This window comes from Hyaena hyaena, unplaced genomic scaffold (assembly GCF_003009895.1).
Source record: "Hyaena hyaena isolate Hyena2069 unplaced genomic scaffold, ASM300989v1 scaffold_179, whole genome shotgun sequence".
Taxonomy (NCBI): Eukaryota; Metazoa; Chordata; class Mammalia; order Carnivora; family Hyaenidae; genus Hyaena; species Hyaena hyaena.
This window is the reverse complement of record NW_024080812.1, coordinates 317,717-459,534: the sequence shown is the minus strand read 5'-3', so window position 1 is coordinate 459,534 and position 141,818 is coordinate 317,717. Positions and strand designations below refer to the sequence as shown.

At 46.8% G+C, this 141,818-nt stretch overlaps 4 protein-coding genes and 1 long non-coding RNA gene across 6 annotated transcripts in view; 3 read left to right on the top strand and 2 right to left on the bottom strand.

Annotated features, from left to right (window-relative positions):
• Nucleotides 1-14,875, bottom strand: part of ERH (ERH mRNA splicing and mitosis factor) — a 16,876-nt gene extending 2,001 nt beyond the window's left edge. Inside the window, exons 1-3 of one of the 2 annotated variants that reach the window (XM_039240712.1) lie at nucleotides 14,750-14,875; nucleotides 10,726-10,813; nucleotides 5,029-5,149 (exon numbers count right to left, since the gene is read on the bottom strand). In XM_039240712.1, coding sequence (XP_039096643.1) covers nucleotides 5,029-5,149; nucleotides 10,726-10,813; nucleotides 14,750-14,821 — 281 coding nt within the window. In that variant the 5' untranslated portion in view covers nucleotides 14,822-14,875. Of the gene's footprint in view, nucleotides 1-5,028; nucleotides 5,150-10,725; nucleotides 10,814-14,564; nucleotides 14,715-14,749 lie in introns of those variants that run through there. The other variant, XM_039240711.1, reaches the window with a different exon arrangement.
• Nucleotides 14,876-15,045: 170 nt separating this feature from the next.
• Nucleotides 15,046-53,316, top strand: SLC39A9 (solute carrier family 39 member 9). Its single transcript, XM_039240710.1, has 7 exons — nucleotides 15,046-15,787; nucleotides 31,752-31,860; nucleotides 41,957-42,151; nucleotides 48,852-48,920; nucleotides 50,078-50,163; nucleotides 50,632-50,766; nucleotides 52,501-53,316. Exons 1-7 carry the CDS (start codon nucleotides 15,692-15,694, stop codon nucleotides 52,729-52,731), a joined length of 921 nt encoding a protein of 306 aa, XP_039096641.1. The 5' UTR covers nucleotides 15,046-15,691; the 3' UTR covers nucleotides 52,732-53,316.
• A 14,429-nt stretch (nucleotides 53,317-67,745) lies between these two features.
• Nucleotides 67,746-98,663, top strand: PLEKHD1 (pleckstrin homology and coiled-coil domain containing D1). The gene is made up of 13 exons (XM_039240747.1): nucleotides 67,746-67,894; nucleotides 79,478-79,571; nucleotides 80,138-80,227; nucleotides 80,459-80,535; nucleotides 81,347-81,438; nucleotides 82,408-82,460; nucleotides 91,024-91,118; nucleotides 92,664-92,757; nucleotides 94,394-94,572; nucleotides 95,112-95,244; nucleotides 95,608-95,752; nucleotides 96,144-96,293; nucleotides 96,569-98,663. Exons 1-13 carry the CDS (start codon nucleotides 67,746-67,748, stop codon nucleotides 96,736-96,738), a joined length of 1,521 nt encoding a protein of 506 aa, XP_039096678.1. The 3' UTR covers nucleotides 96,739-98,663.
• A 22,627-nt stretch (nucleotides 98,664-121,290) lies between these two features.
• On the top strand, nucleotides 121,291-126,060 carry LOC120237445. The gene is made up of 3 exons (XR_005529956.1): nucleotides 121,291-121,424; nucleotides 124,398-124,466; nucleotides 125,506-126,060. It is a non-coding gene; the product is annotated as an uncharacterized LOC120237445 (long non-coding RNA).
• Nucleotides 126,061-127,825: 1,765 nt separating this feature from the next.
• CCDC177 (coiled-coil domain containing 177) lies at nucleotides 127,826-130,987 on the bottom strand. Its single transcript, XM_039240715.1, has 2 exons — nucleotides 130,931-130,987; nucleotides 127,826-130,001 (listed from the first exon to the last, which is right to left on the bottom strand). Exon 2 carries the CDS (start codon nucleotides 129,974-129,976, stop codon nucleotides 127,826-127,828), a length of 2,151 nt encoding a protein of 716 aa, XP_039096646.1. The 5' UTR covers nucleotides 129,977-130,001; nucleotides 130,931-130,987.
• Between the last annotated feature and the right edge of the window lie 10,831 nt (nucleotides 130,988-141,818).

The window sequence follows — 141,818 nt, the reverse complement described above, 5'->3', positions numbered from 1 at the left end:
GCCCCTTACCCACTTATGTTCTGTCTGTCTCTCTCTCTCAAAAATAAACATTAAAAAAACTTTTTTTAATGCATAAAACTCCTACTTTAGTAAAATGTTTAACAACAAAAAAGGACATTTTTATTAATGTCCTTTTGTTACCATGAGAAATATTCAAAAAAGCTAAACAATTTTCTTTGACCATTCTTTATTCATGCTTCCTAATTAAATAAGGGTTAATCTAGTCGAATTCAGGTATGGTACAATAGACTACAATTTATATCAACACCGGAAAAGAACTAAAAAAGGAACAGAATTCTTCAGAACTATATCTGGGTGGGACTTATTTAAACCATCTCTCCCGACAAGACCATTTTGGTTTGTGAATATTTAGGAATCCATCAACTTACATGCTATTTTTCAACTGAAGAAATGCCTTTTTTATGGCAAGCTCTGAGTGGACAGCTGTTTACTGGCATTTGAAATCAGACAATTAGATGTTAAATACAGGTTTATACAAGAACAGAAGCTGTTGGTCTGAGCAGTGAAATGAGCCAGTATCTTCACTGATACCAAGTTGCCTCCTTAATCAGGAGTAGTACCTCTTCATTACAACAACTAATGATAAAAAGCATCCCTTTGTCTTTAAGCAAACAAGGAAAGCCTGCATATTTAAAAGGCTATTATTTAACTTAAAAAGCTTATTTAAAAAATCCTAACAGTATCACAACTGTGAAGAAATCTGTATTCTGACTTCAAATATATGAAGTACAAAGCCTCCAGGCCTAAACTTTATTATTAATGCATGGTCGGTTTGTCCAGGGTTTAATTGTGTCACAAAGTATCAAACTTATTTCTCTTTTCCTCCTACACGGTTTAAAAAAGCAAAATCAAACAGAAGTCCTATGTCACTGCCATATAAATTTAATAGAAGCAATAAGTTCACAACAATTTACAAGAATGGACTCAATTCCTGGTCTGAGGAGGAACAGCCCACGTCACCACCCAAGTGAGGACAGGGGCAGAGTTGGGCTGCCATCAAAGTGCCATGGCAACAGGGGGCCTCCTTGGAAAAATACCTTATTTCTCCTGAATATTCAAATAACAAAGTCATATGGACAAAATGGTTTTAAAACCTAAAGTTGACTCTGAAAGCTTTCAGAAGGAACACCTGGGTGGCTCAGTCAGTTAAGTGGCCAACTTCCTTCCATTCAGGTCATGATCTCCTGGTTCATGGGTTCGAGGCCCATGTCGAGCTCTGTGCTGACAGCTCGGAGCCTGGAGCCTACTTCGGATTCTGTGGCCCCCTCTCTCTCTGTCCCTCCCCTGCTTGCACTCTGTCTCTCTCTGTCCTTCTCAAAGTAAATACACATTAAAAAATTTTTTGTGTCTCCTTCTCTCTCTTACCCTCCCCTGCTCATGCTGTCTCTCTCTCTCCCCTAGAAATAAATAAAAAATATATATATATTAAAAAAAAATTTTTTTTGAAAGTTTTCAGACACCAAAAAAGTTTCAATATTTGAGACTGAATCCTAAATAGCTACAGTTTATAGTTTTTCAGACAGACTATTAAAACCCACAGATTACCATTATTCTCTCTTCTATACTACCCCAGATGCTGTAGCTGGAGAGAATGATCTAGGGAACAAAGAAGTCTTAATAGTGCAAATATTAGAAACCATTTTAGCAGGACAGATATAATTTCTGGTTTACATTTCATGGCCCAAAGTTAGAAATGTTCTGTCGTTAATGACATACTTGTGGTTATGTCCCTAAGAATCACTATTCTACTTTGTGTAATTTTTACTCTGTCAAAAAACCCAACATAACACCTCTTTAAGTTAACAGTATAGTGTAACTCACTTGGGGAATTTGAAGCTCATATCATTTTACTCTTAGGAAATTTTAAAGAATTCACCTAGTCATTGCAATTAAAAGTAAAACCCTGCTCTGACATGGTCAATCAAGTTAAAAATGGACTTTCTGCTATACACTCGATACGACCGTGCTAAGCAAGCACTAGATCCTCTCAAGCAGGCCTGTGGGTAGATTTCTCTGAGTCTCACAAACAAGCAAACGGGGTTAGCAATATGAAGCTAATCTGCTCCTGGGGCGGGGGGAGGTGCGGGGGGGGGGGGGCACTAGCAGATGACAGCGCCAGGTTCAAGCTCAGTGGTGTCTAGCTCTGAAACTCCAGCTAGTTCTTACCCACAACCTCCTGAGCTTTGGCTTTAAGTGCCCCCAATTTGCTGCGAGTGTGTGCCTCACCCTAAAGCATTAGCATTAGGCGCCTGATGTCTCAATGAGTAATTGTTATAAAATAAGACAGAGATTAAGTTTTAAAATAAAATCAATAATTCATTTGAAGAACAAAGTGAGGGTACACATATGAACTCTATTAAAATCTTGTTAAGTTCCAACGGAAACATCTAGTGTTTAAGCTCAAGTGTGAAAATGTCCCAAAACAGACATACCTAGAACAAAAATATATTAGACCGTGTTTTCATCAGATAAAAACTTTACGGTTTCTCAAAACATAAGACAATAACAAGTTCAGCATGAGAGAAGTCACATGAGATTCTTTCACTTTTATTTAGACCATCCTATCAATTCCAAAGATAACTCTGTAAATGTAAACAGGAGAAAAGGAAGATTACCAATAATTTTTAAAAGCTATACCTTAAATCATATTATATGGGTGACATGCATTTGTACAACAAGTATTTACTCAATACCAACTATGTGACAAATACTATTCTAGGCACTGGGGCAACAGCAGTGAACAAAAACAAATCTCTCTGTTCTCAGATTAAAATCTAAAAAGTAGGGACACCTGGGTGGCTCAGTCGGTTAAGTGTCTAACTTTGGTTCAGGTCATGATCTCACGGTTCGCGGGTTCGAGCCCCGCGTTGGGCTCTGTGCTGACAGCTCAGAGCCTGGAGCCTGTTTCAGATTCTGTGTCTCCCTCTGTCTCCGCCTCTCCCCTGCTCACGCTGTCTATCTCTCGAAAAGAAACCAAACATTAAAAAAACTTTTTTAAATAAATAAATAAAATCTAAAAATAAACATATACGTTATCAGTGATTTCATCTAGCAGATGACTCTACCAACATCGGGGCCTCTCAGTTCCTTGACCTCCTCTCACCCACGGATTTCCTCTCCTACCCTCCCTTGGCCAGCTAGTTTTCCAGCACCTTCAATCTTCCAAACTCAAGCATCTCGTTCTTGCACTACTTCCCAATACCCCAACTTCAACAATTCTGTGACTCCATTAGGACCTATAATAGATCCTACTTCTATCTCCACCCTACCCCAAACCCCACTTATGTTTCAGTCATTCGGTCTCTTGTGGGATACTTCCTTACACACACTAAACTTACAGCAAAATCTTTTTTGTAAAATCTCAACCTCTAGGGACCCAATTGTAATCCACCCAGGCTAAGAGTGACTAGGAAAACCCAACTTCCTAAGAACTAATAATTTCATCTTAATTTCATCATCAGGTTCCTCAGAAATCACACATTTATTTCCCTAATCCCTTCACCCTCCTAGATTATTTTGCACCTCTTTCCACAAACCTCCAACATCTTCTCCCTCATCCTTAATTTCAAATGGTGTCCTTCCTATTTTCCTGAGGTAACTAAAACAATCAAAATAATTTCCCCAAGCTTTTCACATCTGCCTGCCCTCCCTCCTCTATTTAACGAAATGTCCAGTATCATATGCAAACCATCAATTTTTCCCTCTCTACTAGATCATCCCAACAGCCTGCAAACTTACCATTATTTCTCCCACCTTTAAAAAAAACAATTAAAAAATTTCTTCTTCCAGCTCTAACCCCATTTTTCTGCTTTCCTATCAAGTTAAATTCTTCAAAAAAGGTATTTGTGTTGGCGGCCTTTTATGCTTCTCTTATTACCTTAAACTCCCTGAAATCTATGAAGATTTCACTTCTGTCTCTCTTCCAAAACTGCTTTGGAAGTCATCAAAGACTCCTACTGCTAAGCCAGGGGCCAATTTGCAGTCCTCATTAATTTGACCTAGTAGTAATATAAAATACCTTTAAACTGGCTCCTAGGATACCACCACCATCCTGCCCTGCAATTTCATCTCCTGTGCTCTCCCCCTGACTCTCTCACCCACTTCCCTGCAGCTTCACAGGCGTCCTTTCAGCCTCTATTTACCGCTCAGTTCCCAGTGCCTAGAACACACATGGTATCTAGTCAGCGCTCAACCGTTTGTTACACGGCTATGTGTCGCTTTTTCTGTATATCCTACGAGAAGCAGATTCACTATAGACATTACAAACCAACACAGTAGAATACCCACAGCCCTGCTGGTCTCTTACATGAGCTTTCTATACTGACATACTTAGAATATATTTCTTCTTAGTAATACATTTCATTAAAGACCAGACCTGAATCACTGGTCTGATTTGAGGGAGCAAAATAAAACTCAAATGTTCCAAGGAAATTCAAACTTTCCACAGGAATCTTTGGTGAGACAGCAAGTCCTGGCCTGGCCCCAGTGATAATCCAGGAATCCCAGGAAATCCCTGTGAATAAGACCTATGTATTTCTCAAAAACGTATTTCCTTCTAGCACAGTATCTGGCATGTAATAAATAGTCAAGCACCTGATGACTAAAGATAGTATTATAAGGTACTCTCATTTTCCTTAGTCATGAAAACAGCATCATCTTAGTTTTAATCCAAAGCCCACTGCTTTAGGACAAAGACTTTTAGGGGGGAAAAACTAAAAGGAAGACTATTTGGTTTAAGAAACAAAGGATCAGGACTTTGAACTTCTTAGTTAGCATTCTCTCTGCATACTAACTGCCACCAATGAGCAAAATTATTAAGTTTCTACTGTGCTATTAGCTTTATGTTACCAACTTAACTTACAAGCCATTTGCAGATGAAATGTTACTATGCAGTCGTCAAAATGCAGAGGTCAGTTTCAGGCACAGTGAGCTCCCAATACCATAAATCAAACAAATGGATAAATAACAGGAAAACACAACGTAAGAGATATGGTGGCCGATACTTACACAAGGCAGCTGAGGTCTGCCAGGTCATCGATAAAATCAAACAACTGACTGATATCATATGTGATAGAGGGGCTGTTGGGATTCATTCTCTTCAGATGTTCTTCATACATTTTACAAACGCCTGGGAGAGGAGGAAAACCAAGATCTTACAATTGTATAAACTTTAGGTATGAGTAGCAAATATATACCTATACCATTATATTTTATTCTTATATAGTTGGGCTGGGAAAAGGACAGTAAGTTGGCCACTTTTAATTTTTGTCACTAGCAGATTTCTTTACATTTCATAAATTTCCCAGAATATTAAGTGTCTTGTGCTTAACAATAAAATGATTACTTCAAGCCACTAGATCTAAAAGAACTTTAAAGACTTGTCACAGGAAAGTTCAAACAAGTGATGACACTGTGGGTCTGCTTTCAAATTTTGATACAATGCAAGAACAAAAACAAAACTGGCACCAAGGAAGAGATTATTCTAAGAGTACTTTACTTAAGAACCTGGACTCTGGAGTCCTATTCGGGCTCCATGCTGTCTCCCCCCCACCGCCCCTTGCACATTCTTTCTTTCTCAAAATAAACGAAAGGGAGGGAGGGAGGGAGGAAAGAAAAAAGAAACTAGACTCTGGATTCAGAGACTTGAATTCTAGCTCTGTCCTTTGTTAATGACTCTATCCCCAGAACCCCACCTGTCAAATGGAGATGACATTTTCCATAGAGCTACTGTGAAAATTATGTGAAATAATACATACAAAGCCTTAACATATGTAATAAGCATATACTCAAATATAAGTAATAAAAAGACCAAAAAAAACCAAACAAATCACCGATAGTAGGTGCATATTGACATTAATTATCTAAAGAGCACTTTTAATTTTTCAGTGACACACTCCTCTCTTATTCGCACAAAATGGACACCTTTTCAGCCCATTCCCATGACCAAATACCTTTAAGACTACTATGATAAAAGAACAAGTAAATAAATTTATCTGGGAAAACATGTCCTATCCTGTACATTCAGGTCTTTCATGTACCTCTAGACTTCATAAATTTCCCAACAGAAAGTATAGATCTATGAAAAGCAATCTGAATTAGTACTGGCACATCACAGTGATCAAAGAGTATCACTCGTGAGTTATTGAATAGAAGGATCAAAGTGCAAAGGAAATAACCTGGGAAATAAATTAAATAAATTAAAAATTAAATTATATAAATAAAATATATATAAATAAAAACTATACAAATAAACAAGTAAGTTAAAAAGGCACCGACCCACTTCCACCATCATACTAACTAGTAAAAGACTGGATGCTTTCCCACTCAGATTAGGAAGACCACTAGAGTACCCACTCCTGTCATTTGTATTCAACATTGTATAGGAGACTCTAGCCAAAGTGATATGACAAGAAGAAGAAATAGCACAAATTCAGACTGGGGAAAACAGGCGCAACTATCTCTCTTCACAGATGACACAATCTTATACATAGAACATTCTGAGGAAACCACACACACATAGAAACATACACAAACGACAATTAGAACAATAAATGAGTGCAGCAAAATTGCAGGATAGAAGATTAATATATAAAATTCAACTATATTTCTATACCATAACAATAAATGATCTAAAAGTGAAATTAAGAAAACAGCTCCATGAACTTAAGAGAACAGCATCAAAAAGTAAAATTCTTAGGAATAAATATAACTAAAAAAGCAGAGGACATACACTGAAAACTACAAAATGTCACTGAAAATAAAGATTTAAATAAATGGAAGATCTTGTGTTCATGGATCAAGAGACTTAATATTAAGATGGTAATGCTCCTGGCAGCTCAGAGCCTGGAGCCTATTTCAGAGTCTGTGTCTCCCTCTCTCTCTGACCCTCCCCTGCTCACGCTGTCTCTCTCTCTCTCTCCTAGAAATAAATAAAAATATTAAAAAAAAAAAAAAAGATGGTAATGCTCCCCAAAATGATCTATAAGTTCAGTGCAATCCCTATCAAAATCAAACCTACTTTTGCTGAAACTGACCCTAACTTTTGATGTGGAAAAACAAGAGACCCAGGATAACCCAAATGATCTTGAAAAATAGCAAACGTGGAAGACTCACACTTACCAATTCCAAAACTTACTATGAAACTATAGTAACAAAGACAGTGGCATTGCTTATGTACAGGCATAAAGATCAATGGAATAGAACCCACAAATAAACTCTCACATTTATGATCAATTGCTTTTTGACTAGGACACAAAGACAACTTGATAAAGAAAGAATAGTCTTTTCAACAAATGGTGCTAGTACAGTGGATAGTCACGCGCCAAAGAATAAAGCTGGGCCCAGACCTCACAACACATACAAATATTCAAAATGGCCCAGAGACCTAAATATAAGAGCCCAAACTATAGAACACACTTGCAAGAAATTACAGGCACAAATCTTCATGACTTTGAATAAGGCAATGAGTTCTCAGATATGGCAACAAGACCAAGAAGAAAAAAATACATAAATTGGAGTTCATCAAAATTTAAACCTTTTGTGCTTCAAAGGGCACTATCAAGAAAGTGAAAAGACAAGCCACAGACTGGAAGAAAATCTTTGCAAAACATCTATCTGATAAAAGACTGTCATCCAAAATACACAAAGAACTCAATAAAACTCAACAATAAAATGCACGCACGTTTGCGCACATGCACACACACACACACACACACACACACACACTCAATTAAAACATGGCCAAGAGAGGGGTGGCTGGGTGGCTCAGTCAGTTAAGCGTCCGACTTCAGCTCAGGTCATGATCTCATGGTTCGTGGGTTTGAGCCCCCCACCAGGCTCTGTGCTGACAGCTAGCTCAGAGCCTGGAGCCTGTCTTCGGATTCTCTCTCTCTCTCTCTCTCTCTTAAAAAAAAAAAAAAAAAAAAAACATGGCCAAGAGACCTAAAGAGACACCTTACCAAGGAAGATATACAAATGGCAAATAGCATTATGAAAAGATACTCAACATCATGTCATTAGAAAACTACAAATTAAAACAAGACATATCACTATAGACCTACGAGAATGGCAAAAATCCACAACACTGACAACACCAAATGCTATGAAGGACGTGAACATCCGGAATTCTCATTCCCTGCTGGTGAGAATGTGAAACGGTAAAATCACATCTGAAGACCCTTCGTCAGCTTCTCACAAAACTAAACACAGTGTATGATCCAATAATCACATTCCTCAGTATTTACCCCAAGGGCTCGAAAACTAAGGTCCACACGGAAACCTGCACGAGCGTTTGCAGCAGCTTTATCGTAACTGCCAGTATCTGGAAGCAATCTGATGCCCTTCACTAGGTAAATGGATAACTAAACTGGTATATCCAAACAATGGATTATTCACCGATAAAAAGAAATGAGCTATCAGGCCATGAAAACACATGGAAGAACCTTAAAAGCACATTGTTTTTTGAAAGAGCCAATCTGAAAAAGCTGTATAGTGTGTAATTTCAACTATATGACGTTTTGGAAAAGGTGAAACTACCGAGACATTAAAAAGATCAGTGGTTGCCAGGGGGCTGGGGGAAGAGAAAGATGAAGCACTGGAGATTTTTAGGACAGTAAATGGTAGATAACATGTCATTATACATAAGCCAAAACCCCTAAAATGTCCAAAGCAAAGACTGAACATGGAAAATATGGAACATATGGAAACATATGGAAAATATGGCCTTTAGTCAATAATAATAACGTAGCAGTATTGGTTCCACAATTTTAACAAACGTATCACACTAATACAGGATGTAAGTGGCAGAGGAAACAGGGAGGGAAGAGGGAGTGTGCTAGAATTCTCTGTACTTTCAAATCCATCTTCCTGTAAACCTACAACTACTCTAAAAAAAAATTAAATCTATTAATTTAAAGAAATGGAAGAACCTTAAGTGCAACCTGCTAAGTGAAGCAAGCCAGTCTGAAATGGCTACGTATGGTAATGATTCCCACTCTCTGACATTCTGGAAAAGGCAAAACTACGGAGGGGCAGGAAGACCAATCACTGAAGAGTGCAAAGGGTGAAGTGGGGAGGGATGAATGGGTGGCGTGCAGGGAATTTAGGTAAGTGAAAACTATTCTGTATGATACTGTAACGATGGATACATGATGTAAAAGCCACAGAACTGTACAACATCAAGACTAAACCCAATATAAGCTTTAGTTAATAGCCGACTTTAGTTAGTAACAATAATGTATCAGTGTATCAATAATGGGTTCACCAGCCTTTATGAACATACACCACCAAAAGTGAGGCATCATTAATGGGGGAAACTGTGGAGGTGGGGAAAAGAGTACATAAGAACTCATATTTTCTGTTGAATTTTTCTGTAAACCTTAAAATGCTCCTAAAAATAAAGTATATTGGGGCGCCTGGGTGGCTCAGTCAGTTAAGCATCCAACTTCAGCTCAGGTCATGATCTTCCGGTTCATGAGTTCTAGCCTGGCATTGGGCTCTGTGCTGACAGCTCGGAGCCCGGAGCTTGCTTTGGATTCTGTGTCTCCCTCTCTCTCTGCCCCTCCTTTGTTTGCACTCGTCTCTCTCTCAAAATAAACATTAAAAGCTATATAGAAAATTAAATTAAAAATAAAACTAAAGTGTATTAAAAAAAACTTAGGCTTCACTAAAACCAGCAACGGTTGGCAGAGTACTGCAGAATCAAAAACCAAATACGGTAACAGAAGGTAAAGCAATAATGTGCTAAGGCAGCAGCTGCACAGTCTACTGTGGTCAGAGAGGAAGGGTCCTAAAGAGAGGGAAGAACAGCCTGCTCTTCTTTTAAAATTATGAGAATATGCAATCAGGAAGGCGTGGCGCCAACTAGCCAGAAGCTGTCTCTAATTATCACCAGTAGCTTTTCCTCCATATCTACTCACTGTTGGCTTTAAATGGACAGATTTTAAGACTAACCCAGTTAGCTCTGGATAATCAACAAATGTGGGGACATGCCCAGCAGCAAAAATAGTGAATATAAAATCCTTATAGGAAAAAGCAAAGATGGACATTTTGAGAAAGGGCGCAGCTGGTTTACTTCATGTAATGATTAAACATAAGGATGAATCCAATCTGTGATGATCCGCTCTATGGGTTCTCACCTAACGGTTTACGGAATAAAGAAACACTATTCCCTTCAGGGTGGTGTCACTTTATCAATGCACAATAAATTATACTTATTTGGTTCCATTTGCCTTTATGCTCTGAGCTAATTTTTATTTTCTCACACACTGATGGATTGTAACCAAACCTCAACAGCTTTTAATGTTTATCTGTTCAAGGGGCAGACTAATGGGTTCTGAAGGCATCCCTAGGGCCAACTCTAGAGTGCTGGAGTTCAACCAGAGTCCGTAAAGAATCCCTATAAGATATTTACATAACAACAAATAAAAGAACATCAACATAAAAATGGGAGGCTTCAGAAAGTCATTCTTTGTAATCATGAGCTGGATTTAAAAAAAGTAAAGTCATATTTGCAGTAGAAAGACAATACATATAATCAGTGTTTCGATCTTCAACAAACATAGTTCTTAATATCTTCCTTCCCCATTCAAATGAATTAACTCAAGAAATCCGGAGGAAAAACAAGCCCAGTTCCTAAATGAGACACAGCCTACTAGTAAATGTCAGGAAACAACAAGCAAACTCTTGATTAGTGTTTAAACTCACCTTCCATGCACTCATTCACAGATTCATAGTCAGCGTAAGTTCTGCCCTCTGGCCTCTTGGTAGGCTGGACCAGCAAAATGGTGTGAGACTACAGGGGAAAAGTGATTTCAACGTAAGTTTCTAACTCATACTTGAGAAACTCATGGTATGATATAAAACCCTCAGCCATGACACAAATGATCGATGGTTATTAAAACACTATTAATAAAATTTAAAAAACACTATTAATTAGGGTGCTCTTCCTACATTTCTGCCTTTACACAAGTGTGGCGCCAGAAGACGGACTGACAGCTTCTCTGTAAGGTCTCTTCGGTCTCCCAGTCCTTAGTGGCAGCTTCTTTGAACTGTTGTACTTACTGCCTGTTAAGCATTCAGCATAAGCTACCCTGTACTGTTTTCTCTTTTCTATCTTTCCTCCCAGCCAGGTCACAAACCCACTTAGGTTTTCAATCTCCACTGGTCACTTTCTATCTGTAGCCCTAGTAAGTCACTTAATAAAAAGTCAGATGTGGGCTGATAAAAGGAGAGGAGAGAAAAAAGAAAACATTGTTAGTGTTTGCAAGCACTGTACCAATCTACCTTCTTTTTCCAACCTTAGCACAACAGTGGAGTCACATCTTACCCAGGGCTTGGACTCCGCGGTGAAGGCAGAAGATAAACTAGCAGCATAAAATTAATATATACAGGTAATGTTACCCTAGAAAAACCATTGAACTGTTCATCCAGTAGGTGACTCACCTTAAGAGGCCATGCTACCTCAAAATCGTATATATTTAAACACAAAATAGATGATCGCACTGTGACAAATGTGAATATGCCTGAAGAACAGCAAATAGACTTAACATCTTCTACCTCATGCTCATTGGGGGGCATGTTTTTGTTAGTGGGCCTATTTCAGTCTCCCATTATGAGAGGTATATGATCAGGTAATGATCTCGCGGTTTGGGAGTTTGAGCCCCATCTACAGCTCGGACCCTGGAACCTGCTGTGGATTCTGTGTCTCCTCTTTCTGCGCCCCCGCCCCGCCCCCCGCATTCTGTCTCTTCTCTCTCAAAAATAAATAAACATTAAAAAAAAAAAAAAAAAAGACTGAAATAGTCAAGGCCTAGAGTTTCTGAATAGGCACCAAAAAAAAAAAAAGTACTCTGAATAGTACTTTACATAGCAAAGGAGGGGAGTGCCTGGGCGGCTCAGTCAGGCTCCTGATTTTGGCTCAGGTCAAAATCTCACAGTTGGTGAGATCAACCACCAAGTCGAGTGTGGCTCACAGCTGACAGTGCAGAGCCTGCTGGGGATTCTCTCTGCCCCTCCCCCTGCACTTGCAGACACACAACCTCTCTCAGAATAAGTAAACGTTTGAAAAAAAAAAAAAGAAAAGGTCACCTAAAATGACCTTAACAGTCAAGGCCTTCGTTAAATAGGGATTAAAAACCAGAGAAAGCATTTTATTAGATTATTTGTTACACAGAGGTTTTTGTAAGCCACCTACTCAAAAAACGTGGTTTCAATGGGTCATAAGTTGAGAAGAAAATAATTTTATAGAAACCACATGAGCATTCAGGCAATAGCACTTGCTCTGTGCGTTAGCCATACTAGTGGCTACTACATTAATTTTCTTATTCTAATGCAAATCAAGTGACTAATTTACTTAAGAGAATAAAAATATGGACATGGCCATTCAATATGTTCCTTTTTACATCTAGTCTTAAAATGAACCTCTGACAAAGCTCATTATTTTCAATACTTACTACCCAAAGATGAGAATTAAAAACTACTAAGAACAAAAAACTACATTTACAAAGCTGTAGTCAAAATGGGTATTATTAACTGGGGCGCCTGGGTGGCTTGGTCGGTTGAGCGTACAACTCCTGATTTTGGTTCTGGTCATGACCCCAGGGTTGTGGGATCGAGCCCCGTGTCTGGCTCTGCGCTGAGCATGGGGGCCTGCATAAGAGTCTCTCTCCCTCTGCCCCTCTTCCTCTGCTCATGCCCTCTTTAAAAAAAAAAAAAAAGGCAAAATGGGCATTATTTTTAATTGTTAACAGTTCAAGATCATAAAACTTCCCAAATCAATTTTGGTCACTTTCTTTTTACTGGAGCTATTTTTGAAGCCCTTTCATTTCATTAAAAAACAAAGATAAATCTATATGTATATTATAATCACATAAAAACAAAATTATATATATACACACATATATATAACTTCCCACAATAGAAAAATAAGATTATAAAACCTAAATCAGGAAAAGTTATGCAGAATTACCTTAATAAAATCCTTACTCGAATTATCAAGCACGAGTGAATCACTTAATCTGGCCTTATTAATTTTTTATATGTTTATTCATTTTTGAAAGAGAATGTGTGCAGGGGAGGGGCAGAGTGAAAGGGGGACAAAGGACCCAAAGCAGGCGCTGTGCTGACGGTAGTGAGCCCCATGTGGGTCTCCAACTAATGAACTGTGAGATCATGACCTGAGCCAAAGTTGGATGCTTAACTGACTGAGCCACCCAGGCGCCCCCTGGCCTTATTAACTTTCTGAAAGTCTCACACACATTAACTCTTAAGAGTCATTCTCCTGCTACAGAAATATTACAATACATACAATTTGCTCATCAGCTTCAAATCCTTCTCCCAAACTACCCCCCCAATCCAAACCTGAAGCTTGTATCTTTCGTAAAGCAGAAATATTTAAGATTACTGAACCAATAACTGTTTGCTTTATATACAAATTCTAATTTTTAATGCTACTTGGACTGATAAAGAATTATCACTGATATTTGCCCAACAAAGAATCGGTTGCTGATATTGACCACTGTTACTTTCTCAGACTTTAATCTAAGTATTTGAACACGATACGAAATAGTGACTTAAAAGGCACAGAAAGAAGAAAACTCAGAGTAGAAGATCTATCCAAGGTGACATTGCTAATATGACAAAACAAGAGCTGGAAACCCAGTCTTCTAATTCCTAGTTCTCTCTGGGAGACTATGTGGAGTCAAACACTAAAACACCTCAATGCAGAAAAGTACAACCTTAAAAGGCTGTTAAGAACACCTGCATAGCATCTTAACAGCAATTGCAGCGATCAGAAAACGAAAGCTGAAGTGTGAAAGTAACCAGGATGCCTCATAATCCCTATGAGCAACTCCTTTTTGGTGGAATAAAATAAAAAACACAACAAAATACCCACTTACTCCACCACCGCCCCGATTAGATTGTTTATAAGGCACCTGGACCCTCAGCTGAGCCTACTTTTCAGTCTTCAGTCCCAAGAAATTATAAATAAAAACAGGATTGAGGGCTTGGGACAAACGCCAAGTCGGGCATCTGGAGTCTTGGAAAAGAGAAAAGCACGTTATATGTGTGCTTAAAGACGGAGCACGAAAAAACAAAAGGGAATAGTTGAGAAGCACACTACAAAGCAAAGACGACGCCTCCCGGCCCACATGCTGGGGGCAGTACACCGCATCTGTCAGCTTTGGGATCAGGTTTGTCATACATCCCTCGGCCATTGTTCCCATACTGGGGCCAGAGAGTCCGGTGGGAAAGCGCAGCATCCCCACGCCTGCCTCTACCAGGCAGCACCTGGGAGAAAGTGCATTCTCAGCACCGCACGCCTGGCAGGCGCCTACAGGCGGGCGCGTAGACGCAGCGCGGCCCCGGGCTCCCGGGCCTAGCGCCAGGCCCTGCCTCTCCGCGGCGGGAAGGCGAAAGGTCGAGCCACAGGCAGGAAGGCCGTGGAGCTGCACGCTCGCCCTGGATGGGGCGGGGAGAAGATGTACGGGGCTGGGATCGCCCCAGAAGCCGGGGGATCAGGGAGCCGCTGAGGCCTTTCTCACCATCGCGCCAAACTCTCTCGCTGCAGCCGCTACCGACACCGCCGCCGCACACGAGCTTAGCCGCAACGCAGCCAACAGCCAATCCCCGCGAGAGAAGCCGCCGGAAGTCGTCAGGGACGCACCGCGAAAGAGCATTTTGGACCATAGAGACGCACACATTTCCGGCAGCTAGAACGGATACTGACTCTGTCTCCGCCATCTTGGAGAAGGGCGATGAGGCGCACCAAGAATCGCTGCAGAACTTGAAAGAGAAACATTTCTTTTCAAGATGCTGTCCTCCGACCTCTTGGTATTGGGCCGGCGCCTAGAATGATCACCGATATGGACTGTGACACGAGATGTCTTTCATCAGCCCTACTAAAAAATGGCGGTAACATAAAACTCCCGGGCCATAGGTCGGTTGTAACCCGGAAGTACTCTTCTAAAGGAGGGGGCGGTGAAGCAATCCGGAAGTGGATGTAATGAAGAGGTGCCACTTGGCGGCCATGGAAGCTGTAGTATTGATGGCTCTGGGTAAAGGCCCAGCGGAGTGGAGTAATATGGGTAGTATCGGGTATAGGGCAGGGACAGCTTTGTATCAGCTTCGCTGCTGAACCCCTAAGCCCATCGTTAGTGACCTTCAGGACTCTTTCCCCATTCTAGACTCGGAAGAGAGTTTGCCGGGACTGGTGGGCTGGGTCCCAGCCTGGCGAGAACTGCCCCCAGGAGGTGGGGGAGCCGGGAGAACGAACAAGTTTGCTTGGGTTTTCCTCCTTTTCCTGCTGCCGCCTGGGACGCTGTGGAGGGAGTGGGTCCGTTGTGCTACCATTCCGACGATTGAAGAAATCGCCCTTTGCATACCTTGAATTGTTAACCCTGGGGAATCCAGTGACTGGCATCCGAAAACACAGGGGTCGGGACCTGAGATTGCTGAAAGTTCTCTCTGGTGCTAATATCAGCAAAAAAGGGACGTTTTCAGGTGCGTTCCAGAGAAAGGGGTTTCCTGAACACATCTGCTGGTGGGGAGGACGAAGGAACTGGCAAGTCCACTTGTCTTGGAATTACCGCACGCGTTTAAGAACCTAAGCACCCTTTGAAGCCTCTAAAATTTGTAGTCTGGTGACGGTGGGTAAATAAAGGAGGACAGAATGGATGATTTCATCTCCATTAGTCTGCTCTCTCTGGCTATGTTGGTGGGATGTTACGTGGCTGGAATCGTTCCCTTGGCTGTTAATTTCTCTGAGGTAAGAAATTCTCAATTTTCTATCAGCTGTCAGGATGGCTGCTGGGAAGTACTGACAGTTGCAAAGGGGAGCGGTTTCCTCAATGAAGCTCAGAGCTAAAGGTCTTAGGAAGGACTATCTTTTTAAAAGGTGCATAACATTTTGTAATAGAAACGAACCTCAATTTAAGCACTAGTGCATTTTCCTGGGAAGCGGTACTATAACCTTTGGATTCCCAGGGGTTCCAAGGAATCAAGTTTCCAGATTGCTATCAAGAAATATAAATAGAGTATTATTGGTCTATATGCATTGAAATCAATATACTTTCCCTTTTTGAGAAAATGAAGGGTAGTTTTGGGGGGAAAGTTAATTTTGGGGGATTAGAATCCAAAGAAGTTGCCTGGGGTTTTTTTGAATCAGTTTTTTGTTAATAGAAAAATGAATTCATTCTAATGAATGAAGAGAAGAAAACTAGATTGTTCTTAAGTCACATTTCCTTTTAAAGAGAGCATCGGAGTAGATCTTCGAAGTTGTTTCAGATCTTTGCTTAGAAATGAAATTGTTGTTAATGTGTTGTGACATTTGGGTTAATTTGTACATTTGTCATTGTTTGAACAACCAGCAGGGAAGAAAGATGAAAGCATTGTTCAATGATAGTGCAGAAAAGTTCCTCATAAAGAGCTTACCACATGCACAGCATTCAGACATTTGGGGGGGAAAACCCATTATGTTTGGAGGGAACAGGATTTCATGAGTATCTTGAGATTCAGCAGTGAAATGGGCCGAGTTTCACCATCAGTCCTTAAAGAGCTTCATGAGAGAGCAAACTGATAGTCATAGCAAACCTCACCTAGCCCGCAGACTTACTTTGTTAGGTTAGCACAGTATTTAACTTTATTATTCCTATTGGGTTTTGTTTGTGTTCCCTCAAGGCAGTAGTTGGCTAGAGCTGAGCAGTAGGAGATTGTCATGGTCTTCTTGGCTGTGAAGCCCACTTCACTCATTTGGACCACCTGCTGTCCAGTACTTTGTAAGGCTGCTTGATTCTGACTTGAACCATATTATCTTGTAACTGCATTAGAATTGAACTGACCTTATCAGGGCCACCATTTGTGAGATTTAAGTTGGCTTAGATATTGAAAAATTTACTGAGGTAGCATTTATCAAAAACTATAATGTATTCAAATAAGAAATTAGTAATACTTTATTTCTATGAAATGCTGAGAACTTTGCCGGTTTCAGTATTTTCTTGAACTGTCTTGAGTGATTTTTGCCCTGTGTGATCTGCTATCTTCTTTTTCACTGAAAGGAAATGTGTACACGAGTGGGGTAATTAACCAAGCCATTAATAAAGATAATCAGTATGACGTCATTTATGGCTATCTGAATTGATGGTCAAGTGGTCTTTTCCAGCTGTAGGCCTTAGAATGCTATAAATCACCTTCATGATATTCTTTTATTATTACACCAGGTATGGTCCATTTGGAGCTATTAGAATAAAAATGAAAGTTATGTATAACTTAGACATGTTAGAATTCAACTGACGCTTTCTATCTTCTAGAAATTAAGTATTTTTCTAGACAGATTATATCGATATATATTGATGTATCCTGAAACTATTGAGATGATAATTTGTAAAAAATAAACTTCATTCATGGGGGCTGGGAAGCAGTTTCTATCTTAAGAAAACAGCTCCCCAAGCTTCTATACTGGCTAAACAATTTTACTTTAAAAATTTTTTTAAGTTTATTTATTTATGTATTTATTTATTTGTTTATTTATTTATTTTGAGAGAGACAGACAGCATGAGCACGGGAGGGGCAGAGAGAGAGGTAGAGAAAATCCCAAGCAGGTTCCATACTGCCAGTGCAGTCGGCTGTGGGGGCTCAAACCCACGAACTACAAGATCATGACCTGAGCCGAAATCAAGAGTCAGATACCTAACAAACTAAGCCACCCAGGAGCCCCTTAACGACTTTAATTTTTAAGGAAATCTGGTTTTTCTTAGAGACTCGTATTATTATGAATAAAAAAGATCAATAAATCTAATTTATTTTACAGTTCACTTTCATCTATCTATATGAAAAGATACGCTTTTTATTTGTGTTCTTAATCTAGCTCCTCCTTTGTTATTCAATACTTTGTTTTCTTTCAAAAAAATTTTTAATGTTTATTTTTGAGAGAGAGAGAGAGAGACAGAGTGTGAGCGGGGGAGGGGCAGAGAGAGAGGGAGACACAGAATCTGAAGCAGGTGCCTGGCTCTGAGCTGGCAGTCAGCACAGAGCCCAATGCGGGGCTTGAGCCCGCGAACCGGAGATCATGACCTGAGCTGAAGTCGGACGCTTAACCAACTGAGCCACCCAAGCACCCCTCAATACTTTCTTTCCCTTCAGAATTTCTCAGACAGGAATAAAAGTTCAAAAAACTCTTAATTATGGCAAGATTAGTATTTAGAAATGGGTTAAAATTAAGTACCTGGAAATTGCTGCAGCAGTGGTGCCTGCCTGCCATATCTGACCATCCAGGTTTCTGTGACAATGATCTGATCTCTCTGTCACTTTCTTCAGCATTCCTTGCCCCCAAACCAACTTTCTTGATGCTTTTGTAACTTCTTTCTTGCTTCCTTTATGCCTCAGTGATTTCTAAAACAAAGGAAAAGAAAATCTCTCATTCTTTTTTTTCCCCATGTTTATTTGTTTTTGAGAGAGAGAAAGAAAGACGGAGTATGAGCAGGGGAGGAGCAGAGAGAGAGGGAGACACAGAATCCGAAGCAGGCTCCAGGCTCTGAGCTGTCAGCACAGAGCCCAATGTGGGGCTTGAACCCACAAATCATGAGCTCGTGACCTGAGCTGAAGTCAGACGCTCAACCGACTGAGCCACCCAGGCATCCCAGAATCTCTGATTCTTGGAAGTACTTATGAGTAACTGATCATTAAGATGCCCTGTTCTTCAGCATATGGGAAGGAGAAAATCGAGGTTTGTAAAGAAGGCCAGAGCATGCCCTACACAAATGAAATCCCGTCTGGTAAAGGAGTTGGAACCACTAGGTTACTACTCTCTTACGATGTTAGATTCAGTTGGTAACGAGCAGTTTTCTTTGGCTCTAAAGGAAAATGCTATGTAAGTAGGTAGAGAGCCTACAATTTATTGTTACCTGGAATTAACCCAGCTTAGCAAGTACTCTGACTGATGGCTGAAGTTCAGGTATAAACCATGACCAAAGTGAGGTTTTAGATGGATTATCGGAGGATTGTTACTTTCCTGAGCATGTCTCCTCTGCCCCAGAGCTGGTAACAGAGAGCAAGCTGTTTATACCAGAGCTCTAGGGCAGGGCTTCCCCAACCATCTGGTAAATGACTAGTTTTTGTCATTTTGTTTTGTTTAATTTCCATTCCATTGCAGATCAATATATTTATAAAAATTAATTACTAAAAAAATGAAATGAAAAAAAGACATATGAAATACAAGCCCAAATGCAGTGTTATCATACTTAATAGGCATACAATTATTCATATAATTGTAATATTCATTTTATATACAGTGTTTTGAAGGCTTTGTCTCAGTTTCACACTTTTCTTGTTGCAGACAGGTGTGAATTATAATGCCACATTTTTCCTGTGTCAAAATCATGTAAATCCATAGGTGTGCAGATGAAAGTAGTGCTGCTCTCACTTCCAGAAGGAATTCAAGATGACTAGTAATGCACACATTTCCCAGAGGCTGTGTGGGACATGTAGTGAAGTTCAAAATGAGTGTCACTATTTGAATAAGCTATTTAACATCCAAATCTTTCCTTTTAAATGACCTTATAGGATTGTTGTGAGGATGTAATGAATTAATATAAGTGCAAGGCTGTATTCTAGACCATAATAAGAACTTTAGAAGATGTTGAGGATTATTCTCCTTACTGACTATAAAACCTTCTTTAAGGTTTTCATTTTTAGAACTTTATCCTAAATTATAATTTTTTCTAAAGTTTATCTACTTATTTTGAGAGCGAAAGAGAGAGGGGCAAAGAGAGGGAGAGAGAGAATCCCAAGAAGGCTCCACACTGTCAGTGTAGAGCCCAGCACAGGGTTCGAACTCGTGAATCGTGAGATCATGACCTGAGCTGAAACCAAGAGTCAGATGCTTAACCAACTGAGCCCCCCAGGTACCCCCTAAATAATAATTTTTAAGACTTCATTTGAAACAGATTCTTTTTTTTTTTTTTTTACTTTTGTTTATTTTTGAGAGACAGAGACAGAGCACAAGTGGGGGAGGAGCAGAGAGAGAAGGAGACATAGAATCCGAAGCAGGCTCCAGGCTCCAAGCCATCAGCACAGAGCCCGACGCAGGGCTCAAACTCATAAACTGTGAGATCATGGCCTGAGCCAAAGTTGGATGCTCAACTGATTGAGCCACCCAGGCGTCCCAAAACAGACTTCTAATAATGGGAATTCCTCCATCCCTTTCTCCAGTTATGGAAAGTCAGCATTTTTGTTTGGAATCTGAAAGGTCTTGTTTGGGGATTGGCATTCCTATTCACCATAAATGTTCCATTTGGAGAGACCAAGCCTTCTCTAATCTCCGTGCCTTATAGTATTTTTCTTAGTATTTACCTTTCTTTTCTTCATTCTCATTTTAGGCTTTGTTTTATTTTTCATGTGTTAAAAAGTTTTGTGTCTAATTATCATAACTCATTCATGTTAAGTGTCTTTGGGACTTTGAGTTACCAACAAATCAGACGTTTGTGCCTAAAGGACAAATGTGTTCAGTGTGCTCTTCTCTGACAATTGGTTCTTTTTGAAATAGATGTGATAAAGTTGCATTTTTAAGGGCTTTTGCATTGTCTGATATAGTAATGTTTTATTCTCTTAAGGTAATGCAATAAATAGATGTTATGCCTGTGTGGAATTTCATTTCTAAATTCAAACATTTTACACTTTGCTTTTCTCTCTACCCATTATCTTGGAAGCAATCAGTAACTTTGTCTTTCCTCAGATTATTGTCGTAGAAGGTTATTGTTTCCTAAGTGCCTTTGGTTGATAAAAGTGTTTGAATCAAATAAAAACTGATAAATAAAATCAGATAAAATCTGAATACTTACCTGAAAAACTTTCTTTTCCCTAGGATATCATGTGAATAAGTGTTATTGAAACTTATTTGTTTAATAATATTAATAATAGTTAATGCTTATTGAGTTCCTGTCAAGTGCCTGGCACCAATATGCATTATCTTATTTAATCTCCCAGAGGAGACAGATAGATACTGGTAAACCTCACCTTACATGCTCAGGCTTGAGTGTGTGGTAGACACTGATAGAGATAGGATTTGAAACAAAGTCAGTTTGATTGCCAGTCCAAAACGCTTGACCATTAGATAATATTTCCTTTTATGATGAACACTATAAAGAAGGAATGAAAGACCATGGATCTAGTTTGGTACCTTAGCTCCCCAAATTAGAATATCTTTAACATTACGGACATTCTACCTTCCACAGTGCTTTGTCAGTGCAGCAGAATTGAAACTCCAGAGGTAAACAACCTTCAAATAGCATTGAAACCTTTAAGAAAGAGTGGGCTATATCTTAGATGCCCTTTAAACTGACACCTGCCAACTTAGAATCTGAAACAGTTCCCATTTTGAACTCTCAAAATTAATTTCATACTGGATATCTTCATAATCAAGTCAGTTGTAAATTGTGATGTTTAAGAATTTGCATCCTTTTTGAGAGAGGAAGACCTAAAATGAATTCAGAATGCTTCTGTATGTGATAGTCTTAATCTTTCCTCTAACTGAAGAATTTAAATGTGCAACTTTGTTGAATGATAACAATGTTTAAGATCCTCTATAGTTCACTGTGGAATTCCAGGTAATAAGTAGTAATGCTAAGTGTAAGTACAGGTATTTCTTAGAACCTGATGGAATTGTAGAAGTCTTAATCCTCCTCAAATACTAATATTGAATGTCTAATTTTTTTTTTTTTGAAATGAAATAGACATAGGTATCAGTTGGTCTGGAAATTCTTCTGCCCTAGTTGTTTGGATTTTTAAGTGATGAGGCCTTGGGGTTAACTACTAGATAATTACATCTAAATATCTGTTGCAAGCCCTGTATGTCACCGGGGTCAGTTTTCTATTAACCAAAAAATATGCCCTAGTTTCTCCACCTTGTATATTCCTTTTATTGATTCTTCATGCGTTTGACAAAGGCAAATTGGGGAAACAGGTTGGGTGCCAAAGGCAAAAAAGAAAAAAAAAAAAGGAAACAATGTAATAGGTTTTGTAGTGCAGTAGTTGAGCATAATGTTTAAGAGGTTAGATTCTGGAGCTAAATTACATAGATTCAGATAGTGGCTCTGCCATTTGCCGGCTGTTGTGAGCCTGGGCAAGTTACCTTGAACTTTTTACGACTTTTTTGTAAAGTGAGGGTAATAGAAGTATCTACTTCATAGGATTGTTGTGAGGACTGAATGAATTAGTATATGTAAAGTGATTGTAGTAGACTATGCTTGAAGAGTACTTTAAAAATATTGGTTATTATAACAGAGATGAAGGAGAATATTGGTAGCACCTCTCTTGTATAGAACTTGTCCATCCGAATACTACATGGCAATGAGAAAGAATGAAACCTGGCCATGTGTAGCAACATGGATGGACCTTGAGGGTGTTATGCTGAGCGAAATAAGTCAGGCAGAGAAGGACAAATATCATATGTTTGCACATATAGGAGGATTAGGAGGAGCTTAACAGAGGACCATGGGGGAGAAGAACGGGAGAAATGGTGGGGGAAAGGGAGAGAGGCAAACCATGAGAGACTCTTGAATGCTGAGAACAAACTGAGGACTCATGGGTGGGGGGGAGTAAGGGGGAGATGGGCATGGAGCAGGGCACTCGTGGGGATGAGCACCGGGTGTTATATGGAAACCAACTTGACAATGAACTATTTGTAAAAAAAAAAAAAAAAAAAAAAAAAAAAAAAGAACTTGTCCATCCAGAAACCTCGTTAATCTAAAGGATCAGAAAAGTCTCTGATTAGCTAAATAGGTAGACTGAAGAGCAAACCTTTTACTTGCTCTTTTCTGTCCCTGACTGTCACTTCTGCATATCTTTTTTTGTAATTCCAGTAGGTTAGTATTCCAGTTATCAATTTTTTGCCTCTTTGCTCTGAATTCACTCTTCATTGACCACTCTGTAGGGATGGTCACTCTGTAGGGATGGCCCTTTAAATGTTTTTCCTTCACCAGCCGGCACAGTATCGCGCTTTGTCAACAGGGGATACTGGAGAGAAATTGTAAGAGGAATGGTTTTCCTTCTTGGTCCATGCTTGCTCAGCGGGCTCCTCGGCAACTACTCTGGCAGCAACTCTTAGTGCCCAAGCAGCAGCCTCCCCAGTGCCCAGCTCCACCCCACCCCTGTGCAGCCTCCTCACAGCACACAGTCTAGCCCCCAGGAGGGTTCCTCCAGAGCCCATCTTCCACACCGCAGGTAGGTTTTCAAGCCCCACCCGCCCACTGAGCACCCAGCACTCAGTAGTTCTCACAGGCAGCACTTCCCCTTGGCAATTTTATAGGCGAGTGTCTCCAGTAAGGCACTTCCCTATAAACAGCTTTCCCCAATAGTCAAGAGTGCAGATTTCCAGCAAGTTCCACCAGTGTGGCACCACAGAAACTTCTCTGCCTGTAATGTTGTGATTTGTAATCAGTACATATTTGGTCTTCCTGTTTCTGGCACAGAGCTTTCCCAAGCAATGAGGGCCATAAAGGCATCTCTTGTTCCTGTGAATGAGATGAATTTTAGAATGCCTATAGGTAACCTGCAGTTGGAGGCTGGTTGCCTGGGGAACCAACCGAGGAACTGGAAGGTTGGAGCCTTCATTCCCAACTGGGAAGAGAGAGGGGCCAGAGGTGAACTCAGTTGCCAACTGCCAATGATTTAATCAGTCTTGCCTAGGTAATGGAGCTTCCACAAACACCCAAAAAGACAGGGTTCACAGAGCTTCTGGGTTGATGATGGAGGTGCTGGAAGGGTGTTACGCCTGGAGAGGGCATGGAAGCCCGGTGCCCTTTCCCCAGACCTTGCCTGTGTATCTCTTCCATCTGGCTGTGTCTGAGTTCTATCTTTTGATAGAGCTTGGGGTCAGCTATACAGGGTCTTGCTAGTTCTGGGCAGCCCTTATTGCTCAAGGGGGTAGTTTCAGTTCCCTTCAGGGGAGTTTTGCGTTCAGGGTCTATTGCCTGAATTAAGAGAGCTTGATCAGTTAGAAAGTTTGATGTCAAAGTGGAGGTAATGAAGTCCTCTTCCATGAAAGTGAGGGGCCGTCTTGTAGGACTGAACCTTTAACCTGTGGAAGCTGATGATGTCTCCAGGCAGATAGTGTTAGAACTAAGTTGGGCTATGGGACACCCAGCTGTGTCCCAGCATTGCTTGATGTGGGGAACCCCTCACTCCCAACGCACACACACCTCCCCACACACACACCGCAAAATCCCAGAATCTTTACCTCTCCATTGAGCCCCAGCCATGCCCTTTCCAGCAGGGTTTGGGTCTCAGCCCACACGGGACCTCCTCTGACCACTCTTCCCTCAGTATTACAGTAGACACTCCTCCTTTTATCTGCGATTCTTACCATCTTTAGAGGTCTCGTTTATTAGCTAATTTCTCATTATTCCATCCCCTGTTTTATACTTTCTCTGTTCAAATTATGATTTTTCTTTCTCGAGTGGACGCTGACTAATACAACTAGGTAATGGGTCATAAAAATCAAATAACTACAAGACTGAACAGTGAATCAGGCCCGGAGTAAGATAAGGCAGTTAAAGTGCCATGATATGAGGCAGCTGACCTTCAACGTCAGTGCCTGGCAGCAGTAGGGAACTGTGACCATCGAAGAGCATGTGCCATTTGACGACCTCTGCCTTGGTGTCCCAAATCTTCCCCATCTTAAGAAGCTGGGAATCAGGGCTTTTCATGAAATTTTCTGAATTTTACATTTTGGCGACTAAATCAAGTATTGCTACATCACTGTGTGGACCAGACAGCCCGTGTTTGTGAGTTGCCAGTCTAGAACTTCGGGGCTGGACTGATTTCTACCCTCTTGGAAAACTAGAAATAGCAAACTAGAAGGTGCAGGGGAAGCAAGTAGAGGAAATACATTGTAATGTGACAAGAGGGTGAGACCGGGAAACACTTCAAAGTACTGCAGAACATGGGAGTGCAGTCCTTTAGAGCCACTTAATAAAGAAGACAGCTCCACATTCACGTTAAGGGCATTGTGCTTTCTGATCTGACCACAGCGCAATAACAGTAATAATAGCTACGGTGTTAATTTATGTGTTAAGTTGTGTGTTGATTTTAATAGTAACCTTGAAAGGGAAGAATTCTTGCCCTGTTTCTAGATGAGGAAATTAAGTTCATACTGATTTTACAAAGTTCAAAAAGAAAGGAACAAAAATTTTTCTTTGAAAAGCATGACTGTATAATGGAGGCCCTTTGTGAAAATTTAGGAAATAGGATCATCTGTGAAAGGAAAATAAAATCATCTGTTCTCACATTGTCCAATGAGAATCACTGGTAACATTTTTTATTTCTTTCCATTCCTTTTTCTTTGCATTTTTAACATGGTTAATTATGTGTTTTTTGTATAATTTTACATTCTCCCTTCTTTTACCTGGTAGTATAACATAAGCATTATCCTTTATTACTAAAATTGTGCTCTAGGCATTTTTCAATGTTATCATTACATTCAGTTATTTTCTGCATAGAAATTCTTTTTTTTTCAATGTTTATTTATTTTTGAGAGACAAAGCGCAAGTGGTAGAGGGGCAGAGAGAGGGAGACACAGAATCTGAAGCAGGCTTCAGGCTCCCAGCTCTCAGCACAGAGCCTGATGCAGGGCTTGAACCCATGAACTGTGAGATCGAAGTCGGATGCTTCACCGACTAAGCCAGGTGCCCCTGCATAGAAATTCTTATATATTTGTTCAATTTTTGCCATGATAATAGTATTGAGTAAACATTTTTGTGTCTATTGCTATGAATATAGTTCAGATTATTTCCTCAGAAGTAGAATGACAGGATCAAAGGGCATAAATGTTCTTAAAGGTTCTCAATCTGTATTACCAGGGTTTTATTTAATGCGTTTTTCCCAACAAATGCAAATGACGCTATATTCTCACAGACATTTTATACTATTATTGTTAAGTTTTAAAATTTGCTAATTTGATGGAGAAAATGTATCTTTATTTAAATTTTCTCAGGTCAATTTAACTTCTTACGTATTAATAATATATATGTATTGCCAGGTTCTGGTGTTTTCCCAGGTTCTTTCCCACCAGGTTTTTGTTTGTGTTTGTTTTTGTTTTTGTAGTCCTTTTGAACAGTCTTATGGGATTTCCATTTATGTTTTGTTCTTTTATGTTTGAAAAGACTCCTGCTCAAAAAGAAAAACAAATTAGTCTTATTTTCCAAGGTTGGAGGAAGTGACATTAATAAAGTATTGCTTGTTCTTACCTCCATGTCAGACGAACTAGGAAAGGGGAACCTGTATGCCACTGGGAAAATGGCAAATACTGGAGCATTGTTTGCTTGAACTTTTATCCAAGTATCCGGGTTTTGAGTTCTTTTTCTTGCCAAGGAGGGGCTTAGGGCCCTTCCTGATGCTGCTAATGATGTTGGAGATAAGCACCAACAATTACTCTGGGCTAAGTGTGCTGACGTCATGCAATCCTAGCAGTGCCACACCCCCTTCCAACAGACAGGACACTGAGCTTGCTCAGGGTCACGCTGCTGCTGCAACTTAGAGGCAGGAAACCTTGGGGCATCCAGTCTCAGTTGAAAGGACTTGAAGAACAAAGTTCATATTTGAGTTTTCTTCTTCACCTGTTACTGACAGGTAATATAGTAGCTAAAATTAGTGTAGTAAAGTTACAGGAAGTTCCTCCTTGAAGTGGGTTTGTTTGTAAGAATGTAGAGATGGCCTTTGTTGCTTGAACAAGGGTTACTCTGCACCCTGGGGTATTTCATCGCTGCAGTGCCTAGAGCTTTGCATGGAGTCTTGTAAGAAGAGATGCATCTTTAGTTTTTTAGGAAACTATAGTTTGCTTTCAGTACTAAAATGAGTGTGGTATAAGGGGGATTGAAATAAACTTTTAAATACTAAAAGATTTAAGTTATTGGCTTATATTTCATCAAACCAAATAATTTATTGACTGTTTCAATGAGCAGATAAAAGCAATAAAAGAAAACCCATTTAACTACGTTGGCGTCTGCCAAGAAAATTAAACTGACTTCAAAGCTTTACTCTGATAGTTAATGGCATTGAATACAAGCTGTTTTAATTAATACATCTGTTCTGTCCTTCGGCTCAGTCAGACTGCAGCTGTGAAACTAAAATGAAATAACGTAAAAGCAATGGCATTGCATGGTTCATGCCTCTCTTGAGCAAATATGTCATTTCTCTGACAGAAATTACTACTTTGGGCACTCTGTTTTCATCTTAAACCACACTTGGAATTTGTAGTCCTTCATTTAAATAAATCCTTATAGTGATTTACCAAAAGCAAAGGAGAGAACCTGTCAGCATTTTAACTTTGACATATGTACAGTTTTGAGATTGAATCTCAAGTTGGGAAGCTGTGTGAAAAAATACAGCTATAAATCAGATGGCATCTAGAATAATTTAGGTAGTTAAAAAATTTGTAAAAAATAAAACTGGAAACTATAACCCGTGGCAGTGATTGACTCCTGGTTCTTTTTTTCATCAGAAGTGTTACCTCTGTAGTATTCGTCACCCTGAGACTGTTAGCAGACATTTATCAAGCTCATAAAAGTTACGGAAGATAAATGATCTCTGTATTGCCTTGTCAAAGATTGAAATGGTGGCTAAACAAGGTTTTGAGCTCCTTGGGAAAAATAAATAAATGTCATTTAAGGTAGTTGCACTAATGAGACAAACGACAGCATTACCTCACATTTGCTATAATGGAATCCTATTACGGTTTTGTGTTTTATGTACTTGAATACCCCTTCAGCCAAAGCGTAAATTCCAAAGCAGCTAACCACCAAAAATTCTTGATATGGTTACACTTGTAAGGTATCTGTTAGGCCTGCCTATTTCCCAGACCTAAAGAAGCTCCACTACATTTGCGTATCTGTTGATACTAGAGCCAGTGAAATGGGGGGTACCGAGCCCCTAATGCTTTGCGTGGTGCTGGGCATTTAATTCATTCTTTCAGTAAATATTGAGGGAGAATCTGTTATATGCCAGATTCTGGCCTATAAACTGGTAAGTGTTGAGCAGTAAATTAAAACCAAAAAGCCCTTCCCTCATAGAACTTAGAATTTGGGGGGAAGGACAAACCTGGTGTTCTGTGGATGTTTAACTTCATGTGGTAAATGGATGTGCTTTATTTAATCTCCAAAGGAACTAAAACAGAATGTAGTCATTTTAGCTCACTTGGTCTTTCCTCCAAGGAAATACTATAAAACTAGATGATTTACTCATGTTTACCTTAATCTTTTCTTACAGTTCCTCAAATTCTTTGTTTCTAAACTTGCTTGTGGTCTTACAATACAGGTCTCATGTTTACACTGTAAGGCAGGGTTTTTCAGGTATTTGGGTTTCAGAGGCGAGTAATAATTTTTTTAAGTATTTATTTATTTATTTCAAGGGCAAGAGAAAGGGAGAATCCCAATCAAGCTCCGTACTGTCCATGCAGAGCCCAATGCAGGGTTTGATCTCATGAAACTGTGAGATCATGACCTGAGCCAAAATCAAGAGTTGGACACTTACCTAGTTGAGCCCCAGGCCAGTAATAATACTTTTGACTTTAGGGAACACTGACACAAGATTGCTTGTTTTTAATTTTGCCAAGTAGAGACGCTCAAAATAAAAGCAAAAGCTATTGTCACCAGATCATTTTTTCAAAGCAAGGACATTTTAAGACCAAAAAGTAGGTAGGGCATAATCTCAGAATAAAGAATAGTCTTCTGCATTGAAGAAATAAAACCTCAGGAAAAGCTTGCTACATTCTCCTTCTCTTACTTTGCCCTGGACCTTTAGAAACGGTCAGTAGAGAACAATTATGACTAATTATAATTTTGGTTTTCCTCTTGATGTTGCTGAGGGATTCTTCTGGCTCATACTGTTTAAAGAGGTTGTATAATTGCATGCTATCTTTTTTCAGAGGTATATTTTGTATAATAGGTTATATAGGTTTGTTTGGGTTTTTTTTATATTTATTTTGAGGGAGAGAGGTATAATCCATCAGGAATTAATTTTTATGTATGGCCACCCAAGTAATTCTTGAGGGTGATCAGCTCTTTCTCTTTTAAGTACTTCCCTTTCGTCTCTTCTCATCTTCCCTTAATTTGCAAAGCAGGGGCGTCTTTCTTTTCCATTTCCCAGAGTAGACCATAGGCAGAGTCAAAATGCTGACAGGACAGTTTTCTTCCCCAGCAATTTATTCGCTAGTTTGATTTGTGGAGTTGTGAAAGCAAGTCCCTAAAATGAAATGGTGTGCTCAGTCCAGTTCAGTTTACCATTATTTTTGTCTTTCCTTAGAAGTAAAACTTAATATTCATGAATTTTTTTAAAGCAAAGGTGACTTTTATGAATTCGTTAGAGAAAATGAGAAGACTAACTCACATACCATGTCCCCTTCTACACAGAATAGAGCTGTTTTTCTGACTGGTGTCCTCTGTGCTCTGACAGTTTGTCTCAGAGTGCTGTGATGAACAGTGCTTTGATGAGCTTAGTAACTTGTAAAAGACAAAAGCTCTTAGAATAGCTCAGTATTAAATATTAATATAGTAATACCAGTTGTTTGGTGTCATTTTTCCAAAATGCTTCAGTCACTTTCTCCTGTTGCCTCTTATATAAGACATGTACAAATATTCTTATTTTATGGAAAAAAGCCGAGGTCCTGAATTATTAACCCATTTGGACCTGGGGCCATTTCTGCCTCCCAGGTCAGTGCCCACTACTGCTGGATGCGTTCAGAAGGCTCTGTTTATAAGTAGCTAATAAGGGTCATCCTGCATGCCTGAAGGACCCCTGTGGCCTGTGTGCCAGGGAGCAGGGGAGTCCCCTCTTGCTACATGTCAATGTGAGTTGGTGCTAACGTTGCAACTGTAGTTTCCCCATTTTCACTAGATTCCTTCCTTCCTCCCAAACAAGGAGGGGGCCTTGATGCTTCAACCAGCCTTTCCACTAAGATCCCATTTTCCCGTAAAGACAGTACATGGATGTCTGTGTGTTCATATATTTATTCCCCGAGCCTCAGAGTCACGAGTTCAGTAGTAGAGCAGAGAGAATACAGCCACTGTTATTCTTGCTCACCTCGTAAAGGAAACTAAAACAAAAAAGTGAAGGTGTGTACGTGACACACCATTAATTATTGAAACATTTTCATAAGCAACATACATAATTGCCCCCTTTTAGTTTTTTAAATCATTTTTCATGCTGCTAAGACTCCAGGAAGCCATATAGGGCACACCACTGCTTCCAGAAATTTTGAAATGTAATCTTACATATCTTGTATGTTGGGAGGCAGTCTCTCAAAGAAAATTGGGTAGAAAGAAAAAAAATTGAGATTAGGTTGGATTAAAACCATAGATCATTTATGGCATTGATTGTGACGATGGTTTCACAGATATATACTTACCTCCATACCATCAAGTTGTATACATTAAATATCTGCAGCTTTTTGTATTTCAGTCATATCTCAGTAGAGCACTTTAAAAAAATCTGTAGAACAATTTAGTACTGAATTCATTAAGCATATTTTTTTCATTGTACTACGTGTTCATTGCAGCTCGATTATGAATATGTTTTACAAATTGTATGTTACATATTATGTTTATAAATCACAAAGTCAAAAATTTGTTAAGGTTTAATTTATACTTATTCTACTTATGTATACTTGTATTTCAAATGTGAGATTATCAATGCATATTGTTTGCTACCAGCTTTTTCCTCATAGCAGTGTATCATGACTTTCTATAACCTTGAATAGAATCATAGTGGGGTTGTTTGCTTTTTTTTTCTTTTTTAATTTAATTTTTGAGAGGCAGAGAGAGACAGAGTGTGAGTAGGGGAAGAGCAGAGACAGAGGGAGACACAGAATCCGAAGCAGGCTCCAGACTTCAAGCTGTCAGCACAGAGTCCGATGCAGGGCTTGAACTCACGAACCGTGAGATCATGACTTGAGCCGAAGTAGGACACTCAACCAACTGAGCCACCTGGGCACCCCAGAATCATAGTGTTTAATGGCTGAGTGTTATGGTACTGTGATGAAATATTATGGTTTATTTAGTCAGCCTCCTTTTTTGAACATTTAGGATATATTCAGGTTTACACTCTTAGTGCAGCAATCATCTTTGCATAATTCTTTCTTAGGATGAATTTCTAGAAGTGAAATTGCTGGATAAAAGAGTACATATTTTTGAGGCTTTAAATTGAAATTGCCAAATAGTGGTCCAGATAGGCTGTAGCACTTCACATTTCTCCCAATGTTAGGCAGTGTGCTCATTCCTTCCGTCATGGACAGGAGACAAGCTTTCCCACATTGTTGCCAATCTGGTAAGTTTGTAAATGGGATCTTCCTGTTTTAATTGGCAATAATTATTCATGAAGCTGACAGTGTTCACTGGCCATTGTTGGTTTTGGTCTCACAAATGAGCAGCTCACAGTCTTGTTTGCAGATACTTCAGAAACTTTTTCTCATTTATTCATCAATCTTTTCAACGGTTTCTTTTTTTAAAAAAAATTTTTTTTAACGTTTATTTTTGAGAGACAGACAAAGCATGAGCAGGGGAGGAGCAGAGAGGGAGAGAGACACAGAATCAAAGTAGGCTTCAAGCTCTGATCCATCAGCACAGAGCCCGACGCGGGGCTCAAACCCATGAACCATGAGATCATGACCGGAGCCGAAGTCGGACGCTCAACTGACTGAGCCTCCCAGGTGCCCCGCTTTTCAATGGTTTCTTATGTTTTCTTTCCAGGAGCGACTAAAGCTGGTGACTGTTCTGGGTGCTGGTCTTCTGTGTGGAACTGCGCTGGCGGTCATCGTGCCTGAAGGAGTACATGCACTTTATGAAGATATTCTTGAGGGTGAGAGAGAGAGAGAGAGAAGAGGGCCTTCTTTGAGAAATGTCGTTGATGTGGAGAGTTGAAAGGAGAAGCCTAGTGGTTTTTTTTTTTTTCCTGAACATCGTTCACATTTGCCATACAGTCCCACCCTAAGAATTTTTAACACTTCTCTTCTGGCATCTTTGACATTGAACACACCCTTAGCAGTTTGTGAATTGGATGTCCCAATTCACCAGTGCCACTTAAGATGGAGTCACAATAATGCATGGATTTCAGTCTTCTAAGTATGAGAGTCCTGCTGTCGGTTCTGTGGTGCCTTTTTGGGTGATGGTTTTCATTTTAGTTCAGTTTTCAAAGGCTTTGTAATGCTGCTTTGGGTATGTCCCATCCCCACAGAGTGCAGGGGTGAGTCTGGGACGTGTGCCATTTATGCACACTGTTAAGGGAGCCCTTCTCAGCTCTTTCCTCTCCAGATGCCTCTCACCCTCCCCTGCTCCCAGGGGCCCCTTTGCTTCGTCCTCTGGCCAGAAGGATGGACTTTCTCTGGGAGTTTTAACTGCCTCTGCTGTTGCTGCACACTTCTGTGTAACTTGGGGCTCCCGTAGGATAAAGGAGCAGGAGAAAGGGGAGAACAGAATAACCAGATTTCCCCCCATGCTCTTCAGACCGCTCTGGTCAGAAAGGTGTGGTTTTTCAGGCGGTTGTAACTACCTGGGTTGCTGCCGTGCCAGTCAGCAACTGGGACGGCCTTCAGGGCAGGGCTGGGGAAGAAGGATGGGGGGCGGGGGGGGGTCTCCCTCCATACCAACACCTCACAGCAGCCCCTTTCCTGGGCCCCTGGCCGGAAGGACAAGGTTTCTTTGGAAGTTTTTGCTGCCCTCTCTCCCCTTGCTATGGCTTACATGTGTTAGTCCTTGGGGAGCTGTCCTTGGTGTGTTCTGTCCAGTTTGTGTAGTAACGATCATGTGATTGAGGCTCTGATAGGCTCACTCCATCTTAGCCTGCTCCAGAAGGCCCCGTCATTCTCTTTAAGAAGTAAAATATTAACACTCCACTCTGTGAAAAAATTTTTGGAAGTAGCATAACCATCATATTAACTTTAAACGCTTCATCCTTGAATTTTCCACATCTGTGCGCACTCTGGTGAGCTTGGTCATGTCGCTTTATTTTCTGCCACTTTATCTTTTTCTTCCCCCACCCTTTTCCTCTTTCTCTTTATTGTAGATCAAACCAACCTTTCTCCCCACTTCAAGAAAGGAGTCTGTGTACATGTTTACCACAGCCTATAGTTTAGTTCTCTGTGAACCTTATAATTATGATAATTAACAGATATTTTTTCAGAGCTCAATGTACCATGTTAATCAAGTGCCAGGGCACTTTAATAAGCATTATTAAATACTAATTAATATAAAAAGGAATCTCTCCCATATTTTTCTATAATTATAGCTCTATAATCACTAGAATTAGATTAGTATTCATGTGAGAAAACGGTCTTTCTATAGAAACAAGTTTTAAGAAGATGGTTTGTTGAGGACTTCAGTGCCTGTTTACCGTGGGGCTAAATTTGAAGCCACTGTAATTTTTTGGAACATGAGAATTGGTACATTAAGGAAGGCAAGCTGTGGGATCAAAAACCTAAATATAAACCTGATACATTATTCATGACTGTTAGGATAGTCATTGGACTGTTACCAGAAAAGGCTCAATATAGATTGTTTTACTAATTTGTCCACGAATGCCATATATCAGATATTTTAGAGAAATACAGTTATCTTGTGGTTTTGTCATTTTGCTCTACATTTAAATAAAAGGAGAGGGTTAAATCTGTTATATTTAATTAAATCTTATTCTGTCTCTTTAAAACTCTTAAACTTTATCCTCAGGATTCTGAAACATGGATGATCATGGACTGTTATCTGTCTCTTCTACTTCTTAGTTTGTCTACTAAAATGTCTGTCTGATCTCTGCTTTCTCCCCACCCCCTCCTCTCCTCCCCCCACCACATTATTTTATTACTGTTGTTTCTCACAGCATGTCAACTATTTCTGATCACAGGTAACATAAGATGTTTAAAAATGAATCTCCCAAATTCCACTTACTGTATACCTGTGTTCCTGGACACTTACGGAGCACTTAGCAGGTGTTCTGTGAAGGTCTTCACATATACTGTCTAATTATCACAACAACCCTCTGAGGCAGATGCGATTTTGCAGATGAGGACATTAAGCCACAAGGACACTGAACAACTTGTCCAAGGTGGTCAGCCAGTAAGTGTCAGGAGCAGGATTTCAACAGAGGCAGTCTTACTCTGAACCCTACCCTTTTTTTTTTTTTTTTAGCATGCATTTCCCCACAGGGAGAATTTAATTGATGGCACTAGTTTACTTTCCTCTTAAAAGACCAGTTGCAACCAGATGAAGTGAATGTAACCTCAGGATTTGATTGTCGTTATAACAAAATGTGAAGCTTAGAACTTCTAAGTTTCTCCTCCCAGCTCAGAATGCTTGCCTCTCTTAACAGCCAGCGTTTTCTTAGATCTGCAGTCGGGCCCCACACATCCAAGCCTTGAACAAGCCTCTTTGTAGTTTTAGCCTTTTTCCAGAAAATCGGCTTGGTCTGCCCAACATAGCCACTCTGCTTCCTGTCATAATGCCACTTTCCCTGGGCATACAGAGAACCTCTACCTTTTTTGTACTGTGTCACTTTGTGGGGTGCCTGCAGCGCTTTGTGCAGAAAGTCCAGCGGGTTTGGGCAATGTTCACCATGTTTGCAACAGCGCTATCGGCATGGGGGCAAGTGAAGCGTACCCTCTTAGTGACGGTACTCTGCCACATGGGGTGCATCCCAAGGAACTTAAAATCACCATTGCAGTTATCTGCTGAAGAGTTCTTATAATACGATATTTTTCCTTTCAAAAACACAGTAATATTTTGATCAAAGATTCATTCATTAACATCCCTTTAACGTGTCAGCTTTATACATTTGATTGTGATCAAGTTTTTCCTTTTACATGAGCAACAGAACATGTCACCGTTAAGTAGAAGTTATTCTGCCCTATTACTGAAAGCACATGTCAGGTGTAATGAACTATTTGTCTTTGCCAGAAAAACTGTATAATAAAGAGCTATAAAGGTTGCAAGGTAGGAGTAGAAGTTGGGAAATTAAAAACAACAAAGGCCCAGATCAAAACTGGAGATCACTTCAAAAAAAATTTTAAAAAGCCAGATTACCTGAAAATTTGTTTCTTTTATAGAGGTATGTATTAATCTGAAGGAGGAGTTTCAACAAATCTCTTCAAAGGGTAAATTGATTCTGTTACCTTTCATTTAATGAGTGTCTGTGACAAAGGATGGCTACAGGCTACACGTCATACAGATGGAACTTACTGGAAAGATTCCTATATAAATCTCTAGGGACAGAATCAAGCCCATATTGATTTGCAGAGCACTTTCTTAGTGGCGTGAGAAATCTGTGTCTGATGTGCAATATCCAGTGATAACACCATTGGTTTGTGTACTTTGCATCTAGGAGTATGATGTGGAACAAGTCTCGGCTAATGAATTACCAACCAGTGTCCTGAGTAATCAGACATACTAACCTGAAGGCTCGTTCATGAATAGTATATATACATATATGTGTGTGTGTGTGTGTGTATATATATATATATATATATATATGTATATATACAACTTAATGTATTTTAATTAGATTAAAAGATTAAAATTAAATTAAGCTATTTTGAGATTCCAGTTTTTGCTAGGTTCAGTTTCATGTCCAGAGTAGAAGGGAGGATGAGTGCATTAATATTCAGTATCTGGATTCCATTACTGATTTGTGTATGTACCAGTAAGGTGATTATCACTCACATTAAAAAGGGTTTATTTTTGTTTTTTGGTTAATATTTGCAAATAAAACCACTAATACCTACCATTGTATATATTCCATTGCAAGTAAAACCAGTAATGTCTACAATTGTATATATCCCAAGAAGTATTTCATGTTTTTATATAACGTTAAATTCTGTGAATGATAAGCATTCAGATCTTTTATGAGATGCCTCAATCAATAGCACAATTATTTCAAGCAATATTTATTATATGTTGCTGATATTTTACTTATCTGCTAAATTTTTACGTCAAAGTAAGTATTAACACCTTCAAAATTATAACTTCATGAAATTAGGCGTTTATAGAAATGATTGCTTAAAAAATGTTGGAAATCTTTCTTTAATTTACCTCCCTGTGTTCAGCACGTTTAGATGAGTATCATCAGTGGCAGCAGGATTTTCCTTGAGTCATTTTGGTTTGGGGAAATATAAAATTTATTCAGTGCCAATCTTCATAATAAGATAGCTGAGCAATTTATTCAATACTATTTTATATCAAAAGCAGGTGATAACTATAAAGACAGTTGTATTGTGATTCATAAACTTGACTCTTTAGCAGTACCAAAAGAGAAGTTTCAAAATTATTTTAAGAAAGCATTGTTGGCACCTTACACCTGTGAAAATAGCTAGAAAGATAATCAAAAAGGTAATCAAAAGATATCAAAAAGATAATCAAAAGACAGTGTTGGTGAGGATATGCAGAAAAAGGACCCCTCCTGCACTGTTGGTGGGAATGTAAATTGGTGCAGCCACTGTGGAAAACAGTATGGAGGGTCCTTGAAAAATTATAAATAGGAATACTATATGATCTAGTAATTCTACTGTTTATTGACCTAAAGAAAACTAAATCAAAAAGATACATGCACCCCTATATTTGTTGCAGCATTATTTACAATAGCCAAGATATGGAAGCAACTCAAGTATCTATTATTAGATGAATGGATAAAGAAGATAATATGTGTGTGTGTGTGTGTGTGTGTGTGAGAGAGAGACAGAGATTGCATATTACTCAGCCATAAAAAAGAATGAGATCTTGCCATTTGCAACAATATGGATGGATCTGGAGGGTATCATATGAGGTAAAATATATCAGAGAGAAAGACAATACAGTATGATTTCACTTACATGTAAAATCTAAAACACAAACCAAAAACTTTTTTATTTTTTTTATTTTTTAGAGAGAGACTCTTAAGCACACTCCATGCTCAGTATAGAGCCTGATGTGGGCTTAATCCCATGACCCTGGGATCATGACCTGAGCTGAATTCAAGTTGGATGCTCAACCAACTAAGCCACCCAGGTGCCCCCCCAAAAAACACAAAAAAAAAGCAAAACAGACTCTCAAATGCAGAGAACGAACTAGTAGTTGCCAGAGAGGAGGCGACTGGGGTGATAGGTCAAATAGATTAAGGGGATTTAGAGGTACAGGTTTCCAGTCATAAAATAAGTCACAGAGATGAAAAGTATGGCATAGGGAATTTAGTCAATAACATTGTAATATTGACAGATGGTAACTATACTTACCATGGTGAGCACTAAGTTAATATAACATTGTATGTTAATTATATTCAATAATTTTTTTAAAAAGCGTTGTTGGAATAAGATAATGAAGAGTCTTTTTTTTTTAATGTTTTTTTATTTATTATTGAGACAGAAACAGAGCATGAGCGGGGGAGGGTCAGAGAGAGATGGAGACACAGAATCCGAAGCAGGCTCCAGGCTCTGAGCTGTCAGTGTTATGAAGAGTCTTATACTCACCTAAGTTTTAAAACTCTGATAAAGTTATGCCTAATAAAGTAAAATGATGTTGGCTATCCTTTGAAAATTGTAATTAGGCTTGACGTTTCAGGGCTATGGCCACCCCAAAAGTAATTGCCTTTAGGAGCGCCTGAGTAGCTCAGTCAGTTAAGCGTCCAACTTTGGCTCAGGTCACGATCTTACGGTTCATGGGTTTGAGCCCCGCATCAGACTCTGGGCTGACAGCTCAGAGCCTGGAGCCTGCTTCAGATTCTGTGTCTCCCTCCCTCTCTGCCCTTCCCCTGCTCATACTCTGTCTCAAAAAGAAATAAACATTAAAAAAAAAAGTAATTGCCTTTAAAAATTATTATGCAACTGTTCACAAATAATAGTACGACTAATACCCTTTAATAACTTATGCTCTTATCCAAACTCTTGGCATGACCTGTAACCTAATTTAGTATATTTGTTACCTATTACAGTTGAATTTATAAAGATACATGTGCATAATTATCAACACTAGAAGATTATATTTTTTTCCATTAAGAAATCTTTTTATCTAGGAGCGCCTAGGTGGCTCGGTTGAGTTGACCTCAACTTGGGCTCAGGTCATGATCTTGCTGTCCAGGTTTGACATACACAGAAGTATGTTATACACATATTGTCAGTATACAGCTCAATGATTTTCACAAACTTTGCAGTCATGTTACCATGAGGCCACATCTTAATTGTCCAACATTACTAATTCAAGAGTCTTAAGCTACTTCTCAAACTTAATTATTTTTCATCTCTGAACTTTCAGTCACTTCTTTGGCTTAAAACTCTTACTGCTAACAGTTTTGTTTGCATAAGGAACCGAGTGGTTCTAACACAGCCTACCCGCCTTTGTCTCCTAGGCCCGTTTGGCGTTCAGCTCTCTTTAGTTGACCATTGCAGTCCAGGCTTCTGATTTCTAGAAAATGCCCCTTATTCCAAAGTCATCCATTTCTCCCCCGAGTCTCTCTAGTTCCAGTAGTTCTTTCAAACTAAAAGTAGCAACTCAGTGGGTCTTCAAATAAATTTAGTGAGTTGGATTTGTAAACAGTGTTTAAAAAGAGCCTGGGGATGCCTGGACAGCTCAGTGGGTTAAACGTCTGATTTCTCCTCAGGTCATGATCTTACGGTTCCTGAGTTCAAACCCCACATCAGGCTCACTGCTTTCAGCACAGAGCCCACTTTGGATCCTCTGTCCCCATCTTTTTCTGCCCCTCCCCTGCTCGTTCTCTCTCTCTCTCAAAATAAATAAATAAATTTAAAAAATAAAATAAAAAGAGCCTGATGGAGGGACAAAGAAAGGGAAAGACAAAAAATGGAAGAGTGTGTTGTAACTAATATAAGCTTCACTATTTTGTGAAACTTTGTAGTTAGTTTTTCATATAAATAAAATTTATTTTTTACTATGGGTCATGGTCTGAAAAGTTTAAAAACCTTCATAAATCTCATTTTAGTAATTTAAAAATACTACTGAACATTAACATCAGAATAACAGTTGATAGTCATAGACCTTGTTTAAATCAATAAAATGGAAATGTATTGGCTGATGAGAACTTTTCTATGTCTTGGAAGAACACTCCATCTCATTTTAAGATGCCAGTGTGACCCAGAGATGTTACAGGAAAACAGTCACAGGCAGATAGCCCTCGTGAATGTACACGCAATAGTCTTTTACCAAATAGCAGTAAACTGAATGCAGCCATACAGAAAAAGGATAACACATCTTAACCACATGGAGTTTATCCCAAGAATGCAAAGCAGGGGTTAGAGTAATATCCAGAAACCAGTTTAAATGATTATATCAATGAAATAAAGTAGAAAACCCATCTGATCACCCTTAACAGAAAAGCATTTGACAAAATTAAACTCTCCTTCATGAAAAAAAAAAATCACAGCAAACTAGGAAGAGTTTCCTTACTGAGAAAGGGCATATTTGAAAACCCTATGGATAAGACACCTAAAGTTTAGAACAAAGCCAGGCCATCTCCTCCCAACCACTATTAAACATTGTATTTGGGATCCTAGCTGGATCCTAGTCCACAGTAAGGCCAGGGAAAGAAAGAAAAGGCATAAAGATTGGAAAGAAGCAAAACTCTTTGAAGATGACATGATCGTATATGTAAAAATGGTTGAAGTTTTAAAGCTTCACAATATCAAATGCTGACAATGGCACTGAACACCTAGAACTCCCGCACTGCTGTTGGGCATGGAAGATGGTACAACCACTGTGGAAAACACAGCTTTTTATAATTTAACCTACACACAACCCATCAATTCCAAGCCTATGTATGTACCCAAGGGAAAAGAAAACGAGTATCCACAGAAAGACTTGTACCTGAAGGCTTATAGCAGCTTCATTTATAGTAGACCAAAACTGGAAATAACCCAAGTCTCCATCAGTAGGGGAATAGGTAAACAAAAGCATGTGATACATGCAAAGCATAGATAAATCTCAAAACATCATGCTAAGCAAAAGAATCCTTATACAGAAGAGTACAATACTGTAGGATTCTATTTATATGAAATCCTAGAATAGGTAGAAGAAGAAAAAGAAAACCTCTGGGGACAAAAAACATATCAGTGCTTGACCTGGGACCAGGAGTGATATATTGACTTCAGAGGAGCATAAGAGAACTTTTCTGGGGTTTAAAAATATTCTATATCTTGTCCTTGGTGGTAGTTACTAGAGTTTTTGTATTTGTGAAAACTCATGTGTCTTATGGTATGTAAATTATACCTCAGTAAAGTTGGGTTTTTAAAGAAAGATTTAGACATTTAATTTAAAAACAAGTAGACAAAACCAGTGTTAGAAAAAAATCTCCAGCTTAAAAAATTCCTTTGGGATGATGAAAAGTTCTGGAGATGATAGTAAAGGTGGCAGACTATACCATCTGTGAATGTACTTAATGCTGCAGAACTCTACACTTAAAAATGGTTAAGGGGCGCCTGGGGTGCTCAGGAGGTTAAGCCCGACTGGATTTTGGCTCAGGTCATGGAACTCATGGTTCATGGGATCAAGACCTGGCGTTGGGCTCTGCACTGACAGTGAGGAGCCGGCTCGGAATTCCCTCCCTCCCTCCCTCTCTCTCTGCCCCTCTCTCACACTCACTCACTCTCAAAATAAATGAATAAACTTTAAAAAATGGTAAAAATGGTAAGTAAATTTTATATTACATGTATTTTATCACATTTAAAAATGTTAAAAAAAAAGAAAACAGCTATGAAAACAAAAATCTTAAGGAATTAGGATATGAAAACAAAAATCTTAAGGAATTAGGATATAAAAGTTTTGTTTTGTTTTTAAGCTTAAGATGGCATGTGCTTTGTGCCCCTCAAAAATATCTTGTAAAGAATTAAGGCAAGGTCGCATGGGTGGTGTCCGACTTTGACTCAGGTCATGATCTCATGGTTCGTGATTTCGAGCCCCACATCGGGCTCTGTACTGACAATGCCAAGCCTACTTGGGATTCTCTCCCTCTCTCCATCTCTCTGACTTTCCCCCACTCACACTCGCTCACTCTCTCTCGCTCTTTCTCAAATAAATTTAATGAAAAAAAATGAAGGCAGAGTCTAAAATGTTACAAGGGTTTAAAAATTACAATTTCTTTGATCAAAGGAAAAAATGCTTAATTTAAGTATAAATGAGGAATGTCTAAATTGTTAACATGAAACACAGCAAAGATCAGGATTCTAGCCTTGAAGCATTTATGCTTTGAGTGTCATATGTGAATATAAACTAGACAGTATTACCTGGCCAAGGAAGGGAAGGGTCAGAGAGAGGGAGACACAGAATCTGAAACAGGCTCCAGGCTCTGAGCTAGCTGTCAGCACAGAGCCCCATGCGGGGCTCGAACCCACCAACCATGAGATCATGACCTGAGCCGAAGTCAGATGCTTAACCAACTGAGCCACCCAGGCACTCCTATTTGGTATTTTATAAAATATTTTTATATTTATATTTTATAAATATATTTTTATAAAACTTATAAAAGCTTTATACTCAGTTTACTCTTTATTTGCAATTCCTACATCAACCTAGGTATAAAACCAGATGAATTATATTTATTTTATAAATATATTTTATATTTATATTTATATATTTATTTTATATTTATTTTCATTATCACGGCTCTTCATTCACCTGTTTTCATCAAAATAAAACGCATCGTAGTTTCTGATGATATTGGCAGGAATTTCTCAGCCAGGAAAGAGGATGCTATCATTTGGAAATAGGACTGCTGTCTTGCTTGGGAATTTGCTTCCACTTCCTAGGTTTTGAGAATAATGGGCAGTTAAAAGATCTACATGCCAAAAAGAGTTTATGATTGGCCACATTTTTATGGGAAGTAGATGTCTTTGTAGCATAGTGAGTAGAGCTGGAAATGCAGAGGAATGGAAGCTTCTCTGTGAACATGTTTCAAGGGGGACAACATTTTCTCTTTATGGTTCATTCTGTTCTAGGTAAGCACCACCAGGCGAGTGAGACCCAGAATGTTATTGCATCAGACAAAGCCGAAATACCAGTTGTCCATGAACATGAGCACAGCCATGACCATACACAGCTACACGCCTACATTGGCGTTTCCCTCGTTCTGGGCTTCGTTTTCATGTTGCTTGTGGACCAGATTGGCAGCTCCCATGTGCATTCTACTGATGGTAAGTGGCTCCAGAGCTTTCTGGTCAGTGCAAGAAATGTGCAGTTTAGAAAGTCACAGATGATTAAACAATTCTGTATGTATCAGTGAACTTAGTGCTAAAAACTCTGGTCTTTCTTGGGTTCTGGTGAACATTTTATTCATTTGGGGGCACTAGTGAGTTGTGACCTATGGTACAAGGGGGTGCTTGGTGGGTTATTCATCTTAAAGCTGCCTCAATGAGAATCTAGCACAGAAGTTCTAAATGTTTTTGTGCCATGGAGCCCTTAGGCATTCTGAAGCCTGTGGACCTCTTAAATGCTTTTAAATGTGTAAAGCATAATGCATAGAATTGCAGAGGAAGCCCAATTATATTGAAATACAGTTCCAAGACATTAAAAAACTTATGATACAGTAATGTATGTCTTCTTTATTGATGCATTAATTAACAAGAGATAATATATTTAAATCATATGCAAGGTGGAGTTAAATTTTATTTTTTACGACATTAGCATGACAGCTTTTGTTGCTTAGCTCAGCTAAAAATCTTAAATTGTGAGACGGGCTTTAACAAGGCAACAGAGTGTCATGTTGAGCATTCAGTTGTTTTGGTTGTTTGTTTTAATGGTTACTAGTATAGAGAATCCTGATTCACAAAGATATTTTCTTACAGATATACTTAAACACAATCTTAGCTTGCTTTCCAAACAAAGCTAAACTTCTCTCAACTACAGTTCTCTAAGACTTAAATTTAATTCCGGATATAGTAACTTTTTAAAGACATTTTTAAAATATTTTTAATCTATTTTTTTAAATATTTTTTAATCTATTTTTTAAAGTAAACTCTACCCCCAGCATGGAGCTCGAACTCACAACCCCAAGATCAAGAATCACATGTTCCACCAACAACCCAGCCAAGTAACTTTTTTGTCTTAAGATCAATGAATTCGTCTTTGGCTGGGTCAGCATCTTTGATATGGTTTGTATTAAATTTAATAAAAAAGGTTCTGATCCATAATAGAAATACATTTGGAAGAGCTGCATCAAACTCTTGGGGTTTGGTGATCTAGGGATTTATAGATATCTCTTTTCAGAGACACTGACAGAGAACTTTGCAGGTAGGAACTGCTGGAGGGCAGTCCCCAAGGGGGACCCATGACTTGGGGGCCCGCGACTTTTGCTGTCTAGTTGCCTGGATGCCCGTAGGCCAAGAGTTACTGAGAGTTTCCCTGCTCTGTCCCATGAGCATCTGCAGACAAGAAGGCTATATCATGCAGGGTGGTGGCATTATAAGCCCTTAATTTAAAGTAGTGATGAGAGAAAGCAAAAATATGAAGATATTTACAACTGTAAAAGAATATGAAATGATCTGATTACTATTGGCAATAAAGTAGAGGTAGTGCTAATATTTAGAGTGTATTGTCTATATTCACAATTAAAGGAAATAATAGATTTCAGTTAGAGGTTAGTAAAAATTAAAATGCAGGGTCTTTTCCAAGTTAAAGTCACAAGCAGCCCCTGCATTCTACCTGTGTTCTTCTGCATGGGCCCCCCAGGTTAAGAATCCTCGGCCTACAAAAAAATCAGTGGAAAAGCAGGCAAAAGACATGAATAGATAGTTCATAAAACATTATTAAAATGGTCCTTAAATATATGAAAAGATGTTCCATTTCACTTAATGCAAATCAAAACTCTGCCAACATGTTATTTCTTAACTGTCGGGCAAAAATTCTAAAGCTTGACTATACACTCTGTTATCAGAGCTACGGTGGAACACGCCCTCCTCTATTGCTGTGGGAATGCAAAACTGTACAGCCCCGCAGAGGAGAGCTTGGCAATATCTAACAAAACTGCATTTGTATTTACCCTTCAACCCCAAAATCCTATTTCTAGGAATTGATCCTGATAATATAGCTCCGAGATGAAAATACACATGCATGAGATTATTTAATGCAACCTGATTTACCACTGTAATACCACTTACATGTCCAGTCATGGAAATTGGTCGAATGAAGTATGATGAGTGCACATAATGGAGTTCTAGGTAGCTATGGAAAAAGAGTGAGGAATCAGATCTCTGTGAATTGATGGGGAGAGATTTCTAGGAGATCTTGTTAAGTGGGGGGAAAAAAGCTGAAATGTAAATTAGTTTCGTGCGCTACATTTTGTGTAAGAAAGAAGAGGGGATAAAACCAGATCAGTTAGACAACAGAGGTAGTTACCTGTAAGAAGTGGGGGCAGGCAGGGTAGAGGAGTTTCAGGGGGCATGACATTCCCTGGGCATGCCTGTTTAGTATAGTTTTGACTTTTGGACACATGTTGATATTCCTTGTATTCAAAAGATAAAATGAAATCAACAGGGATGGGGAAACCAACTGAACCAGATGAACGATAATTCAAATGAATAACAATCACAGTGAGTGAGTTTTAAAAAAACTAATTTAAGTGACTTATGAATGTCGTATTTGACTATATATTTTTAGTTTTGGATGGAATGGGGAGGAGAAGCATAAACAATTACCGAATTCCTTATCAGGCTTTGCTTTTTGTAATGGCTTAGGTGAAAACAATTCTGAAACTGTTTTAGGTGTATTATAGGATTGAGCAGATGAGAAAGTATGTTGGTGTTGGTGGAACCAGAGTTCTCCCTGTGGAAGAGGGGACATACAGATAGGAAATGGGAAGGCCAGAAAGAACCTCAATAGGGCTGGACTGGAATTGGAGCTATTGGACTCATGATTTCTAAAATGTATATGTGTATATGTGTGTATATGTGTACATATATACGTGTGTGTTTATGTGTACATGTATGTATGTCCTAGCTCTGTCTGCAGAGAGGGCCTAGAAGTAAAGACATCTCACTAGCAATGAGCATACCAGGGCTCTTCAGAGAAATGGCTGATTCCAGGACAGGGACAGGGTAAGTACAAAATGAGCTTGGAACATCTAGTGCTCAAAAAAAAAAAAAAAGTAGGAAGGAAGAAAATGGAAATTTGTCACAGAATATAGAGCCAGCTTGAAGGGGCTCCCACCGGCCAGATCTAGGACAATAGGAGCTCCAAAATAATTAAGAATAGTAACAAAGCATAAACTATTGAAAACATGAGGCTCAATGAGCACATCCACGTGAGAGAGAGAGAAGAGAGGAGACTTGCTTACAATAGATTGCTAAAGGCCAACTTGTAAATGCGGAAAGCGTGCTGGCATTAAAAAATCATTTTTGCAATCCTCATAGTAAAAAATGGCTCAGGCCAGAATCACCAACGAATGTTACATCTAGGGGATAAATTTTGATTTGCTTATTCATTGCAAGGGAAAAAGAAGTAACTAAATGAAGAAATCTGATAATACTTTGACCAGATGATCAAAATTAATGTCACTGCTATCTGTTTTCAGTGTGGGCAAATAAGTTCCTATCAGACCAGCCTCCTTACAGATAATTATAAACTCTGGGCATGTTTTTTTAAAAGCTACTACACACTGGAGAGTGACCCAAAGCAGGAAAATTCTAGAGGGGATTCAACCTGTGGAACAGGGTGAGTTCCTATTTTTACTGCTTTTAAGCAGTCAGTGCCCAGTGAGGTAGCTAAAACTGATAGAAAATTCCGTGTCTCCGGCCTAAGGAACCAGAGGACAGAGTTCAGGGTAACTACAGCCACTAGAAGGTACAGCCCCACATTTTAAGTATAAAGTCTACCCGAGTCTGGCAATGCTGTGAACCATTCTTTTGTGAGCAGACTCAGCTAAAGGTGAGAGAACTCAACCGGAATTTGAGTAGCTGCCCAAAAGACAGACTTTGCAGTTTGAGCCAAACCAAGTTACTTAAAGCACAACACAAAATCAACACTCTTTGAAGGAATATAATAGAATCCAGAGTATCTACAAGATAACACTCACAGTAACATCCAGGATATAATCCAAAATTCACTCTCCTAGTAAGCAGCAGATGTACATTCTGTGCATCTAGATTTGAAGTCCTGAGAGGCAGCACCTGAAGAGTATTCCATCTGAGAATGTATAATCTAAGAACACATCAGTCAAACCCAAAAAGGAAGGATCAGTCTGTTAAAAACAAGAAAGGCTGAGAAAGGGACCTGTATTCTTTAAAGATACCAGTATCACAAAAGTCAAAGGCCAAGAAAATGTTCCAATTAAAGGGGACTACAGAGAAACAACTAAGTGCATATTTGATCCCAGACTGGATCCTTCCTGGGAGGGAAGAATGCTCTGAAAGACTTTCCTGGAGAGTTAACAAAATTAGAACAGCAAGAGAGATTAGAAAAAAGTGTCAATATTAAATTTACTAAAGTTGATAACTGTGCTGTGATTATAGAAGAAAATATCCTTTCTCTTAAGGAAATATAGTTTGAAATATCTAGGGGTAAAGAGTTATAATGTATGCAACTTACTTTGAAATGGTACAGACAAGAAAGTGTGTGTGTGTGTGTGTGTGTGTGTGTGTGTGTGTGTGTGTGTGTGTGTGGTGGATAGAAAAAGAGCATGAACACAAATAAGGAAGCAATTGGGGCAAAATGTTAGACAGCAGGTCGTTCTGAGAAAGGAGTATGTGAATGTTTGTTGAACATTCTCAAAACTTTCTGAAGATTTGAAATTATTTCCCAACAAAAGTTCTTTTCAGAATTCATGGAATTGAATTTTGCCTTTTTAGTCCAAGGGTATTTTTTGTTTCGTTTGTTAATCTTGGATTTACTGTTGCTTTTCAGTATTTTTCCATGCACTTTTTTTTTAATAGTCTTACATGTATTGGGAAGTTGATTTAGATGTAAATGGTTCTATTTGTGCATTTTTACCAAGTAGCAAATGAGAAGCACCCTCTGGTTGGATGGAATCTGATTTCCATCTGCATCACATAGTTGCCCACAGTGGCCTCCATGACATCTTTGCAATTCTTGTCAGTTTCCATTTTAAATGCATTTAAAGGCCCCCTAGTGCCCGATGATACTATACAAAGAATTAAAAATAGCATGTGTTCCTTTAGCCCTCCTCCTATTTTATCTTTTTGAGGTCACTGTTTTTGCTGGCTTTCCTGTATCTGGTAATCTGGTTTTACCAATTATCTGCAGGGGTTTATCTATTATTAAATCTCAGTAAAAATTTGTTTATTACATTTATGTTGAAGTAGTCTTTTCCTATAGATTTATAAAAACTGTGTTTTAATTGTAAAGCCTCTAATTTCTATTTAAGATGCTATTTATAACTAGAAAAGTCCAAACAAGCTTGTAACACAGTATAATATGATATTCTTCACAGTTTGGGGTGTTATTGAAATATTTGTTGTCTCAGACCAACCAGGGGCTTTAGCTCCCCTTCCTTGCAGTATTTTAATAAGAAGATAATTTTGTTTTTAGTAAAAAGATAACATGTTATTTTACTTGTATGTGTTTTCACCCCATTGTAAACCATTCTTCCTATGTGCTGCGTTCCCCCAGAAGATTAAATCCCTTGGAATTTATCTGGCCAATGTCCTTCTGTCATTTCATCTGGCATTTTGATGTCCTCATCTTTAACTTTACATTGTTTGGACATTATTGACTTGCTGGTATATTTCCTGTGATAGCAGGAACATTCATACAGAGAAATACTTTTCTCCCCTCTCTAATAAGGACGTATTAATTAGCTACTGGCTTTCCATTCCTGTGCGACATCCTGTAAGACATGTGAAAAGGAAATGGAAAGAAGTGGAAAATTCACTTCTGTGTAGTTTACAGTCAGTCCGGGGACCTGAGACCTATTTGCGTGAAAACAGGTTTGCATACCTCAGGTGGTGACATAGAAGAAACTGAAGTAGTATGTCCACTTAGGCCTCTTGGTTTCTAGGCATGGGGAGCCTTTTGAGCTGGAATTGATCTTTAATTCTTTCTTAAGGGAAATGGCTCTAGAATTAGACTTTGAACAAAGGCTGGGTTTTGGATTGAGGAGCTGAGAAGTTACACACATGCCAAGAACTAAAGACGAGAGATTTGAGGAAGGGAGAATGAGAATATTTTGTTAGAAGGTGTTAAAGAAGCTGGTTCATCTGGACTGAATAGTGAGAACTAAGATGATAACAGTTGATAAAGAGTGCAAGAACCTACTGAATAGAGCATTTTGGACTGAATTTGATAAGCAGCAGATCCTTAGTTAGTTAACTGGCACGTCAGAAGGATGGTGATTCAGAGATGAATCTGACAAGGATGTGTGAGGTAAATCAGAGTGGGGAGAAATGAGAGCTAGGGGAGACCAGCTGGGATCCTGTTGCTAATTCAAGTTCAAGTTGATGAAAATTTAGGTTAGAATGATGGCGACGATTAAATGGAAAAGGGCAAACATGATAGACCTTGTGGTCTTAGGATAAAGCTGAAGTTGCAGGAGGCTAGGGGTGAGGAGCAGGTAGGCAGTGACGATTCAGTTGGTCTGGAAAAAAGCCATGAGAGGCCACCGAGCACTTTCCAGGGAGAGCTGGAGGGCCAGGGGTGCAAGGCAGCTGAGGCAGTTAGGGCTTCCATAGTGTCTGTTCAGGGAAGCCTGGGGCCAATGAGAGGTTCCGTCCTGCCCACCTCTTCCAGGACAGGGGAAAGTGCCTGAAGCCCGTCGGGAGGAAAGACAGTTGGGAGGAGAATAGAATCTAAGAGCTTTCAAAGAATTCTTCCACCTCCAGGTCAGTGTTCTAACAGTTTCTGTTTCACATTGCTTAATGACTGACTCGCTTCTTTTTACTTCAGATCCAGAAACAGCGAGGCCCAGCAATTCCAAAATCACCACCACGCTGGGGCTGGTCGTCCATGCTGCAGGTAGGGTGGGATTGCAGCGAGAGCCCTTTCTCTCCTGGCGCGCCACGGGAGGCTTAGCGTGACCATCCCAGGGACCACCTCCAGGAAACGCACTTGGGCTGGCCTTCGGGGAGAGAGTTGCACAATGAAGTTCTCCAACCCAAGTACAAGGCCTGGTGTACTCATTGTCAGGGGTTTGCAGGCTAAGAATGGTGTTTCTATTTTTTAATGGTTGAAAATATTTTGTAGCACCTGGAAATGACATGAAATTTAAGGTTTAGTGCCTATAAATAGTTTTTTGGGGAACACAACTATGCCCACTTGGTTACCTCTTCCCGTGGCTGTCTTTGCACAGTAATGGCAGAGTGCTGTGGCTGCAGGAGAGCAAATGGCTTGCAAAACCTGAAATATTTCCTCTCTGGCCCTTCAAGAAAAAGTTTGCTGACCTCTGCCCTCGAACCTCATCAAAGAGTTTTGACAGTTTTATACTGAATAGCCCTGTTGCTCAGTGTACACCTAACGTTCTGCTTGAGGCAGAGGTGGGCCGGACACTGCAGAAGGGTCAGCATTGCTAACTGGGCATGCCTTAGTATGATCCCCAAAGACCAGTCCAGTAGTGGGATGCTGGGAATGACAAAGGCATGTGAAAGGTGGCCCACTATTACCTCGCCTTTCCGGTAGGACATGCTTTTCTGACAAAAATTCATCCAGCCATCCAGTATTTACTTCTGATGCATAAATCATGTCTATAAAGTTGTAGTATTCTTATGTTGTGTTTTTACATCTACAAGATGTATATTTGCTTTCTTTGTAATCTTTGATATTTCTGCTATTACAGTTTGATTAATCAGTGGATTATACTTTATAATACTTTGTGTATACTTACACACTTTATAACTTTTCTAATAACAGCCAATACGTTGAATATTTGGGGCCGGGTGCTAAGCTGCCTACATATGTTACCTCATTTAACCCTCATGAAAACCCAAAGAATACATACTTCACTGAACCTGTTTTAGAGATGAGAAGGCTAAGGTTGAGAAAGGTTAAAGAACCTTCCCAGAGTCAAGTGCAGGTCTACCTGACTATAAAACCCATATAAGACTACAACACGAGTATAGCTGCTGCTGCTGCTGTTGTACTGATCGTGTTTTATGTTTTGTTTTTTCCAAATTTAGCTGACGGTGTTGCCTTAGGAGCGGCAGCCTCTACTTCCCAGACTAGTGTCCAGTTAATTGTGTTTGTGGCAATCATGCTGCATAAGGTAAGTGGAATCTCAGTGAAAGACCTGATGCTGAATACATTCATAATTAAAATTTCTCTTTGGTCGTTAACATTTTCCTGGAATGGGAAAGTATTTTTAGCAGTTTTCATAATCGCCATTCCTTTGAGAACAGCGGACTAGATTGAAGGCACTCTTTTTATGGTCCTCTACGTAAATTATTAAATTCTGTACAGGTTTCTATATTTTAAAGTAATTTTTGTTCATAAATATTTTTCTTTTTTTATAAGCTTTTCTTGACTGCTTCTCTCTTGCCACTGCCTAAGAACCACACACACGTGCACACATAGGCTATTTTCTTAGCTTTGAACGTTAATTCCTAAAAGGCAGAGCTCAGTCTTGGTACCATGCCTGGTCTTTTTGGTGAGAATTCAGTCAAATGACATGTACTTCATAATGTAGCAGCAATCCATAATTTCAGAGTAATTAGGAATAATCTTTCTTTTCCAGGCACCAGCTGCTTTTGGGCTGGTTTCCTTCTTAATGCATGCGGGCCTAGAACGGAATCGAATCAGAAAACACTTACTGGTGTTTGCCCTGGCCGCGCCTGTTATGGCCATGGTGACATACTTAGGACTAAGTAAGGTACGTCTTTTTCATTCCGAGTTTATCTAGACAAGTATCCAATTCTTTTGTTATTTACCAGAACTGATGGTCTTTTATATTGAGTTTTTCAGTTAAGTTACACCCTCACACTAAAATTGAAATTAGGGTGCCTGGGTGGCTCAGTCGGTTAAGCGTCCGACTTCAGCTCAGGTCATGATCTCACAGTTCGTGAGTTCAACCCCCACATTGGGCTCCTCACTGACCATGCGGAGCCTGCTTGGGACTCTCTCTCCCCCTCTCTTTGCCCCTCCCCCACTCGCTCTCTCTGTCTCAAAAATAAAATGATAAATAAATAAAAATTACGAGTAAAAACCAGTACAAGATAAGCATCTCAATTCCAAGGCTTTCTCTTCATAAATTTAGAGCATTTTCCTGTTCATTTAATTTGAAAATGTCTTCCCCTTCAGTTCCGAAAACATTTGCACATGTATATGATCTTTCAGATAACATAACTTAACTAGACCCACTAATTTTATTTGACAGATGCATGATAAGCCACAATGGTACATGTTTAATGTTTAAGCAGACACGTGAAGAGTGAGGGCCAAGCAGACAGCAGCTTTGAGGAGAACAGGGGATGAGCAGAGAGGTCTAGATTCTCATATCACCCACCACATACTGAATATCCAGTTCTTTATCATTGCGCTGAACGTAACGTCAGACCTAAAGTAAGGTGTCTGTCGCTTGTCAGTTCTGAGCCTGGGTATTCTTCACTGCTGTTCGAGTCGGAACTTTCCCTGTCCACTGGGGCAGCGGGTCTCAACGACCGGTTGTATTTCATGTCAGCTGGCGGGTCACAGGAGGAGAATGTCGCACCAGACTGACTCCGGGCTCATTTGCAGACCTGCTTTCCCCCGTGCTCCCTGAAGGTCACGAATTCTTCCAAGTGTCATTCAGTTCACAGCTGGTACCGCAGAACTTACAGTAGAAGGAACAAATGAGAAACGAGATGGTCAAAACATGGTTAAGTTGCCTTTAGTCAAGTCTGTTGATGTGGATTGCTAAAAGAGGAGGTGTCATAAAAACCCTCCTTGATCATTTGAAGAACCTTTTCTTCTTTCAGTCTGTATATAGTTCCTTTTAAGAATTACCCTGTTTATCACTTCATTGATCATTGATCAGAGTCTTTAGAACTTCAGACAGAAAGGTGTAATTCTGGAAGCATGGGGTTACATATTACATCATGGCATGCTCTTCTCTTAAATTTTTAATTGTCATAGTCCATGGGTCCACTTTTTTAATAGAGAAAGTGTGGAATTAATTGTGTCAAGATTGGCTTATAAGATGCTTCTGGCCTCTGCGAGCAGGTGCTACATGGTGATTGCCACCATGTCTCAAGAACCGACCTAGAGCCTGGTGTGTTGGGGGCGTTTGTTAGCTATTAGTAGAATAAATGAGTGAATGTTCGAAGTTTAATGTCTGCATTAAGAATGCCGTTGATTCCGTTGTAAGAATAATACGTGCCAGACCTGTTCAACCAGACTGGAAGCTTGAAAAAGCAATTGTGTGCATTATCAATAGTCTTAAACCCTTATTTGGAAGCTTCTCATCAATAACAGACTCACTCTGATCTCAAGAAGTCCCCAGTGTCCCATAGCACACCAGTTGTGAATATTCTGTGTTTTTTTTATTGGGATTTCTCCCTGACCCTGAATTTTAATTTTTCTTCTCCTCTCTCTCTCTCTCTCTCTCTCTGTTTCTCTTAATTCACAGAGCAGTAAAGAAGCCCTTTCAGAGGTCAATGCCACTGGAATGGCTATGCTTTTCTCTGCCGGGACATTTCTTTATGTTGCCACCGTACATGTCCTCCCCGAGGTGGGCGGAATGGGGCACAGTCACAAACCCGACTCCACTGGCGGGAGGGGCCTCAGCCGCCTGGAGGTGGCAGCCCTGGTTCTGGGTTGCCTCATCCCACTCATCCTGTCAGTAGGACACCAGCATTAGGCGTCAGGCTCCAGCCTCAGTCCGTGGCCGTCCGCCATCAATGAGAACAGCCAGCGCGCGCGACAGCCGCCCACTTCCTCAGTCTCTTGTCTCACCTTGCCCGTCTCCACCTGTGTTCCCAGAGTCCAGAGGGAGGTGAGATTCAAACCTGGAGTCACAGAAAGCTTTTAGAGGAGAAACAACACACCGAGACTGGATGTGGACGTTCCGTTGTGTCGTTTTTTAAAGGGCCCGTGGCGTGTTGAGTTTTGACGTTTCTCTTAACCCTATTCTCAGGGACGATGGAATTGCATTTGAAGGAAAAGCGGAGAACTGCATACTCACAACGAAATAGTAATTATGAAAGGACAGTGTTCTATAATTAAGCTAAATCTCTTCCTTAGTTTAAAGGCTCTGCCACTTACTGTATCCATTGATTTTTAACATGGTTCTCACCGTGTAGGACTGGTGCTTTAGCGTCTATGCCATATGCCTTGATCAAGGTCATCATGTCCACTTGTCTTAGATGCTAAAGATAATTGTAAGTTATCTGGGGCAAGGGTCAGGAAAATGACAAGATACATTAAAAGCTGACTTTTTACTCGAGAGCCGTCCGTCCGTTGGAAAGCGGGTGTCTGGAGAGACTTAACACCTCCCCTCACATCTGCCTCTTAAAGAGAGCATGCCACTCTGCCGGGCGGGGCCGCAGCGACGGACTAGCATCTGAAGAGGTGACTAGTGTTTCTTTTCAGGTTCTCTTTTGCAGAATGCCTGCCTACCGCCCATTCTTCCAAAGGGGCCAAGTTCCGGTAGGTCCACGCTCTCCCAGCCTTTCCTTCGAGAACAGATCCCAAAGTACCTTTTGAAATTAAGGGGTATTCCTTTGAAGTGAATTTGGATAGTAACTGACCTCTTTGTAGTAATCTTTTTAAAACTAAGATTACCAAAACCTATGTGGTCCCTTTTTGTTTTTGTTTTTCCTTTTTAAGTATTTATCTCAGCAGACCGGCAGTCCCTCGGGCAGAAACACTCGGTGTCCCGTGGGGAGTGCGAGGTCAGCATCACCTAAGCACCTGCAGCAATGAAGAAAGTCACCACATATCACAAGTGGGAAGCGTTTGTCTCTTGACTTAAAGTTTGTTGAAATCATGTCTTGTCTCTTCGTCTTTTCCACGCTTTCCTCCCGACTTTTCCCTCCAGCTCCTCCTCCCCACTCCTGCGCTGCTCACTGCTGATGGCAATGTTAGTGTTTGTGCGAACTGAACCCTCATCAGGACAACCACTTCTTGAACTGTGATGATGAAGATGACATTGTTCTTTATTCCCTTCAATGAAGTTACTTCTGTGTCAAATGCAACTCTGATCAGCCCTTAAAATATCACTTCCTCGTATGTGAGATGACACAATCACTAATATTCTGGGAATTTAAACAATTGAGAAGGTGCAAGTGTTCAGCAAACTAGGATGATTTTTCCATATTTGCCAAAACCCCTGTAAACTTTGTGTTATCAACTACGTGTATGATACTGTGGTATTAATTTATTTTGATTTTCGGTACCATTTCAAAAACACATCATATAGGGGCGCCTGGGTGGCTTAGTCGGTTAAGCGTCCGACTTTCGCTTAGGTCATGATCTTGCGGTTCGTGGGTTCGAGCCCCGCATCGGGTTCTGTGCTGACTGCCAGCTCAGAGCCTGGAGCCTGTTTCAGAGTCTGTCACTCCCTCTCTCTCTGACCCTCCCCTGCTCACGCTGTCTCTCTCTATCCTAGAAATAAATAAAAAAATACTTAAAAAAAAAAAAACACATCATATAAAGAGGGAACCAAGACCGTTTTCTTCAGGGCAGTGGGTTTAGGAGTTCATAAAATGTCTTATATGTCATCTATGCCAGCATGCCTGTAATTTCTTTATTTCCTTCCTAGATTTGTCACTGGGTCAGCAGCTATGGAAATAGACCTTGCGAGCCCTCTGCTGGCTGTAGACCAAAGTAGCATAAATAGGACACGGTTGTGTATAGTGGCGGGCGGCCATTGCATACATGCTTAAAATCAACGGAAGGTACTGCGTGGAGAGTCTGAGTGACTTTCTTGATAGCACCTCTGACTTCTGAAGAGTCCAGGGGCTTCATGTGGTCCTTCAAGATGGTTGCCTTGATTCTCCCTGGAAATTTACTTTGCTAAATAAATAGTACATTGTAGTGTCTGGCTCGGTTTGGATAGCAGCACTTTGTGTTGTACTGTTGCGTGCAGTGAGGAGACATTTGTTCCGCTCGCCAAAGCCTCTTTCAGCAGTGCCTTGTCACGAAAAGTGTGGCTAGAATACCTTGCTGGGCAGGTGGGGCCTTGAACTCTGGCAAGGATTGAACCATCAAACTTCCAAGTTTACCTTCCCCTCTGGACCTCACATTAACAAGCAAACCCTTCCAGGCCCGTCAGCTCTCAGAAGCAACGGGCTTTCCCCAATTTTAAAGCTGCTGCCCCAGGAAGTACCCCTGTGTCTCCTGGTCAGCAGGGGACCGAGCACAGCATGGCAGAGGCCGTCACCAGAGGAAGAACTCGCTCGTGTTGGGCAGGGTCCCAGAACAGGCCATAGCAGTGCCATTCACTGGTGCATTTCTGTCCCATTTTCCTCTTGTTGAAAATTGCCCCCTCCTTAGATGTAGATGCCTTAATGCACACGTTTGGAAACCTTGGCAATACTTAAGTTGCCACCATGATCCCATATGGAATTATTGGCAACCAAAGAGATGCAGCCAGTGGTGAAAGGCATGGTCCCTCCTTCCTCATGACCAAAGTTCATCTTCACTGCAATTTGACTCCCATGTCCTTGGTAGGGATCAGTTTCTTCAGGTTCCAAATGCACTACGAAATGGCAAATTAAATTGAAAAACACTACTGACCCACTCCCCTCCCTTGTTTCCCAGCGAGTCGCCCCTTGGGGCCCCATTCCCCCGAAGCGGTGATGTTCCAGGTCTGGTGGCTTCCCTGCACCACTGTGTAGACAGTTGGAAACAGCACCACCTCCAGAGGCTATGTGTTCTGTCTTCCTCGTTACCTTTTTATTTCCTTGTTCAAAACAGCCGAGTCAGCCGTGTTCCTGTTAACGAATTTTTAGAAAAAGGAGAGAGGTGGTCGTTTTGAGGGGTCAGTTCTTTGTCACGAGGAGACCATGGAATTTTGTTTCTTACCAGCCTGCTTCTAAGTGTCACTTCCTGGTGTTTCTCTTTTTCGAGGATTAGACCTAGGAGGACACCCCAGCATCGGAGCAGATTATGCCCCTCAGACACGTGGTAGCCGGGTACTCCACACGGGAGCTGTCTGCCAACAGCACAAGCCCCCACAGAATGTTCTTGCCTCCAGGGCTCCCAGACCCCTTGGGAGATTGACAGTAATGGCCAGATTCTTCTAAAACCACCGCAGTGCAAAGTGATCTGCAGGGGAGCCGTCTCCTTGCGTTAGATTTCTGCCCAAAACAATGATCCCAAGAGCACTGTTAGGAGATGCTATGAACTTAAAGCCAACGATGTAGCCCTCTTTGTAGCTGAGACATCCAGATCGATCACCTCAGGGGACTTGAGGGGACTTTGTGACGTATAGGAAAGGAGACACCCATGGGGAGTTCTCTAGATAGGCTCAGCCTAAACACAAGGAACTTGGCTTTGATCTTTTTTCTGATAGCACCTTCTAGCAAGTTGAGGGTCTCCTGGGTTACAGCTGCAGTCCCCTTGGTTCAGTGGCCTGAACAGTGATTTTCAGTGTCCCCTTTTCTGGATCCTTTGTAAACATGAAATCATTCCATGGATGGCTGCCTTATAATGTTGTCTCTTTCCACGTCAATTGTGAATGGTTAAAAAAAAAATTTTTTTTTGCTGTTTTCTGATTTGTTTTATGATATTAAATTTTTATTAGTGCATCTCTATGTGAGTGGCTCATTACTTCCTCTCCTGGCAGCTTGCTTCTCTATTTGATGACTAGACTTGACCCACTTCTGAACGTCAGAAAAGGTGAGGAAAATCTTTGAAGAGGCACAGAAAGATGTGCCAACCATATGCATATCCTTTAGGGAAGGAGGAGGGGAGACAGAGGACTCAGTACACCAAGTGCCCCCAAAAGATACTAATTCATTGACTTTTATTTTGCTTTGCCATGGTTTTTAGTGAACATTACTTAGGAAGGTAGCTGTCTATTCTCAGAAAAGAGAAGGCCCAGATCCCAATCACGGTGGGTTCATTTCAAAAGGCAGAGCTGCTCTGTGAGGATACAGAGGCTGAGAGCAACCAGCCCTGGAAGCAGAGATTTTAACAGAAGTGCAGTTTGTAGGGGCGCCTGGGTGGCTCAGTCGGTTAAGCGTCAGATTTCGGCTCAGCTCGTGATCTTGCAGTTCGTGAGTTTGAGCCCCACGTTGGGCTCTGTGCTGACAGCCCGGAGCCTGGAGGCTGGTTTAGATTCTGTGTCTCCCTCTCTCTCTGCCCCTTCCCTGCTCACATTCTGTCTCTCTCAGAAATAAACTTTTTAAAAAAATTTTAAAGTGCAATTTGTAAATTTGTTTCTAATTCTTAACAAGCTAGGGTAGTGTCCTACAGTGCGGTTTTTATAATATCAGAAATAAGCAACCTTGTGTCCAATCCCTAGGTCTAAAATGCCCTTTCCCGCTTGTTGGGATGAGCACTGGATGTTATATGGAAACTAACTTGACAAACTATACTTTAAAAAAATAATAAAATGCCCTTTCCCCGAGCTCCCTCACCTCCTTGCAGTCTGGATCCTAAAGTCTCCTTCAATTAGGCCTCCTGTGACCACCCTGTTTAAAACATCTATGCCCACCCTGTCCCAGTGCTTTCTACCCTATTCTATTATTTCTTTTTCCATAGCACTGGTCACCTCTTAATCTGCCTTATAATGTATATCCTTACTGTGTCCTTCTTCCCTGCCAAAATATAAGCTCCAGGAAGCCAGGTTCACAATAAATCTGTGTTGTTACATGAATTGGTGTGCCGAAGAGGCACTTTCTAATCTGTGGTGCCCCCCCCCCACTTTCCTGGCACCAGCTGTCCCCCTAATCAGTGTCAGAACCAGCTGCTTGCCTTACTTGCAGCCCTGCCCTTGCTTGGGAGCAAAGAGGTGAGGAGCCCGTGCGTGGGACTGCGTGTACAGGTGGGAAGTTAACTGGGTTCGGGCTCCAAATCCATGGCAGGCTAATGTTAGTAGGTACCGTCTCACTGACTGAGGGACCTGAACATCTGGATCCCACTTCTGGCTCAGCTACTGATTTCTGTTGCAGTGTTAGCCATTGCTTGCCCAGTTTGTAAATTTGGGTCGGAGCGTCAGGGAAAACATGTGTCCCATTCTGACTGCCTTATTTATAGAGGGATCCAGACAAATCAAGAGCCATCAGAGGAGGAAGCCAGGGCGTTTGAGAAGGTAGGTGTAGAAGGAACTGGAGGTTTGCCTTCGTCTGGAATGTTCCTAGGGACAGAACTTGATACCCACCATCAGACTTAAAGGGCTGTCAAGTGTAGGAGGGCGTAGATCCCTATTCTCCAGAAGGTGGAACAGGACATAGCTGAGCCCTACCTCTTCATTCAGCAGCGGTCAGTGAGCCCTTCCTACAGACGGGGTGCTCGTAGGTGCTGGGTGTTCAAAAGGGAGGAGGGGTCACTTCCAGTCCTTAAAGAGCGAGCGATTCGGAGAGGGATTCAAACAAGAAAACATAGTCACCATGACTGAGGTGAGTCCTGGGAGGCTGAGAGAACTCCTTGGGGGCAAAGAGCCCAGAGGCTTCGGGGACAACAGCCAGGGGGAGAGGAGGCCTGCGCTGAATTCGGAGGCAGGAGCAGAATGAGCTGTGAAGCATTGGGAACAGTTGTCCAAGGAGGACCTCCATGGCAAAGGCCTGGTGGCACACGACAGAGAATGTGGACTGTGCACAGAAGGTGCCACTGGCTGGCGGACAGGAAAGGCAGCAACAGCTGGTGTGTAGGACCAGTCAGTCCCCTAGGTGACTGTGCTTCCAGATTTAAAATTTCACAGATAATGGGGCCCAGCCAGGGTCTCCCTTCCAGCCTTCCCAGACGCAGTCTTCTTTGGCACCTCAAGGTGGAGCTTGGAGACTACCCCCCCCATCCTTGCTTGTCTCCCCCACTTCCTGGCTGGGGCCAAAAACAGGGTCCCCGCTCCCTACTTCTGCACATCTGTGTTATGTACAGAGGACCAAGTAGGTGCTCAGTCTTGTTTCTATCCTGTGGTTCTCCCTCCCCCAAACCCCTGTCCCCTCCGCTCTCTGGTTCACTCAAGGGGACATATCTCGGAACACGGAACCTCTGTGGTCACCCTCCACCTCTTCCAGCCCTCCAGCCCCTGTGTGAATCAGGTGTCCCCCTGTCCCAAGTGGGGAGGTAAGAGAAGTAGCAGCTGGAGGGGCAGGAATGTTAAGCAGCAGATCCTCCTTTCTGTATTCTTGCTTGATATTTGGAGAAACCGGGAAAGAACATACACTGTTGGACCTGGCGAAGACAATCCAAGGGTAGCACGATGCTGAGAGTTGGCAGGGCCCCTTTTTGATATACGAAGCCTCGAGGGTTTCTAAGTCACTTGCCCAAGGTCCTTAATCAAGTAAAGATGGAGCTAATGCCGGGGCCCAAGCCTCTGACCCAATGAATTGCTGATTCTGTTCCAGATGAAAAGCCAGCACCCTGGCTCTTCCTCAGACGTTCTGGAAGAGTGTGTGAGATTGTAACAACAAATGGCTTTGGGACATCCCCTCTCCCCCGATGAAATGAACTCCCTCTTAGAAGCCAGCTTAATGTATACATTTCAATCTACACATCACCCACAAGGGGGAGCACTGAATACCTTCGATGTTCCTGAGCGGCGTGCAATGCCTCTAGATGCCAAGGGACCTTGTCAGTGTCGTGAAGCAGCTGGCAGGGCGGCACATCCTTTGGGCCACCCCCAGACACACTTCTACCAGGGCAACCCTGGGTGTGAGCAGTTGAGAGGCAGAGGGAGGGCAGAAACCTAGCGACTGCTGATGAGAACAGAACTATCTCATCAATGCAAGAAACTCCCAGCTCAGGGCATCTCCAGCGCAGGACTGTCCGGAGACAGGGCAGCTGGTCTGTGCCTGCACATACTCTCCTTTGGCTCCCCCGCTCCCTTAGGCCTTTGGCCAACTGGCTTCCAAGACTGGTTTCCAGTGTGCGTTTGGCACCCTATCACCCCCCGCCCCTGCCCTCCTGGGTTCCCCTGGCTGGCGGGGGAGGGGGCAGCCAAGCCCCTGCAGGTAAAGGAGCCTCAGACTCATGCCTGGCCTTAGAAAATGCAGTCAAGGTGGGATACAGTTCATGTGGCCTCATGAAAGATGAGTCATCTGAGCTGAATCTTAAAGTAAGATTTGGAGGAAGATGCGAAGAAAAACATTCAGGTCTGAGGGAACAGCAAGTGAAAAGGAGCTGTGAAATTTTGGTGGCTTCTCAGAATCTCAGAACCAGCGAGAGAGCACCGGGGCAGAGTGTGAGGGAAAGAGATGTGGGAGCCCGGACGATAGGTTGGGACGAAGGAATGGAGATCCAATGCGGCTGAGAGAACACTAAGGCCCAGAGATGCCCAGTGCTTGCCCTCAGTTCACACAACCGATGGCAGGGCTTGAATTTTAACCCATCTGAATGCTAAAAGCAGGCAATACTCCTGCCATCTAAAGATTGCTTTCTTAGACATTGTCCACCATTCCACAGATTCTGTTTCATTCTCATGAGGGGAAACTGAGGCCCTGAGGGGTTGGGGCTCCATTTAGTTTGCAAATAAACAAGAAATGGCAGCACCTGAATGGGGCCAAAGTGAAGACACATTGGTTCAGTAAGCGTATGTTGAGCACCTACTACATGCCCTGGACTCTGTCCTCAAGAAGCTCACAGTACAGTCTGGAAGGAACATAGAGGAAAACTCCAAACAAGGCAGGCAGATGCACGCTAGAACGGGAGGAGGGGCAAAGGTCCCCAGGAGTCAGGCAAAGATAGCCCGAGAGATGGTGGTGTCATTTAGGCTGAATTAGTGCCTTAACCTGTGGGGCCCAGGACAGGAGGCTGAAGGATGGAATTAGGGTTGGAGGAGGGACAGAGGCTCTATGAGAGAGACTTGATGCTGCAGCAGGGCCTGGCCTGGAGCCCGGATCTGCCTGCCTCTTCTGCTTCTTGGCCCCTTAGGGACACTTGTGCTGTGCTAGGTCCAGCCATCAGTCTGACACCGGTGCCGGGGCAGCTCAGGAAACCTATAACAGGAAGGTTCCAGGGTCCTTCACCTGCCACTGGCCAGGCCTGCCTGCCTGAGAGGGGGGTCAGGGACAGAGAGGGCTGGGAACTAAGGAGGTGACATCATGGGAATGTTTGCTCTTGTCCAGGTTTTTGGGCAGGGAGGCCCCAATCACCATTCCCTGTGTGAGAATGTCTTCCTGCCCATTCCTGACTAGAGTGTTTAAGGAAGGCTCTGCGTCTGGCTGACTCTAGCTGAAGGGTAAGATCAGAGAGCTGGGTCCCAGTCAATAGCCACACAGTTCCTTACGATGGGCTAGTTCATGGGTAATGGGCACACCTGTTTCATGGAACAATGGTGACTATCCTGTGAGCCTGCAGACTCCGGCAACACATTATGATAATGTATGTTCTTTATGATAATGTATGTTCTTTATGATAATGTATGTTCTTTCATACGGGAAAGGAAATAAAATGAAAAGGCAACCTAAGGAATGGGGGGAAATATTTGCAAACCACATATCTGGTAAGTGTTAATATCCAAAATATATAAGGAACTCATATAACCCAATATAACCTGATCAGAAAATGGGCAAAGGACTACAATAGACATAATCATACTGAGGTAAGGCTGTCAGTACAGGCGCCAACTGAGATGTTTATGTACAATATAAACACACCCTCTGATGATTTTAAGGGGCAAGATATATGGTATCATCCCTCCAGGAAAATACCTAAGCCAGGAGTGGTATTGTCTCCTGAGGACCAAACCACTACCGTGTCGTTACTAAATGAAGATTTACCAAAAGACAGCAAAAACAAAGGCAACGAAAGCAAAAATAAACACATGGGACTACATCAACCCAAAAATCTGACAAGCAAACCATCAACAAAATGAAAAGGCAGCCTATGGAATGGGAAAAGACTATTTGTAAATCACTGATCTGATAAGGGATTAATATTCAAAGAACACATAAAACTCGATAGCAAAAAAGTATAACCCAACTAAAAGGTGGACAGAGGAACTGAATGGTTATTTTTCCAAAGAAGATATATGGATGGCCAACGGGTACATGAAGAGGTGCCCAGCATCACTAATCAGGGAAATGCAAATCAAAACCAGAATGAGATATCATTTCACACCTGTTAGCATAGCTATTATCAAAAAGACAAGAGGTAACAAGTGTTGACAAGGATGTGAAGAAGAGAGCCCTTGTGCTCTGTTAGTGGGAATGAAAACTGGTGCAGCCACTATGGAAAACAGTATGGAGGCTCCTCATAAAATTAAAAATAGAACTAACATACGATCCAGCACTATCACTTCTGGATATATATCCAAAGGAAATAAGTGTCGTGAAGAGATAGCATTATTCACAATAGCCAAGATATGGAAACAACCTAAGCATCTGTAGATGGATGATGAATGGGTGAAGAAAATGCAGTACATTGTACACAATATTATTCAGCCATAAAACGAAGGGAGTCCGGCCATTTGCAACAACATGGATGAACTTGGAGGACCCTATGGTAAGTGAAATAAACCAGACACAGAAAGACAAATGCCCTATGACCTCGCTTATGTGTAGAATCTTAAAAAAACAAATTCATAGGGTGGCTTATTTGGTTGGGCATCCGACTCTTGATTTCAGCTCGGGTCATGATCTCACAGTTTTGTAGGCTCAAGCCCCGCATCAGGCTCTGTGCTGACAGTGCGGAGCCTGCTTGTGATTCTCCCTCTCTGCCCCTCCCCCACGCTCTCTCTCTCAAAATAAATAAACTTAAAAAAAAAAAAGTCAAATTCATAGAACCAGAGAGTAGAAAGGCGGTTATCGGGGACTGGGAGTGGGGGAAAGGGCAAGGTAGTGGTCAAATGGTACAAACTTTATGTTATAAAATTAGTAAGTTCTGGAGAGCTAGTGTACAAGCATGGTGACTATAGTTAATAATACTGCATGGGGAATGTAATCTCACAGCCATAGCTGTATCCCCAAAATGGTAACCATTTTCCAATACATACATATATTAAATTATTGTATTGTACACCTTTTAAAAAAACATGTTGGGGCACCTGGGTGGCTCAGTTGGTTAAGTGTCCGACTTTGGCTGAGGACATGATCCCACAGTTCATGAGTTCAAGCCCTGCATCAGCTGGGCTCTGTGCTGACAGCTCAGAGCCTGGAGCCTGCTTCAGATCCTGTGCCTCTCTCTCTATCTGCCCCTCTCCTGTTCACACTCTGTCTCTCTCTCTCTCTCAAAACTAAATGAACATAAAAATAATAATAATAAGGGGCGCCTGGGTGGCTTAGTCGGTTAAACGTCCAACTTTCGCTTAGGTCATGATCTCACGGTTCGTGGGTTCGAGCCCTGAGTCGGGCTCTGTGCTGACTGCCAGCTCAGAGCCTGGAGCCTATTTCAGAGTCTGTATCTCCCATTCTCTCTGACCCTCCCCTGCTCACGCTGTCTCTCTCTCTCTCTCTCCTAGAAATACATAAAAATATTTTAAAATAATAATAATAATAATAAAAATCATGTTGGGGCACCTGGGTGGCTGTCGGTTGAGCGTCCGACTTTGGCTCTGGTCATGATCTCATGGTTCATGGGCTCGAGCCCCGCGTCAGGCTCTGTGCTGACAGCTAGCTCAGAGCCTGGAGGCTGTTTCAGATTCTGTGTCTCCCTCTCTCTCTGACCCTCCCCTGCTCACTATGTCTCTCTCTCTCTCTCAGAAATAAATAAAACATTAAAAAACTTATAAAAAAAAAAAAAACTTCAGCTCAGGTCATGATCTCACGGTTCCTGAATTCAAGCCCTGTGTTGGACTCTGTGCTGACAGCTTGGAGCCTGGAGCCTGCTTTAAATTCTGTGTCTCCCTCTCTCTCTGCCCCTCCCCCTGCTCGCACTCTGCTTTTCTCTCTCTCTGCTTCTCTCTCTCTCAAGAAATAAACATAAATTTTTTTAACTAAACAAAAATCATGTTGTACAACCTAAATATTTATGTCAATCATAATCTCAATAAAGCTGAGGATAAAGTAAAAGCCGAAATAAAAAGGAAATGTGTGTTCATTATTCAGAGTCTGTCCCTGAGCACAGTTGAGAGGCTGGAATTTTATGGTCCAAGTAGCACCATGTCTTCATTTCTGCAGGAACTTTGAGCCTTAGGCAAGTTGGCAATGGAGAGAAATTACTAGGAAAAAAGGAAAAGGCTGAAAGGGAGGTGTAGCATCTTCCCAGACTACACTTACTGGGGCAGAGTGCTGCAGTGTCACTGGTAGGGGCTTGGGAACCAGACCCAATCCAGTATCTTGATCATGTCACTTCCCTCATTCTACACATATTTGGGGGCCTCTCAGGCTCCAGAAATGACAGGGAGTAGTAACCTTAGGCAGACAACCTTTTTAAACTTCATTCTTCTCACCCAGAAAACAGAAAAGAATCCATACCTTGTCGGGGACGTTTCACAAATTAAGTGAAATGGGTAAGATGCACACGAGCGACTTGGAACATCAGCTCTAGGTCTGAGCACGCGAGGCATTCAGGACCCTGAGCTTCTGCCCTTGGCTGATCTCACCCGGTTCCTGATAAGATTGAGCAACACTGGCCAGCACTTGGCCTGGGCCACTGGATGGTCACCAGCTTGTTCTGTCTTCCTCAGAATGATCTGCCAGCCGTTCAGCCTTCCCACCAGCTAGAGCAGAGGACGTAATGGAAGCAGAAGAGGCTTCTCCCAAGGCTCACGTAGTATTATCTGGGCTGCTTAGTTGAGGGGAGCAGAAGCCACTTGACGTGTCTAGCAGTCCATCAATGAGCCATCAGGCTGTTCCTCAGGTCATTCCACCCCCGTCTCAACCACCATTAGCTGAGGTCTGTTCGGGTGTCCTGTGGGTAGAGGGCATGGGCAGGGATTGGCCCCTCTTCACCAATGAAGAAACCTGTGTTCTTTTTCTTCCGTTAAAGACACGGAATCTTTCCCCGGGAACCGTCTGGGCTCACGCTGTTCTTCTCCTTGGGAAGCCTTTCCTTTAAGAGTGATTCCAGGTACTCTGCCTTTGTCCCTCCTGGGGCCCATGAACTCATCACTAGTCTTTCACAAGCAGCCAAAGCTGGTTCTGACCTGATTAAGCAGAAAAGGAATTAATATGTTAAAAGGATATTGGCAGGGCTGGAGAACAGGCCTGCCCAGACGTAAAGCTACCAGGAACGCACCCCCCAAAACCACGCGGAGGCAGCGCGCTGATGAGAGGGCTAGCTCCTGCAGCCGCGCGCTTGCTGCCGCTGTCCCCGTGTGTGCCCCTGCCCGCCACGGCCACTGCAGCCAGTGTGGACACTGCTGGCCACGCGGGGAACGCAACCCCCAGCCGCAGCCCGCCCCCAAAGTCACGTGCTCTTAGCACCACCTTCCCTCGAGAAACCGATGCCCATGCAAGCTTTTTCCTTCCTCTGTCACCCGCATCTCGAAGTCCTGTCCTAGTACCCCTGACCCCTGAACTCCACACCACAGGCTTCAACACAAGTTTTCTTGATTCCGGCTGAGAAAAAGCACGACTCCCAGCGTGGGAAACTTTCCGTGCAATAGCACGTGTGTCCAAAAGAGCCGCAAAGCGTGTGAGGTGTCCACTCTGCACATTCCACGGGCTCCGTCATCTTCCTGGTCCTGTCTCGTCCCACCTGGTGGACCCAGGCCCGGGGCGCTGTATTAGGGCTGGACCTGAGGTGTCGGGCAGGGGTATGTGAGCCATGAGGGGCCCCGGGGAATTCAGACGGGCCCCTTCGGACAGCGAGCACCAGGAGGCGCTGCCTCCGCTTGGGAACTCCAGAGTGGACTCCTGGGTTGTTAGACCTGGGAAGGCCTTGGGGAGCATCTAGCGAGGGTCACAAACTCAAATGCCTACAGGGAGGAACAGGCAGGTAATAAATGAACACAGCAAGCTGAGCAAAGGACAATAGTAGGGTCTGTGGAGAAAACCATTTTAGGCAGTAAAGATAAAAAATTTTTTAAACATTTTATTTATTTCTGAGAGAGAGAGAGAGAGAGAGAGAGAGCGTGAGCAGGGGAGGGTCAGAGAGAGAGGGAGACACCGAATCCGAAACAGGCTCCAGGCTCTGAGCTGGCTGTCAGCACAGAGCCCGACGCGGGGCTCGAACCCACGAACCGTGAGATCATGACCTGAGCCGAAGTCGGACGCTCAACCGACTGAGCCACCCAGGCGCCCCAAGAAAAAAACTTTTTTAAGATGTGGAAATGTTGGCAAAAGAAAGTAGTTGCATTGGGGGGGGGGGGGGGGGGGCGGGGAGGGATGGCAGTGGACCCGGCAAGATGCAGGAGGGATCTTTCTGGAGTGAGGAAAATGTTCTGCATCTTGCTTTGGCTGGTGGTTACTCTGCGTATACGGTTAACAAAGACACTTCCTCAGACAAATACGAAAGATAATTTTTTTTTACCTGGGCAAGTTACTAAAGTACATCTATAAACCGGCGTGGCTCTCAGGCTACCCATTCGCAAACTTCCGTTCCAAACCGGCTTCTTTCTCTCACACAGGCGGAATCAGAGCCCCCCTGAGGGGGGAAAGTGGTCTTCTCCAGGGCGCGGAGGCGGCTCCTCGGCCTGGGGAAGGGCGACCGCCCCGCGGCGCAGCGGGCCGACTGCGCAAACTCACTCCCCCGCCTGCGGAGCGGGGCGGGCGGGCCGCGGTCCCCTGGGCTGGGCAGCCGTCCGCCTCGGCGTGAAGGCGGGTGGGTCTCCCGGAGCGGAGCCAGAAGGAGCGGCTGTGATTGGAGCGCCCGCCCGGCGCGCGGATAAATCACGGGCACAGGCTGCACTGACGCTCGGGACTGGCACTGAATGCCAAATGCCGACGCAGACAACCAAGTTCTGGGAAAAGGAGTCTGATCCCGGCAAGCCGGCGGCGGTGCCAAGCGAACCCCACCTGAGGGGGCGGGGAGGGCAGGGAGCCTGCTCTCGGGGCGGGCGCTTGGGGCACTTAGTGAAGTCTCACCTGGCCAGCGCCCCCCCTCGGCCCGAGGAGGCGCTGGCATCTCTGCTTCACGGGTGCGGGAAGCAAGGCTCCCCGCAGCCTCGCGGGGCTGCCGAAGGACTGAGTTGGGATTCCGAGCCCGCTGGTCTGACACCAAATCCTTGCTCCAGGCTCTCCTCCACCCAGATCGAGTAGGCGTCTCCAGGAGAGAGTCCAAGCCCCTCGAAAGCACACGAGTTCCCAGTTTCTGTGTAGGCCCTGCCTGCGCGCCGGAGGAAACCAGGGGTGGGCACGCGGGCGGGAGGGGTGCGGAGAGTCGGACGCGAGGGACGGGGGTGGGGAGAGGCTCGGCCGCGTCCCCGGCAGAGCGACCCGCCGGGACCTTCCGGACGCACGGAACGCGGCCCTCCAGCCGGCGCCCGCCCTGATTGGCGCTCGCGGCCGGCCTCCAGCGAGCTCACCTGCCCCTCCCAGCCAATCGGGGCCACCAGAATTGGGGCTGTCGCGGGGAGCCGGCGGAGGCGCTGCCTGCTGGAGGCTGAGCGGCCCTCCCCGCCGAGTTCCCGCCGGGCCCGCCGCAATCTCGAGGCCGAGCGGCAGGCTGCGCTCCCGCGCCGGCGCCGCGCTCCCCACCCCGCGCGCTTTCGGGTGGCGGGTCCCGGGCCCCGCAACTCCGCGCCCCGACGGAGCCTGGAGCCGCCGGCGGACGCCGCCTCCCCGCAGCCTTCTGCCGCGCGCCCGCCCTCGCCCGGAGCCCCAGCGTCCTTGCCGGCCCCGGGGTGTTGGCGGGCCGGGCCCGCGGCAGCCCTGCCGAGGCAGGATGTTCACGTCCAAGTCCAACTCGGTGTCGCCCTCGCCGTCTCTGGAGCAGACGGACTCGGACGCGCTGGACATCAGCACCAAAGTGCAGCTCTACGGTGTGCTGTGGAAGCGGCCCTTCGGGAGGCCGTCGGCCAAGTGGTCCCGGCGGTGAGTGCGCCTCCCGCGCCGGGTGAGGACTGCCTGGGGAGGGAGCCCAGGGCCTAAGGACCCCGTACCGGCCTCTCTATTACCGTCCTGCTTCTGACTTCCTTTGTGACCTTGGCCTCGCCCTATTTCATTCCCTCTATCTTGGCTCTTCCTGGAAGATATGGATCTCAGCTGGGGCTGGGGCCATTCTGTCGGATGCTGGTCGAGCTGGCGTGGTCCCCCCTGGCCTGGGGGCGGTGGGGAATTCTTCATGGAATGGGTCTAAGCCCGGGTGGGGAGGTAGGGTGTGGGCGGAAGAGATCATGGCCATGGTAGGAGCCCATCTGGGTCAAGGTGGGCTAGATTCTCCCAGAGAGGGAGAAGCCCCTATCTTCAGCCAAGGATATTCTCCTGGGATCCCCACTAACAATTCCATCGTCTCCCAAAGCCCTCCTCTCCCAAGCATGAGAGTCGGGCTTAGAGGTGGGGCTCGTGTGTCCTACCCCCTCCCCTACTTCACCTGTGCCCACCAGTACGCATTGCTAGCTCCACCTATGGCCCTTCCCAACCACTCAGGCCAGGGGAGAGGAAAGGCCAGGAAGGGTCTGTACCTGCCGGTGGTGTAATAATTTCAGCAACCCCTCCAACTGGCCCTTGAACTAATTTTTAAAAATCTGGGCCCAGGGTAGAGAGTGTCCACTACTTCAGGCACAGGAAACTGAAACGGGGGGAATGAGCTGGGGTAGAGATGCACTGAGACTGAGTAGGGAGGGGAGGGGATGGATTGGTCCTGTCCCACGGATTGATCTGCTAGAAGGCGGGGTGGAGAGGGTCAGAGCAGCCCCAGCCCTGTCTTTCAGCACTAGCTTCCCAGTCTCCGACTCAGAGGAGACTCTCCAGATGTCAGTCAGTAGCCACTTTCCACTTATAAATGGGCTTGGAAGGTACTGAGGGAATGAATGGCTCACAGCCCTGAACTTGCAGGAAGCTCCCAATGCTGGTGGCAAGAGCAATGGGCTACCTTCTGGACTGTACCCACCCTCAAGCCAATCTGAGTTCTGAGATTTGCTCTTCGAATGGTTTGTAGAACTCAAAGCCTGATCCAACCTCTCCCTGCAGGCAGGAAACTAGGAGTGCATCTAGATTCTCTGTCGCATCCCATATGAATTTGTCCTGGAGCAGAGCCTTAGATGTTTCCAGGACCACAGATCACAGAGATGTGGTTGGTTCTGGTGTTCTATCTGGATGAATAATTTAATATTTCTACAAGACCATAGAACAAGAGGAGCTGTGGAGGGTGTTTGACGTCTTCCATAGCTAGTTTCATATACCATTGTTACATCCCAGGTTTCTCTCTGGGATTTAATGGAATATAGGTAACTTGTGTTCCTCCAGAGTTAAACTTAGGTCTCCTCCCCTACATGGAGGCCTGGGGGGAGTGTGGAGGGCATCTTATGAGCGGCTTCCAGGGCTGTACTGTCTAAGACACACTTCCTGAGTGCCAGGAGCAGCCTTGTCTCTACCACCACAGCCTAGTAGGGTGGGTGGGGTGGGAAGACTGCTTCTAAGTTCAAGTACCAGTAGCACAAAGCTCCCCTCTCCTGCTTCAGCAGCTCCAGACAGCCTCCGGGCAGCCACCGCTCCTTCCCCATTGGGTATGGCGGCTGCACTGCTTCTGGGTCTTGTCCTCCAGGACTCTTCTTGCCAGCCACTTGCACCTGATCGCACCCCTAGTAAATGCTAGGGGCCCATGACCTCCAGGGTACGTCTCCCAGCCCTCCTCACCCACAGTGGTGGGGACCCAGGCCCTATACCCACAGTTGGTTCCGGGGCTGGGAGGTTAGAGGCAAAGGCTCCCAGCTCAAAGCAGGGTGGTGGAGCCAAGGGAGGCTTGGTTGGGAGGCTTTAGCTGTCCCTCCCCCCACCCCCCCGCCCCAACCTCCACTGGATACTCTCCATCAGCAGTTCCCACAGCCACTCAGAAACCGTCCAGGCTGTCAGAAGAGTGTCCATGCTCTGCAAAGCCAGCTCAGGTCAAGTCCTCCAGCCCCCTTCTGGGGAGATTGTCACCTCTGTTCCCTCCTTTGATAGGAATTCTGGGGCTGCCACTGGACAGAATCTCCCTCCCCTGGGGCTCTGGAAAAAACTAACAGTCATTTGGGGTGGGGGAGGCATGATGCTAAGCTTAGTCCCCTCCCGCTTCCCAGCAGGGCCCCCTGGGCCCCGGTTCCCCATTTGTGAAATGGAGTCTCTGGACTTCAGTTAATGAGCGGCCACAGGAAGCCTTGGGGAGGGGGCAGCCCAGCCCTGCCACTGCAGAGCCTTGCCATTAGGGCGATCGATGCCCTAGCTGGGGCAGCTAAGGGGAGGGGGCCTGGAAAGCCTCCCGAGCTGAGCCGCATAAATAACGGATGGGCAAGATGGAACCGGCTGTGGCCAGCTGGGTTCTGTAAAACCTCTTCTGCTCAGGGCCTGCTCAGGGCCCATCTCGGGGCAAATGCCTCCAAACCCTACTGCCTGAGCAGCCTTGCCCTTCCTGGGGTGGGAAGCTCAAGGTGCCCTTGAGCTAAAGGTTCAGCTTTCCCCCTCCCCTCAAGCCCTCCCCCTCCCTCCCCCCCATGGTGTTCAACAAAAGGGGAAAGAATCAGAACATTAGTTAGAGATGATAAGAGATAGCTGGCAGAGGTGCCTAAAGGGTAAGACTGATGGCTCTGTCTTCCCTAGTTTGGGAGTCGTGGAGATGCAGAGGCTGTTGGCAGAGAACTGGCGGCTCAGAGACAAGGAGGAAAGGCACAGAGAGCATCTCAGCCTCAGCCAGCCTCAGCTCCAGGTGGGGCGGGTCCCTCAGGCAGTCCAGCCTTCCCAGGGTGCAGTCTCTCCCCAGCCTCTGTCCGGGAAGGCCCAGCCAATTCCTGCAGCTTCTACACTCCTCCCTGGCCCTGCTCCCCCCTACCCCCCACATGAGGTGGCCAGTGGGCCCTGAACCCGGCCCAGCAGCAGCTCACGCTCTTGCTCACAGAACATCGGTGGCTCTGTGTCTCAGGGAGCTAAGATCACAGTGTCCACTAAGTGCCACATTTCCCACATCTCAAGTTATAACCAGCCCAGGTGTAGAAAGGTCATCTGTGCAGATGGTGGTCACTGTGCCAAAAAAACCTGGGGAGCCTTTCTTCCCACAGGGATTTGGGATCTGGAAGTTTCATCTGTGACCCTGATATACTGTTTTGTAGAGGTGGCATGGCAATAGCAAGCTGTCCCCAAGGGCTGAGGGGAAGAGCCTCGCGTGTCACCTCCACGCACCAGCCTCAGCCTCCAGTGATGCTGGGATTTTATCTCGCTTTCTGGCACACAGAGAATTCTGCACAGCTGGCTGTGTGAGTGTCCCGTGAACACAGCTGTAGCATTTCTGCTTGTTTTATCTCGGCTAGAAGGTGCCCACAGACTCCTCTTTTAATTTTTGTTTTTGTTTTTATATTTTTTTAATGTTTATTTATTTTTGAGAGACAGAGCCCTAGTGGGGTAGGGGCAGAGAGAGAGGGAGACAGGATTTGAAGCAGGCTCCAGACCCTGAGCTGTCAGCACAGAGCTTGACGTGGGGCTCGAACCCATGGACTGTGATATTATGACCTGAGCCGAAGTCGGACACTCAACCGACTGAGCCACCCAGGCGCCCCTAGACTCCTCTTTTTATAATCAGCTTGTGTTCTCTGCACTTCTTCCCGTGGGACAGCATGACGGGAGGTGGCAAGCTGGCAGCCGAGGGATCTCCCCAGAGAGAGAGGCACTACCCTTGCCCCTTTTGAGGTGGTGGCATCGAGGCTCCGCTGAGTCCTTAGGTTAAAGAGATGGGCACAATCTCACAGCCGTACAGTGAAATAACATTAATTCGGGCTTCACTACGGTCCATACGATGATTCTCTGGGACTAAGCCTCCTGAAGTTAAGGGAGTTAACAATGCAAACAAGCCATACGCCCCCCCACCCCCCACCCCAACCCCAGGAGCGGTCCCTAGAGGCTGTTGATGTCCTGTTTGGGTGGCATAGGGTGTCAGACCCCAAGCAGGACACTTCAGCTACCTTATGTCAAAGACCTGGAAATAACAAAGCAATTTCCTTTGAGAGTAGCTCTGGCTGTGCCAGAAAGTAAACCTAGGCTCAGTTAGAGGCAGGAGCTCTGAGTTCCAGTCCCAGCTCTGCCGCTGACAGCTGTGTGGGCCAGGTCTAGGCACGACAGCATGTCACCTCACTGGCCAACAATGTCTCTTCTGCAAAAGGGGGGGTGGATCGCATCGAGGTGTTTCAGCTGCGTCCCGTGGATGGCTCTAGAGATGCCTGGACTGTAGCGCAAAGGGGTGGGGAGCAGGGGCTGGGGCTCCAAGTGCCTCTGCACTATTATCTGTTTTACAGATTAACCTTGTCTTTGCTCTATTAGCTGAAGAATTTCACTAGCATTTTTTAAAACTCTGTTGGGCTCAATGCTCTCTGCATACACTCTAACTTATCATCACTCATGCCCTTCCCGGGGCGGATTCCTACCGCCACAGACCCAATGCCACACAAGTGGCCGAGGCCAGGATGAACACTCCCTGAGCACACCAGGCCACCCAGAACGAACAAAAAGGGTCACACCCTGGGGGCTGTGTCATTTCTACCATCCTTCTATCACTTCTGAAAAGGACACTTCTGATTAGCTGTCCTTCCCCGGCTCCAGGACTCTCCTGGCTCCAAACCCACACTCGTTCTCGGTGCCTGAAAGGCACAGGGATAAGGGAGACTGGGTGCTGGTCCTATTCTGGAAGGTTGTGCCTGGGGAGGAAGGGGAAGGCAGGCTGGATATCCATCTTGGTGGGAAATGTCACCCAGGGGTGGCTCTCACGTTTCCTGGACCCTCGCTGCCATCTTGAGAGTGAGCTAACTTTATCCTGAGGAAATCCAAACCGGCTCCCGGGCTTCTGTGTTCCGACCAAGGCCCTAAACTCTTGTGTCCTTGTTCATGGAGGAATGTGCTGTCCCCTGTAGGCGGTCCTTGTTACACGAACTCCTCCGCTCATCCCTGTCTCTCTCCCACCCTTCCCCACGGCCACGGGGCCACACCCGCCTCTCACACACGGTATCTGTGAGTCTGGTAGACTATGCTGAGAAGGTTTGGCAATGAGAAAGGCGGAAGAGGCATTTAAATCACAGAGGTGTGAACGCTATCTCAGCGAGTGCTGGCTGCCTGTTCTCTCAAGCCTTTCAGCCACCCCATCTTGCCATCACCGGAAATACGGATTCTTCACCACTGTCTCTAGACACTGTAGGACTCAGACTCCCCGCATCTTGTCTGGGTCCTCTCTCCTCTGCACTCCCCCCATCAACCCGCACCCCTGAGTAAAAGGTGGAGGCAAAGCTTAGGAAATCCCTCCTGGGTTCCCTTGTCTGTGTTGGATGGCACCTGTCTCCACCCTGTCACCTAAGCTGGCAGCTCCCCTCATCAGCAAGAAGCAGCCCCACCTGCTCTGGTCCCTTACTGCTCCTCCCCCCACACCACTGCCCACCTTGTTTGCACTTATCTGCCGGTAAGACCAGACATATTTTGATAACCTTGAACACACTGTTCTTTACATATGCTGTTCCTTCTGTCTGGAATGCACCCCCTGCCCCCCACCTTTGGCTTCCTCCCAGATTCCTAAGATACTCCTGTTCATTCTTCAAAACCCTGCTCAAGATGTCACCTCCTCTCCGAGAATTCCCTTGGCTAGACAGCCAAACCATCTCCTTCCTCCCTGGTCTGCTGTCTTCCCATGCCCCATACAAACGTGCACGTCACCGCGTATCCCCGTGCTTTATGGCGTCCCAGGGTATCCTTGTGCTTTCCAGTGGCTCAGGGTATTCAGTGCCTTTCAATGCTGCAGTGTACTCTGCTGCTTTGTAATCAGCCCAGCTCCCCCACTTACCAGCTGTGTGATCTAGGGCCTATTCCTTAACTTCTCTGTGCTCCAGTTACCTCACCTGGCTGCTGTGAAGATGGAATGAGTTAACGCACATAATGATGTTACCAGAACGGTGCCTGGCACAAAGGAGGAGCTCGATTAGCTTTTTTTTTTTCATTATTGACTTCTACCTTCTTTGTCCTGCATTCAACTTTAAGCAACTCAAGGGCAGGGAGTCAACAAGCCCCAGGGCCCAGCTTAGTACCTGTCCGTACCAAGTGATACACAAATGCTGGCTGCGCTGAGTGGACCACAGCTTGCGGTCTCTCGGCAGAAATGAGCTCCAGAAGGGCCGCCGGTGTCAGGTGATGAGTGACCAGGAGGGCCATATTAGTGCTGAGCAGGGCCGGGCGTCACAGCACAGCGCCTGGGAGCCTGAGCCACATCAGCGGACAGAGCTGTGCCAAGTCTGCCTCTTACTAACTGCTTAATCTCCCTGTGTCTCCATTCCCTCACCAGGATGCAGAAACACAAATACCTCCCTCTCTTAGAGCTGCGGTGAGAGATATAAAAAAATAATGCTGGAGCACCTGGGTGGCTCAGATGGTTGGGCGCTCGACTTCTGGCTCAGGTCATGAGCTCGCAGTTTGGTTCATGAGTTCAAGCCCCGCTTTGGGCTCCACGCTGATGGTGGGGAGGGAGCCTGCTTGGGATTCTCACTCTCTCCTCGCTCTCTGCCCTTCCCCCACTCGTGCTCTCTCAGATAAATTAACTTAAGAGAAAGATAATGCCAGTGAAGCACTTAGCGAAGTGAGGGTCATGGCACCTTGCAAATGCTCCTCATGCTGGATGTGAAAATACTATTCTTGGGGCGCCCGGGTGGCTCAGTCGGTTAAGTGTCCAACTTCGCTCAGGTCATGATCTCACAGCTTGTGAGTTCGAGCCCTGCATCCGGCTCTGTGCTGACAGCTTGGAGCCTGGAGCCTGCTTCAGATTCTCTGTCTCCCTCTCTCTTTGCCCCTCCCCTGCTCACGCCCTCTCGCCTTCAAACTAAACAAACATTTTTTAAAATGTTAAGAAAATACTATTCTTTAGGGCCTGAGAGAGGAGGCAGCTGGCCCTGAAAGACCCCTGCCCACACTCAAACCCTCTGGGCTGCACTTCAGCCTCACGGAGGTGCCGAGGAGGGGCCCAGTGCTTGGAGGACAGGAGCGGGCTAGCCAGTAGGAGCCTTGTGAGTGCACATGGGAAAGGAGGCGAGGGCAGGCGGCCAGCGGACACTGAACCTAATAATAATAAATACGAGCAGTAATAAAAGTAAATGTTTATTGAATATTTACCATGTGTCACACAATATCCTAAGCCTGTGTGTGAACAAACTCATTTAATTATCCCAACAACCCTAAGAGATACAGCTACTACTATTATCCTCAGTCACAGTGGGACCTGAGGCCTCGAGAGAGCAGGTGACTTGCCCCTTCACACAGCTGCTCCGTGGCAAGGCTCTGGCCCTCGGCGACCCCAGCCTTGGTAACTACTGCCCCTGGCCCATTGGTTTCCTGCCCACCTGGGTGCTGGCACGAATGAATGGGGAAGCGGTTCCACCTGCAGAAGAGGAGCAGGGACTGTGGTCTGCGGGCTCCAGTCCCAGCCCCACCTCTGCCCTAGCTATGTGACCTTGTATGCATGACTTCACCTCAGTTTCCTCATCTGTAAAATGGGAGCAAAAGTCCTGCCATGCCCAGAGTTGTTACATAGATCAGATACCCGGGTACATGTAGAACACTTAGCAGGAGAGCCAGCTTAGGAGAACCACTAAATAAGCAGGGATTATCTCCCACCCTTGCCCAGCCGGCCAACTTGTAGGGCACAGAAGGGGATGGCCCCTGGCTTGCGGTCAGAATGAGAGTGTCTGGGAGCAATGGGACTTTGAAGAAAGGGACCGGGAGAAGAGGTGCCCTTCTGTGCAGGGGCACTCGGGTCCTGGGCCCCCAGCTGCTGAGAGGAAGCTGAGAATCATCAGCTGGAGCAGTGGCTGTCACTGAAACAGGTTTATGAGTAAAGGTGGCTCTTTGGGGGCCTGGAAGCATGCTCGCCAAATGTGCCCTGTGTTGGGCAATACTCATCCCTGCCACCCAGGAAGTCACACCTGCTCCAGGTCCATGCCAGGTCCTCCCCCTGGACCCTAACTCTCACCCAAACCAAGCTGAGAACATCTGGAACTAGGCCAGGCTGGCACACGTGGTGTGTGAGCCCTTGGGATTCCCGGTGATCTGGTCCTGCTGCTTTCCGCCTGGCTCCTGCTACCGCCACGTCATAGCCTCGCAGTTCCTTCCAGAGCCCGGCGCGCTTCCCACCCCAGGACCTTTGCGCTTGTGGCTCCTCTTCCTGGACCATCTTTCTTCTCATTTTTTTAAAATATTTTTTATTTATTTCTAGGAGAGAGAGAGAGAGAGACAACGTGAGCAGGGGAGGGTCAGAGAGAGAGGGAGATACAGACTCTGAAATAGGCTCCAGGCTCTAAGCTGGCAGTCAGCACAGAGCCCGATGCGGGGCTCGAACCCACGAACCGCGAGATCATGACCTAAGCGAAAGTCGGACGCTTAACCGACTAAGCCACCCAGGCGCCCCCATCTTTCTTCTCTTCAAATGTCACCTTCCTTATCAGGCCCTCCCTGACCACCCTGTTTAATATTGAAACCTGAAACCTCCCACACCCACCCCATACCCCATTACTTACCCTGCTTTATTTTCCTCCATTGCATTTATTGGCATCTGGTATGCGGCCTCTCATGTATTTACTGCCTGCTTCCCTGATACACATACTCAAATATAAGCTCCATGGGGACAGTGATTTGTGTCTCTCTTGCCCACAATTCTATCCCTAGCACCAGGGACAGTGCCTGGCACCGAGTAGGAACTCCGCAATAAATCTTCACAGAGACCCCAAGAGACAGATGTTTGCACTCCTTATTTTATAGAGAAGCTTTGGAAGGGAGGCTCCTCAAAGCTGGGAGCTTGCCTGAGACCATGGCTTGAGGGATGGGGATTGTTTGACTCCAGTGCCCCTGTTCTCTCCCTGCCTGTGAGTCACGTGATCACCTCCGACACTTCCCTTCCCTCCCCTCCCCAACCAAGTCCCTGGCACAACGCTTTACCCCCAGGTGGGGAGGAGACTCCAGAAGCAACAGGAAGGCAAAAAGTACTTGTCTTTGTTGGGCTCCCATAACAAAATACCACAGATGGGGTAAATAGTCTCCTAAACTGTTCAGCTGTTCTGTTAAACTACAGAAATGTGTGTTCTCACTGTTCTGGAGGCTGGAGGTCAAGGTGGCAGCACAATCAGAATCTGGTAAGGACTGTCTTCCTGGCTTGCGGACGGCTGCCTCCCCACTGTGTCCACGTGTGGCAGAGAGAACACAAGCCTCTTCTTCCGAGGCCACAGTCCTATTGCATTGTGGCCCCACTATGTGGACCTCACTTAACCTTCATTCCCTCCCGAAGATCTTGTCTCCAGATACAGTCACATTGTGGGTTAGGGCTTCAACATACGCGTTTTAAGGAACACAGTTCAGTCCATAGCAGTATTTCAGAAGCCGTTGGCAGGAGGGGAGGAGAGCCCCAGGAGGCAGCCCTGTGCTGGTGTGTCTCGCACTTTCCTGAAGGCGATGCCTAGTCAGAGCATAGGAAGGCTCACTCAGCCCTGTCCTGAGCCCTCCGGCAACTGGCAGAATGATGGGCAGAACCTCACTGCATCCTCAGAATAACAGATGAAGTCCGTGTTACCATCCCCATTGCACAGGTAAATAACCTGAGGCTCAGAGAGGTGAGCTTACCTGCTAATGCCCCTCAGCTAGGAAGTGGCAGGTCTGTCTGATGCCAGAGGGTACGCTCTTAACTACTTTGTGAAGTTCTTTGAAACAGGCAGAGGGCATCTCCCTTGGCCCATGGGTCACAGGGGGCATGGCCCTGACCCGCAGGAGCCCAGCATCTCCTCAGGACAAGAAGAATACATGGCTATACTGGTGCCGGGTGCCAAGCGCACCATCCAGTCAGTGAGCGCAGGGAGAGCTCAGATGGCACTGTAGGCTGGGCTGGTCAGCAAGGAAGGGCTCAGCTGCATGAAAAGTGACAGGGAGGGCTTTCCAGGGAGAATTGCACCATGTCCTTCGCAGGACCATGCACCATGTAGTGGGGTGGGGGTGGCGAGTTCAGTACTGGCTCAGGACGGAGAGGCTGAAGGGCGGAAGTGGTGGGAAAGCTGAGAAGGTAGGCAAGGGTCAGGCGCTGGCCGGCCCAGAATGGCTCCGCAGAGGGTGGTATTTATGTGTTCTCCCTCGGGGGCAGAAAGGCCCGGGGGAAGAGCTGGCGTGAGCAGGAAGTCCGCAGCTCCCTGGCTGGGCCGGCTCGGCCGGGGGAGGGCCGGTGCAGATAAAGAACAAGGATTGGTGTGAGGCTCGTGCGAGAACACACAGCTGAGCTTCTCTTTCCTGGGAGGGTGAGGTGGCAGCTGTGGGCTGTCCTGAGGACCCTCCTCCCTCCCTCAGGAAAGATCCCATGGCTGGTGGACCTTCAGAGATTCACTGACCTCCTAATACCTCCGGCAATTTTCCTAGCCTTCACAAGAGGGGTGGCTCTCTCAGGGGTGGAGTGGAGCCCTGTGTGTAGCAGTTGATGATTTTCGTGGTGTGACTGATATCAAGCTCCCAACACGATGTCACTGCATGCGGAGCAGGCAAGAGCGTCACCCTGCAGCCTCCTGCCAGCCCAGCTGAGTGGCCCCAGCGCCCATCGCTTCGAGCTCCACTGATCCTGCCGCTGTAACAGCAGTGCTCACGGGGACCTTGGGAGCAAGGGGCCGGCCACCCTGATGGTCCCTGAGCCTCAGGGTTTGGAGGCCCGGTTGGATCTCTTCCCGGAGGGTACTTGGTGTCTCCTTCTGGTCAGCCCGATCATCAGTCCTATGTGAGCCCCCAGGGTGGGTCGAGGCGCTCTGCACGTTGGCATCAGGCGGTCACCTCCATAGCATTCAGAAAGCACCCGGTCCCAGAAGTCCTAAGTTACAGTTGAGTCCCAGGAGGAGGCCAGGGAGCATGCGGATGAAAGGGAATGCCGGCGTCACACGGAGGCTGCAGGCCTGCCCTCGCCGGAAGTGCGCACGGTGCGCACATTCCGTTCAACTGTCAGTTTCACGATCCTTGTCAGAAGGCCCATCCTGGATCATGCACAGTCTCTTAGAGGAGACCGGGGTGGGGGTGCTTCTAGGCTCTGTGCTCTCCTAGGGCATAGAGGCTGAAGGGCAGATACAGTGGGAAAGCTTTCTTCTCTTCCTTCTCCCCCTTCTCCTGGGGCGGACCCTAAGGGACTAGAGGTAATGGCCCAGGCGAGGCAGGTACCCCAGGGGAAGGGCTACAGATGCCCTCCTGTGCCGAGGGTGGTGGTGCGGCCCGACAGAGGCAGCCGGACCTGGGGGGCAACTGTGGGCTTCCCAGTCCAGCTGCCCGCTGGTGCGACGGTCAGGCTGCCGATGGCGGTGGGTGACTGGCCAGCAAGGGCCTTTGGCCAGATGTGGAACACGAGCTGGTGAGAAGGAGGGCTCTCCATGTGAGTGCTGGGCCCCCAAAGCCTTCTTGCTGTCCCAGAAAACCTCACCCTTTTCCTCCTTGTGGCCCCTTCCCCACCACCCACTCTAGGTTTTTCATCATCAAAGAGAGCTTTCTTCTTTACTACTCTGAGAGCGAAAAAAAGAACTTTGAAACCAATAAGTACTTCAATATACACCCTAAGGTGAGGCAGCCTCTCTCCAGGGCCACAGTGGGTAGGGCCCCACGGGAACAATGGGAGAGGGGGTCCTGCGAGGGTAGAAGACAGTCTCTTTTCTTGCTCTGGTCTAGCAGAGAGTCCGGAGAATGAATCCTGCTTGGGGCACAGACGCCTGCCCCCATGACTCTTCCTGGGCCCCGGAGCCTGCCCCAGCCCTTCCTCTTCCTTTTTTTTTTTTTTATGTTTTTTTATTTATTCTTAAGAAAGATAGAGACAGAGCATGAGCGGGGAGGGCCACAGAGAGAGGGAGACAGAGAATCCAAAGCAGGCTCCAGGCTCTGAGCTTTCAGCACAGAGCTTGACGTGGGGCTTGAACCCATGAACCGTGAGATCATGACCTGAGCCGAAGTCGGTCGCTTAACCGACTGAGCCACCCAGCTGCCTTCAGCCCTTCCTCTTCCTTCTAGGAGTCAGTTCTGGTCTGGCTCCCAGCCTGGGGCCCTTGGCAGGACCCGGCTTTGGCTGAGGGCTCCCAGAGGCCTTGAGTGACCTGGGCGGGGTGGGGGCTGCCAGTTCTGGTTCTTCCTCAGGGAGTCATCCCCCTGGGAGGCTGCCTGGTAGAGGCCAAGGAAGAGCCCAGCATGCCCTATGCCATGAAAATCTCCCACCAGGACTTCCATGTGAGTAAAGCTCTCCTCTCGACCGGGACTCAGGAGGGCAGACCAGCTTCTCTGGGGACCTCAGGGCTCCCTGGGGGGAACCCTCCAGTGGCCTGGCCTGGGAGGGTGTCAGGGCCATAGAGAAGTGGGCTGGAGAACAGAGGAGCAGAGCTGAGCCCGGAGAGCCCTGTGGGTGGCCTCTGGCACCCCAAGAGTGGGCTCCTCTCTGGTAGTGGCTTCTCTTCTTGGCAGGGAAACATCTTGCTGGCTGCTGAGTCCGAGTTTGAGCAGACCCAGTGGCTGGAGATGCTGCAGGAGTCCGGGAAGGTGTAAGTGCGCATAAGTGGGGGGGGGGGGGGGGGGCTGGGAATGGTTATGGGCTGGGCCCACCCTGACCACCTAGTGGGCACTCAGGACTCCATAAAAGCACAGGGTGAGGGAGAAAAATGTCCAGGCTTCCTTGAGAACAGGGCTGTGGGAGTTGGTTAGAGTGGGCAAAAGAGGACAGGCCAGGTTTAGAGGTCTGGTTCGTGGGCTCAGAGCACAGTGAGCTTTGCTTGACTGGAGTTGCAGATGGCAGACATAGACAGCACTTGTCTCCAGCTCTCGGGAGCAAATCCAGCATCGCTAAGAGGACACTGCCTCCTGACACCCATCTCACCTCCCCAGGGCCCACAGGGAATCCTAGCACAGGTTGGAGCTAGTGCTTTGTAAATCAGAGTCCAGATCATAGAAACCTCCAGCCCAACACGCCCCATTTACTTGGAAACCTCTATTCCGGCACCTGCCTATTCGTGCTTTTAGTTCAGCAAGTAACACCGAGAGCACCCCCGCCAGGCCTGGTGCCGGGTAGTGGCATGCAGTGGTGTAGAAAGCAGCCTGGGAAGCAGTCGCTTCTCTGCTCCGAAGCTGCTGGCCCAGTCCTCGGCAGCCCACTTTGCAGGCTGGGCCAGCCTCCGGGGACTGAGACTGATCAATGCTGGTGGCACGCCCAGAGCCACAGTGAATGGGGCTGCGGCTCTGGAGGAGACAGGATGGGCGAGTACAAACCACGCACAGTCTCCTTCTCCCCTCTCCTTCTGTTGTAACGATTTTGTGTTTCTTCTTCTCTCCTCTGTCTCATCTGCCTTCCCTCCCCAGGACTTGGAAGAATGCCCAGCTGGGAGAAGCCATGATCAAAAGCCTGGAGGCCCAGGGGCTGCAGCTGGCCAAGGAGAAGCAGGAGTATTTAGGTTGGCTGGAGGGATGGACGGGAAACTGAGGCTCCCTAGGTAGTGCTTCAGAACCAGGGGTTACAGCTGGGGCTTGGCAGAGGATGGAGGAGGGGAGCCGGGGCAGGGCTCAGCAGGCTCCCAGGAGCTATAGACAGAGGCTTTTATGGTGTAACCTGTGTCCTTTTGGCCAGCCCGGCAGGAGAACCTCTGGGCCTGCCTTGTCACTTGTCACTCAGCTGTGTGTCTCCAGGCAGCATAGCCTCTGTAAGCCTCAATTTCCCCATCCTTAAAAGGGAGACGAGAATAGTCCTCAAGTTTGGGGGGTGGGACCCGGGGATCTGGGGAAACGAGAACGTGACTGTAAGCACTGTGTCAGACACACGGTACGGGCCCCATACATGGAGTTGATGTTGTTCTGCCCTGGGTCCCCAGGTCCTGGATTTGCCCCCAACTTCCACCCCCTTGGCCCACTTTCAGCCTGACTGCAGGGTGCCAGGCCCCTGCACCCCTGACTGGCTGGCAAGCATGCTCTGTTTGGGAAAGAAGAAGGTGAGACTGGGGGATTGACCCCTCTGCCTGGGATCCTCTCCCCTGCTGCCTCCTTAGACACTCAGGGCCTCGGCACTGGCTCCTGCTTCAGACACCCCTGTGCCCCCAGGACCTGCTGTCCCCTCCGCCACCATCCTCCAGACACCAGTCAGGGGAGCAGCACAATATACAGCACCCACCCGAGCTTCTGAAGACAAAGCCATGGCTGTCCTGGGAGCGCACAAAGTGGGGATGGGGACCAGAGAGGAAGGTCGCAGCTGCGGCCAGCACGTCAGCTTCTACCCCCAGGAGCTGGCTCTGCCCGCTGGCCAGCCTGGATGTGACAACCCATTTCCCTGGGAGATCCTAGAAGTGAAGGAGGTTCCTGGAAGGCCCTGGCCCCCTCCAGGCCGGAGCTGGACTGAGCTTTCCGTGAGAGTGTGCGTGCTTGCTTTGCAGACAAACTGATGGAGGAGACCGAAGAGCTCTGCCTTCAGAGGGAGCAGAGAGAGGTAGGCGCACTGAGGTCACTCAGAGTCGCTGCCCTTCCCCCGTGCCTCACTCTGGGGGCCCTTGACAGCCAAGGTGTACTGGCTGGTGTTCCTGGCATGTAGGGGAGTATGGTACCCAGAGAACTCTCTGGGAAGTCAGACAGGCAGAGCAGGGACACCGTGAGGTGGCTTCTTGACAGAGTGCGTTTCTTCTTGCCAGTCCCCAGGGACAAAAGTTAAAAGGGTAGGTGACCATGTTCTAGAGAAAGCCATCCCCAAATTGCGTAAGCTGTATCATAGGTAGTGAGCTGCCCGTCACTGGTGATCTTTACAGGAGGCTGAGATGACCTCTACTATCTGTGGAGGGACTTCTGCACCACAAGAGTTATTGGGTTGGGTGATTTCAGGGGTTCCTTCATCCTCTAAATGACAGCGTAAGTTCCAAGAAGGCTGCACATTGGCCTGAGGCAGCCTGCAGTGGGGAGCCGCTGAAGTCCACTTCACCTGGAATCTCCACGCGGCATTGGGCCTTGCCTGTTTCCAAAGTGTCATCAGCATCCCTGAAGGGCACAGGAAGGTAGTGGTTAGCACTGCAGACTTGGAGCCAGGCTGCCTCTGTTTGTATGTGACCTTCAACACTTCTAGCTGTGTGACCTTGGACAACTTACCTAACCTCTCTGGACATCCATATTCTTTCTTTTTAAGTTTATTTACTTATTTATTTTGAGAGAGACAGAGAGAACAAGAGCAGGGGAGGGGCAGAAAAAGAGGGAGAGAGAGAATCCCAAGCAGGCTCCACGCTGTCACCGCAGAGCCCAATGCAGGGCTCAAACGCATGAACTGTAAGTTCATGACCTGAGCCAAAACCAGGAGTCGGCTGCTTAACCGACCGAGTCACCCAAGCACCCCTGAAGAACAATATTCTTAAGTGAAAAATGGAGATAATGGAACCCATCTTATTAAGATGTTGTGAAGATTAAAGGAGATGTTATATATAAAGTGCATGGCACATAGGTGCTCAGTGAATATCTGTGTTAGTGTCACGATCGTGTAATTTATTCATGATGAGCCCATCCTGTGCATGCACTGCCTGAGGCCCGGGGCTACAGAGTGGCTTGCCCACAGGAGTGCCTGAGTCAGCCCACTTCTCTTTGCCCAGTTGCTTTTCCTTATGCCCATAGGGCTGGGCCCATCAGCCTCTCGGCTCAGCGCCTGCCTCTGTGACTTTTCTCCCGCAAACCACCTTTCCTGACCCCCCTCCCCTCACCAGGCTCTGAGACGGGCCCTACCGTCAAGAAGCCTCCTGTCTCTGCAGCACCCCAGATACCCCCAGGGCCCGGGACAGCACCTGGCCCAGGATGGGTGCTCGATACATGTTAGCAGAACATTTTTGATTCTTGTAATTTCATGTTACATCTTGATTTCCATGCAGTAGAACAATCCATCCTCATTGTCCTTCTTCAAACTTTCATCAGATATTCTTGCCCATTGATTCTTGCAGCTGGACTTCAGATTCATTCTGTCCTTTAACAATAGAAAAAGCCAAACCGAAACAAAAGCAAAACCCAAAAGCCATTGAGGATCTGCACTAGGGTTTCATGGATTTGAGGCTTGGCGCCGTGACGGCACTGAGCCTCCTGGCACCTGGCGGCGTTTGGGCCTCCATGCCTCCACGCTGTCATCTAGGCCCTGCATGTGAGTCATGGCATTTTCTCCACACAGTTCTGTCATCTTGACAAGGGAGCTTTCCGGTGGGTTGTCAGCAACTCAAAGACAGGTAATTGAGGAAGCCAGGGGATGGGATGGAGTGACAGACACAGCCACTGGCAGGGAGAGAGACAGACTTATCCATCAGAGAGGCTAAATCTGGGGCAGCCATCAGCTGGAGGAAAATTTAGACTCTCTATCTAGGTCTTTAGCCAGGAAATGAGGACAGCCGAGACCCACCGCACACAGGCCTCACTTAAAGCCGTAGCAGGTTGAAGGAGCCAGGCCTGTCAATGTGAACTCCCCAGTTTCGTGGTACAGGATCTGCGTGAGACTCACTCAGGCCCAGCTGATTCCCACCGCGAAGGCTGCCGTGAGCAGGCAAGAGGGGAAAGGGCTGTGCCCAGGCCCGTATTCCCGCGTGTGCTGCGTGCTGTAGATCAGGAACGGAAATCACTCCTTCCCTAACTCGCTCATCTGTACGATGGTTTTGCCTGTCCCCTGCATCTTCCCCCTCTCCACTGCCAGGCTCAGAGGTGGTCTGGGTGTGCCTTGGGCCACTTAGAAAGGCCTCGGGTACAACAGCCCAGTGCTAAGATGAAGGTTCTCTGGTCTTTGAGAGGCAGCCTGGCCTCAGGGAAGATTCAGGGTCTGGAACCAGGAGACTCATACCTGAGTCCCAACTCCATCACTGACTGTGTGGCCTTGGGTAAGTTGACCCCTCTGGGCTTCAGTTGCTCTATCTGTGATGCTCTGATGAGAGCTGATGGCTGTGCCTGCCTAGTTCCTGGGTCGCTATGAGGCTCAATGAAATAAAAGGCAGCAGAGTGCCTTGTGGATGGGCAAGCCCACGCACATGTGCGCGGTGCAGCGATGCGGCCCCAACGTTTTCCATGTTGGGAGGGAGGACCTGGGACTCTGGAGGCATGAGCATGGAGCATAGGGTGAGCCACCCTGGGCTCACCTGCCCCGGGGCCAGAAAGCTATGCCCTTCCTTGAGCACAGGTCCCTCAAGTGTCGCTGGCTTCTTGTGGCCTCATCTCTGATCCCCTGGAGGAGGGTAGCCTGTTTACCTTTCCTTCTTCGGCTGAACTCAGAGAGCTCAGCCTTGTCTGTGGGAAGGCACCTAGGAAATCAGAAGTGCCCAGGGCCCATTAGGCAAGCTTCTTGCCACCCAGTCTGCTCTTGGTCAGAACACAGTTTCTCAGTGTTGGGAAGGACCTCTCACTTCAAGGGGAGGCTCTTGCTCACCTCCCTGATGGATGTTATTCTGCTTCTGTGATGGGCGACTCACGACCTCCAGAGGTGTTCTTTGCCTTGTCGTTCTGTGGTTCAAAAACTCTTCCTTTCGTTGAGCTGGAATCTGCCTTCTAGAGACTTCTTTCCAACCCTGTATTCCCGCAACTTACATCAGGCCCAGGTGTCAGAAGAATAAGCACGATGATGGGAAGAGGCTTTAGCTGCACAGTTCCATAGACCTCAACCTACGGCAGGGTTGCCACGAACTCTTATCCCGCCTTGGCTGCGGGAGCAGAAAGTTCTGGCTGCTTCAGGTTTGCAGGTCCTGCGAGCAACAGTCTTCTAAGGCTCCACCTGGACATCAGTTTTAGCTGAGAGTCGTACAGGGAAATTGAAAGGTAGAAAAGAAGTGAGCGACCGGAAAGAAGATTTTCTTTGTCCTCATTCATAGGTAGCTTTTTTTTTTTAAATATTAATGGTGGAAATCATGCTCTTTGCAGAACACCTGGAAAACAAGCTTTATTCTTAACCTCACCATTGACACAATTGCTGCCGACATCTTGGTGTTTTCCTTCAGGCTTTGGAGAAATATATTATTCTTATATATTTTTTTATTTTTTTATGTTTATTTTTGAGAGAGAGAGAGAGCACAAGCAGGGCAGGGGAAGAGAGAAACACACAAAATCTGAAGCAGGCTCCAGGCTCTGAGCTGTCAGCACAGAGCCCGATGTGGGGCTCAAACTTACGAACCGCAAGATCATGAACTAAGCCAAAGTTGGATGCTTAACCAACTCAGCCACCAGACGCCCTTATATTTTAAACATAATAGGATCACAGCAGATATTCCATTTTATGGCCTGCTTTTTCATTATACCTTCATTAGCATTTGTACCTTCAGCAATTTTTCATGTCATTCGACATTCTTTGAAAACATCAGTTTTGGTGACCATATACTGATTCATCCTATGTGCTGTTTCATTTAACTCGTCTCCTGTTTTTTGGACATCTAGGCTCTTTTCTTTGATGATGATGATGATGATGATGATGATTTTACTTGTATAAGTTTATTTATTTATCTTGAGAGAGAGAAAGCACAGAGTGGGGTAGGTGCAGAGAGAGGGAAAGAAAGAGAATCCCAAGCAGATCTGAATTGTCAGCGCAGAGCCTGATGTGGGGCTCAAACCCCAGATCGTGAGATCATGACCTGAGCTGAAATCAGATGCTTTACTGACTGAGCCACCCAGGCGCCCCAAGGCTTCGTCACTATTATAAATTATGCCACAGTGAACATCTCTGTACACAGGAATCTTGGCCTACTATCTAATCGTTTAGGAGAGATTCCTATGGGTGAAATCACTGAGTCTGGGCAAGAACTTTTAAGACTCCTGATGCATATTGACATATTGCTCTCCAGAAATTTTGTACCAGTTTTCACTCTCATCAGCAGTAGGTGGACATTTCCATCTCACTCTGCCCCACTGCCCATGTTTGAGTCCCTCCATCACCGACTAGCTACAGTGTGGGCAAGAGAGATAAAAACATGTGTGACTTTGAACAAGTCACTTGACTTTTACGTACCTCTGCTTTTCTCATCTATAAAATGAGGATGAAAATATTATCCGCTTTCAGGGCTGTTATAAGGATTAAATGAGTTGACACATGTAAAGTACTTAGAACAGTAAACTCACAGTGAATGTTATCTGTCATTGTCATTATCATATACAAACTCTGTTTCAGAATTCTCTTTTCCATTCCTTTGAAATGCTGTCTATTCTCAAATAGATACGACACAGTTTCAATCTTCAATTCATAATACTATCCATCATTTAGTAAACACTTACTATGTTGCAGACAGTTTGCATGGATTAGCCGTGTTATCCTTTCATTAACCCTACTGGGTGGTACTGCCCATCCCAGAGAGTCCCTCCCACACCCCCTCTTCTCCCTGCATGAGATCCAAAACCACCTAGACCACACCCCCAGCTTCATTTACTACGTATGTACCAATGTCTCCCCCTTGGCGGGTGCAGTCCCTTCTCTCTGCTGAGCTCCGGCCCCTTATATCCAACCGTTGGCTTCACATCTCCAGCCAATGTCTCAAAGGTACTGCAAACTCAGCGTGTCCAAGACCACTCATGACCTTCCCCAGCAGAGCCGATGTCTTCCTCCAGCGCTCCCTACCTCAGGGAATTCACCTCCTCCCATTGTTTGTGCAGATTGGAAACCCGAGAGTCGTGCCTCATCATGTCCTCCCCGTCTCAGCCTTCCCCCTCCACCCCCACGTTCTGCTAGCATTGCCCCCAAAAGCTCTAGAAGCTGCGTGGCCACTTCCCTCCATCTCACTGCCTCGCTCTAGCTCACACCACTGTTAGGTCTTGCTGGACCGATGCAGCGGCCTCCCCCCGGGTTCCCTGTATCCCTCCTGGCCCCTCCTCATCCTTTTTGTCCTCGCTGCAGCTGGTATCATCGTTTAAAATGGAAATTGGGGGGCACCTGGGTGGCTTAGTCGGCTAAGCCTCCGACTTTCGCTTAGGTCATGATCTCACGGTTCGTGGGTTCGAGCCCCGCGTCGGGCTCTGTGCTGACTGCCAGCTCAGAGCCTGGAGCCTGTTTCGGTCTGTGACTTCCTCTCTCTCTGACCCTCCCCTGCTCACGCTGTCTCTCTCTCTCTCTCCTAGAAATAAATAAAACATTAAAAAAAAAAATTTTCCTTAAAAAAAAAATAAAATGGAAATTGGATTAGGTTGCCCAGTCTTCTTCCCCTACTTCCTGCTCAAAACCTTCGCTGTTTGTTCTTGCTCAGGGAAAAAAACCCCAAAATCCTCAGCATAGCCCAAGGCGCTGTGTGGTCTAGCTCCCTCCCGCTGTTCACCCTCACTGTGGGCCCAGACGTGTGGGCCTGTCTTAGTTGTTTCAGGGCAGCAGGTTTCCGAAGGGCCTTTGCACGTACTGGCCCTTGTTCCTGGAATGCTCTTTCCTCTTCTTGCTACTTATCCACCTTCACCTTTTGGTTCAAAAATCTCTTGCTCCCCCAACCGATCACTTCCTGCTTCTCATCCAAGACCGCTTTCTGAAGAACTATGCCCCCATCCGGCACTCCACACACCTTGGTTTGTAATGATACTCTCACGCGGGTGATTATTTTCTTAGTTTTTGATTCTGGCCCTGAGCTGTAAGCTCCATGGGAACTGAGACGTGTCTGGGTTTGCTCACCTTCACATCCTCCATGCAGAGCCTGGCAGGAGCTTGGTGCATATTAAACACTCAGTAGCGATGTGTGGCATGCATGAATGAATGAGACCATTTTTTAAAAAATCTCATTGGGGTTTTTATTGGAATCATATTGAGCCTGTAAATTAATTGGGAAGAACCTCTACGGTATTTAGTCTTCCCAATCATTCAGGAGCCTACATTCTTTTCAAAAGCATAATTGCTGGGGCGCTTGGGTGGCTCAGTAAGTTAGGCGTCTGACTTCGGCTCAGGTCATGATCTCGCGGTTCGTGGGTTCGAGCCTCACATCAGGCTCTGTGCTGACAGCTAGCTCAGAGCCTGGAGCCTGTTTCAGATGCTGTCTCTCTCTCTCTCTCTCTCTCTCTCAGAAATAAATAAAACATTTTTAAAAAAAGCATAATTGCTCTTATTGGGAATTTAGAAATAATGCGATGACACATGGTGAACAGGGATTATTTGGCTTGAAGGAGAGGAGTCTTAGGGACAGAAAACTGTCCCCAACACATGAAGGAAAAAAGGATCAGTCTTTTTCTGTGGCTCCAAGGAGAGAAGGTCGGCCCACTGGTGGAAGTTATGAGGAAGCTGATTTGGGCTCAGATGGCACAGGTGGATGAAATGGCCGCCCCCTCTCCTCAGTGGACCTGAGAGGCTCAGGGGGTCCAGAAGTTGGCTGTGTCCTTGGCTTTGCCAGTCTTCCATTTTGCTAAGAGCTGTTTACTGGCTCTTAACTTTGCTGGCTAGGGGTATTTGGCCTTTGTGGCTGAGGAGAAGAGCTTCAGGGGACACTGTGACTGAGGGCAGCAAGATCCAAAGGGAGAGAGTCTGGGCAAAGGATGGAGGTGGTTACAGGGGTTTTGAAGGGAAGTTTTGCTCCATAAGTGAGATTCAGCCCTCTCACCTGAGCCCCAGAAAGCCTTCGGCAAAATCTGCGGTCCTTCCTCCGTGGTTTTGTCTTTGTAGCTTTCAGAAAGAGGGCCCGTGCTGAAGTAGGACCTGGAAGGAAGAGGTTTGATCAGGTCTTTCTGGAATGAAATGGTCTGTCTTATTAAAGAGGGGGTGAATTCCCTGTCACAAGAACCATTCAAACAGAGCCTGGGCCATCTCTTGGCCGGAAAACTGGTCCCAGGATTCAAGCGTCTGGTGAGGACTGAAGTGCTTTCAAGCGCCTTTGACCGTAGAGGGCTCTGATTCATGGGTATCTGTTCTCCGACTGCCACACAGCATATGGGCTGCCTGGCACGCCGTGCAGTTATTGACTTAGGTGGGAAAATCGTTTTATCCCTTATACCCGGGCCCGCCTGGGGACGAAGGGGAGGAAAAGCCAAATGATTGTTTTGCTGTGTTATTTTCAGGAGCGTCAGTTTCGCCGTCTGGTTCTTGGAGCCATGGCAAGGGCCTGCTGGCGTCTGAGGTGCTAGAAATATCCTCCCACAGTGTGTAATGTGGAGGTGCAAAGCAGGCGTCCCCAAAATGCTGCCAGCTAAGCCTCACTTGAAGGCTACCCTGCAACCCCAGCTGCCCCTTGCAGCCCAGGAAAACGGGACCCTCGGAGAGCACAGCACTCCTCACAGGACTGGTCTGGCCCTGGGGCCCGCCCTAGGCTTTCTGGCTCTCCTGTTCCCTGCGGCCCAAGGATAGGGGAAGCTGGACCCACCTGGGCTGGTTGCTTCCTAGATGCCTTGAGAATAAAAGAGTCCCTATTTTCTGACGTCTGGGTCGGGACTGGCTTTTCTTTGCCACCTTTGACAGATGTCACTCTAAAAATCTTTAATGGAGGGGCGCCTGGGTGGCTTAGTGGGTTAAGCCTCCGGCTTTGGCTCAGGTCATGATCTCACGGTTCATGGGTTTGAGCCCCGCATCGGGCTCTGTGCTGACAGCTAGCTCAGAGCCTGGAGTCTGCTTCAGATTCTGTATCTCTCTCTCTCTCTGACCCTCCACCGCTCACGCTGTCTCTCTCTCTCTCTCTCACTCTCGGAAATAAATAAAACATGAAAAAAAAAAAGAAATCTTTAATGGAGATGCTCACCCACCACATGTTCCTCTAGGGCTTGAGAGCCAGCTAGACGACCTGAGGGGGCTCCATTGACTGGAGTGGCCAGCAGAGCAGACGTCTAGAATTATCATCACCTCCAGGCACAGGCAACGGTGTTGGGGTCATTTCTAAACCCTGCCTGCGGCATGCTCAGTGTATCTGCAAAGGCCAAGCCCATCGCAGATAGGGGGCTCGTTGAGACTGTGTGTCAATGAGTGGGACCAGGGCTCCTTAGGACTTAACTCTCAGTTTGCTCCAGCCTGTAGCCCAGACTGTACTACATCCCACAGGGGCCCCTGGACTGGAGGGACGGTCCCTGACCTCAGGGGCCCTTTGCTGCCCGTGACCCTTCTCTTCCCCTCTGGTTCTCTTCAGGAGCTTGAGCGCCTCAACCAGGTGCTGGAGGCCGAGAAGCAGCAGTTTGAGGAGGTGGTGCAGGAGCTGAAAATGGAGCAGGAGCAGATCAAAAGGTGGTGGCGGTGCCCAGAAGGGGCGGGAGGAAGGGGCACGTCGGGCAGTGCATTAGAACCCACATTTCCCGTCAGGCCTGGAGAGGGCTCACCCAGGAGAGTCTCCGTACTCGATGACTTGGTTTGGGTCTATCTTCCCAGTGCTCCAGGCCTCGGGGCAGGCCAGAAGGAGCTGTAGACCTCACACGAACCTGACGTGAGGCACGGGCAGGTGCAGATAGGCGTCTCCCCAAGCCACAAGCCCCTCTTGCCACTGTCAAGCCTCCCTTCTCCAGAGGCAGATGGGAACAAGCCGGTCTGCAGGTGCTGTGAGCGAAGACCCCAGTGTCGCCTGCACAGTCCCGTCACGTCTGGCTGATGATGTCCCTTGGGGTCTTTAGTCCTGCGTGTGGTTTGCAAACCAGTTGCACATTATAATCATGTAACGGGATTAGAATCTCTTGCAAGTAGGGCCCAGAGATCTGTATTTTCCAAAACCTCTTCAGGTCATTCCAATTCAGCGTATCCAGGAATTTGGAGACCAGAGCTCTGGGTACTGTTGATGGTGGTGGATGTCCTCGGCGGCGGTACCCTCTTCCTTCTCCTCCTCCTCCTCATCACGACTGATAATCAGTGTTAGCCCACAAAGGTTTTTCTCGCAACACCTTATAAAAGGAAGTTAATTAGACAAGTATTTCAGGGAGGGAGAAACACAGAGGATCTCACCAACTAAATGGCCAAGCACCTTGCTTATCTCCAGAATTGTGCCAGATACTGAAATAGAGGATAAGTCCTCTTAGCTTACAATGCAGGATCTTACCATCTTGTTGGGAAAATCAGACTGACACCCAGGAAACATCAACATGTTAATATATATATATGCCATATATGGCATATATATCACATATATATATATCATATATATATATGGCACCTGGCTACCTGGCTATGTAATATATAGCCAGGTGCTAGGGAGCACAGGGCAGACTCCCTCTGTCATAGGAATTAAGGTACACATGTGATCCTTGGGGGCATGAAGAGGGGCTCGATTGAGCTGGGCCTTGGAGGATGGGTAGGTTTAGGAAATTGGGCCGGAGAAAAGAGAAAGGCATTTCAAGCAGGAGGAAGGGAAACCAGGGGTAAAGGCCTGAGGTGGCCCAGGCTTGTTAAGAAAGCAGCAAAGCGGTTGTCACCCGAGAGAAGGGCCTCAGCCATGTGAGAATGAGTAGGGGTACTTGCAGGGTCTGCCCAGGGAAGAAAGGAGGTGGGGCCAGACCCCCCTTTGTTTCTCTAGTGGTTCTCTCTGCCTGTGGGCTGCCCCTGGGTTTATCCCACGTGACAGATGCATGTGTACCCGAAGCACGTGACGTCAACCCCACTTGGCTGGGATCTCCTTCTTTCAGCCCTGGGTTCCTACAGCTGCTATCAGGACCCTGCCATGCAGAGAGGGGCTGGCCTTCCAAGGACCCCTCCGAGCCATGTCGGGAGGCAAAGCAGAAGCATTTCTGTGTGCGGAGGGGATTGGGAGGGGTGGGCACTGCCATACCCAGCCCTCTGTCCCCACAGGGAGCTAGAACTGACTGCAAGATGCCTCAAGGGTGTGGAGCAAGAGAAAAAGGAGCTGAGGCACCTTACGGAGTCCTTGCAGCAGACGCTGGAGGTGAGGGGCCGCTGACGGGCTGGTGGACCTGGAGGCAGGCTGGTTGGTCGGGCCACGTGATACTGTTTTGCCAATAGCGCTTCCCCCAGAGGGTTCTCCTTCTCCTAAAGGAGAATGGAGCACGATGGGGTGCTGATCTAAAAGGTCTCTTCTCTGTGGACCAGAGAGCACGGGAGGCCTGAAGCAGGAGCCAGGGGAGCAAATTCAAGTTTGCCTTTCTATGACTGTGCCCTTGGGAAATCCACCTTCTGCAGTGTTTATATTTTTATACCACATGGAGGACTGATTAGGGTGGGTGGCGGGACCACCCACTTCTTCCTTCTGGTGGCTCCTTCACTTAGCTGCTACTGGGTGAAATTGAGCATGAAGGGAAATCAACTGTATGTGCCCTGCATTTGATACCCCAGAAACTGTGAGGTGGAGAGAGGTGGTGGCAAGTGTCAAGGACAAAGTGCAAACTGTTTCCCAGCCCCTCCTCTCCGACTTCTCCTGAGTTGCCCCTCTGCCCCTGACCCCTACTCCAAACCCCTGAGCTCATGTGCCCAGATGAGGCCAACCTCTCAGACTCTCCATTTTTTTATGTTTTTTTTTTTTTTCTGAGAGAGAGACAGAAACAGAGACAGAGACAGCATGAACAGGGAAGGGTCAGAGAGAGAAGGAGATACAGAATCTGAAAAAGGCTCCAGGCTCTGAGCTAGCTGTCAGCACAGAGCCCGATGCGGATCTCAAACCCACAAACCATGAGATCATGACCTGAGCCGAAGTCGGACGCTTAACCGACTGAGCCACCCAGGTGCCCCCAGACTCTCCATTTTTGCCCTTGCGATTCCTTCTACACAGAATGTTCTTTCACCTCTTCTCTGACTGGAGACCTCATCCGTCCTACGAAGACTCAACTCCAACAGAACCAGAGCCAAGCTTTCCTGACTCTTCTAGGCAAGGGTTTGCTGTGAGCTCTAGGCCCTGGCAGCCCTTTGCATGTCTGTTATAGGTTGTGTTTTCCAAACAGTGAACTTCGCTAGACTGGGTGTTCAGGTGTCTCCCAGGCCAGCCCAGCCCCTAGCGGGAGGCTGGCAGATCACTAATGTTTACTGAATTCATGAATTGCCTTGAGGGCTGCAAGCATTTCTATTCTCTCTCCACTGACTGGAGGCTTAGTCTGTGCTGCCTTTACTTGTTTATCTTTCCATCTCACATCATGAGAGATGGTTCTCATGGAGACTTTCAACTCTAGAATTTCTGGGTAATGCAAGACCCCAGCCTGATAACTGGGGAGGACATCTACATCTTTTGAGTGTTTTTCATATGAGGCCAACACACTCCCTCACTCAGCCCTGGAGGAGTAAAGACCCCAGAAGACCATGGTGCCCTTGGACCCTGGTTTTAGTAGGTACCACTTCCACTGGAAGCTGCATTGGGCTCCTCCCTGAGTCCTTCGAAGGAGGAGTAACCTTGCCTCTTTGTGAGGAAGGTGATCTTGGTCAGCCTTTTACCTCCAGGGAAGGAGGAAGAGATTTCAGATGTCTCTTATAGAAGGAATGAGGGCATCATTCCTTGAAACTGAAAGGCAGGTGAGGGCAGCCATGTTGGAAAACCCAAACTAGGCGCTTTCTCTTCTTCCATCCCTCCATGCCAGGAACTCTCCATAGAGAAGAAGAAAACCCTGGCAATGCTGGAGGAGAATGAGAACCAGCTGCAGACCCTGGCCAATCAGAGCGAGCAGCCCCCACCCAATGGGGGTCTTCATAGCAACCTGAGGCAGATAGAAGAGAAGATGCAGCAGCTCTTGGAGGAGAAGCTCCTGGCTGAGAAGCGGTAAGGGGACCTTCAACCCCTGAGTCCAGTTTGATCACTTTTCTTGAACTTCACATCCAGAGTCTTGGGTTCTAGCTGCTGTTGACCAGACAGGTCACTTACTTCCTTTTGCCTAGGACTCAGTTTCCCCACCAGGCAAATGGGAAAAAAAACTTTGGCTATCTAGAGCCAACTTGATCCTTATTTCTTGCACTGATGAACCATACAGACAGTCATTAGGTTGGTCTCACAATGCTTGTGGCAGGCGGGGCAAGTCCTTGAGACCCCTTTGTGCAAATGAGGAAACTGAGCCTCGGAGGGTTTATAGGACTTTCCTGAGGTCACAGAACTAGCAAGACCTGGACCCAAGACTCCAGTCTTCAGACGGGGGGTGGGGTGGGGGGGCTCTCCTCACCTACCACGCCACCCCCTCTCATCCACTGGGTGACAGAACCCAGAAAGTTCTGGGTCTCATGGTTTCTCCAGAGAGGTCTCCAGGAGGGGCTGCCCTCCCACTGGTAAGGCCCGTTGGCCAGTGAGCACCTCTTCTGCCCGAGCAGGATGAAGGAGAACGAAGAGCGCTCTCGGGCCCTGGAGGAGGAGCGCGAGTTCTATTCGAGCCAGTCCCAGGCGCTCCAGAACTCGCTGCAGGAGCTGACGGCAGAGAAGCAGCAGGCCGAGCGGGAGCTCAAGGTGCTGGCCTGGGCCTGCTGGGGGCAGCCTGTGCTGGTGGACCTTCCCTCACATCCCTTACCGGGCAGCTACCTGAATGATCTCTGCCAACCTGACTCGCCAGGGGCGGGCGATGGAGCCACCGTTTGGGGAAGCAGTGAGCCAGCTGCTTGGGTGGAAAGCATCATTGGTAGACACTGGCCAGGTGCAGGGGCCGAGTCCAGGCCACCTGGTCAAGGGCGCAAGACGCAAGGCAAGATATGCTAACTTCCATCCGAGTCCGGAGGCCAGAAAGCCCTCTTGAGCCAGGGGTGATCAGGGGAGAGTCCAGGGTGATGGCAGCTGCTCCCCAGGACCGCAGTTCTCTCTTCCCTCTCCCCACAGGCTGAGGTGAAGGTCCGCATGGACCTGGAGAGGCGTCTGCGGGAGGCAGAGGGGGCCTTGAGGAGTCTGGAACAAGGGCTTAACTCCAAGGTGCGGAACAAGGAAAAGGAGGAGAGGATGCGGGCTGACGTGAGCCATCTGAAAAGTAAGCCCCGGCCCCGGAGGCCAGCCCCCAGCCCTAGGGCTCAGCCCCTGCGGGAGTGCAGACCCGGCGGAGCCCGGGACGGGGACGGGGCCTGTGTGCGTTGGGTGATCCACGGAGTGGGACGGAGTTTCTTTCCCAGACTCCCGCCGCCTGCTGGTCTCCAGCGCGGCTTCCTCTGGGCTGTAGCCTCGGCGTGGGGCGTGGCGCGGAGTCCCGCCCCTTCGTCAGGGGGCGGTGCCCGGTGGGCGTATTTCCCGCTGGCGGCGGGGCGGGGCGGGGCGGGGCGGGGCGCGGGGTCCCGCCCCTTGGCTGGGGGCTGTGCCGGGTGGGCGTATTTCCCGCCGGCGGCGGGGGCGGAGGCGGGAAGGACGCAGCGGGACTGCGCGCACAGGGTTCTTCGAGGAGTGCATCCGGAACGCGGAGCTGGAGGCCAAGATGCCGGTCATCATGAAGAATTCCGTGTACATCCACAAGGCGGCCACTCGCCGCATCAAGAGCTGCCGCTTCCACCGGCGCCGGTCCAGCACCTCCTGGAATGACAGTGAGTGTGGCCGTCCGCGTGCTCTCCTGGGGTGGGGATGGTCAGAGGCAGTGGGTGAAGGCGGGAAGAGAGGAGGAGGGGGCGCCGGGAAGGGCACTGGCTCCACCAACCTCGAGCTCCTCCCAGGGTTAGGGGAGCAGGTGGGTGCGAAGCGGCTGGGAGAAGCACAGCAGCCCGCCGGAGGGGGACACGTGGCGCGAGGGAAGCGGGCTCGGGTTGGGGCCCAGGCCAAGCCTTAGGGGAGGGAGGGCCGCTCACGGCAGCCATCTCCCCAGTGAAGCCGTCCCAGTCTTTCATGACCTCCCAACTGGATGCCAACAACATGGAGGAGCTAAAGGAAGTGGCCAAGAGGCTCAGCCGCGACCAGCGCTTCCGAGAATCCATCTACCACATCATGGCAAACCAGCCAGGAGCGCCCTCGGCGGTTCCCCGGGGTGGGAAGTGATGGGCGCTCCTCCCCTGCCTCCCGGGTCTTTTTGCAGTGGATAGGAGCCAGAGGAGGTGGCAGGGGGAGGTCTGGCTCTACCTGGCACCTCTCTGCTCCACCTGGGGGCCAGCCTCACCCTCATAGGACAGGGATGGCACCTCCCTCACCCCCACCTAGAAACCTAGTTGGGTTTACATCAGGCCCAAGTTGGGTGCTGCCTGGTGTCACCTGGTGCTCACCTGGTGAGGCGAGGAGGAGCCTGGTTGCACGTGAAGACATTTTGGTTGGGGAGTGGGGTGGGCAGGGCCCATAGCCCTCACCTGTGCCCACTACACCTCCCTGTGATGTTGCCTCCCTGTCTTCATGTATAAAGGGATCCGCTCCTTGATACCTGCTCCCCGCTGAGATTCCTAGCTCTTTCTTTGCTTCTGAGACCCATAGACATCCCTCAGCCAAGGCCCCTTACTTTTACTACATCGTGGGGCAGGGAAGAGAGGGACCTCACACTGTAACGTTTGGGTTTGTGGCATACCACACTTAGGCCACGGCGTCTCATTCCTGAGGTTGGGCCCTGGCTGAGGGGCTACCCACTCACTCCCTTCCTCAGGTGAGCTCACCCACCTGCAGCTTCAGCACCCTTTGAGGGTGGTGTGACCCCACCCTCTCCCTCCCATATCCCTCCTGTCTGTGTACCCAGGGCCCTTGGCCCTGGCTGGGATCTGCGGCCAGCAGCGATTCTGAGGGCTCTCCCAGAGGATGAGTAGTAAGTTCAGGGGATGGATCGAGGTGGCCCTGGCTCCTGCATTGTCCGCTCCTAGGAGGGTAGGGAGACTTCTGCCTGGGCTGTGGTGGCCCTGTTGCTCCGTGGGATCACACATATCTCCCTCTGAGCGGCCCCTGCTTTAGCCACCTTGCTGCCTCCTCTCCCTGCAGAGGCTTTATCCAGTGAAGCAATGTGACTCTGGAAGATGGGGGGCCTGGACCTACAATAATGCCAGTAGCCATTGGTTGGCGCCGTGTCGTCCGTAGGTGGTCTGTGGGGTTGTGTCCCTCACCCACAGTCGGTTCTGCTCTTCTCCTCCTGGCCACATGTTCCAAAGCTGCCTAAATCCATTGGGCTCTCCAGAAAAGGGGGTCTGCCTGGGATGAGGGTGCTCATGGACACTGGTGGTATTAAAGGCATTGATTCTCTGCTGCTTGACAAACAGAGCGAGGTACCCAGGCCGGAGATGGCTGCAGGGCAAACCCCAGCAGAGGTGCTGGCCTCCCGCTCAAAATACATGCGTGTCTACTGGCCTTGTAGCCCAGACAGGACTGGGGTGCCCTGCTCTGTGCTCAAGGCTGCCTGGTGAAGCTAAGGGAGACTCAGTTCAAGTCCTGGGTGGGCTGTGATGGCTTTAGCCAATCTCTGTGGAATCTGGGTGGAGACAGGGGCAGAGGCACTTGGAAACAGTGCATCGGAAAAGGAAGAGCCTGAAAATAAAAACTTTGAACACATAGGAACGTGCATAAACGTGGGACTCATTTATCTGACATGTATACAGGGTGGACTTTGAAATGAAGATGTATATAATCCAGATTACCATTTTATTTTTTTGTTTGTAAAGGAATTAGGTTAATCATGGTTTGCTCTTGGAGAAAGATCTTTTGGAAATTTTCAAATGCATTTTTTTTCCTCCCAGGCCAGCTATTAACCAGAAAGGAAAGTGCTTTTCCATGCACATTTCACCAATCCCTAGTTTCATTCCTCACATTTGACCCTGTACTTTCCATGCCTTGGGCAAGTCTGGGTTATCTTTGACAAACTGATCAGTCCCTAAGTATTTATTTGTACCTAACACTGTAAATAGAAAAAGAAACAACTCTATATGAAAATATATCACAGTGGAAATTACTTACTGGAAATGTATTGGTCTGATTTTTTTAAAAAATAAAACTCTTATTCCTTGGCCAATTAAATCTTTCCTGCAGTAGAGCTTGTAGTGTGGTGGTTGCTAGAGAGATGTTGCCCCCTGCAGGTCAAATGTGGCATTATGCAGTTCCCTGCGTGTAGTCTTGATAAGCAAGCACGTTTCCCTACATAGGAGGAAATACTACCCTTTGCTGCATCTCCTGGGAGTGGCTTCTTAATATTAACTGAAAAATCTGTCTTCCCACCCTGAGGTCCTGGCTGTTCCCATGTAACAAGGACTGTCAGGTGAATTTTGTTCTGATTTGAGCCCTGACCAAAGGGAGTAGATTACACGAATGGGAATAGCCTCAGGGAGGCAAAGGACACCTAGTTTTGTGACTTGCTGGTATCATTATCCCCACTGGAAATTGACAGTATGCCTTCTCTGAAGAGGAGAAGTTTATGCTTTTGCTTTGTAACCACAGAAGAGAGAGTAAGAAATGGAGCAAGAAATGGTAATGACTGGATTCTCCTCCTATTTGGTATATTTCCTCACTGTGGATGGATGATCTGTTATTGTGCCCAGGACTGTCCTGGTTTTGTATTGTTTCCCAGCATAATTATTAGTGACTCCCTTTCTGTTGTCCCCAGTGTCCCAGTTTGTGTGATAGTTTTGTGGTCATACTGGTTATAAGGCTGTTCCCCAACAGTATGTTAATTGGCAGGGTAAGAGATCTGTAAAATACTCAGGTCCGACCCACTGGCCAGCTCCCACCTCCTGGGAAGGATCTGCTGCCTATATTTGTCTCTGGAGAGATGTGACTGTTACCTCCCCACCCCCATCCTCTCCCACCCACCTCACCATGACCTGGGCAGCCTGTGGGTGATTAAGGTATCATCTGAGTAAAATTTGGAGCACACAGTAAATGATGATGGTGGAACTGACTTGCTCAAGTCTTGGGGAGCCAGCCTGTGTCAGATTTGGGCTAACTCGAAGACAGTCATTAAATCCACCAAACAAAGGGGCTGCCCTGGAGCCCTCAGATAAAGGCCAGCAGCCCCTGGGGGATATTCTGCTTCTGTGATGAGCCAGGATGGGACTGCTCAGACCCCCAGGCTGCTGCAAGGGCTCCCCAAATTTAGAAACCTTATGGCTTTGACTACTGGGGAGAAAGCTACTGACTTTTATTTCACCCACCCCTGATGAGCAAGGGGCAAAGGGTGTTCGGCTTTGCTTCTGGGTGACACTCTGATCAGGCAGAGAAATTGAGTTGAGACAGGTTGCTCTAAGGCCGGAGGCTCGGGGCACCTGGGTGGCTCAAGTAGTTAAGCATCTGACTTTGGCTCAGGTCATGATTGCATGGTATGTGAGTCAGGCATCGAGCTCTGTGCTGACAGCTCAGAGCCTGGAACCTGCTTCGGATTCTGTGTCTCCCTCTCTCTCTGCCTTTCCCCTGTTCACACTCTGTCTCTCTCTCTCTCAAAAATAAATACACATTTAAAAAAAAAATGAAAAGGCAGGAGGCTCCATCTTAGGCTCCAGGAGATTGCAGAAGCCAGAGCCAGCTGATAGCATATTTGGGGGTCATTCTCTTCACTCTGCCTTGCTTCCCCTAAAGGATCTAGTCCTTGCCTCTGGACAGAGGGTCCTGCTATGAACAGATTCCACCTGTCCTGTTATCCTGGCAAAAACTGTGGCTGGTGGGCCTTGGAGTGTCGCTGACCACAGGAGAAACTTTCCTCTGGGAACCTGTCCCACAGGCTGCTTGCTGCTGGGGGTGGGAGTGGGGGTCTCCAAAAGTGAAAGGTCAGGTCTCCGCTCTGAAGTCACTATTTAAAATGGTTTTTTATATGTATATATTTTTAATAAGTAGGAGAGAAATCTCACGAGGCTGCTCAGAGCCCTTGTGAGTTCTCAAGCTCCGTGAACTGGGAACCTGCAGCCTCAGAGTCAACAGAAGCATGGCTGCCACTACCAGCACTGATCAGAAAACACAGTTCTTGGGGAGGGATGGTGTTCTGGCTCATGCTGCCCTCCATCCCATGCCATTGTCAGATGCTTTTAGTGTTGAGATGAGAACAGGAAAGAGAACTCATTTATCATCCCAAAGAAAAGGCAATTGTGACTAATTAGTCACTTGGAAGGCCATCCTGGGAAAGGAAAGATGTCTATTCTCATGTTCATCCTGGTGTCTGAGACCATCTGTCAGCATCCCTTCTCTCCATCTTCATTCAACAGATATTTATTGTGATTCCCCTGCATGAAGTCAGGTACTTAACCTGTGCACGTATTATCTCTATTATTTACCGTTCATTTTTTCATTGTAAAATAGACATAACATAAAAGTTACCATGTTGACCATTTTTTTTAACTTTATTTGTTTTGAGAGAGAGAGAGAGAACGTGCGTGCTGAAGGGGCAGAGAGAGAGGGAGAGAGAGAGAATCCCAAGCAGGCTCTGCACTGTTAGCAGGCTCTGCACTGACAGCGAGGAGCCTGATATGGGGCTCGAACTCACAAACCATAAGATCATGACCTGAGCTGAAATCAAGAGTCGGTTGCTCAACCAACTGAGCCACCCAGGTGTCCCCCATTTTGACCATTTTTAAGTGTATAGTTCAAACGTGTTAAGTGTATTCACATAGCTGTGCAACCAGTCTCCGGGACTTTTCATCTTGCAAAGCTCAAACTCTGTGCCTTCAACAACTCCCTGTTTCATCCTCCCCTCCACCCCACCCCCCGCCCTGCCCCTGCAACTACCCTTGTACTTTCTGCCTCTATGAATTTGACTATGTTAGATACCTCACAAAAGTGGGATCATACAGTATTTATTGTTTTGTGACTGTCTTATCTCACTTAGCATTACTGTCCCCGAGATCCACTCACAGTGTAACATATATCAGAATGTCATTCCTTTTTAAGGCTGCATTATATCCTATCACTCACTTTTAAAACAGAACAATGGATTGAAATCTTATTTTTCTGATAAACTGTTGGCCAATGATGAGGGTCCTGACTGTCCTAAAGGTTAAGAGAGTCGCAGCTGAGGGATGGTTGAGTCCCTGCGCTCCCCCCCCCGCAGGTAGCTCCTCACAATGGTATGGAAAGACGCTTTGGAATTCACTTCCTCCTTCTTCCCAGCAGATGGCAGCATGCCCTGAGCTGGGCCTGCAAAATCTGGTGGGACCGTCAGCTAAGCCTCCCTGAGAAGGGGGAGGGCTTTGTGACACATCTCGCATTCTGCATTATTGGTGATGAATCTCCCAGTTGTTCTCCCCTTTAAGATAGGAAACAAAAGTGGGGCGCCTGGGTGGCTTAGTCGGTTAAGCGTCCGACTTTCGCTTGGGTCATGATCTCGCGGTTCGTGGGTTCGAGCCCCGCGTCGGGCTCTGTGCTGACTGCCAGCTCGGAGCCTGGAGCCTGTTTCAGTCTGTGGCTCCCTCCCTCTCTCTGACCCTCCCCTGCTCACGCTGTGTCTCTCTCTCCTAGAAATAAAAAAAAAAAAAAAAAAAAAAAGATAGGAAACAAAAGTTTCCGCTTCAGCCATCATTTATTAAATCTGTAATACATCATGTGCTTTCACATGGATTTCTCCTTTTTGTCTTCACAGCAGCCCTCTCTTTGAAACCCACAGAGGCTAAGGAAGTTTTGCCCAAGGTCACACAGCTTCTAAGTGGAGGTTTAGGCATTTGAGTTCATGGGCAGTGTTCTTTCTAGCGTATGTCAAGATGTAATTTATTATATGTAAATATGTAAATAATCACATGTAAATTATTTTTAGTGGGTTTTTTCCTTTCTTCTTTTCCCCCTTCCTTCCTTCCATTTCTTTTTCTTTTTTTAAATATATTTTTTAGTTTTTTTTTTTTTTTTTTTTTTTGAGAGAGAGTAAGAGTGAGCAGGGCAGGGGCAGATAGACGGAGAGAGAGACCTAAGCAGACTCTCTACTGTCAATGTGGACCCCGATGTGGGGCTTCAACCCATGAACCATGAGATTATGACCTCAACCAAAACCAAGAGTCGGATGCTTAACTGATTGAGCCACCCAGGCGCCCCTCTTCCTTCTTTCCTTCAGCAAATATACTGAGCTCCTCTGTGTTCTAGACCCCTAAGTCTACACTCAGATCTCTTTCATTATAGGTTCTTAAGTGTTTGACCCAGCTGCTTGGTAATAAACAGTTTCCCAGAATTTTTCCATTCTGAAGGTCTGGTTGGCCAAACACAGGAGGCCCTGAGGGTTGGAGTTTCTTATCCTAAGAACTTTGTAAAATAACCAGGCCTTTGCTTGTCGCCTCCAACCACTTCTAGGCTGGCAGTCTCCCCTTTGCCCTCCCCCACGCTCCCCAGTCCAGTGTCCTCTGGAGCAGAAGCATCCTCCCTGGGATGCAGAGGCAGCCAGTGGGAAGCCCCTGGGCTGGGATTCTAGAGGCCTGGATGGTCCTATAGAACCAGTGGTTCATCCTAAGAAAGGGGCAAGCCATTCTATCTCCCGTTCATACGATGAGGCTGTGGAATTAGATGCTCTCAAAACCCTCCTGTAATTCCAGGGATCACGTTTTCTGCCAGGGATTGCCGTAGGCATGGGCATGTGACCCAGGGTGGCTGATGAGATGAGAGATTGGCCGGATACAGGTTGTTCCACCTTTAGAGGCATAGGGAAGATATAATCCCTTTTTGTCCACTGGACATTTGTGGTCTGAATATGCGCTCTAGAAATAAGGCAGGCAACTTGTGACCATGAGACTTGGTACTTACTGAGTCATCACTGAGTTAATCAGTACTAGATCTGTCCTATTTCAGGACTTCTTTTTATGTGTTCTAATTTATCTTTCATTATTATGTAGGCCTTTTTTTTCTTTTGTAAATTTTAGAGACAGCATGAGTAGGGGAGAGGGACACAAGGAGAGAGGGAGAGAATCTTAAGCAGGCTCCACACTCAGCACGGATCCTGAGGTGGGGCTTGATCCCACGACCCTGGGATTATGACTTGAGTCAAAATCAAGAGTCAGAAGCTCAACTGGCTGAGCCACCTATGTGTCCCTGAAATCGGGATATATTTTTTTAAAAACATTTTTCATTTTTGAGAGACAGAGTGTGAGTTGGGGAGGGGCAAAGAGAGGGGGAGACACAGAATCTGAAGCAGGCTCCAGGCTCTGAGCTGGCAGCACAGAGCCTGATGCAGGGCTCGAACCCACAAATGGTGAGATCATGGCCTGAGCCAAAGTCAGATGCATAATGGACTGAGCCACCCAGGTGCCCTGGGATATATTTTAAATTGATAGCATCTCATTATGGCTGCTGACCACAAGGTGATCTCAGTGAGGTTGTCATCGCCTTTGCAGACAGCAGACATACCATCATCAAAATGTGTAGACTGTGTGTCAATAGTTTGGTGGAAGAAAATCCCAAAATACTCACGGAACATGCTTTTTTTTTAAATAAATAAATAAATAAAGTTTATTTTATCTATTTTGAGAGAGAGAGATCTCACGAACTGTGAGATCATGACCAGAGCATAAATCAAGAGTTGGCCGCTTGACTGACTGAGCATGTTCCAGAGTGTTCTTTTTTTTTTTAATTTTTTAAAACACTTATTCATTTTTGAGAGACAGAAAGAGGCAGACCATGAGCTGGGGAGGGGCAGAGAGAGAGGGAGATACAGAATCTGAAGCAGGCTCCAGGCTCTGAGCTGTCAGCACAGAGCCCAATGTGGGGTTCAAACTCAGTGAACATGGCATCCCACAGAGCATGCTTTTAATAAATAAGGGTCATGAGGCATATGGGTGGCTCAGTCAGTTAAGCGTACGACTTCAGCTCAGGTCAGATCTCACGGTTTGTGGGCTGAAGTCCTGCCTCGGGCTCTGTGCTGACAGCTCAGAGCCTGGAGCCTGTTTCAGATTCTGTGTCTCCCTCTCTCTCTGCCCCTCATGCTCTGCTCCCTCCCCCACTCATGCTCTGTCTCTCTCTGTCTCAAAAATAAATAAACTATAAAAAATTTAAAATAAATAAGGGTCATGTGTTGTGGGGGAGGTGGTGAATCTGATATGTTTGGGGGCACACGTGATGCCGCTAGATCCACAGAATTGTACAGGTAGCTGCAGAGCGCAGAACATATGACACTTAGTTCTTTTATGGATTCTTTTAAGAAATGCTGCATCATCAAGACGCTTGATGCCTCAGAGGATAGCAGCATGTGAAAAAAGATGGTCGTTGTGATTCTCAGTCAAAGAGAGAGGTGTCAGATTTGGAATGAGAAGAAACTATAGAAATACTTTAGTCCATTATCTCACTTCTATTTCCCATTTTTTATGCAGAAGAGTGATTTATGACGAAAACCTACGACTCATCCAATCTAAAGGAACTTTTTGAATAAGTATAAAATAAAAAGTCTGAGTGAAAGCATAGTGTCATAATTTAATTGGCAGCATTTTCAATTTCTTAGTGGTTTATAAAATTATGGTATGCCTTATACTCAATGATGTCTTCAATTGGATACTATGTAATGTGTGCCAAGCTCTGTCCTGTGCCAGGGAGATGATAGTGAGCAAGAGTCACAAGCCTGGTTATTCAGTTACATTGTGGAGAGTCCTTTAGATGTCACTCAGGGATCTATAGGACAGCCACTTTTCACTAATCAGCTGGAGGCTTCCAAGGTTGCCCTGGGGTTATAGTCTCCAGCAATCCATAGGAATTTCCATTGTGCCTGGAAGTAGCCCGGAGCACCTCTGTTCTCATTTAATTGGCGGACACTCAGTCACATGGCCTCCTCCCCTGCAGGGGCGTCTGGGAAATGTAGTCTGGCCGAGCACCCAGGGTAAAAGGTGACTATGGGTGCTAACGAGCAGCCAGCAGTCTTGCTGTATACTTGCACAACACAGTGGAAACTGTGGAAGAGTCCCAGCAGCCCACAGCCTCCCCAAAGGAAACAAAACCATCCACCTGCCTGTCCTGCTATTTTGTTTCCGGGGACGCTGCCCTGAACATCAGGCATATCACCGGATAGGAAGATGCTCATGACTCAGAATATTAGCCCCACTGGGAACCAGTGTTTGGTAGACCTAGTGGCCCACGGGGGCTAAGAAGGTTAAAGGAGTTGGTGGTGCTTATCCTAAACCATGAATTTCTGCCTGAGATCTTTCCTGGGCAGAAGAGACTTTTGGGGAGTGCCTGTAAAGCCCAATCACCTTGCCCTGCCAGTTCTGCCTATCTTCCTGCTCGGGGTGGTGGATTGGGAGGGGGCGCTGGTGGAGACTGGCTTGTTTGCTCGGTAGAATCTGTGCTAGGGACCAGGAATGCACGGCTCCAGCCTCCAGGGTACAGAACAGAGCAATGGTGCAGAGGCAATCGGGAGTCCTGTACAGGAGTCTGGATTTTACCTATTACATGCTGTGTGACTTAGGCAGATTACTTAACACTTCTGGGCCTTGGATCTCTCTGTTGTAAATGTACACTCCTCAGGCGTAAATGTAGCGGTCACGCTTGCCCTTACGACCTCACAGCTTGTAGAGAGGACCCAGAGAGCTGAAGTAAGGGAGAGCTCTGTGAACTGTAAAGCTTCATACAAACACTGTATCCTTTGACAAGAGAACACAGGGTCTGCACTGCGTGAATGCTGCCTGAGTGAGTGAGAGTGGTCTTGCTCATGCTCACTGCATCCAATGGGACATTTCTTTTTTTTTTTTTTTTTTTTTTTATTTCTAGGAGAGAGAGAGAGAGAGTGTGTGTGAGCAGGGGAGGGTCAGAGAGAGAGGGTGATACAGACTCTGAAACAGGCTCCAGGCTCTGAGCTGGCAGTCAGCACAGAGCCTTACGCGGGGCTCGAACCCACGAACCGCGAGATCATGACCCAAGCGAAAGTCAGACACTCAACCGACTAAGCCACCCAGGCGCCCCCCAATGGGACATTTCTAAGCCACTTGCTTGAAAGCCTCTCCCTCTCCTTACACACACACACACACACACACACACACACACACACACACACACACGGAGCAAGCTTGTTCTATTTGATATTCAGGGTAAAGCCTGTAAGTCAGTGCTAAGGAACCAAGGTCTAATATTGGGGGAAAAAACTCAGGAAAGGGAGGGACGCTGGGGTCATGGCTGCCTGTCACCTGAGTGGGAACTGAGTGCATTTTTTGTTGGCAGCAGCCCGGGCTGGCCGTGAGTGCCCGGAGGAGCCCATATGCCCAGTTTGGCGCAGCACACAACGTCGTCTCCCATCTCAGGCCAGCTTTGTGGGCTGGCTCCATTCCGTCTCTACCTCCCTTCAACGTGAACCATTTCTGTCATTCTCAGAGTTCTGTGGCATATTCCTGAGTTCCTGGGCCTTTTAAGCCCGGCTGTCTCCTCTTGCTTCTCTAACATTTCCCAGATGCACAGAGTTTGGGAGCAGGATACATTCTCTCCATTTTAGAGCTATGCGGATCCAGATACAGGGGGGAGGAATTTCTTCAGATGCGGCTGGAAAAGAGGACAGGAGGCAGCTGAGAAGAATTCAGCTGCAAAGACGGAGGGCCCACCAGGACACTACTTGTCGCCATGAAAGAACGTGTTGGCTCATGAGGCTGGGAAGGACTCTGACTCAGGGTATTAGCTGCAGGGACCGGGCCTCGGGGCTTAGAACTGGAGACCTCGGGGATGTCAGTCCTCTCTCTGCGTGTCGTTGCTTCTCTCTGTGTGTCCACCTGGCTCTGCCCCACTGCAAACATCCAGGAGAAGACCTGACCACTGGCAGCCCCGGCTTGGCCAGAGGAGAGAGAGAGCTCCTTTCCTGAGGTCGCCTGTATTCATCCCGGGGAGGGAATAGGTCAGGTCGTGAGCCCAGTGCGCGGTTGAATCACTGCTGTGGGTGGGGAGGAAGCACCTGCTCCTACCCAGGCAATCCCCCAGTACAGAGAGGGGTGGGAAGACTATGTGCAGAGGATAGGCGTGCAGGGTGTGTGTGTGTGTGTGTGTGTGTGTGTGTGTAAGTGCCACCTGCCAGGACTGTGACATCCTGGGGTGAACAATGTTGAGGAGCAGCAGGGGCAGCAGATCGACATCCCTCCTCGGCTCTAGTGGCTTCCTGAAGGCGGGTCAGCAACGGTTGTCATGGCAACAGCCTGCTGGGAGGATCTCAAGGAAAACACGGAGGCTGGAGTGTTTTGAATATTTGCCTATAAATGAGTCCCTCTCTTGCCAAGAGCCACAGAAAGACAAAGCCCAGCTTTGTGGGTCATTTCAGCCTGAGTAGAGTGGTCGGCAAAGGTACAGGTGGAGTCAAGTTTGAGTTTCCCTCCCAGCTGGAGGAGGATGCCAGGAGCCTGACTGGAGGAGGCTCTAGGACTCTTCTGAAACAAACATACAACCACCTACCAGATTGTCTACCATGGGGTATTGTTCCTCAAGGTGTCCCAAGGGTGTGTTTTGTTCCCAAAGAACACTTAGGCAGCCTGCAGACAGGGACTGATTTCAAACACAGTGTGCCCCTCCAGGGAGCAGCAGACGCCCTGCATAGACTCACTACCATCTCCAGTGCAGCAAGGGCTTGCTGAAGTGGGGACTGGCTGCCTCAACGAAAAGAACCACGGCTGTGAGGCTCCTTGCCATTGAGGTTCGCCTCCATTGGCTCAGCTTTCCCTCCAGGTACCCTGTGAGGAAATAGGGCCTTTACAGTTTGTATTTCACTTATTATTTTTGAGAGCGAGAGAGAGGGTACAAATGAGTGAGGGGCAGAGACAGACAGAGAGAGAGAGAGAGAGAGAGAGAGAGAAGCGGGTCTCACCTGAAGCAGGACTCAAATTCACCAACTGTGAGATCCTGACCTGAGCCAAAGTCAGATGCTTAACCAACTGAGCTACCCAGGCGCCCTACAATTTTCATTTTAAAGGTGAAGAAACAGGGGCACCTGGGTGGCTCAGTCTGTTAAGCGTCCGACCTGGGCTCAGGTCATGATCTCGCAGTTCGTGGATTCGAGCCCCACCTCGGGCTCTGCGCTGACAGCCAGCTCAGAGCCTGGAGCCGGCTTCAGATTCTGTATCTCCCTCTCTCTCTGACCCTCCACCGCTCTCTCTCTCTCTCTCTCTCTCTCTCTCTCTCTCTCTCAGAAATAAATGAAACATTAAAAAATAATTAAAAAAAAAAAGATGAAGAAACAGTGGTCCAAGAATGCTGGTTAGAAGAGAAACCTGAAACCCCACTCTGCCTAGCCTTGTCCACTCTCCTCTCCCATTCCTAAGGAATAGGATGATGTTCTTAGGCCTGATTGGGTCCCCTGGGAAGGAGGTAATGCTCTAGGCCTACGTGACAGGAAGGGGCGCCCCCTTGGACTCCTCTTCACACCCACAGACTTTCCTCCTTGAGTAAGCATGAAGGATGTGGAAGGAACCTCCTTTGCATGAATCTTGGACAGAAATTCTAGCTCACTTTTCCTGGCATGCTTTTTGTGGAACTCACCTTTCTTTACTATGGGAGTGTTAAGTCGTTCTGGGATTCAGGAGAAAAGAAAAATGGCTCCTTAAGTGAGCCCTCGGCCATTAGGGGCCCCTTACATGGGGCAGCCCAGTCTACCAGAGCAGGTACGCTTCAGTCATAGTTTGCATTGTGTCTGTCTTCTGTTGGCTTGAGGATGGAGAATAGGATGTCTCTAGCCAGGTCCCATTATCCTGTCACATCACACACCAGTGAATTACCCAAGGTCCTACTGACTTAAAGGTAGGACTGGAGCTGGAGCTCAGCCTTTGAACCCAAGTCCCCATCTCTTTCCTTCTATCCCTTCTAGTCTTGGGACAATGCCAAGTCAAAGCGGGCGATGGTCCTGCAGCCTTGGGCATTCCAGGAGGAGTTTTGCACATCAGTTCTGGGTTCCTGCTTGGGGTCACCCCTCCGTGGTGGATGAGTTCCATACTCAGGCGTTACATTCCTGCAGCTGCCCTGGGAGGCAGGGTGCCTGTCACCCGACAGCTCCCACAACTGGACTACAGCTCTTTCCCCAGAGCCTGATACCTGGCATGAGCTAAAGTCCTTGTTCTAAGATTGCTTGAAGGAGGACATCTGTTCTATATCTAACTTTCCTTCCCCCTCCTCTCCTTCCCTCCCTGTCCACCTTTCTTTTATACTTCCTTCCTTCCCCCCCTCCTCCCATCCGCTCACTCAAATTTAACCAGATGCAGCCTTGAGGCGTGCTATCTACTGTCTCCTGTAGATTAGAAAGCATCAGAAACCGAATACTTCCCGAGTTGAGAGCCATGCTGAATTATTCATAGACCAAGTCTATTGCAAGTTTCAGAGTGATTTTTATTCAAGGTTGAGGTTGTGAGGCTATAGGTGAAAGGATTAATGAACATGCCTAGCGTTCATGGGGGTTAGAAACACCACCCCAGGCATCAGCTCACAGTCTCCATCTCATGAGGCCCTGGGACAAGGACAGTGAACAGAAATGCTCTGTGTAGGAATTCACACAACCCTGGCCTTGGGTGGATGCAACCCTGTTCTCCCTGAATTCTGTGGATTGATGGATTAAACACACCAGCAGGTAGATGGGGCTTGCCCAACCTCTGCATCTGTGTGAATCCATCTTCCTGTTGGCTGGACCATCCGAAAGGGGACCAAGGTTCCCAGAGTTTCCTCACAGATGCACTGACTGGAAGTTGTGAGCTCCCTACCGAACTCAAAATGTTTGAGTACGTAATTATGCACAGTCGTCAAGCATACTGTGGGGGAGGGGGGTGTCCTGGTTTGGGGGGATTGGACTAGATGTCTGTGGATGATCATTCAACATTCAGGGATTGAGATCTCATCCTCATATCTGATTCTAGGATTCAACTTGATTCTTGGATTCTAGGATGCAACTACTAGGGATCACTTGATTTCAAAGTAGAATCTGAGGGGCGCCTGGGTGGCTTAGTCGGTTAAGCGTCCGACTTTCGCTTAGGTCATGATCTCGCGGTTCGTGGGTTCGAGCCCCGCGTCGGGCTCTGTGCTGACTGCCAGCTCAGAGCCTGCCGCCTGTTTCAGTCTGTGACTCCCTCTCTCTCTGACCCTCCCCTGCTCACGCTGTCTCTCTCTCTCTCTCCTAGAAATAAATAAAAACCTTAAAAAAAAAAATCAAAGTAGAATCTGAATACTGATTCCCTTAGCCTCAAAAATGGTTGGCTTCATCAGATGTTGCTTCTTGGATTCACCTGCCAACTGTTGCCAATCCCTCCCTGCCCGCCTCGTCTTCACTCACACCCTACAGTGCCCCACGGTTGGCAACATTCTGCCAGTGACTCCTGGAGCCTTCCCTAGCCTCTCCTAACTTCTAGGTAGCTTTACAGAGAGGAAATATAGCCTCAGGGAGAGACCAGAAGGTCTGGAGCTAAATGGACTGAGATTAATACCCTTATAGCTGACTCTAGGAGAATCTCCTACGCACTCTGACCTTTACTTTCCTCTTCTGTAAAATAAAAATGGCAATACTCTTTTTAATAAGATTGTGAAGTTTAAATGAAATAATGTTGATAAGGTACAATAGTGCATAGCACATCCCTCCAAGCCCATTGTATCCTCTTTTGCCTCTTGCCCTTGACTGTGGCAATGCATATGCCATTCTCTTTATGCTGTGACAGAAACTTCTAATTATCCTCAAGTGATGTTCTCTTTCTCTTTCCTCTTAGTTTTACCTTGACAGATGGCAACTTAAAGACTATATTCTCCAGTCTCCCTTACTGTTAGGAGTGGTCATATGACTAAGTGCTGGCCAGTGAGATGGAAGCAAAAATGATGTATGGAACATCTACCAGAGGGAATTGTTTGCCTTCTACATCTTCTTTTTTTATGTTTTTATTTATTTTTGAGAGTCAGAGAGAGAGAGTGTGAGCAGGGGAGGGTCAGAGAGAGAGAGATACAGAATCTGAAGACAGGCTCCAGGCTCTGAGCTAGCTGTCAGCACAGAGCCTGACGCGGGGCTCAAAGTCAGACGCTTAACCGACTGAGCCACCCAGGCGCCCCTACGTCTTCTTATTCCCTGGGATGTGGAGGTGGTGCTGGTGAGTTCACTTTGATCATGCAAATGAAGAAAACATCCTAGAAGATAGTAAGGTAAGATAGAAGGCAGCTAGGCCCTGGACAACTTGTGCCATGGGACCATCTACCCAGCCTGGACCACCTCGCTGCCTATGCATTATTATGTAAGAGAAAAAAATAAGAGTCTTCTCAGCCTTGTGCTCATCTCTAAGGACTTGGCTTAGATGTTACTTCCCTAGAAAGCTGTCTTTGATTCTCCCTGGACCAGCACTTCCTGTGAGCTTTCACCCATGCCTTCACTGGAGGACGTATCAGAGAATCCTATAAAAGCTTGTTGACTTGTGTGCTACGCACACACCCCACCTGGTCCAACCTAGGAGCACTTTGAGGCATAGACCAGAATCTTACCTGCCTGTTTTTTGCAGAATCTGAAATACAGTAGGAACTTAGTAAATGTTGACTAGATCAATGGTAGTGTCGTACATTTTCATTCTGCCTTGGTTCTCACCTACAGGAATTTTAAGCATGTCCTCATTCTTAATCCCAAGCAAAACCCTGAAGAACAATTCCCATTCTCTCCGTCTTCAAACGCACCTAGTACTTTCTTCCATGTCCAGCGAGCTAAGTCAGGCCCCAGGAAGAAGTACTTCCCAAAGTGCAGCCCAGTGCTAGATCCCAGTCCATGGCCCCTGTTATCAGATGGCCTTCACCCAAACAGGAGACCTGGTGGTGTTTTGGGTAGGTCTGTGAGGTGAAGCAGGAATTACCCTTCCTAGATTACTTTTGCTTTGAAAACCTGGGTAAAAGGAGTAGGGGGCTGTAGAAATCAATCAAATTTAATTGGAAATGGTATGCAAGCTCTTTTATAATTTTCTTTTCAATTTATATACAGCTATGGTGGTCTGTTTACAAATCCGGGGGGCGGGGGGGGCGGTGCGGGCAGCCCTGGTGAATTTCTCTGGTCACTGTGTAGAGAGTAGCACACACTGTCCAAGGGACCAAGGCTTCGGCAGCTGCTCTGAAAGCTGGGACCATGGCCTCCAGCCAGCCTGTCCTTGAAGACACTTCCCAAGAGCCTTGGGCTTGGCAGCACTCAGATGCTGCTGTTTTTATTAGTGCTTCCTTTTCTTCCTTCCTTCCTTCTTTCTTTCCTTCCTTCCTGCTTCCCTCCTTTCCTCCCTCTCTCCTTCTCTCTCTCTTTCTTCCTTCCTCCTTCCCTCCCTTCCTCTCTCTTCCTTCCTCCCTTTTCTTCCTTCCTTCCTTCCTTCCTTCCTTCCTTCCTTCCTTCCTTCCTTCCTTCCTTCCTTCCTTCCTTCCTTCCCAGAGCAGAGGAATGTACCCTTGAGCCAAAGAGGAATGAGAATGATACTTTTGAGAAGAAAGAGAGAAGCTCAGAGTGAGGCAACAGACCCCACATTTGTGTCAGGCATGTCCTCTACTGGGACAAGGAGATTATAGTGGTTTACTGTCCCTGGTGTTCGAGCCAGAATCCCACACATTTGTGGAGGGAGATAAAGAGCTGAGCTCCCTAGGCCCCAGACTCTGAGGGGCTATGCTTACATTTCCTCCCTAGTGGAGCATGGGGTGGGGTGGGTGGGAGGGGCAGCCACCTTCAAATAAGCCATCAAGCAGGGGAATCCTTTGCCACCATTCATCCCCTGGGCACACCCTCATGGGTTCACATTACCTAATGCAAGGTCACCATTCCAAAGTTCATGCTCACCTTACTGAAATGTGTTCAGGCACCATAATATGTGGAAGTCAGGAATCTTTGTAATCTTAAACTTTAAAATACTCAGTGTGTGTTGATTTTAAATGGTCCCCCTTTTATACTACATTCTAGAATAGATATCCCGACGCACACACCAAGGTCTTAAGAAAAACATCACTGGGGATAATCCAAAATTAAGACAGTTTTATGTTTTGACTTAATTGTGTCTGTGAATTGAGAAGAACACTGACTTTATTCAGCTTTGGTCGGGGAGTATCTCAGAAGCTGAGCTGAGGGTCAGTGATCTCCCCCAATGGACTGTTAAGGTGTGTGATTTGTATTGAACATGGACGCCTCCAGCCAGTCTCTCTGCATGCCCCTCCCCCCAGCACCTTCTCTCTGAGTGAAGTTAAGAGAAATCCTTCAGTTCATGGTTACCTCTGTTTCAACAGAGCTCAACTTTTAGAAGCACCAGAGTTTTAAAAATAGAGACGAAGTAAAAAGAAAAAATAGCGACAAGACTAATAATAAAAGCTATTTATTGAACTCATATTACATGCCAGGCACTACACTGTTTTCTCTACATGTTTTACCTTATTTTCAGGAAAACCTGTGAGATACATACCATTATTGTCACAACTTTACAGATGAAGAAAATGAGGCTCAGTGAAATGGTATACTTTCCCTAAGGTGATCCAAAGGCCAGGTGTGTCTGACTCTACAGTTTTAACCCCCGCACAATTTTGCAAGAGGGCTGGTTCTCAATGCAATGGGCAGAAACCAGGTCCCCCCATTTTGGGAAAGGCTGAGTCCTAGCACCCATACCTGATGGTCCTAGAAAAACACTCCCAATTCTTCTACTCCTGTTTAGGGAAGGGTCTGAATGGGAATTAAAGAGAGACAACAAAATAAGATGTCTGAGTTTCTTTCTTTGGTCTAATAAAAGTCTGGTTTTGCAGCTCTGAAAGTCCTAATCACGCTCCACGTTAAAAACTTCAGAAATTTTGGGATGCCTGGGTGGCTTAGTCCATTAAGTATCTGACTCTTGATTTGCGTGCATGTCATGATCTCATGGTTCTTGAGTTCGAGCCCATATCAGGCTCTGCACTGACAGCACGGAGCCTGCTTGAGATTCTCTCTTCCTCTCTCTGTCCCTCCCCGACTCATGCTCTTTATCTTTCTCAAAGTAAATAAATAAAAATTAAAAAAAAAAAAAAAAACCTTCAGAAACTTTATCTCCTGGCGTTTGGCTACAGCCTCTTCTATAAGGTACAAGAATTCAGCAGAACTAGCTTCAAGGAGGAACAGCTCATGTGGTCACACAGGCCACTGAGCTTAGAAAGGCCCGTGTGTGGTCCAATGTTCCGCTGTAGCTGTCCTGAAATTGTTGGGGCGCCTGGATGGCTCAGTCGGTTAAGCATCCGACTTTGGCTCAGGTCATGATCTCACAGTTTGTGGGTTCGAGCCCCACGTCGGGCTCTGTGCTGACAGCCAGCTCAGAGCCTGGAGCCTGTTTCAGATTCTGTGTCTCCCTCTCTCTCTGACCCTCCCCTGCTCATGATGTCTCTCTTGCTTTCTCTCAGAAATAAATAAAACATTTTTAAAAAAAGAAAAAAAAAGAAATTGTTAATAATTTTTAATTTTTTTTAAGTTTGTTTTTTATTTTTGACAGAGAGACAGACAGAGCACAAGCAAGGGAAGGGCAGAGAGAAAGGGAGGCACAGAATCTGAAACAGGCTCCAGGCTCTGAGCTGTCAGCACAGAGCCCAACGCAGGGCTCAAACCCACAAACTGTGAGATCATGACCTGAGCTGAAGTCTGACGCTCAACTGACTGAGCCACCAAGTGCCCCTAAGTTGTTAATAGTTTTTTAAATGAGAGGTCATGCATTTTCATTTTGCACTGGGCACAGCAAGTTACTAGCTAGTCCTGTAATTTAAGAGATGCAAATAATGCATTTTGACATGGCATAGCTACAGCTATGAACTACCCCAGAGCCAGAGCTGACATGCCTTTGGCACTTCCTTGTCAGCTGTTTGTGTGGAGAGTAAGTGACCACAGGAAGCCTCACAAAGGACATGTCCACCCTCCCGCCCTGCAGCAAGAGCTGGTGTTGGCCGCAGAGCAGGTGAGCCTTCAGAAGAGTAGAGGGGAATTGAAAGGGGGGAGCCCTGATCCTATCTGAAAATCCCAGGAGAATGGGGAGAGAGGGCTCTGGGTTCCCTGAGTTTGGGTTTGCCTGATGCCCTAATTGATGGCAAATAGTCTGATTTCAATGCCTCTGACATGAGTATGTCCTTCCCATCTCAAGTCAGAGCTGGGAGCCTTTGGTACCCCCTGTTTTGAAGCCCAACCATTGAGCCACCACACCGTTGGAAAGGCTCTGCTTAAGCAGGCGGAGGAGGCTGGGGCGGGGCACAGTCCACAATGGCTCCTCGCCAAAGGCTGCCAAGAGGCCTGGAGGTCCTGCCTCTCGTTTAGCCATAGAGAAGCCAAAATTGAAGGACAGAGTTATGAAGGAGAATTGATGCCATCTGGTTTGGTTTCTGTCTTCACCCCCGCCTCCAACACGCAGCCATGTCCCTACCTTGCTCATTGGCTTTCTTGTTTATAATTTTTCCCGATGCCCCCCCAACCCCCACAACTGCCAACAGTAAGATGTCTTCTAGAAAGCTTCTCTGTGGATGCTGGGTCTCAGGGAGCCATCCCTGCCATGCCCAGAATCGTGCCCTAAGGTCAGTGTTGTCATTACATGTTAGAGAGGGACAGCAGAGATCCTAGTTCTTGGGCTCTGGACGCCATGCCATCAGCTGGAGATGGGGATGAAATGGGCCGGTTGGGGGAGGCGACCTCTGTGAGACACACCATCTGGAGACCATTGGAGATTTATAAAGAATTTGTCCAATCATGAAGCCCTGGAAGTGCGTTTCAAAAACCAGGTCCTTGGGGCACCTGGGTGGCTCCATGGGTTGAGTGTCCGACTCTGGCTCAGGTCATGATCTTGCAGTTTGTGAGTTTGAGCCCCACGACGGGCTCTGTGCTGACAGCTCAGAGCCTGGAGCCTGCTTCCAATTCTGTGTCTGCCTCTCCCACGCTCATGCTCTGTCTCTCTCTGTCTCTCAATAGTAAATAAACGTTAAAAAATTTTTTAAAGAAACAAACCCAGGTCCTTTTCTGCTGGATTCTCATGATTTCTCCTCTTGTTCAGCTTCAACCTTGTAAAGTCAAGCTTTGTGAATGATCACTGCGAGGCATCTGGAGACATTTGCTCACTGCTTCCCCAGCTCCCTTTCCCAGAGTTTGGGACATTAAGCCTCAGACTCCTCAGGCCGACTTTGGCCATCCCTGGCTGCCCTGTGCTGTCTCAATGCCGTCTGCCCCCATGGCCCTTCTCTGGCTGACTCTGAGCTGGCAGCCGGCTTCGGGCCCTGCGTTGTCATGGAGAGGGTTTTAGAAACATATTGTTGGATTGCGGGGCGTATTTCTGCCACCTGGAAACAAGTGGGTTTGCAGAATAGCCACGGTGGAGGGAAGGAAAGGGCCCCTGGATGGCAGAACTGGTGCCTGTGTAGCGGGCTGTGGTGGAGGGACGGGAGCCCACATCGCTGTTTGGTATTCTGGACAGGCAGCGCCTTGCTGATCGACTTGTTTCTATAGGACTCCTGGGAGCACGCATCAGACAGAAGGCCACCGACGCAGCAGAAAAGTTTGCAGATTCTAAGGAAATGAAGTGCCGTGCCGCCCAGTCTGTGGTGAGGGAGGCCAAGCAAGCTCCCATTTAGATACGCCGATGTAAATTGATGCTTCATGCAGTCACGGTGCCCTTTGCCCATGTGCACCAGCAGGCTGCCCTTGATCGTCTGGGACAGCTCCTTAAGGGACATCTATTTCTGCATGAGACCTGGACACCCCAGCCATCTGGGCATCTTCCTCCTGCCCCGTGCCCAGTGCCTGAGGGGCTTCTGACCGCCCATTTAGGGCACCAGTCACCTTGCTGTTTGCTGCTTTGTAGGTCAAAAAACAGTTGAAGATAAACAATTTCATATCGTTTGGCCAGATTGAAAGCCGCAGGGCATCTGGCACCTGTCATCAGGATTAGACAGTAAGAACAGTAAAGAAAGTCAGTATTAGGGGGCGCCTGGGTGGCTTAGTCGGTTAAGCGGCCGACTTTCGCTTAGGTCATGATCTCACGGTTCGTGGGTTCGAGCCCCGCGTCGGGCTCTGTGCTGACTGCCAGCTCAGAGCCTGGAGCCTGTTTCAGTCTGTGACTCCCTCTCTCTCTGACCCTCCCCTGCTCACGCTGTCTCCCTCTCTCTCTCCTAGAAATAAATTTAAAAAGCATAAAAAAAAAAAAAAGTCAGTAGTAGATTTCTCTTGCCCAACAAGTGTAATCTGTTACTCTCAAAATCATTCTAGACTCTAGAACTTTGTGTACATCTGAAGACTTCACCTTCCAAATGATGTACCTGCTACCAAACATGTCCATGAAGTTCCAAAGTATACTTTCCCTTCAAGGCTTTCCCTTGAACTTTGTACAGTTTTTCTTCTGCTGCTTGAAGTAGGAAACCAGATCAGTTGTGGTCCCCACATAGAGAAGAGACTTCTGAAAAGTACTTTCTAGGGGCACCTGAGTGGCTCAGTCGGTTAAGCATCCAACTTCGGCTCAGGTCATGATCTCACGGCTTGTGGGTTCGAGCCCCACGTCAGGCTCTGTGCTGAATGCTTGCTCACAGCCTGAAGCGTGTTTCAGATTCTGTCTCCTCCTCTCTCTGCCCCTCCCCCACTCATGCTCTGTCTTACTCTGTCTCTCAAAAATAAGTAAATATATATTTTTTAAAAAGTACTTTCTAGCAGATAACAAAGATTTGTTATCTGGTTCATCACTGGTGGGAGAAACTGTACATGTTTTCATTCCTTGTAGGTTCTTTTTGCTAGAAGTTTTGGCAACTTGTGGAAAATCCCTTAGAGTTGGCTTGCCTACACTTATCTATGTAGATCTGATGTCTATGGACTATGAACACATTTTGAGTCGGGACCCCAAGAGTAAATGATCAGTTTCTAAGGCACCTTCTCTCTTCTTTCTCCTCCCTGGGTCTTATTTCATCTGCCTGAAGATGGTTCCAGAGAGGGGCCTCTGATCCCTTTGTTGAAATATTGACTTACTAAGCCATGCTCAGACTCACAAGATATGTGTCTGAATTTTTCTGCCGACACTTCATTTTACTGTTCTCTGGCCTCTCCTCCCTTTTTATTCTTGTCTTTTATTTCTATGTTCTCACTGTATTTTCTCCTTTCTTGAACATAGTGATGTTTTTACTTATTTTAATAATCCTTCGTAAACCAGCCTTTTCTCTTCCCAAAGCAGCTCACTTTTCTCCCTGACTGTCATTTGTTTCCGTTTCTTTTTAGTGACTGCAGGAAATGGGAGCCCACGCAGAATTCTCGACTCACCTACAGCAATAGCGGCAGACACTGAAAAGTGAGGCCAGAGCTTTTGGCTGGGCCCGTACCAAAAAAATTAAACTGCTTCACTCCTAATATTCTTTTGTTGTGAATCTCAAGAAGCTGGTCTGGCAAATGAGACGGGTGTATCAGGTGAGGTTAAGCCCACCCTACCGGATCTCCTTTGCAGGAAAGAAGCGGGTGAACCACCAGACTTTCTGACTCAAACCCCTGGCTTCACAAGGTAGTGAAAACAAGCACTCGCCTATGCATGAGAGAGGAGCCAGTTATAACTGGGAATTCTAAGCACAGGCAATACCCAGAAAATAAAACATGCGGCTGGCAGCCCAGAGATGGAAAGAGCAAAGGAGAGACTTTTCTTAAACTGCTCTAGTGGGTAGGTGGTTTTTTTCTTTCTGCCTTCATAAAACCATGTACTTAGGGTCAGTTGGGAAGCCAAGTCCTTGACCTTGACACTTGCAGCCATCCCAATAAGATCAGAATGAGGGGAATGTGGGAACCCCCAGTATAATGTCTGGCCCAGGGGAGGACACTTATTCATATCATTCAAATGGAGAGAGGGATGGGAGGTGTCTCATTTACCTTTGAATTCTTACATTTGATCTAGTGGAAGAGGAAGCCTAGCCCCAAATGACACAAATTTGTCAGGAAGGAAAGAGTTGCCAAGAAACAAGGAGACAAGGTGGTAGGGAGGATTTGCCAATGGGAGTTAATCACATGTGTAAAATGAACTTAATTTAAGCCTGCTTTCCAGAGCAGTGGTTCTCAAAGTTTAAAGAGCAGCACAAATTACCTGGGGATCTGGGAAAAAAGCGGACCCTGAGTCAGAATTTCTGTGACGGAGCCTGAGTTCTTCATTTCTAAGCTCCTAGGGATGCCAGTGCTGATGGTCTGTGGACCACAGTAAGTAGCAAGGTTCTAGAGCAATGGACCCAATAGAACTTTCTGTGATGGTGGACATGTTCTCTGTTTATGCTGCCCAATAGGGTGGCCATCAGCCCGTGTGGCCACTGAACATTTGACAGGTGGCTAGTGTGATGAAGGAGCTTGAATTTTTAGTTTCCTTTCAATTTGACTCATTTAAATTGAAACAGGCTTATATGGTTAGTGATTCCTGAAAGCACAGGGTGAGAGCAGTTCTCAAACTTAGAGGCACATTGGAATCACCTGCAATCACAGATGGCAAGGTCCCACCCCTAGCATAGCTGATGCTGATCCTGCTGGCCTTGACCTCCAAGGGTCAACCTTGGAAGGGTCCACCTTCCCAGCTGTGGTAGCTTTAGGATCAGCATAAGAACCTCATCTTTTCCCCAGGCAGTGAGCCTCAGTCTCACCCTCAGTGCCAGCACGACCCATCAAGTCCAGATGAGGTGAGTTTTCTCCCTGCAGGCCTTACGCCTGCACAAAATGGGTGGTGATTCAATTGGCTAACACTGGAGGGCTCTGGGAGGGCCCCGCCTTTTTAAATGTTTATTTATTTTATTTTTGAGAGAAAGAGCATGCACGAGGAAGGGGCAAAGAGAGAGGAAGAGAAAGAACCCTAACCTCTTCCCCCAGGAGGGCCCCCTTTTAAAAAATATCTTTTCTGAGGGCATCTGGGTGGCTCAGTTAAGTATCTGACTCTTGATTTTGGTTCAGGTGTTTGAGAGTTCAAGCCCTAAGTCGGGCTCTGTGCTGTCAGCTTGGAGCCTGGGGCCTGCTTCAGATTCTATGTCTCCCTCTCTCTCTGCTTCTCCCCTGCTCACGCTCTCTCTCTCTCTCAAAAATAAATAAACATTTTAAAAAATGTAAAAAGATGTATCTTTTCTGGGGCACCGAGGTGGCTCAGTCAGTTCAGCATCTGACTCTTGATTTCAGCTCCAGTCATCATCTCACAGTTTCTGAGTTTGACTACCACGTCAAGCTCCATGCTGGCAAAACAAATAAACTTTAAAAATTAAAAAAAAAAAAAATCTTTCCCAGGGCACCTGGATGGCTCAGTCAGTTAAATGTCCAACTTCAGCTCAGGTCATGATCTCTTGGTTCATGAGTTCAAGCCCCACATTAGGTTCTCTGCTGTCAGCACAGAGCCTGTTTTGGATCCTCTGTCTCCCTCTCTTTCTGTCCCTACCCCACTGGTCCTCTCTCTTTCTCTCTCAAAATAAATAAATAAATTTTATTAAAAAAATAAATGAAATAAAAATATTTTTAAAAATCTTTCCCACTGATTCCCAAGAAGTGACACAACATACTGGTTAGAAGCATTTGCTGTACAGTCAGACACAGTCCAGGTCCATTTATCCCCAATACTAGCTGTGTGACCTTGAGCAAGTTACTTAAACTCGGTGCCTCAGTTTTCTTATCTGTAAAATGTGAACAGTAACAGTACCTACCTGCTAGAGGCCTGGTGAGGATTAGGTGCTTAAAACAGTTGCACAGTGTAAGTGCTTAGTATGCTTTAGTTATCATGACCTGTAATCCCATCTTTTGCAAATTGTTCACTTTGGCTATGCATTTTGCTCACCCTGCAGGTTCTCTTCAAACAAGCAGATGTTCCTGGGAGGCACGCTCTGCCCACTCTACTATTTTGCTTAGGGCTCAGGGGCCCCCATCTAGGGTGTCCAAAGGCAGAAGAAAAGTGACAAAGCAGGAGGGCACCCCACTTCCCGATGCACAAGTGAGAGCCAGCATGGGCCACTCGGCCATCGCCCTGATACAAGCCAGGACGGGGACTCAGCTTGTACAAGCCCAGTACTGCAGCATTCCTCCAGGCGGCTCTCTGCGGGGCCAGTGGGGCCGGGAGGGATAGCGTTTTCTGAGCCTTCTTAGGAAAAGTCATTTGTTGAGGATGATGCAATGCGAATACACACCCACCTCTCTCCTTCTGCTCCCACATCTGTTCCTACAATGAGCCCATCAGCACTTTCCCAGGCTGGGCTTATCCCAGGCCCTGCTTCTCATTCCCATGGGACTGTAGCAGTGACAGAGGCATACCCCAGAATTTCTGCCAGGCATCACATCCTGCAGTACCAGTGCGCCTCCCACACCTCGCCTATGTGGTTCTGCTAAAGATACTACTGTAGAACCTGGCACCACGACAGAAACATCCTTTTCCCCCATTTTAAAACATTCTGTCATTGTAGCCATCATGGAGGAAGCCTTAAAACAAAATTTTGAGAATTATCATCAGATGTCAGTTTTATTGCCAAACATTTAGTAAACAAGGTAATCCCTCCCACCCCAACCCCAGGCTACAGCACATAATTGGAGGAACAGTTATTCCAGAGCCCCTTCCTTTGGATTGTTTGGGGCATGGCCAGACAGCAAGGGATACAGACAACTGCAAAGGGCGACCATCAAAGCCTGGTGTCCGCCAGGATCACCTGGCTGATGTGCAACCTACCTCATTCCTTCCTTTTTTACCCTCCCAAGTTTAGAATAACAATATCCATGAATTGAGTGCTATTACCCAGAGACTGTGCTACTTTCCAAGCATCAACTCATTTAACAACTGCCTACCATGTGGGATCTATTGTCCTCCTTTTATAGATGACGAGGGGGCCCATGGAATAGTAGCTAATAGTTGAAAAAAGTCAAGGTACTTGTTTCTTCACCAAACTCTTTGCCTTGAAGGTATGGTAGCCACATCTGTAAGTATGTGTGTGTGTGTGTGTGTGTGCGCGCGCGCACGCACGCGCGTGCACGCACGCACAGGGGCAGATATGGACCTACTGCCTTTCTGACAGTCCTGTGAAGTATACAAATGTCTGTCACAAAAACATGCCATCCATACTGTGCCAGTGGAGAGGAAGAAAGGCAGGAACACTTCAAAATGGCAGCTAATTTAAAAATCACTTCAGACTAAGTTTGTGCTCATGTGGGACACGAGAGTATTTGATGAATCAGGAAGTAACAACAGTGTAAACAATGATTACTACTGTTCCCCAAAAGGAAACCACCCTCCCCTTCTATATCCTAGCCTGTGCTACTAACTCCACCCTCTGTCCCAGCCCTGACTTAGGGGAAGCCAAAGCAGCACCAGGGCCCAGTATGAAGGGGCATGTAAAGGGATGTAGGGGGCTGGGAGGAGGTGCATGTACAGAGAGCCCCAGAGCTCCGTGGATCAGAGTACATAGGTGAGCAGAACAGGTGCTCTTCTATAGAGTCGTGTAATTAAAGCATGTGATTGGTCATAATACTGCAGGTGCTGCATCAGACACCGGAAGCCAAACGTATCACATGTAAGACCTAAACAACATTTCTAGAGCTGACAGTTATCCGCTGAGTCCCTGAAAGCCGCTTTCCAGGTTCTGCCAAGAAATGCCAGGTGTCCTTATGTTCACCAGCCAAATGTTTCCCTGGGACATGTAGAGCGGAGCTGCCATTCTACAGTGGAGAAAAGGAAGGTCCACATAGCAACCTATGGGGAAGCTCGATCATCTGGAAGTCTTAAGAAATAGAAAATTTGCTTCATTAAACTTTCTCATCAGTTTAGCATTGATCAGGAATCTTTTTGTTGGAACACTGAAACTGGAAACATTCTGAAAGGTTGAGTTTCTTGTCTTCGCTCCAATGGTTGAATGATGAAGCTGGTACCCTGTTTTAGTGATCTGAGACTCTGCATGGCCTGAGGCTCATTCTCTAGGTTGAGGATAACAACCATTTCTTCCAGGGTCATTATTTATGCTGCCTTTGTTAACATCATGGCAAATAAGACCCTTGAAGGTGTAATCTCTTTTTACTGTAATTGAAAGCTGATTAAGTACATGACCTTATGAATCCAACCTGATTAATCAAGGCTCCTGATTAATCAAAGGAAAGAGAACAACACTGACTGAATGATGATTTGTTGGCAGATAGTTGTCTCACTAGGAAACTGAAAAGGCTTGAAGTTAGTGCTTCGAGAACCATCAGATCTGCCTGTGGGTGGAAACGAGGGTGGGAAGGAAGGTAAGCCCAATGGGTAAATATAGATGTCTGCTCAGGACAATGAAGCAAAAATGGTTCCCAAGGTCAATAACGGACATTGTCTTCCCACTATGAAAAGAAGTGCCTGGCACACAGCAGACGTTCAATACCAATTCATCAAATGAATGGAGGCCTGCCCACCAGATCTATTCTTCATAGATTTTCTTAGATCGCCAATCATTGGTCTACCATCCATCCACTATCTGTCCCTCTCTCTATCTAGTATTTATGTGCTGACTATATGTGAAGTGCTAAACCGTAAGCTATAGGGGGTTTGATGGTAAACACTATACAGCCCCGTATGCAAATCAGGCACCCCTCTGTTTCAATGGACTTTTCAAAGGAAAGGGAATGATGACGAGTGGACTTTACAGAGTGGCCTGAACATACACTGCATTCTCAGATACCTGCCCTACTCCATACACTCTTCACCTTTGGCAAATCCTGGTTACTGCTCCCTTGAAGGTCCAGTCTGTGTGCTTCTGAGGGAAAATGTCCATCTTCCTGTCCAGATGGGGTGGAGGCACTGGTCCCTGCCTGAGCAGGACACTGGGCTAGCTTCACTGATGAGTCCGTCTGAAACAGTTTTGTCCTGCTTACTTCCTTGGTAATGAACCAAACAAAAGTTTCTTCTAACCCTTCTCATTCCTCCTGACTCTGCTTCGCATTCTCTTTTTTTCAGAGCTGGAGGATCCTCGAGAGGGCAAATGTGAAGGTCTGAGGCGGCTTCAGGGCTGCAATTTTCCGGATGGTAAGAAAACGTCCAGCATGGCGCTTGGAGGCGAATTCTGGGCACTTGGTAGAATGTTTACATCAAGGGAAGTAAGCCTTTCTTCATCCACCAGCCTCACTGCCCCACACTCCTTCAATGTTCCTTTGCTGCATTTCAGAATAAAAAACACTTCTCTCTGGTATCATGTCAAAGAGAAGAATATAAATAAAGGGACCAACAAAGGATTCTGGAAATTGTTCCCCATCAAAGGGCAACATGACCACTTATCCTAGAATATAGAGTTGGATCTATAGTCTGTAGGCAGAGGGGTCTGAAATTTGGAAGAACCATTCTTTACTATTACTAGGTTTGGCTTCTGTTTTTGCTTTAATTTTATTTCTCTATATGGATTTATTTTTTTAGTCCAAAAGTTTTTTTCTCCTTTACACAGTGCTTTCCTCTAAGTGTAAACCTCTAATTTGGTGACATTCAGACCTGGGCCTTTGCATCACATGTGACACTGTGATCTGCAATGTGCTTTTGTTTTGTTTTGTTTTCTTGAGGACTCTTTATTTCCTTAAAGTTTTTATTTAAATTCCAGTTAGCCGTGATGTGCTTTTTGAGACCATTCCTTTCTGCACTAGGTCATGACAGTACACTGTACTCTGGGCACAGTTCAGATCACATGGATCCTTTGATCCATGGATCACATGGATCACATGATCCTTTCTGTTTATGGCAAATTGCACCTGCAGTTCTAAAGTCACAGAACTGAGGGGCGCCTGGATGGCTCAGTAGGTTGGGCGTCTGACTTCGGCTCAGGTCATGATCTCATGGTTCGTGGGTTCGAGCCCCGCGTTGGGCTCTGTGCTGACCGCCACCTCAGGGCCTGGAGCCTGTTTCGGATTCTGTGTCTCCCTCTCTCTCTGCCCCTCCCCTGTTCATGCTGACTCTCTCTCTCAGAAATAAATAAAAAATTTTTTAAAAAAGTTTAAAGTCACAGAACTGAGAGACCTCTTTGACTCTGGTTCATCTTCACAGTGCTGAGGAGGACCAAAGTCATGATCCCTCTCCACAGGTAGGGGAAAACCAAGGCACAGAGAGATGATCTACCCAAAGTCACTCAGTAAGTCAGAAAACCAACTGAACAAAGGGCAAGGTAAGATCACCTGTGTACCTTTCAGTGTCTCATCCAGAAAGCCAGACTGTGTCCTTCTCGAGTGAACAGACATACTTTAGAAGAAGGTAGTTTTAGGTGGAACTTTCTATTATGGTTCCAAAGCTCTCTAGGAAATCAGGAGCCACAAGGTAAGAACCCGTAAGTATCAGATTAACCCTTTAGTTAAATGCCTCTGACTCACAGACAATGTCAATTATTACAGCTAGCTGCTGATAAACTGGTGACCAACAAGAAGAAAATTTGAGGGAAAAATTCACCCCTTCAAGAAAGAAACCTTGGCACAGCTCTCCTCCTGGTTACACATCTGAAATGTAACACCCAAGTACTGCTCCCTCTACACAATGATTTTGTATCTGCTGGCAGGCAATTGGGGCGGGGGTGCAGATGGAGTGTGTGTATGTATATGTGTGTGCATAACATCAGACATTTTAGGGACAATTCTGCCCAGCAGAATATACATGAATATGTCCAATATAGTAGTTCTCTACCCTGATTCTTGCTCTTTTTATGTTTTTCGTGCTTTGTTTTTGGTAAGTTTTATTTCCTGATCCAGATTTAATGAAAAAAGTAACGTTTTCTGTGATGAAGGCAGAGTCAACGGGTGGATATGGGGGGGGGGGCGGGGGGCTGATTTCAGCTTCATGGAAAGGAAGCACTCTAAGGGTTAAAGTTGCCTGAAGTCAACTGAATGGGAATATTTTTGGACTCGCAAGTATTTTCCCCCAGGAGCTAAATAAATGATCATGTCAGGACACACAGCCCCCTCCAACACCAGGAATCCATTTTCCCAGAAACAAACTAGACCAACCACAGCCCTCCTGCCTCCCTACTCCAGGTCAAGAAAGGCACAAAGAAGTCCAACAAATAATACTCAGGCGGTGCTTTGGATCCGGAAGACCTTGAGGTACCAGGAAAAGGGGTAATTGATGGCCCTTCCTGGCCAATGGGAAAGGTGAGGCACGGCGAAACTGGTTAAACACTGTCAGTCACAAGGGAGAGAGAACCAGAACTTAAGGGGGGAGGGAGAGATTCTCTTTTTCTTCTGTGCCAGAGGACGAGGGAGACGTACCACCACGAACAGCAAACACAACTCTCAACAGCAAAGGGGCAATCCCAGCCGCCGCAGATCACCGTCGGGGCCGCTGGGAGGACTCTTCCGCAGAGGAAATCCTAGCTCCAGACTCGCGGTGCCCACCGTCGGGGCCGCGTCCGGGTCAGGAGATTTAGGCAGGATTGGCCTGGGCAGGCACATAAGGTAGCTCTGCTTTTTAAGGCATGGCTGCTGTCCTTCGAGGAATGGGCTCACATCCACCCTGGGAGGTGGGCGTCAGGCCGCTGCCTCCCCTGAAACTACCCTGCAAGAAAGCATCAATTCGGTGGAACACTGCTGCCTAGGGAACACATCTCCTCCCCCCCCCCGGGGGGCTGGGGGCTTCCACTAAAGCCAAAACAGCGTCACCAAACCAACCAACAATACGTTTCTTGTGTCCCTTGGGAGAACAAGGAGAGAAAAAAGACACAAATTGATCATAATTTGCAGATGATTGTCTAACTAGAAAGCCTAGGGGAATTAACCAAAAAACGACCAGAACGAAGATCAGAATTTGCGCAAGTGGCAGATGAAAAGTCAAGCGTACAAGGAATCACTCGCTTTTGGCGTCACTCGCTTTTGGCGTCATTTGGTGTGGCCTGAGACGCTGCAAGAGCTATGCTTTTCTGCGTGGGCTCCGCGCTTTGTGCAACTTGCCACAGTAAAAAAGATGGAGGCGAGCCAAGGAGATGCCCCCTCCGCTGCGGTAACCGCAGTCACCTCAGACACCACTGTGCAACAGGTGCCTGGGCTCCCTGCTGCAGAAGGGGCGGCCACGCCCGGGGTGGGGGGGCTGCCCCACAGACCCCACCCAGCCTCTTTCTCTCCAGCTCTTTTTTCTATTTCAATCCCAAAGACACACGGGGAAGCTTGGCAAGGGTCGCTGCGGGAGGCACCCAGGGAGGATGTGGTCCAAGATTGTGCTCTGTCATTTCCAAACGAAGTCAGGTTTTAAAAAGGCGGCGGGCTGGCAGGTCTCCTATCTGTCCTCTCCTCGCCTCACCGGTCGGAAGCCTGGCAAGGCCACGGTGCCGAGCCCCGACGGAGGGACTTCCGCGGTCTGGTCATAAAGGCCAAGGGAGGCCGCCCGGGGCTGGGCGCGGGAGGCTGGCCAGCCCAGGGCGGCGGTCATTTACGGTCCAGACTGGCGTGCAGCTGGGCTTCGCGCACCATGCGGTCGAAGGAGCGCGTGTTGGTTTCCTCGCGCACCTTCTCCCGCACATGGAAGGAGGCCCGGGCGGTGGAGCGCGCGCTCTCCAGCGCGCTCCTCCGGTCGCGTGACAGCTGCTCGCTGCGCTCCAGCTTGCGCCCGATGGCCTGCAGCAGCTCCCGCCGGCGGCAGTCTTCATCTCTCTCCACCTTCTCCTTGTTGGCGCGCTGGGTCCGCTCCTTCTCCAACCGGCTCTGGCCCACGCGCCGCGCCTTCTGCTGCACCGCTTCCTCGGCCGCCTGCGCCGCGTGCTGCAGCCGCCGTTCTCCGGCGCGCGCCAGCGCCTCCAGGTGCGCCTGGTGCTCGCGCTCTTTGCGCTCGGCCGCCTCCTTGGCCCGCCGGCCCTGCAGCTCCTCGCGCCGGGCCCGCTCCCGCAGCTCGCGGGCGCGCTGCTCCACCAGCTGCTCGTAGTTCTCCTGCGCGCGGCCCAAGCTGGCCTCCAGGGAGCTCCGCAGGCCCTCTCGCTCGGCGCGCTCCTGCCGGGCCCGGCCTTGCAGCAGCGCCTCGTGGCGCGCGCGCTCGGCCCGGCTCAGCTCGCGCTTCTCCCGCTGCAGCTGGCCCTCCTGCCGCTGCTTGGTGCGGGCCGCGCGTTGGGCGCGCTCGCGGCGGGCCTGTTCGGCCCGCTCGCGCCCCTCCTGCAGGCCCTCCTCGCGCTGCTTCAGGTTCTGTTCCTGCTGCAGCTTGCGCAGCCTATCCTCCCGGGCGGCGCGCTCCGCCCGCTCCCGCCGCAGCAGGCCCTGGCGTTCCGCCAGCTCCCGCCGCCGCTCTTCGCTGCGCTCGCACTGCCGCTGCCGCCGTCGCGCCGCCTCCAGCTCTTCGCGCCCCCGGCGGCCGCGCCGCTCCTCCACCTGCGCGGCCCAGGCCCGGCGGCCCTGCTCCAGCGCGCGCTGCTTCTCCCGCTCCTCGCGTTCCCGCCGCTGCTCGGCGCGCACGCGCTGCTGCTCCCATTGGCCGTGGGCCGCGGCGCGCTGCTCCAGCAGCAGGCGCTCCTCCTGGTGGCGCGCCAGCATCAGCGCCGCGATCTTGCGGTCGCGCTCGGGCACTCCGCGCAGGCCCCGCTCGGCGCGCACTTGGCGCACTATGCGCTCCACGTGCTGAGCGGTCTGCGGCGAGTGGCTCAGGTCGCCCAGACTGAAGCTGCGGCCGGTGAGCGGCACCAGGGCCAGGGCGGATGGGCGGCCCAGAGGGTTGGGGGCGGAGGACGCCGAGCCCGCGGGGCAGCTGTTCCTGGCAGAGGCGCGCGGAGGCCAGCGCAGCTCCCGCAGGCTCTCCCCGCTGTAGGACGACGACGACGCGCCGGACTCAGAGCTGAGGGCGCCCTCGCGCCGGCGGGACAGCGAGTCTAGCGAGTGGCTCTTCCTACCTGCCCGCGAGCCCGCGGGCGGAGGTTGCGTCCGGGCGGGGGACGGGCTGGAGGAGGCCTTGCGCGCGGCACGCGGCGCAGGCGAGCCCGGGAGGCTGGCGCTGCTGCAGCTGCTGCTGCTGCTGCCGCCCGCGCTGGGGACCGAGGCGGCGGCGGCGGCGGCCGGGCCCAAGGGCGTGAAGAGGCGCCGCTTCTCCTCGCGCACGATGCGCTCGCGCTCGGCCCGGCACTGCTGCAGCTTGGCCCGCCGCTCCGCCTCGTACGCCTCGTACAGGCCGGTGGCCACTCTCATGGAGCGGCCCGGCGCCTCGCGCACCAGGTCGGCCAGGGCCCTGGGCAGCAGCTCCACCGGCTTGACGGCGCAGCGAGCGCAGGCCTCCAGCGAGCGAGGGCTGGTCAGCACGTAGCGGCTGCCCTCGGCCTCCGGACAGTCGAAGTTGAAGAGGTCGAGGTGCAGCAGTGGGGACTGCTCCCGCCGCCCGCCTTCTTCTGCGGCGCTCGGGACTTCAGCCTTGCGGGGCGCCACCCCCGCCGCCGAGGCCGAAGCCGAAGCCGAGGCCGAGGCTGAGGCCGAGGCCGAGGCCGTGGAGGCAGCGGGCTGCTGGGCGCCCTGGGCGTCAGGGGGCACGGACGCGGCGGCTCCGTCCCCTCCCGAACCTTCCGGCTCAGCTCCCGCCTTCTCCTCTTCCGGCACGGGGTCCACCATGGCGGAGCCCTGTCCTGTGGAGTCTCTGCAGATGACAAGGTAGGGACACCGAGGAATACATGAGAGCAGTTCTGTCTCCCCCATTCATATACACCCCCCCTCCCAACTTAATCCGCTTTGGGATTAGGCTCAGAGGCCGGGGGTGGGGGGTACGTAAATCATAATGCCGCTGCCCTGAAAACCCAGGCGGGGGTGGGGGAAGTGGGGGGGAGGGGGCCGGCACTGGGGCAACCTCAACCTCCCTGAGCCCGGGTGTGCAGGGCTCGGTCCTGGGGCCCGGCTCCCCGGGACGTCTAGCCCGCTGGATGCATCTCCTTTCTGCTGCAAGTTAAGATGAAAAGATCGCGGTGCGGACAGTAGCAGGCCAGGGAGGCAGTGGAGGATTCCCGGGAGGATTAGTGTATTTGTTTGTAGCTTAGGCGGGGACCGCAGCTTTGCAGGAACAAAAAAGACCAGAGGCCTGTTCGTCCTCAGAGCGCATTGCTGCGAGGACCCCATTTGCCTCGGGGAGAAGTTTATTTGGGATTAGGCTCGTAAGCCCTGTAATTCACATGATATGTATTATATGATTTCCCCCTGCCAAAGGATACCGGGTCTGCGGCTGATGGAAGGGCAAAGAGAAATGCCTCAATTACAAAAGGCCTCCCCAGGAGGGGTGTTCGATTCTTGCTCTGCCTTTTGGGCAGGGCTTGCTGGGAGCTGTGCCCGCCCCCGCCCCCACCCCTCCCGGGTGTTGGCTGGGGATGGAGAAGGCGCCTGGTCCGCTCAAACGCGCCCGATCCCCTCCAGGTCCGAACGTGCTAAGGGCACCGATCCACCCCCGGCTACGCTCGGACACCTGCCCCTAGATGCCCTCCGAGTCCTACCGTATCTCAGTGAGGCGGGCTCGGGGGACTCAGCGAGCCGGGCCACGCCAGTGGCCGCTGCTCCCGGGTCTCCCGCCGGTTCACTCACCACACGTTCCGGGCTCCGGCCCCGCGCGGAGGGCTTTTGTTCGCAGCTCGCCGCTCTCCCTCGCGCGGCTTCAGTCCCCGCGCCGGCGGGGTCGGGTTCCTGCCGGCTGCAGCCGCGGTCGGAGCCCCAGCTGCCACCGCCGCCACCGCCAGCGCCTCTCCATGGGGCCCGCACACATCCCAGACGCTACCTACACGCGGGAGGGGGAGTGCGACAAGGCCTCCCTAAAATAACGCAGCGCTGCTCCCTTCCCTCACACGGATTCTTAAAAAAGGAAGCCGGGTTCCATCGCTGCTGCATCCCTCGCTGCCTCTCCAGCCGGGAAGGTACCGCAGGTCTGGCGACGCCCCTGGCGCCTCCTGGTGGACATTCAGGGTGTTGGTTTGTCTGCTTAGAGGGCAAAGAGAAATTTATATATTTCTATATGAAATAGAAATATGTAGACATATATAAAACCGTAAGAAATATATTTTCTATATGAAATATGTATATAAATATATGTGCATTTGGTGGAGATGGATATGTATATATATTTGGGGGAGATGGATATATACTCATATTTGGGGGTGATGCATATATACTCACATATATATTTGAGGGAGATGAATATATACACACATATATATTTGGGGGAGATGGATATATACTCATATATATATTTGGGGGAGATGCATATATATTCACATATATTTGGGGGAGATGAATATATATACATATATATTTGGGGGAGATGGACATATACTCATATATATATATTTGGGGGAGATGAATATATACACACATATATTTTGGGGGAGATTATATTTGGAGGAGAAGGAGATATATATTTTGAGGAGAAGGTTTTATATATATATATTTGGAGATGAATACACACACACTTGGAGAATATATCCACTGAGAAACTATTCTTTATGCACCTTAACTAGATAGAATGAAGGAGTAGCTTGGCTTGTTTCTCAAAGGAACCCTGAGAAACATATAAACTTGATAGTCAATAATTGAGTAGAAATATGGTTCCTAATCCAAATTATTATTTTACTTTTTGAGAAAAACTAAGAGCACTCAGATAGTTTTGAGGCAAGCAGAAAATGTGTGACTAGTTCTAATGCAAATTTGGGGAACTTCCTGGTTCCAGATAATACACATTAGGACCAGCTGGTGCTGTTTAATGGATGCTATTTTGAGACACCTCCTCCCCACCTTGTTTCCACTGGGAGTGGTTGGGGCCACAGGAAGCAGAAGGGAGGACTGGAGGCAGCTTGCTGGGTGCGTGGGACACAGCATTAGAGCGCATGGTGAACTATGTTGTTAATAATCTTGATGTTGTCAGATGGCAGTGAGGAGCAAGTGAAGGATTGAAAGCAGGAAAATGACAGGAGTTGATTTATATTTTCAGAACCTAGCTCTAGCAGCAGTGGGGTGAGGGCTTTAGGGGGGTCAACAGGAGGCCGGCAGCCCTGTTAGCTGTACTGTCGCCCAAGGCAGGAAAGGTTGGGACTTGAGGGGGAACAGCCGTAGGAGGAGTAGGTCTGGTTGAGCCTGGTTGGGGGGGAGGGGGTGTACAGATTCCTGAAATAGAAAAAGAACATTCAAAGATAGCTTGGCCCTGGGGGTGTGAGGTCAGGGATGACTCCCTGGAGCAGTGAGGTACCTGGGTGTATCCAGAGCATGGACCCAGGAGGGAGCCGTAGGTGATGAGGAGGACCGGGGACACATGGGTTCCTTCTTGGACCACGTGAGTGTGAAGTCGGGCTGCCCGGCAGGTGGCTGGGAAGTTGTGTTGTGTCAGACGTCTCAACTGGAGCGAGAGTTTAGGAATCACCCATATACATGCCCAGGACATACACATATACACCGTATCCATATACAGTGTTCCTAAAACCAGCAGTGGGAGTGCGATCACCCAGGAAGGGCATGATGAGGCTGCTAAAAGAAGAGGAGTCCATGAAGGGGGCCAGTAAGGGCTAGCATGAAAGCCATGGTCTTGTGAGGCTAACAACAGAGCACTCAGAAGGGTGTACCCTAATGTCGAGGCCACAGAGATCTAGAAGGATTGCCCCTGGTATCAAATACCCCCTGAAATTGGCAATGAGACGGTTTGTGGTGACATCAACAAAATCAGCTTCAGTATTGTCCTGGGGCTCCATGATGCCAAATAGCAGGAGGTTGAGGTTAGGGGGAGGTGAGAAAGTATCACTGACTCTTTGACATTGGATGAGAGTGTTAGGAACTGTAAAGGGCTTGAGACCTCATCCCGCTTATATGCTGACACGTTAGCCTGCCAGTTCCATAGATGCTGGTGGAAGACAAGCGTGTCCTTGGTCAGAAGCCAAGGACTTTGTTACTTCTGGCACAGCAGACAGCATGAGGTACACGTTTTTGTGGCCTCCCCTGTGCCCAACTCCACGGAGCAATGGGGAGATGGTTATTTAACATACAGTTGGTTTATGTCACAGGTGAATAACCCTACTAAACTTAGTAAATCTTGATCTTTGGGAGGTGTGACTAGCAAACACGTTCAATGTTTGCCCCAGAGGAAGGCCATATCTTCATTATCCTGGACAGAAAACAAGTCTTCCCTCTGTTTTGGAGGGAGACTTCCAGGGGTGTTTGCTGTACACACATCCTTGGCAAATAGTCCAGAATAAAGGCCTTGACTAGAGCTGCAGAAATGCCATGGAGAATTGCTCTCAATTGAGAAAAGGAGCAATTGGCCAGATAGCTAGTAAGAGATAATGGCTGGGATTTGGACTTGGCTCTGTTTGATCCTGAAGTGGATCCCATGCTTTGTGTTTCTACAAACAAAGTATCTAGAAGTAAAGTAGCCTAGAGTAAAGTAAATGACCCATGGATTCAGATGAGCAGCCAGGCCAACCTCCCCAAACCTTGGTTTTCTCCTGTTTCCATGGAATCCCATTCAGGCAACTACCTCAAAGATGAATAGTGTCTGCTATGTAAACACCACCTTTGTCATTGAATCGGGACAATAATAGCTACCTTCCAGGATTGTCGTCAAAACTGGAAAGACCATATGCACAGTAGCTAGACCAATGTATTGTCAATAAGCAGCAACAAAATAGTTACTATTCATTTTGATAAATCTCATCTTACAGGTGTGGTCAGAATGAATAAGGAAACATCTGTAGTAGCTGTAAGTTTTAAAGGGGAAGCCCAACAAATGTTCCACCTTTGATTAAGGGATGATTCATCAATGGGGAAGGTCATGGAAGGAGAGGGCATGGGAAGGGAACCTTGAAATAGGACACTGATCTCTAGCCAGCCACTTCCGTAAAACTAACTTGGCAGACAGTGGGGACACCAGTCAATCATCTGATATCTCTCACCTCTCATCTTTAAGTGACCTGGACATTTCAGGAGATGGGTTTCAAGCAGGTTAAGTACTGACTTCCTTCAGGTTGGGAGTTCTAACCTGCCAAAGATCAAAGGTGTTAAATCCAACTTTATTATGGTAGCCAATAAAGAAAGCAGCCCAGTTTGGGAGCATGCACCTGCCCCTTGTGAGTGAGGTAGGGGACATGGTGGTGAGGAAGGTGGGCTTAAGAGTCATACAGACTACTCGTTCAAACGCCTGCTAACCAGGCTGTATGATTTCTTAGCTCCTCTGAGCCTCAACTGCCTCAAAAGAGGAGCCACAACATGGACTGTTATTTTGCTCAGAAGGGCCTTTGGAGATGTTAATTTATTAAGTACCCTGATAGCTCACTGGCAGCCTGGGAGCTATAACAAATTTCCATGCACTGGGTGGCTTAAACAACAAACATTTCTCACAGTTCTGGAGGCTGGGATGTCCAAGATCAAGGTGCTGGCAGATCTGACAGTTTGGTGAGGGCCGCACTTCCTGGTGTGCAGAAAGCCAGCCTCTTGTACTCACATGGCAGAGAGCAGAAAGAGCAAGTTCTCTCTGTCTTTTCCTATAAAGACACTAATCCCATCAGGAGGGCTCCATACCCATGACCTACTTACCTCCCAAAGGCTCCATCTCCAAACACCATCACATTGGGGGTTAGGGTTTCAACATTTGAATTTGGGGGAGACACAAGCATTCAGTCCATAGCATTCACTTGATATAGACCAAAAGACCCTTCTAGATGTAGACATTATTATCTCCATTTAAATTCATTTTTTCTCAGTGCCCACCACCTGCCTCAGCTCTATGCATTTGTGTTTATTCCCTTTCGTCTCAATATAATCCTATTCACAGAACACAGATTATTCCATCTAAAGCTCTAAATCAAGAGTTGGTAAACTGTGATCTGTGGTAAATCTACTCGCTATTTTCGTAAATAAAGTTTTATTGGAACACAGCTCTGTTTATTTGTTTGGATGTTGTCTGTACTACGTTTTTGCAACAGTATCAGAATTGAGTAGTTTTGAAAGAGACTGTATGACTCACAAAGCTTAAAATATTTACGGTTGGGCTCTTTGCAGAACAAGTTTGCCTGTCCCTGTTACAATGACTGATAATAGCTTGTGCCCAGCTGTCAATTGGAGGTTGGCCTTCCACCTCCAAGTTCACTCTTCAGCATCTGCTCTGGGATAAGTGGACGGTATGCATTTTCTGCCGGACAGTAAGCACAATGCTAAGGTTTGCCAGTAGAGGGAGCCAGAGGGACGTTGCAGGAGGAAGGCGCTTCTCTTCCGAGTTCCTTTGTGCTGTGGTTTCTGCTTTTTCTTGTTCCTGCTGCCTGAGGAGTGGTGTGGGTGTGTGGGAACATGTGGGCCACCTTGCTCCAACTGCATGCCCAGAGCCGTCAGGGACCCACAGCGCCGGCCCAGGCCTCTTGAGCACCTTCCAGGGCCTTCCTGAGGCAGACACCACAGATGCTGAACCTTATGCCCCATAGTGGTTCTCTGACTCCCTTTCTCTAGTCTAGTCCACCTTTGAAGACCATTTCCTGTTTGCTGGCATCTGTGGAGCAGCCCCGACCCAGACAAACTTCTCTGCCACCCAGGGGGCTGCAAGCACACCTTTCCCAATGAGTTCTGAATCCCGACCCCCAGGAGGGGGGCGGTCCCCTTCCACATTGTCCCTTCTGCCTACATACTCTTCCTCAGCCTTCGGGAGAGTTCTCTTTATATCTTTATACTTATTCTCCTTTTATAGTGTAATGCCTCTTTATATCAGCTTCCTCTGTTTCAGTTACCATGTGGTTCTGTCTCCTGATTAGACCAGTGTAATGCACAGTGAGAAATGTAACTGTTCCCAATTCTTGAGACTAAGGCCTTAAGAAGAAATTCAGGACACAAACTAGCCCATAAAGGGTTAATATTTGATAGAAATGAAATGTGTAAGGGCACTTGGGTGGCTCAGTCGGTTAAGCATTCAACTCGTGGTTTCGGCTCAAGTCATAATCTCACAGTTCGTGAGTTTGAGCCCTGTGTCAGGCTCTGTGCTGACAGCATGGAGCCTGCTTGGGATTCTCTCTCTGTCTCAGTCTCCCTGTGCCCCTCCCTGACTTGTTCTCTCTCTCTCAAAATACATACATAAAAAGAAATTGTTTATTTCATACTTTGGTGGAGTAATGTATGTTTGTAATAGTAGGAAATGAGAAAATACAGGGAAAAAAAAAAAAGAAAGGAAAAGACCTGTAGAAAAAGAATCGCCCAGAGACTACCAGCTCGCTTATAACTCGGTGTGCAGGTGGGGACTCGTAAGCTGCACGAGGACAGGTCCCTGTCTGTTTTCGCTCACGGCTGCTTGGGGCCTAGTCTGCAGTACACCCTCCTGCTGCATGCATCAAGCACGCATGAACGGGGTCTAATTGGTGTTACTTTGCTCCCCTTATATACAAAGAAAGTGGCCTTTGTCAAAATGTTATGCGCTATTAAGCCACTTTGATGAATACTCAGAGTTCAGTATCGTAAGCAGGTGATGCTCACTGGGACAGGAGACACCAACCTGCCCTTGACCGTGAAGCAGCATCAGTGAGGGAGTCTAGAGGGAGTCTTACAGTTGATCATTTGGGGTTTCCTCTCACTTTTAGAAGGGCCACATCTCCTTCCATCCACCACCACCCCATGACATTGGAGAAGTGTCCTCGTTCCTGAGTATGACTGTGCATGGGGTGCTGCCCCATGGCTGTTCTGTCTATGAACACAATGGATCTGCTCGAAAGAGTTCAGGAGTTGGCCTTTGTTTCCAGCGCCTCTGCCTCGCTCGCTGGGTTGTCTGTTTCTGGCACAAAGGCGCCTGCATGATCAACACTTTAGGGCCCTTCTTTTTTTTTTAAGATTTATTTATTTTTGAGAGAAAGAGAGACAGAGACAGAGCATGAGTGAGGGGGTGGGGCAAAGAGAGAGGGTGACACAGAATTTGAAGCAGGCTTCAGGCTCTGAGCTGACAGCATGGAGCCTTGATGGGGCTCCAACTCATAAACCCAGAGGTCATGACCTGAGCCAAAGTCAGATGCTTATTCGACTGAGCAGCCCAGGCGCCCCCAGGGCCCTTCCATTTTGAAAGGGGCTACTCTGAAGTTACAGCTTCTGTTCCCCACAGGCCTCTTCCCCGACTATCTGCTACACACAGGTGCACACACTCTCACATACTCCTTTTTTAGGTAATGGACAACCCTAACTTCAGATGTTGTGCACCATTACTCTCATAATGTCTTCAACCCAACATCCGGATGCTTCTACTTGAAGATTCAGAGATGAATCCTATTCCGTTACTGGAGATGGTGGCCCCTGGTTGCATGTTTGTCTTGGGAATCAGGAATCGGCCATCAGGCTCCATTTTACCCATCTAGATGTGTCCATCAATCACACAAGAACAACAATACCAAAAGCAATGAAAACTTGCTCTTAAAAATCACAACCTTGGCCTGGAAGCCTGGGAGTACCAAGAAAGGTGAGACAGGACCCTCGCCCTTGCGTGCCAATTGAACTAACAATTCCCTAACATTCAAGAAGTTCCATGATGATAGAGTTCAGTCAGTTACAAGAGTTGGTAAATAGCATAAAAGAGTAATCACAATGCAGAATGTCATTACTGCCTTGCCAACTAGCGCATGACTAATTACCATACAGTGTTAGATAAGTTCTTCAACCTCTCTGGAGTCTGATTTCCTTTCTGGATTGCATTAGTTTGCTAGGGCTGCTGTAACCGAATCTCACAGACTGGTGGCTTCAACATGGGAATTTGTGTCTCAGTATGGAGGCCGGAAGTGCAAGATCAAGTAGAGCTGCTTCCTTCTGACACCTCTCTCTTTGGGACATCTTTCTGTGGCCTAATCTCTTCTTTTAAGGACACCAGCCCACCAGGACAATCCCACTTAGCCTCTTTAAAGGCCCCATGCCCAGTCACATGCGAGATACACGGGGTTAGGACAGCAAGGTCAAGTTTTAAGGGGACACAGTGCAGCCCATAATACTGATAAAATGGAAATAATGGTTCCTGGCTATCTTCGGTCATTCAGATATTGGTTGAGTGTCTATTGTTTGCTAAGCACTGAGATCACACTGGTGGGCCATATTGTTACGGGAAAAGGAGAGATGATTATAAATCAGTCACACTAGTGGTAGGAAGGAAAACTCTTGGGAGAGCATTGAGTTAGGCACAAGACTGCCATGGCCTGAACCAAGGCAGCCGCAGTGAAGACAGAGGGAATAGAAAAATGTTAAAGATATTTACTGGTGCACGATTAGGTACGGGTCAAAATTCTTAGGTTTCTGGCTTCAACAATTGGATGTGGGGGGACAGTTGTGGCATTTGCTGAGTTGGAAAATAGAGAAAGAGGAACAAGTTTTGGCAAAGATGATGAGTTACACTTTAGACCTGTTATTCATTCATTCATTCATTCATTCATTCATCATGGTAAGTGCACTCTTTAATCCCGTTCCTTGTTTCTCCCATCTCCCACCCACCTCCCCTCTGGTAACCATTAGTTTGTTCTCTATAGTTAAGTGTCTGTTTCTTGGTGTGCCTCCCTCTTACTTTTTTTCTTTCCCTTTGCTCTTTTGTTTTATTTCATAAATTCCACATACGAGGGCAGTCATATAGTATTTGTCCTTCTCTGCCTGACTTATTTTGTTAGCTCCATCCAAGTCATTGCAAATGGCAAGATTTCATTCTTTTTATGGCTGAGTAATATTCCATCGTGTGTATATACCACATCTTTATCCTTTCGTCAGTCAATGGACACTTGGACTGTTTCCATAATTTGGCTATTATAGATAATGCTGCTGTAAACATGAGGTGCATGTATCCTTTTGAAAAAAAATTAAGTTTTTATTTATTTTTGAGAGAGACAGAGACAGCATGAGCAGGGGAGGGGCAGAGAGAGAGAATCCCACACAGGCTCCACACTGTCAGCACAGAGCCTGATGCGGGGCTCCAACTCATAAAATCGTGAGATCGTGACCTGAGCTGAAACCAAGAGTCAGATGCTGAACTGGCTGAGCCACTCAGGCGCCCTGCATGTATCCTTTTGAATTAGTATTTTTGTATTCTTTGGGTAAATACCTAGTAGTGCAACTGCTGGATCACAGAGTAGTCTGTTCTATTTTTAACTTTTTGAGGACCCTCCATACTGTTTTCCACAGTGGCTGCACCAGTTTGCATTCCTACCGTTAGTATATGCCAGTTCCCTTTTCTCCACAACCCCACCAGCACTTGTTTCTTGTTTTTTACTGTGGAGCTGTTTAATTGCCATACCCATCAGGTGTCTAGCCCAGTGGTTGAGTGCATGAGCTTCTGAGTCCACAAACCTGGGTTCAAATTCCAGCTTCTCCATGTCCTGGCTGTGTGAGCCAGGAGAGTTACTCAGCCTCTCTGAACTACCATTTGTTCACTATAATGAACAAAAAGTAATATCTCCTTTATGAGTTGTTGCTGAGAGGCACCTGGCTGGCTCAGTTGGGACAGCATGTGTCTCTTGATCTCAGGGTGGTAAGTTGAAGGCCCACATTGGGTGAAGGGCTTGCTTAAAGATAAAAAAAATTTTTTTTAAATAAGGTTTTTGCTAAGACTTAAAGGAGATGAATCTGTTCAGCAAATAGTACAGTGTACCCATGTACCTGGTGCAGAGTTAGCCTCAACAAATAGCAGGTCATTACTAGTAGTAGTATTGGATGAAATGAGCAAATCCAAGCTTTCTTTTGGTTGACGTCCTTTGCACGTGTAGAGTGCGTCTCTAATTTGGATTTCAGTCCCTCTGCTCTGTTTGGAAACATTGCCCTCTCCTTACTTTGCCTTTTGTTTCTGGGGAGCAGAGGATTTCCCTGATGCTCTGATAGAGCTGAGTAGAAGGCAGGACTTTTGTTTTGCCCAAAGCAAGTTTTCAGAGGGGAACTCGACGCTCACTTCACCTTCTGACCTCCAGGTGGCGCCCCTCCTCCTCTCTTCTCCTGGCTCTGGCGCCAATCCTCTATAAAGTGAGAAAACCAGGCCAGAAAGCACCAAAGGAAATCCCTAAAACCCAGAGAAGTGCTGAGTGCACCTGAGAGACCATTTCCCAAGGCAGCTTGAAGACAGTACCTTCTTCATTTGGGCTGTAGGACTTGACTTGTACCCACCATTCTCTAAGCAGGCCATGCTGTGTCAGGCCTCTGGGTCTCTGCATATACCCTTTGCAATGCCTGTTCCATGCTACTCTGTGTCACCAACTCCCTCTTGCCTCACAAAACTCAGCTCAAATATCACCTCCTCAGTGGAGACTTCCCTGATTAGACCTCCATTCTGGGTTGCGCTTTTACAACACCCTGAGTATTGCATTTGGATGGAGTCCAGTGTGTATTTTTAGACATTTTATTACAGAGAGCTTCAAATATTAAAAACTAGAGTAAGTGGGGGCGCCTGGGTGGCTTAGTCGGTTGGGCGTCTGACTTTCGCTTAGGTCATGATCTCTCGGTTCGTGGGTTCGAGCCCCGGGTCGGGCTCTGTGCTGACTGCCAGCTCAGAGCCTGGAGCCTGTTTCAGAGTCTGTGACTCCCTCTCTCTTTGACCCTCCCCTGCTCATGCTCTCTCTCTCTCTCTCTTAGAAATAAATAAAACATTAAAAAATTTTTTTAAAAATAAAAAATAAAAACTAGAATAAGTGACCTAATAGCATCAGTCTTGCCTAACCATAATTTCCGAATTTCTTATGTGGTTCATGCATGAGACTGACCTCTGGGAGGAGAGGACTTGTATTCTATGATGTGTGTCCCCAGCCCCTGTGCTTGACATAAATACTGAATTGAGATTTGAGGAATAAGTGGAAGTACACTTGGTCCTGTTTCTCTCTTCTACTATTCCCCCTTTTTATCTTTTTTTGGGAATTTCTTCCCATCTCGACTTTGGTCTTTGAGGCAAGCAGGGAGGCAGCTATGGGCATTGCTGGCCGCCCGCAGATTACACCACATACATGTGACCAAATTTCAACTCTGTCTTGTGTGTGTGTGTGTGTGTGTGTGTGCGCGCAAATGTGACAAAGCAGTTAACGTCTCTGAGCCTCAGTTACATTACTTGTGAAAGAAAGAGAGAGAGAGAGAAAGAAAGGAAGGAAGGAAGGAAGGAAGGAAGGAAGGAAGGAAGGAAGAAAGGAAGGAAGGAAGGAAGGAAGAAGTTATGCTTGCTTTGCAGAGCTCTTATGAGAATCAAATAAGATACCCACTTGCTTGGCACATAGTAGGAATGCAGTAAATGCTGCTTTCCTTCCCTGTGGGTTTCATGTTAGTTTCAGGGAAGTGACTTCATCCTTGGGGAAGAATGGCTATTATTCATGACGCGGCGGGAACAATGACAGCATGTATCTTCAGGAAACACCGGCTTCCCCTGCCCACATAGGAAGTGGAATGTCAGCGCCCTGCATATCCAAGCCCTCTGTGTCTGACAAGGGAAGCCAGACTGGCCAAGGCAAAACGAGAAGGGGCCGCAGGGTCTCTGCAC

What these genes read in the sequence shown, in the direction of transcription:
- CCDC177 (XM_039240715.1), bottom strand. Translation starts at nt 129,976, where the DNA reads ATGGTGGACCCCGTGCCGGAAGAGGAGAAGGCGGGAGCTGAGCCGGAA.
- SLC39A9 (XM_039240710.1), top strand. Translation starts at nt 15,692, where the DNA reads ATGGATGATTTCATCTCCATTAGTCTGCTCTCTCTGGCTATGTTGGTG. An exon ending in TGGCAATCATGCTGCATAAG is followed by an intron (nt 50,164 to 50,631) that starts GTAAGTGGAATC and finishes TTTCTTTTCCAG; the next exon opens with GCACCAGCTGCTTTTGGGCT. An exon ending in CATACTTAGGACTAAGTAAG is followed by an intron (nt 50,767 to 52,500) that starts GTACGTCTTTTT and finishes CTTAATTCACAG; the next exon opens with AGCAGTAAAGAAGCCCTTTC.
- PLEKHD1 (XM_039240747.1), top strand. Translation starts at nt 67,746, where the DNA reads ATGTTCACGTCCAAGTCCAACTCGGTGTCGCCCTCGCCGTCTCTGGAG. An exon ending in CCTTGCAGCAGACGCTGGAG is followed by an intron (nt 92,758 to 94,393) that starts GTGAGGGGCCGC and finishes CCTCCATGCCAG; the next exon opens with GAACTCTCCATAGAGAAGAA. An exon ending in AGGCCGAGCGGGAGCTCAAG is followed by an intron (nt 95,245 to 95,607) that starts GTGCTGGCCTGG and finishes CTCTCCCCACAG; the next exon opens with GCTGAGGTGAAGGTCCGCAT.